Source organism: Mesoplodon bidens, assembly GCF_964165515.1.
Source record: "Mesoplodon bidens genome assembly, contig: HAP1_SCAFFOLD_653, whole genome shotgun sequence".
In the NCBI taxonomy this organism is placed as follows: Eukaryota; Metazoa; Chordata; class Mammalia; order Artiodactyla; family Ziphiidae; genus Mesoplodon; species Mesoplodon bidens.
The window spans coordinates 7,546-141,731 of NW_027671700.1; the positions used below are offsets into that span (position 1 = coordinate 7,546).

General features: G+C 39.6%; 1 long non-coding RNA gene across 3 annotated transcripts; it reads right to left on the reverse strand.

The window, feature by feature from the left end:
• Positions 1-36,992: 36,992 nt before the first annotated feature.
• On the reverse strand, positions 36,993-105,359 carry LOC308611135. 3 transcript variants are annotated; one of them, XR_014014776.1, is made up of 5 exons: positions 105,273-105,359; positions 99,068-99,179; positions 94,958-95,069; positions 59,193-59,268; positions 36,993-37,110 (listed from the first exon to the last, which is right to left on the reverse strand). It is a non-coding gene; the product is annotated as an uncharacterized lncRNA (long non-coding RNA). The 3 variants fall into 3 exon arrangements; XR_014014777.1 differs by lacking the exon at positions 36,993-37,110 and adding an exon at positions 58,393-58,729; XR_014014778.1 differs by lacking the exons at positions 36,993-37,110; positions 99,068-99,179 and adding an exon at positions 58,393-58,729 and having other exon boundaries at positions 105,273-105,344.
• Between the last annotated feature and the right edge of the window lie 28,827 nt (positions 105,360-134,186).

Genomic DNA, 134,186 nt, shown 5'->3' on the forward strand with positions numbered 1-134,186 from the left:
TTTTCCTTTATTTTTCTAAGAAGGGATCCCAGTGAACTGAGTCCCATGTTCAGGAACTCCACATTCAATGGCTTAGTCTTTAAAAACTGTTATGTTGCTGGAAGGTGAAATATTGCCCATCAGTCCTAATTGATATTTAGCTATCACGCACATTTGAAATAAATTTATTACTTTGCCTGATCCCAATGTAATACATTCCAAAGGGTGCAAAGAGCACACGAAAATTTATGGAGTCTCCATCTTCTACACTAAAGTGTGCAATAAATTACATATTATTGGGCCGTGAAATACACAAGCCATAGAAACCACACCATTAGGAATGTACACAGTGGTAAACAGCAGGTAATGATAATGATATAAAACAAAATAGACACTGTGTAGGTTGGCACTGCTGCCAATAAAGCAATCGTTAAATGCATTCATATGCATCTACGCTAGGTAAGCTCTTTGAGGGCAATTGCTATGAATTCTACATACCTGTCAGGATATTATATATAGCCCAGTTTCTATGGCCTTTATTCAGAGACGCTGAGAATGGGTTACTGTGGGTAAATTCAGACCTTTTCTCAATATAGAATTTGGTCAACATGCATTCTGAACAGCAAAATTTCACACTGCTTTCAATTTTCCTACACTAATTGCCACCTCAACAAATGCAGGATTAAGATTATAAGAAGTTAGAAGGGAAAGGTGGAAGAAAAGAAGGAAGGTAGAAAAAAGGTGGGTATGGAGTACTTCAACATTTATGTAAAGAGTGGACCTAAAACTAACCTGAGGTTACCCTAAACTATTAGCATATGCTATAGAAACTTAAATGAAAAAAAAACAAAAACAAAAAACAAACCCAGCAAGGGAAACTCAAAGATTCTTTGTTTTTTCACTTTACTGCATATACACGTCCATCTTAAACAATCTACATGCTCATATCCAATAAGAGAGCATTGTTTTGCAAGGCTATTTGGGTTCTATCGGCATGTAAAGGTCGGACAACTCAACTTTAGCAGAGTTAGCCTTCAGGTGAATAATTGCTTCTTTCAGGTTGTAAGCATTTGAATTTTCCAGAAATGTTTCCCAAAAAATGAAAACTAAAAGAGTCCTAGGACAGTGCCCTTTAGAAGTTTTATAGTATCAAGGTTTTTGGAGGAAGAGTATCCTTGTTGATTATCAACACAATGATTCCAAGCAGGTCAATTTATGCTGAGGATATTATATAACAGAACCCACTTCACCTCCATTATACTGACAATGATCTTCCTTACTTCAACCTTGTGCTTCTCAGTAAAGTTGAAAATACTGAGCCAAGAACAGACAGTGACAATGCCAGAGACTCAGATGTACCTATAGGTGCCTTCAGACAACATGAGCCACCCAGGCTAACATCCTGGTTTAAAACATCCCTACATGAATGAATCTCAAAAACCATACGCTGAGCAAGTGAAGCCAGATCAAAAGGGCACCTACTGTATTATTCAACTTACATTAAATTCTAAACTGGGCAAAATTCATCTCTAAAGATAAAAACCAGATCCGTCGTTGCCTTGGGGTGGGAGATGGGGATCTTTTGCAAAAGCCTAGGAGGAAACTCTCTAGGGTTGTAGAATTGTTACCGATCTTTATGGGGGTGGTAGTTATACAAATGTACACATTAATTAAAAGTCACTGAACCGTTGACTAAAAATGTCTGCATTTTATTGTATGTAAATGATACCTTAATAAGGTTGATTACAAAATGAACCAAAAACAAAACAAAGCAGAAGAAAAACCTCTCAAGACCTCAAAGGAAATACACTCTTTTCTTCCAGGTTACCAGATTGGAAATGAGGCACTGGTCTATTCTACCCTCAGATTATCCCGAGGATTATCTAGTCTATTTTAAAGCACTAGAGTCCCCTATCAGAAAAACTCACCCCATGTTTAATTACTTTGATTTCTTCTCTGCCTCTTCTGCCAACACGGTGAAGTCATTTACGGAAGAAAAACCAGCTTTTTCCAACTTTGCATCATCACATATTCTTTCCAAAGCTATTATTTATGGAATAAAATTTGGCTACAATTTGTAAAAATCTAGCTTTTTGAGTCTTACAAATCTTAACAGTTAACCTATTGCCTCCATTTGAATTTGGAAAAAACATCATTTTGAAAATGAATAGCTGAGATTTGACATTTTTGTCTTTTGTGATTTAATCTTCCCCTAAGAGAGAAGTGAGTAGGAAAGAGAAACACATACATAAAGAAAAAACAAATTATCTTGCTGCCTTTGCATGGTTATAATTTATAGGAGGCCCTTTTCAACAATAATCTATTATCAGAATCAATAAAATATAATCTCCATGAAGTCCAGGCCAGGATATTTGTCTCTTTCTCAGCAGATTGCAATACAAACCACATTCATGGATATGCTTCTTGATGATCTTTGTAATACTGTAACAGTTGACCATTTCCTCATGCCTCTTCACCTTAACGTAAACCTGGTTTTTCACTAATGACCTCACATTTCCTTCTCTATCACTGGATTGTCGGCCTCTTTTCCAACTCCAACTCCAACTCGCATTTCACCCTGGAACCAAAGGAAGAGTCACACCTTCCTGCTTTTTAGTGATACCTCAAGGTCATTACCATATTGTGATCACCCTGAAGAATAGCCAGGCAATTGTTATTTCGGAGCCTTCTGACAGTTTGTAGCTCTAAAAATTAACTAAGGACCACATTTGTCTAAAATAGCCTAGTTTAAGATTTTGGTAATACAGCAACAGTAATTCCGAAGTCATTTATGACAATCAGTGTGGGAAGCACCCTCCTTCGGGAAGACCCTTTGCCATACAATACTCTTTCCCTGTCAAGTAATGAGGAAGCACGGCCGTGGAAAGTAACCTTTTGTGGAAAGAAATACTTGGCTTCGAGAAGACTTGAAGTTCATACATTTTTCTTGAATTAGATTCCCCATTAATTACTTTATCCACAAAGAGGTCATTATCAGAATTATGTAAGCAATTAAGGAGATGCTACTCCACATTCTTTCAGCTTGTTGACCTTTCTCACTTTATTTCATGTGGCTATCTGAAACATCACTGATTTACACATCCTTCTTTTTTTTTTAACAGATTTCTTTGTGTGTGTGTCCCTATGATGAAAACATCATTAAAATAAAATATCATGAATAAACTCTTAAGAAGCAGAGTCTACTTAAAGTCCTGGAAAATATGCAAGCACTAATATTCATGGACAACACTACACTCTGAAAGTTCCAAATTTTGTTGATCTCTATTTTGTCTAGGAGTCTTCAAATTTCCTACCATGATCATTTGTTAGTTTTATAATTACATAATAAAGGCATTACATCATAGAATCTTTTGTTATCCATTGCAGTTTTAAAACTATTCCTTGTCCTCAGCAGATATGTCATAGATTATTAGTACAGAAGCAAAGACTTTCAACATAACAGTACTTTATAGTGAGAAGAACTATACTGAGCTATCTCTATCCTAAGACAATGCACTAGAAAAGCACTAGGAATTCTGAAGCACTAGGAATACAGAGACGATCAAGGGGCAAGTTCCTTGCCTTCGAGTATACATAATCATTATAGCAAATGCTTAAATAGCACTTAGTATATAACTCACCACAGCAGACTTATTATACTCCCTCTTAATAGGTGAGCAGAGGAAGCCACAGGAAAGTCAGAATTTGAACCTAGGTAGACTAGTACACTCTCCATGGCTTTAACTACTATGTTAAAATATATATATATAAAAGTTATATATATATAACTCGAAATATTCCAAAGTTACAAAACACTTATCTACCAAAACTCAAAAAGGAGCACACAAACTTGAATAGAAAATAAACATGTAAAAGTTCATAAATAAACCACAATATAACCTGTTCCACATAATATACTGACTGCAGTGTCCTGGGCCTCTCCCATCCTTAGGTAGCTGGAAATTACAACAAAATAATACTTTTCACCTTTGGAAGCCACACCATCTCTCATGCCAACCAACCAATTACTTCCTTAGAGAGAATAGGAAATTAACCTGAAGAGCATTATATATATATATATATATATATATATATATATATATATATATAGCATTACTGATGTAGAATCTTTGTTCAAAGACAAAAACATCAATAATAGCAGAGGGAACTTTACCATTGCAGGCTTCAGATAACCTCTATATTTCTCGGATTTTATGCTAAATCATAAAATGCCATATTGTGTCTGAAGCTATTTTTTCAATAGTCCGTTTTCTTAAATGGACTAGCAAAGCAGTAAATACTGAGGAACATTTTGGCTCTCAAATCCTAAAGCCATTCTGATTATGCCTGGGTCATCATGGGGACATCATCGGAACTACCAGAGGACTGGCTGAAATACCAGTGTTCTGGCCAGCTTATAAATTAGAAATTATACAGAATCCAATTTTATTTTTTTGTTAAGTAATTCCTATGAGGCTTTTGGGATGTCAATGTAAAGTCCTTTGATGTGTAATCTTTATCCATTAGATAGGGAACAATACCAATCCCCGTCATAAATACTTTCACAATCTGACACTGAAAATCCACTGTAGGGCATAGGACCTGCAAATAGGATATGAGTCACACACATCCATCCACTCATTCAGACAATCCACAAATATTCATTTTTAAGTCTACTATATGCCAATAATGTACCGGGCTCGAAGATGCTAAACGATGCTAAATGCTGAAACAGACATACTCAGTTCTGGCCCTCCTGCAACTTATTACCTACAGAAGTGCCTTCATTCTAAATGGTCAGGTCTCAGCCAATGCTATTATCATCAGCAGGTGACCAAATGATAGAGCTTGCTTTCTAAACAAGCTCCACACTCTTTGCTTTCAACATTTTTGCTTTCCTTCAAGGCACATAATCCAGTGGTCAGTTTCTCCCAGTTAGTGAGGTTTGGGGAAAATGTACCCAGTGAACAATTCCTTGTGGCCTCACTCTTTCCTCACACTCTCCTCTGTGCTCTTGAGCTAAAGAGACCTGGATTCAAGTCACTTGCTCTAACCTGATTATTTTAAAATAGGGCTGCTCCTGCTTTGAGGATTTCCACTGGACCAACACAGTAGCAAAGCAGCACTGAATCAGAAGCAGGTAAATTTCAAAATGACAGCTCTAAAAATATCCACTCTCCTTTTGTTCTCCTCCTATCCCTTTGCTCTGAACACCTCTGCCCTGAGGCTTTGCCTTTACCCTTCTCTGATTACTGCTCCAAAAGGGTTTCCAAGAGCGGGGAGCATTTATGGTTTCATTTGCTCCCAAGTCCTTGGTGGAAAAGGATGCTTGCTTCCTGATTCCTACTAATTCCACACTCACATCGTTAACACAAAAATCATCATTTAAAAAAAATTTCCTCAGCTTCATATTTCTTCTGGGCCAACACTGAAAGAATATTTTCAAAGAAACAATATCCTCTCTCCTTTGCTCTTCTGAGTTTCACGTTCTTACCTCCAGTCTCATTTTCAACCCTTATTATGGGATGCGTCACAAAAACAGAAGAAAGTTCTTTGTGCTTTCCCTGTACCAGCCAATTACTCTAATTTCCTCCATCTCTAACGAACAGAATGCGAAATCAGCACGAAGCCTGATTATGTGACCTCTTCCAAGGGAAAGGTCTGAGAGTTGTCTATTTACTAATGAAGCTCAGTGTGTATTAAGGGTTGACTGAAGCAATCATCAGGAATTTTCATCCCTTAAATTAGTGTTTTCCACCAGATGCACATCTTCCATTTTGGATAATATAACTTTTAAGTTCAGGATACAACTGGACAAAATAAAAGAAAAAAAGGTCACCAACACAACATTTGCAGTAATAACACAGTAACAGCTAGCATCCTTCCCTGAGGAATTCAGCCTACTTTATGGACACAATTTAGTACTAACTCATAAGAAAACTAACAAAGCCCAAAACCACTTCACAATAGCATAGAGAGGTAAAGGTCAAAACTTATTACTGCCAGGCCCAGCAGACAATGGCACCTACCGGAAAGAGCACAGGACAGGAAAACCTGGAAGCCTGTGTTCCAGTTTCGGTTATTCCTGTAAGCATTAGTATGATCTGAGTGAACTCAGCCTGCCCTGCTTTTGCCGTTTATAAAACCCTACATCATCCCCTCAGTAGAGTGAAATGCCACATCTGAAAAGTTGCAGATCTCTTTAGGAAAGAAACAAAACTCATGCTTTCCAACCAAAATGGAATAATTCAGTCAATGGAGACAATAAAAATCTGCCATAAAGCAACTGTTTACTTGAAATCTATCTTTTGTGGTACATTTATTGGGGTAAGGAGGGTAAGGAAGTCATCATTAGAGTTACCAATTATTCCAGAAATCAAGGTCATTGAGTTCAGATTCCAACTTTGACATTGACCCAGGCTTACAGAGATGTAAGATGTCCCAATACCTCATATCCACCATACATGGGAGAAACAAGGTGTGCAGACAGATCCTCTTATGTAGTGGTTTTAATACAGGGTCTTAGATTCGTTGCCATTCTTCACATCCAGATGTGTGCATTTTCCCTTGAATTTAGGCAGGCTTTCCATGGCTTCAAACAATAGAGTAAATTATGGTCAGTAAATTATGGCTGGTGGGCCAAATCTAGGCCTCTACCGGCTTTTACAAATGAAGCTTTATTGGAACACAGCCATGTTCCTCAGTATATGTATTGTTTGTCTCTGTTTTCACATCACAGCAGCAGAGCTAAGTAGTTGCAAAAGAGACTGTACGGCTTGTAAAGCCTAAAATATTGAGTGTCTGACACTTTATGGAAAAAGGTCTCCAACGCCTGCATTAGTATGTAATGAAAGTGATGCTATGTAACATTTAAGACTAGGTTATAAAAGGTCATGCAGCTTTTGCATGAGTCTCGTGGAATGCTTGAACCCTGGACACTCATTCTTGGGATACTCTATCTTGAATCCTAACTACCACGTTATGAGAAGTCCAAGCCACATGGGCAGCCATCTATAGGCACTCCAGGCAACAGTCCTTGTTGGGCCCAGTCTTCAAGTCATCCCATCTCAAGGGCCAGACATGTGAATTAAATTATCTAGATGATTCCAGCCCAGCCATTTGAATCCTCATGAGCTGAGGTTTCAGACATCAGTCATGGAGTAGAGACAAGCCATCTCCTCTGTGTACTGTTTGAATTGCTGACCCACAGAATCTGGGCACATATTAAAATTTTTGTTTGTTTCACCACTAAGTTTGGACTTCTTTATTATGTAGCAATAGATAACTATAGCACTGTGTCTGTACACAGGAGATCTACATTTCACAGAGCACATACTTTTAGGTGTGAATGTTGACGCTCAATTTTTAAGAAGAATGTATACACACATATAAGTACAAAATGTTTATGTATATGTAAATATTAGACCTATATAAACTAATCTCTATTATCCATAAAATGAGGGGCCCTTGATAACGGCTAACATTTCTTTTCAGTATTTATTGTGTTCCAAGAACTGATAAATTCTTGCATTGTATGAATTTTCTCTTTTTTTTTTTTTTTTTTTTTTTTTTTGCAGTATGCGGGCCTCTCACTGTTGTGGCCTCTCCCGTTGCAGAGCACAAGCTCCGGACGCGCAGGCTCAGCAGCCATGGCTCACGGGCCTAGCCGCTCCGCGGCATGTGGGATCTTCCCGGACCGTGGCACGAACCCGTGTCCCCTGCATCGGCAGGCGGACTCTCAACCACTGCGCCACCAGGGAAGCCCTGAATTTTCTCTTTTAACCCTCATAGCAACTCGCTGAGAGAAATAATGTTATCTCTATTTTATAGATGAGAAAACTGAGGCAAAAACAGATAACATGCTCAAGAGTACTCAACCAGTAAATTTTAGAGTCAAGATTTGAACCCAAGTTCTCAAGTTTTAGATCCCTTACTCATAGTCACCAAGCTATATACTGAGGAAGGGGATGAAAGCTGAAGCCATTATCTCATGCTCAAGAAGTTAGACAGAAACTTAGCAGGTACGGTTGAAAGATGACTGGACTTGCAGTCGTAAGTCCAGAGCCTGGGTTATGAAATGAATTCTCCTCTCATCTAGATATAGGTTTGTTTTTAGAAAATGAAAAAGATCACTGCATATTTTGATTGTTAATTTCTGTAGTTAATGATTACCAAAGAATTGAATTTTACCAGGGAGCTATTTTGCAATGACATAAATTATTGATTCAAAATCAAACCTTTATTTTAAATTATTGATTCAAAATCAAATCTTTATTAAGTCTCCCTTGCATCAGAAGTCTTTCCCACTCTTCATTTCTTTTTAAACCCTTTCCTGTCTACTCTTGGCCAAAGCTTGAAGCCTAATTTAACATTTGGAAATCAAATAATGCAATAGTCCTAACACAGCAATTCCAATGCCTACTGAAATGGAAGCTCTAAATAATTTTTCAGATAATTTAGGAAATTAAAAATATTTACATCATAGATGCAAAGAGAGAAGTTACTTGTGTAATAAAATAAATGGTGAGACAAAAGGTTTCTGGTCAAGTAGATTTGTTTAAATAGGAACACTAATCTGAGTTCTACCCCTGTGCTAAAACCCAGTGACAGGTTGCATACAGCTTCTAAAGGGATAGTTCAGTGCACTGGGTCAAATTCATGCCCTAAAATGTGGTATTATTAGTAGTACTAGAAGACAGAGTGTGACTGTCTTCTTTGGGACATAGATGAAGACCCCAAGATAGACAATATCAAGGACAAGTTATGTAGAATAAGATATTATCTCAGTCCTTGGGACATGTCATCCAGGATAGAACAAGAAGTAGATTTATTATCAAGTACATGAAGCCAGAGACAGTAAGCAATGAGTGGTAGTTGGTTAAAATAGACAGGTTTTAGAAGTAGAGGCACGGATGTAGAAAACAAACTTAGGGTTACCGGGGATTGTGGAGGGGAGGTTAAAATGGGAGATTGGGACTGAAATATACACACTACTCTACATAAAATAGATAACTAATAAGAACCTGCTCTTCTTATTAGCACAGGGAACTCCACTCAATACTCTGTAATGGGCTATTTGGAAACGACTCTAAAAAAAAATACAAGTGGGGCTTCCCTGGTGGCACAGTGGTTGAGAGTCCGCCTGCCGATGCAGGGGACACGGGTTTGTGCCCCAGTCCGGGAAGATCTCACATGCCGCGGAGCGGCTGGGCCCGTGAGCCATGGCCACCGAGCGTGCGCGTCCGGAGCCTGTGCTCCACAACAGGAGAGGCCACAACAGTGAGAGGCCCGCGTGCCGCAAAAAAAAAAAAAAAAAAAAAGTGGGTATATATATATGTATAACTGTTTCACTTTTCTGCACACCTGAAACTAACACAACACTGTAAATCAACTATACTCCAATAAATTTTTTTTCAAAAATAGGTTTTAAGAACCATAGTCAGGGAGCAGTGTGGACTGGAAAGACCTGACAAGAAATATTTCTGCATCCTCAGACAGTGCTCCCCAAGCTGGCTATTGCAAGGGTGAGCACTTAAGAGATCTTTGACATAAGGAGGACATGAGATTAACAATCTATCCCAATGTGCATGAATTATTCTCCTCGGGGCTATCAGAAATCAGATGGCATCCTAGAGCAAGGGTCAGAAGATCTTTTCTGTAAAGGGTCAGATAGTAAATATTTTGGATTTTGTGTACCATACGTATCCGTTGCAATTGCCTATCTGCTGCTGTAGCACAGAAACAGCCATGCACAATACCTTAATGAATGGGTGTGGCTGTGTTCAAGCAAAACGTTATGCACAAAACCAGGAGTCAAGCGAGATCTGATCAGTGGGCCAGAGTTTGCGGACCCCAGTTCTGGGTCAGTGTTCACAGCTGAATGAGTCATGAGGCCTTAAGTTCCAGTTCTCATTGTACTACTTTCTACCTGGGTGAACTTGGGTTCATCCTTTTATTTATATGGGCCACTATGTTAGTCAAGTTTCTCCAGAAAAACAGAACCAACAGCAGGTGTATACAATGTGCCCATATATATTGATAGATATAGATCTAGATATCAATATTGATACCTAGATCTATATCCATATCTATATAAAGATAGAGAAAGAGAGAGAGAGATTTTAAACAATTGGTTCACACAATAATAGAGGCTTGGTAAATTCATAATCTGCAGGTTAGGCTGTCTAGAGACTCTAGAAAGAGTTGCAGTTCAATTTCTGTAAGTCTTCTGGCAGAATTCCTTTTTGCCACAGGGAAGTCAGTCTTTGTTTTATTAGAACTTTAACTGATTGGATGAGGCCCACCCATATTATGGAGGATAATCTGCTTTACTCAAAGTCCACCACCAATTTAAATATGAATTTCATCCAAAAACACCATCACAGGGACTACCCTGGTGGCACAGTGGTTAAGGATCTGCCTGCAAATGCAGGGGACACGGGTTTGAGCCCTGGTCTGGGAAGATCCCACATGCCGTGGACCAACTAAGCCCATGCACCACAGCTACTGAGCCCGTGCACCTAGAGCCCATGCTCTGCAACAAGAGAAGGCACCGCAATGAGAAAACCGTGCACCACAACGAAGAGTAGCCCTCGCTTGCTGCAAATAGAGAAAGCCCACGGGCAGCAACGAAGACCCAATGCAGCCAAAAATATAAATAAATAAATAAATACATACATACATACATACATACATACGTACATAATTTCAAAAACACAAACACGCCATCACAGAAATATCCAAAATAATATTTGACCAAATAACTGCACATGGTGGCCCAGACAAATTGACATGGAAAATTTACCACCTAAGCCATAGTTTTGTCATCTTTTACTGAGAAATTTGACTTATCTGAGCTATTTTCATACCTAGAAGATACCTTCTACAGGTAACATGATTTGGCGCCAAAAGCCATAAGCTAGAGCATTTCATTCCAGGTCCCTCCTCAAATATCCATGATAGGTAGAAATTTGACATCAGTAGTTCTTGAAATCTCCCCAGTGAATAGAATATGCAACCAGGGCTGAGAATCTGGAGATGTAGAGAGAATTTAAATTGAACTTTAGTTAAACAGTAAAACAAGCTCTGACTCTACTGGCTGGAGCTAGACAAGGGATATGCATTTAGTGGGAGGAGAAGATAAAGAACACTAGGGAGTAAATCAAATGCTTTACACCTGTGCTTAGCTAATTGTTACTCAGATAATTCAGACAATCTTACAGCATCTGAACCCTGAAATTCCTTAGTTCTGTTTTAAAAAAAGTAACTCTTCAAGTACCTGAACTCTGAGAATCATGTAAATCATAAAGAAAAAGAAGAAATCTTATTTTCTGAATTAGTTGATTTCATATATACTGTTTCACTTTCATGATATTAACTAGTTATCTTTCTTTCCATTTTATGTTTGAGGAAAGTAAGGCTTTAAAAATCTCAGTCATTTTCTCAAGGTCACTTGTTAAGGGTGTGGTAGGCAGCATAATGGCTCCTAAAAATGCCCTCACCCTAATCCCTGGAACCTATTAATATGTTACCTTACATGGTGAAGAGGACTTTGCAGATATGACTGAAGTTATAGACCTTGAGATAGAAAGATTATCCTGGATTACCTCATGGAACAAATCTAATTGCATGAGTCCTTAAAAGCAGAAAACCATTCCCAATTGTAGAAAGAGAAAGATAGAGATGACTTAATAGAAGCAGAATCACAGAGATGCAACATTTGGGGTTTTGTAGGTGGAGAAAGGGGACTCTGAGTCAAAGAGTGTAAGTGACCGCTGGCAGCAGATAAAGTCCAGGGAACAGAAACACCCCTAAGAGCCTCCAGAAAAGAATGTAGCTCTGCCAACACTTTTTTTTTTTTCTTTTTTAACCATCTATATTGGAGTAGAATTGCTTTACAATGGTGTGTTAGTTTCTGCTTCATAACAAAGTCAATCAGCTATACATATACATATATCTCCACATCCTCTCCCTCTTGCATCTCCCTACCACCCTCCCTTCCCTATCTCACCCCTCTAGGTGGACACAAAGCATAGAGCTGATCTCCCTGTGCTTTGTGGCTGCTTCCCACTAGCTATCTATTTTACATTTGGTAGTGTATATATGTCCATGCCACTCTCTCACTTCATCCCAGATAACCCTTCCCCCTCCCTGTGTCCTCAAGTCCACTCTCTATGGCTGCATCTTTATTCCTGCCCTGCCCCTAGGTTCTTCATAACCATTTTTTCTTTTTTTTTATATTCCATATATATGTGTTAGCATATGGTATTTGTTTTTCCCTTTCTGACTTACTTCACTCTGTATGACAGTCTCTAGGTCAATCCACCTCACTACAAAAAACTCAATTTCATTTCTTTTTATGGCTGAGTAATATTCCATTGTATATATGGGCCACATTTTTTTCTTTTTTGTGGTAAGTGGGCTTCTCACTGTTGCGGCCTCTCCCGTTGCGGAGTACAGGCTCCGGACGCGCCGGCTCAGCAGCCATGGATTATGGGCTCAGCCACCCCGCAGCATGTGGTATCTTCCTGGAGCGGGGCATGACCCGTGTCCCCTGCATCAGCAGGCAGACTCCCAACCACTGCACCACCAGGGAATCCCTGTGCCACATCTTTATCCATTCGTCTGTCGATCCTGCCGACACTTTTACTTTACTCAATTGAAACCAATGTCAGACTTGTAAGGTAATAAATTTACCTTGTTTTGAGTCACTAAATTTGTGGTAATTTGTATGAAAGCAAAAAAAACAAATACAGAGGTTCTACAAGAGCCAGGCTATATATTTATACTTAAGTATTTCTGAAATGAATTTAACACTGTGATTGACAGCAACAGCAGCAGCTTCCATGGGATCCCATCACACACCGGAGGAAAAGCAGCCTAATACAAAGCAGTGACAGCAGCAGGTCATTGCCCCACACTTGGAGTAGAGGGGCCCTTGTTCTACTGTAGCAGCAGCATAGCCTGAATGGGAACCCATCCTCCTGTGGCACTAATCCCATCAACATTAGTGTAATCGGCTAGCATCTGCTGAGCCAACAGGCCCCACATATACAAACCCTCCAACTCAGCAGCATTAAGTGAGCCAGGCTCAGGGTTTCCTGAAACTCATATCCAATGGCACTGGAAAGACCAGATATCACCTACACTTATGAAAACATAAAAAAACAAAAACAGAACACTGGGAACTTCAGAAAGAAAAGGGGAACAATGGAATGGGTGAAAACAAATGGGGTAAATAGAAGAGACTATCATTAGTCTCATGAGTTTCTTAAATACTATATGATGGTCCAAGCAAAAATTAGGACACCATCTGATGTGGTACTCAATGTAGAGAAAGGAAATACTACAGAAAATCATACTTTAAAACTGGGGAATATTAAGAGACCTAAATGGAAGTAAAATTTTGAAACTTCACTTGAAGTAATAAAACACTGATTCCAGTAGACTATGATAAGTTACATACGTATACTGTAATGCCAAAAGCAACCACTAAGAAAACTATACACACAGTATACACAAATGATTATAAATAAATAAATTAAAATGGGCTTATTAAAAATGTTTAAGTAACCCACAAGAAGGGAAAATAAGAGAAACACAAGATTGAGAAACTAAGGTAAAAGACAAAACAAAAAATAAAATGGTAGACCTAATCTTTAACATAGCGATAATTACATTAACTGTAAATGATCTAAGTAACCAAGTCAAAGACAGAGATTGGAAGAGTAGATTAAAAAATCACAAGCATGATCCAAGTATATACTGTCTATAAGAAGCTTACTTTAAACATCATGATATAGGTAGTTCAGAGTAAAAGGATGAAAATGATATATCATGTGAACATTAATCAGAAAAAGCAGGAATGGATAAATTAATATCAGATAAAGTAGATTTCAGAGCAAAGGAAATTATTAGGGGCAAACAGGGTCATTACATAAAGATAACAGGAATAATCCACCTAGATGACCTAGGGATACTAAATGTGTGTGCACCAAACAACAGAACTTCAAAATACATGAAGCAAACACTGAAAAAGGTAGTAAAAGGAGAAAATTTTAAATCCACAATTATTATTTGAGACTTCAACACAGCAATTTATAGAACTACCAGACAGAAAAATCAGCAAGGATATGGAAGAACTGAAAACATCATCAATCAACAGGACATAACTGACATTTAAAGAACACACTCAATAAGAGCAGAATACATATTCAAGTGTCCGTGGAACATTCACTCATATACCATATACTGGGTGATAAAAAAAACATTAGCAGATTTAAAAGAATTAAAATCATAGAGAGTATGTTCTCTAGCCATAATGCAATCAGACTAGGAATCAATAACAGAAAGACAACAGGAGAATCTTCAATCACATGAAAACTAAACATCACAATTCCAAATAACTCATGGGTAAAAAAGACAGTGTCAAGGAAAAAATTTTTAATGCATAGAATAAAAGAAAATGGAGATATAACAGATCCAAGTTTGTGGAATGAAGTGAAAGTAATGCTAAAAGGGAAGTTTATAGAACTAAACTGGGAAATAAAATATTTCAAAGCAATAATCTCATGTTCTATATTACAATAGTAAAAAAGGAAGAGGAAAAAACACTAAACAAGGGCTTCCCTGGTGGCGCAGTGGTTGAGAGTCCGCTTGCCGATGCAGGGGACGCGGGTTCATGCCCCGGTCCGGGAAGATCCCATATGCCGCGGAGCGGCTGGGCCCGTGAGCCATTGTCGCTGAGCCTGCACGTCCGGAGCCTGTGCTCCGCAACGAGAGAGACCACAACAGTGAGAGGCCCATGTACTGCAAAAAAAAAAAAAAAAAAAAAAAACACTAAACAAGCAGAAAGAAGGAAATAATAAAGATGAAACAGAAATCCATGAAACTGAAAACAGGAAAATGGGGGGGGAAATCAATGAAACAAAAGGCTGGTTCTTGGAAATAAACAATTTAATCAATAAAGATCTAGCAAGACTGATAAAGGTAAAAACAGAGATGGCACAAATCACAGATATCAGATATGCAACCAGGGATACCATGACATATCCTGCAGGTTAATAAGGGACAAGTTATTATGAACAAGTCTACACTCTAAATTCAAAAATGTAGATGAAATGGGCCAATTCTTCTACACCCAAAACTACCAAAACTCAGCCAAGATGAAATAGATAATCTCAATTTTCCTGTAACCATTAGAAACACTGATTTTTCATATAAAAACTCCCAAAAGAAATATTCAGGCTTAGGTGTTTCACTTTTACCCAAGACTTAAAGAATTAAAACCAATTTTACATGATTTGATAAGAAATAGAAGTAGAGGGAACAGTTCCTAATTAATTTTATGAAGCCAGTATTACCTTGATACCAAAACCAGACAGGAATAGTATAAAAAGAAGAAGACTATAGACCAATATGTTTTATGAAATTGCCTGTAAAAATCTTCAGCCAGATATTAGCAAATTAAATCCAGAAATATATAAAAAGAATAATATATCATGACCAAGTGGTATTTATTCCAGTTATGCAAAGTTGGTTAAATATTTGAAAATCAAACAATGTAATCCACCATATCCAATAGATTAAGGGGGAAAAGTCATGTGATCCTATCCATTAATGCAGAGAAAGCATTTGACAAAATCCAATCCCATTCATGATTTGGCACATATATACAATGACATATTACTCAGCCATAAAAAGAAACAAAATTGAGCTATTTGTAATGAGGTGGATAGACCTAGAGTCTGTCATACAGAGTGAAGTAAGTCAGAAAGAGAAAGCCAAATACCGTATGCTAACACATATATATGGAATCTAAGAAAAAATATGTCATGAAGAACCTAGGGGTAAAACAGGAATAAAGACACAGACCTACTTGAGAATGGACTTGAGAATATGGGGAGGGGAAAGGGTAAGCTGTGACAAAGCGAGAGAGAGGCATGGACAAATATATACTACCAAACGTAAGGTAGATAGCTAGTGGGAAGCAGCCGCATAGCACAGGGAGATCAGCTCGGTGCTTTGTGACTGCCTGGAGGGGTGGGATAGGGAGGGTGGGAGGGAGGGAGATGCAAGAGGGAAGAGATATGGGAATATATGTATATGTATAAGTGATTCACTTTGTTATAAAACAGAAACTAACACACCATTGTGAAGCAATTATACTCCAATAAAGTTGTAAAATAATAATAATAAAATTAAAAAATTAAAAAAAAGAAGAAAAAAACCCCCAAGCAAACTAGGAATAGAAAAGGAACATACTGAAACTCATAAAGAGGATCTACAAACAACCTATACCGACATTATATTTAACTGTGAAAGACTGAATGCTTTCTCTGTAAGATCAGAAACAAGGCACTGATATCTGCCCTCACCACTTTTATTAAATATATTAATGGAGGTTCTAGTAAGAAAATAAAGCAAAAATAAATAAATACATAAATTTAAAAGTTAAATTTTTAGGGCCTCCCTGGTGGCGCAGTGGTTGAGAGTCCGCCTGCCGATGCAGGGGATACGGGTTCGTGCCCCGGTCTGGGAGGATCCCATATGCCGCGGAGCGGCTGGGCCCGTGAGCCATGGCCGCTGGGCCTGCGCATCCGGAGCCTGTGCTCCGCAACGGGAGAGGCCACAACAGTGAGAGGCCCGCATACCGCAAAAAGAAAAAAAAAAAAAAAAATTAAAAAAAAAAAAGTTAAATTTTTAAAACACTTATTTAAAAGATAAAAGGACTATTCCTACTATGTTGAATAGGAAGGAATATATCCTACTGAATGTTGAATAGTAATATATACTATTATATTAAATAAGGAAAAGTAAAACGGTATCTGAAGAGGAGATGATAATCTAAATGGAGAAAATACCAAGGAATCCACAAAAAGCTTGAGAAATAATATTAGTTTGTAAATGTTTTAGAGTACAAATCAACACAGTTTTATCAAATTATATATTAACAACAAATGTGTAGAAGCTTAAATAAAAATATGTGATGCCATTTACAACTGACCTAAATAAATACTTAAATATAAGCCCAATAAGACATTTATAGGTCCTCTATACTGAAAATTACAAAATGCTGATGAAGAAAAATTTAAAAGTCCCAAACAAATAGTGAGACATACCTTGTTCATGGATTAGAAAACACAACATAATAAAGATGTCAATTCTCCCCAAGTTAAGAGGCTTAACAGAGTTACTCTTAAAATGCCCTCAAGGTTTTTGTGGATATAGACAAGCTTATTCTAAGATTTATATGGTAAGAAGAGGCTGAAGAATAGCTAAAACAATTTGTAAAGGAAGATTAAAATGGGAGGAATTAATCTACCCCATTTCAAGATTTTGCAGTAATGATGGAGGTTAGATACACAGATCAATGGAATGGAATAGAGAACCCAGAAATAGTCTGACATAAATACATTTAACTTGTTTTTGACAGCAGTGTGAAAGCTATCAAGGAACAACAGACTTTTCAAAAAATGGTACTGAAACAGTTGGACATCCCTCGACAAAAACAAACAAACAAAAAATGAACCTTGGGGCTTCCCTGGTGGCGCAGTGGTTGAGAGTCTGCCTGCCAATGCAGGGGACACAGGTTTGAGCCCTGGTCTGGGAAGATCCCACATGCCGCAGAGCAACTGGGCCCGTGAGCCACGGCTACTAAGCCTGCGCGTCTGGAGCCTGTGCTCCGCAACAAGACAGGCCGCGACAGTGAGAGGCCCGCGCACCGCGATGAAGAGTGGTCCCCGCTTGCCACAACTAGAGAAAGCCCTCGCACAGAAACGAAGACCCAACACAGCCATAAATAAATAAATAAATAAAGGAAAACTGTCAAAAAAAATCTTTAAAAAAAAAAAAAATGAACCTTAACCTAAACCTCCACACCTTACACAAAAATTAAATCAAAGTGGATCATATTCTTAAATGTAAAAGCAGGACATTTTTAGAAAAAAAATAGGAGAAAATCTTTGGCATCTAGAACTATGTGAATAATTCTTAGACTTGACACCGAAAGTATGATCAATAAAAGCAAAAATTGATAAATTGGATCTCATCAAAATGAGTTAAAAATGCTTCATAGAAGATCATTTTAAGTGGATGAAAACTCAAATTACACAGTGGGAAAACATATTTGAAAATCCCACATGAGACAAATGACTTGTATCTATAATATACAAAGAACTCTCCAAACAACTTAAAAAAACCCAACTAGAAAATAGGCAAAAGACAGGAACAGACATTTCATGGAAGAGAATATACACATGGCAAAGAAGCACATGAAAAGATGCTCAACATCATTAGCCATTAGGGAAATGCAAATTAAGACCATAATGAGATATCAGAGAATAACGAAAATTAAAGTATAGTGACAACATCAAATGCTGGCGAGTACATAGAAAAATGATATCACACCACTGGTGGGAAAATAAAATGGTTTAGCCACTCTGAGAAACAGCTTGACAGTCTCTTTTCATCCTAAAAGTAGATTCACCCTACAACACAGTAATTGTACTCTTGAGCATTTATCCAAAAGAAACAAAAACTTAATTAAGTTCCCACAGAAACTTACACATAAATGTTCATAGCAGTTTTATTTATAACAGCCAAAAACTGGCCACTACCCAAATGTCTTTCAATGCATGAATGTTGAAACAAATTGTGATAAAATCTTATGATAGAATACTACCGAGCTACAAAAAGGAACAAATTATTAATATATGCAAAAATTGAAATGAACTTTAAGGGAATGATGCCGAGGGAAAAATTTTAAAAAGCCAATCTCCGAAGATTAAGTAATTCATGATGATATTTACATATTATTCTTAAAATAACAAAACTGTGGAGATGGAGAACAGATTAGAAGTTGCCAAGGGTTAGAGATGGGGGTAGAAAGTACAGCGGGGGATCTTTGTGAGGTTTTTGTGGTCCCACTACAAATAATACAGCAATCTTGGTTTTAACCCCGAAAGATGTTTAAAAGCAATTCCTAATAAGAGGTGTCCAGATATTTAGCAATGGCAGCAGATTAGAGGTAGAGCTACCCAACGTGACAACTTCAAAACAGATGGTACTAATTCAATGCATATGTTAATTTTAAAAAGGCCAATCACAATACTTAAATGGTATATATCTTAACGATATTACTCTAAGGATCCAGCTATACCAGATGGACTAGCGGGATTTTCTGTACATTCAATCTTATTTAAGACAGTAAATCTTATAAGAAGACAGTTAAAAAAAAGAAAAAGAAAAAAAAAACCAAACCAACTACAGTTGGATATTCTCATTAGGAAGATGAGGTGAAAATATGTAGCAGCGGTTCAAAAGCTTAAGCAGTGGCACCTAAATTTGGCTGCACATTAGAATCATCTGAAGCACTTTTTAAAAACCCTCACACCAACAGTTGGTCATCCTAAACCAATAAAATCATTTTAAATCTCCTCAGACGACGCCATTGTCTAGCCAGAAGTGAGAACCAGCGGACTAAGCAGAAGGGGATGTTTCTACAAAGATTTCTTAACAATAAGTTCTTTCACCCAATCAGATTTACCTTCCTGCAAAGGGGTAAAGAAGGCTAGATGTTGTCCATACTTGCTTAGCTTTAATTAGCACTTGTGACTTGCCCTAAACCTAGATCATGTTTCCCCTAAATTTCATGTTTTTCAAATCCAGGGCTAAGGGGTTTGCCAGGATGAGATTTTAAGTGCTCACACAGGGGGAGTCCCTGGCAAACCAGGACAGAGGTCACTCTACATTGAAATGTAAAGCATCCTAAATAACCCTGCCACTGCCCCCAGATACTAGTCTGTGCCAACCAGTGGAGAAAAGGCATTCTCCATTACTACCACGGCAAATGCTGCTGTACTTGCCTTGGCTACTCCCTATCTTTTCCAGGCGTCTCTCCCCTTCACCTGCTGGTGGACGCTTTGGCAGCTGACAATGCAGATATTTTCAAACTTTAAGGTGAATAAAAATCATCTGGAGGGCCAGTTATAACAGAGATCACTGAGCCCCACTAGAGTTGCTGATTCCATAGGGCTGGGACAGGGCCCTAAAACTTGAATATCTGACACATTATCAGGGGACGCTGGTAAAGCTGCTCAGGTTGTTACCGAATGCACGTTCGTGTGTCTGAAGCACAGTGAGGCCAAACAAACCGAAAGGTTGCAGTCTGGAGCAGAGAAAGGTTTATTGCAGGATCGAGCAAGGAGAGGGGTGGCCCGTGTTCCAAAAACCCTGAAATCTCCAAAGGATTTCAGCAAAGCATTTTTAAAGGCCACGTGAGGGAGGGACGTCCCAGGGAATGTGATCAGCTCGTGCACAATCATCTGACTGGCTGATGTTGAGGCCACAGGGCAGGTAACATTATCCATCCTTAGGTGCCATAAGGTCTGGGGGCTGTGTGCTCATGATCATCAAAGAGTTAATTTCTTCCATTGGGTGGTGGTTTTTAGCATCTGAAAACTCAAGAAATATGCCTGAGATACTATTATCTGAGTACTTCAGAGAGGAACTACAGCAGAGGCTATGGGGGATGGGTCTGTCCTAGGAAGGCCCCATAGGGTACTGCTTGGTTACAAGGTGACCATACTTTGAGAACCACTGCTCTAGTGGCTTGGAATGTTAAAGTAATGGAAGAATCCCTTCCCAGATCTAGATCCTAGTATCACCAGCTATTTTGGTGGGGGGAAGAGTAAGTTTTGTCCTTGCTTGGACTTCTTGTTCATTTATATCAAAGCCTATTTGAGGCAGTGCACTCGGCAGTCCTGCAGATCTGTCTTTGGCTTCAACAGTGTTTGGAATGAACAGACCCAGGGACACTCCTTGCTCCAGCCCCCGACCACCCTCCAACATTGCTTCCTGTCGCAACCTTTGGAATCAGCCACTCAGCTATCCTCAGCCTCCAGGACAGGCCAACACCGTTTTGGGAGCTTAGCTCCTTATCACTGATCAACCACGAGTTCCCAGGTTCGTCAGAATTATTCCATCGAGGTGGAGGCCGCCATCCACCACCTGTTCAACATGCATCTGTGGACACTTACCTCTCTCTAAGCTTCTATTTCCACAGCAACAGTGGGACTCTGGACAATGGGGGCCACATTTTTCGCCAACTGGCTCAAGAGAAGTGTGAGGGCGCCCAGCGACTCTTGAAAATGCAAAACAAGTGCTGCGGCCGCGCCCTCTTCCAGGATGCGCGGAAGCCTTCTCAAGATGAGTGGGGTAAAACCCAGGACACTGTGCAAGCCGCCATTCTTAGGGAGAAGAACCTGAACCAGGCACTATCGGATCTGCGCGCCCTGCGTCCTGCCCGCGCAGACTCCCACCTCTGTGACTTCCTGGAGAGCCGCTTCCTGGAGGAGCAGCTGAAACTCATCAAGAAGATGGGCGACCACCTGACCAACCTCCGCAGGCTGTGCTGGGCGAGTATCTTTTCGAAAGGCTCACGCTCAAGCACAAACAGGAGTCTCTGAAGTCCAGCGGCCTCTGAGGAGCCCCTCTGGTGTCAGAGCTTCTGCCTGAAGCCCAGCTCTGCAGCCACTAGGCAGCTTTGCAACCGCCCTGGAGCCCTCTCCCAAGCCTTGGACCAAATGGAAACAATAACGCTTTCTGCAGAAGGAAAAAAAAAAGCCTATTTGAAACACAAACAGAATAAAGAGAAAAAAAGAAATATATATATATATTCATGTTCTTTTAACATATGAATTGCCCCACTTTATCTGTGTGAAATACGTTTGTTCTCGTTATTGGGCTGGTTCTCAAGCTTTGCTGCTCATATGAATTACCTAAAGAGCTTTTTTTTTTTTTTAGTATTAAATATTTTTTTAAATTGGTTTCTGCTTTACAACAAACTGAATCAGTTATACATATACATCTGTTCCCATATCCCTTCCCCTAAAGAGCTTTTAAGAGAAACTTTGGTGTCTGGGTCCCAGCCCCAGAGATTTTGATTCAGTAGGTCTAGGAAGGAGCCTGGGCACGGGGAGGTCTCAGAGTTCCCCAGGTGATTCTAACATGCAGCAACTTTGTGAACCACCTCTTGGCTTCAATCCAGCTAGTGATCCGATATTAAATCTAAGACACATGGGCTAGTGCGTGAGCTCTGCTGCTAGGTGTGTTCCATTTTCTTCCTCCTGGAAGATTCGTGCCAGGGAAAATGATTGATAGTTGCGTTACTTCTCTGAAATGGATAGAAATTTCCAATTAGCATGAACAGGGGAGGGTGAATGGGTGAATGCAATAAGGTGTATCATTTATGTATTTCCCTATGTGTATGGCTAGAAGCTTCTGCAACTCACGTCTGCCCTACTTTTCATGCGAATGGTAATGCTTGTCCTCCTAATGCAGCTGTAAACTTTATAAGCCCATAGGTAGACAGCATCACAAAATATTTACCCCTCCCCACTGGCCCACTCTCAAGCTTCACTCCCGTTCCCCAATACACAAATGTACATCAATGCGCTTGAGACCAATATCAACATACTGACCTTCAATTCTTCTACTTTGCAGCTTCCCTCTTATCAGGAGATGTCAGCATTTAGTGCCCAGAGGAGGCATTTCCAGTCATCTCAGCTTAGAGGTCAAATATCCAAATATTCAAATATCCAAAGTAAAAAAGGTTAAAGAAAAGAAGAAGAAGAAGAAGAAAGCAGGGAAGAAGAGAAGGAAACAATTTTCTTATCTCATAGTAATAAGGCAGTTTTCCTTAAAAAAAAATAAAGACTTAAGCCTTAAATTCTCTTTCCTGATCAAAATGTGCTTTTCCGTCTTTAGACTATTCCTCTTATATCCTGTATTATTCATGATGTTTAATTCTTGAAATAGCACATGGCTGAAAACAGAAGCTAACCTCTTGTCCACTATGAATTAAATCTTCTTTTCCTAGGACCTGTCTACAATGTACAATTTGGGGTTTGCCAACATAATTATTTTCTCTGAAATAAGGTACGGCATTTTGCCTTTTCAATATAGAGTTATACAATACATTGTTAACACAACATAGTTAATATAGTCAATATAGTCAATACAACTATAACACACATGATATGATGCCACTTTGGTGATTTTCTTCATCCATGTAATTCTGAAATTTGACAGTATAGTTTTCATATTCTAATGAGCTGAGTATTACCTTTGCAAGGATAGAAAAATAAAATAAATTCATAATATTCTTGTGTGGTTTGCCCCTGGGGTGGATTACCATAATGGGGGCATATTTGAGCCTTTCTCCAAGTCATTAAAAAACCTCCAGCGAGTAGCCCCTTGTCCTCTCCAGGAAATTGCGGGAAAGTATCTTTAATCACAATAATCCTGGGGGGAGAAATCTCGGAAATAAGACATCTGCTTCTGTGCCTTGTTGTTTTGCAGAATAGCAATGATTGCTTTAGCAGCTTCTATTGCCATATGTGTATAGTAAGTAAATGAACATAAAATTGAAGGAATGCATAAAAGAAGGATAAACCCACCCAGTTTAACAAATCCACTCTCTCACCTGCTGTGCCCTGAAACATGAAAGAAAGAATCACGGGATCATAAGGATTCATAAAATAACAGTCTCTGTTAACAATATTGACAGGAGGTATAAGGATGATTTGTCTGATGTGGGACCAACAGCTTAACTGCTTAATTCATTTTTTAAGGGCAAATCATTCATTTATTGTTTAAAGATTGCAAGACAACATCTGAATTTTTGTAGCACAATTTAAATGTTTTACTTTTTTGATAAAGCAGAGTATAATAGAAAAACAATTAGTTTCCAGTAATATCTATATCTCTATTCAGAATTAAGTCTTCCACAGACATGTAACCTGGAAACAAAAGCCTGTTACAATAAGCAAAGTTTCAACAGAGTGGCTACTTTTCGGACCAGGGAAAGGTTCATCCCTATAGGATGATGATGTGCTGTGTAAAATGGCTGCAAGGTCACAGCCTTGAGGGCGTTGGAAGTCTATTATCCCATTCCACATTAAGTAGTTTGGTGAACTTCAAAACGACCGTTCGTCTGCAACCAAGCTGCCAACCTTTAACTGATATTTCAAACAGGTAAAAAATAAATGAAAAGAAATCCCTACACTGATGTTCCTTGATTTACACTGTTAAATGGTTCATTAACATGTAATTCTGGCTAAGAATTACATTTGAGACTCCTTGCTCAGATTTTGGTTAACAGTACTAATCTTTAGAAATTCAAGTTCTTATTAATCAATAATTTGTCAGCTAGGATACATTCAGGCATCAGCTGCAACTACAGAATAGGTGCACTGCCTCAGCACTTTGGAAAGACATAATCTACAACACTACTAGCAGACAAAATATCTGTTACTAGACAGCATATGTGCAGTACAGCAAGACAAAAACATCTATTCATATGTGCCACGGACCAGCCGGAGAAAGAGGATTTCACCGCTCAGGGTCAGAAGGGACAGGGTAAGGAACTGAAGTAGCACCGACGAATGGGGTCAGAAGGACCAAGACAACTGATGGTTGCAAGGCAAGTTTTATTATGCTACGGTTGCAGATTATATAGACTAGAAATGGAAGGTTGCCAGATGGTGGTTTACATTATCTATAGACTGTCTCGGATCAAGGTTAACTTCCCTGGGAGAAAACCCATAAACCCAGAATCATCCAAAATAACCTGCATGTGCAGGGGGGAGACAGCTTTGCTTGTCTCATTTTACATTCTTTCTGATTTCTGGGCCCTGGTGATTTATCTCCCATGGAATGGAACAAGGAGGGGAACAAGTAGGGACAGTCCCTTCGAGCAGCGGCGGCATGCCTGGCATGTCCTTAGCCTGATCTCAAGGCTGACTGTTTCCCTCAGTTCCCCCTTGTTTATTTTTTAATTTTTGCTGCAAAATAATTCCATGAAGCGTAGTGCCGAGAGTAGTATATTGTTGCATGAGGATACGAAACAGACATGAGAAGATTATTATCAATAATAGGCAAATTATGGCCAGGGTAATAAATCCTGACAACCCTCCAGTAATCCACGACTGAGGGTTTAACCACTTTAAATGGTCCAGTAAAGTTTTAATTACATCTTCTTGCGAAATATCATCAAGATGTGCATTTTGTATATCCTGAATTTCAGCATTTAATTTCTTAAGATCAAGACTAATATTATTATCTGACCAAACACTCAGCAGATGCATTTTTACTTTTTCCCATTTCCAAATACAGTCATTGTACTTGTAAGGAGTAACACAAATCCATGTATACTTTTCATGACAAGCTAAACGCATCCTCAATTTTAATGCTGCCATCTGATCTCCAATCCCCCAAATGGCGTTTTTAAATTCATCTAACTTGTTATTCATCTGTAAATCTATGTGACTTTGTAAAGATAAAGCAAGACTGGTATTTTGAGATAATTGATTAGCAAAGTGAGCATGATTAATACTCTGTGAAAGAGCAAGACGGGCAGTAGCCGCGGTAGCAGACAGAGCAGCCAAGGCAAGTAAACTTACTATTAGCCACCCAATAAAGCGTCTCCTCTGCAAGGCTTTAGAGAGTTCCACCCATGCCTGTACTCCAGTATCTTCATACCAAGGTTCTCTCAGATATACAGGCACCATAACATATATGGGTTGCTTTAGTATAAGCACAGATTGTGTTCCTGCAGAAGGGAACATACAACTGTAAAAATACAATGAACACAGCTAGTATTATATCCTCCTTTGGAAGAATTACCAATGTTAATAGAACCAATCAAAAGTGTATATGGAGGAGCAACACAAGTTATAACAGGTGTATTGGAATAAGTTAGAGCTAGTTTCCATATATCCCAGTTCTTTTGAAATGCGATAAACCTATCTATGACGGGAACAGAAGAGATAAGAATTTACCCCTTGGTATAATCTATAGTACACCATATTTGGTTATTATTCCAAGATGCATTGCAACATTCAAAATTGGATCCAGGAAAGTTAATGGTCATAAAAGGAGGAAATTGATTTTTTGATTTTCTCTTAAGAACAGTAACCATATGTCCAGCCATAAGTATCCCTTGTCCTCCAAGTAAACGCTTCATACACAAATAATTTCCTGAATCTTCACCTGTAACCTTGGCTATAGTAATAGCGGAATCCCTAAGTGGTGAGGCATATGAGATTCAACCTCTAATATTAATAGGTTGCCCATTTTTATAGCAAATGATGGTATCCTTAAGATCCTCTCGTCGGCTGGTAGCCGGGCATGTAAGAGTAATGTTGGTTCCTGTAAAACGAAGGATGCCTGGAGAGCCTGACAAACTAATTCACTGATCCGTTCCCTCATAAACATCTGTATGCTCATAACTAATAGCCTTTACACATCCAGTTTCCAGATTCAATGGGCTAAGACAGACAGGATAGGTACTAAACCAGTTAGTATAATTTACAGACATATTGGTTTGTTTTATATTCCCAATAAGAGGCCCATAAACAGTATCATTGTAAAATACAGGAAACTCTGCTTCAGACCAAGATATGGGTTGTAATAGTGGAGGATCAGGTACATAGGCCCAGTAAGTTGCTGCATTAACAGAGGGAACACACGAAATGGTTGCCAACATAGCCAAAAATAAAGTCACAGGTGTAACAGGATTATTCTGTTGTTTCACTAACCCTTGAGCTCGTGAAACCAATTGTTTAATTTGTCCCCAAGTTGGAACATCACTCCTTTGAGTCGTCCTGGCAAGTGGTCTCCTCTTCTTCTTCTTTTTCTGAATCAACACTGTCAAATTTTCGGGAGAGATGCAGAGCTTCTTCATCTTCTGAACTAGTTGTGAGCTGTGGCGAGCCATCTATTTGCTTGACTAAGCAAGCGCTCAGGAAGCCAGAGAGGTCCAGGAGCTGATCTGGGAAATATACACACGTGACCACATCCCCAAATCAACACAGGATCAGGACCACGCCAAGTGCTGGTTAGCGGATCTTTCCCGAGGACCTCCAGAGATTGAAAGGCCAATCTTGGCTCAGCCACCAACCTTTCCCCTGTCAACGGTGAGAAAATTTAAAATAAACAGAGCACGATTTATAAGGTTATGTAGTGTTGTTCTATATAATTCCCCCATTTTTGTTTTTTCAATAGTTAGCTTTAAAAATCTATTTGCACGTTGTATAATACCTTGTCCTTGAGGGTTATATGGAATGCCTGTAATACTGGTAATTTGTAATGAATTACAAAATGTTGCAAAAGCAACACTAGTGTAAGTGGGCCCATTATCTGTTTTAATAATTTGGGGAAGGTTCATGAAAGCAAAACAGTGTAATAAATGAGTGATAACATGTTTAGTAGCTTCTCAGGTCTGTGCTGTAGCACAGAGGAAACCAGAATAAGTATCAATAGTGACATGAACAAACTGTAATTTCCCAAAAGACGGGATATGAGTAACATCCATTTGCCATAAATGACTAGGTAATAATCCACGAGGATTAACACCATAATGTGGAACAGGAAGGTGAGGTAAGCATTGTGGGCATTGCTTAACAATTTGTCGGGTGGCTTCATGAGTAAGGGAAAATTGTTTGCGTAATGTAGCCGCCGACTGATGGTGTAAAGCATGCGATTGTTGTGCTGCTTGTGAAGCAGTTTGATCATAACTTACCATAATATGAGGGTGTCCAGGACATGGACCATGAGTATCAACAGTATGAAGATAATGAATGCAATACCTTAGCCATTCTTGACAGCATGACGAACGGGAAAGGAGGAGGATGGTAAATTGGGATATGTCCTGCTTTAGGGAAAAGAGATTGAGGAGGAAGAGTAACTTTAACTTTATTTGGGGGAGGAAAATGCACAGGATAAAGATCACGTTTAGATCGAGTTAAAACATCTGCAGTCGCATTCATTTTAGACAATGGACCAGACAAGTTAGAATGAGCACGGATATGCAGAGCTGCAACAGGACCATCGTGGGAACGAATAAGCTGTTGAAGCAAACGAAAAGAGGATGATAATTCAGGGTCATTAGTATATCCTCTGGTCGCAGTCTCCAGAAGAAATAATAAGCTAATAAGATATTTACTATCAGAAAACAAATTAAAAGATATAGAAGGCAAATGTTTAGAAGCCATAATGACAGCATACAGTTCAACACGTTGAGCTGAAGTCAAGGAAGTTTGTTTAATGAGTTTTGTTCCGTCGTCAATGATTACAGTAGCCACTCCTGAAGAAGAACCGTCTGTAAAAACCAAAGGTACATGAGGAATAGGCTGTTGCCTAATTATAGAAGGAAAGATATAAGAGTTAAGTTTGCTGAATTGGATCAATTTATCAGCAGGCTAATGGCATTCCAAGGTACCTGAAAATCCTGCAAGAACAAGACCCCATTCATTACTATGTTGAAAAAGCCAATTTTGTTGACTAACTGAATAAGGGATAATAAGTTGAGAAGGTTCTATACCTATAAGTTGTAAGCATCTAGTTCTACCTTGCATTATTAACTTAATAACAAGTTCATAATAAGGGTTGATAACTTTAGAGGATGTAGTTTTCATATGAATCCATTCAATAATTCCAACAGTTTGCCATAAGATGGCAGTAGGCACATGAGGTGTTGGACAAACAACTAAAGACATGGGCAGGTGAGTATGTATTCGAGTTAACTGTGCAGAGCTGATAGCTCTATTAACTATTTGTAAAGCTTGAAATCCTCTGGAGTCATAGAGCGTGAAGTAGAAGGATCTGAGTCACCTTTAAGAATATCAAATAAAGGCTCTAACTGAGCAGCAGTAAGTTCTAAGGAAGGCCTTAGCCAATTAATATCTCCAAGTAATTTTTGAAAATCATTTAATGTTTTTAAATTATCAACTCAAATTTGCAGTTTTTGAGGCCTAATGGTAGAGTTATCAATATATTTTCCCAAATAGAAAAATGGAGATTGTCTTTGAATTTTTTCTGAGGCAATGACCAAGCCAAATGATTGTAAGGATTGTTGTAAAAATTGAGAAGCAGTCTCTAATCAAGAAATATTATCAGTGGCTCAAAGTATATCATCCATATAATGTATGAATATAACGTTGGAAACCTTTTTCTCACAGGAGTTAAGGCCTGAGCCACATATATTTGGCATATGTAGGACTATTTGCCATGCCCTGAGGCAATACTTTCCATTGAAATCTCCTCATGGGTTCCTTAAAATTTAAGGAAGGCAAGCTAAAAGCAAAATGTTTTCTATCTTCAGGAAACAAAGGAATAGTGAAAAAACAATCTTTAAATCTATAACTAAAAGATGATAATTGTGTGGTATGGCTGTTGGAGAGGGTAGGCCTAGTTGAAGAGCTCCCATTATTAGCATAGTTTTATTAACAGCTCTTAGACCCTGTAATAACCTATATTTTCCAGACTTTTTCTTGATAATAAAAATAGGAGTATTCCAAGGACTACTGGAAATTTCTAAATGCCCTAATTGTTCCAGTACTAATTGTTCTGCAGCTTCTAATTTCTCCTTTGTGAGGGGCCATTGGTCCACCCATACAGGGTCATCACTCAGCCAAGTAATTGGATCAGCAGTGAGTGGAGGAGAATCCAAGGCCCCTAAGAAAAACCCAAACCTTGTCTATCACTTTTTATTTTCACATCAATAGGATAGACAGTTCCTTTTTGATTTGTTCCCAGCCCTTGAGAATTTGGACTATAAAGTAATACTCCCATTTCTTTTAATATATCTTGGCCCAAGAGGTTTAAAGGCAGCCCAGGCAAAACATAAGGCTGGAAGTATCCTGAATGGCCCTCACTATCTTGCCATAATAATAACTGACTACTTTGCATAGGAGAAGAACGCTGTCCTATTCCTTGAAGTTCTGTAATAATAGGACTAACGGGCCAATGTTTAGGCCAGTACATCTGCGTCATAACAGAGACATCAGCTCCAGTGTCTAACAAACCGGAAAAAACCTTTCCATTCATGGTTCATTTCATTTCTGGACGTTCTTTCCCTATCTTCTGAATCCAGTAGGCAGCACTAGATGATCCAAAAGCCTTTGTTTCTCTCTTTTGATGTTGTAAAATTTGTCCACGAGGTACAAAGGGCAAAAGTAGCAATTGTGCAATTTTATCACCAGGAGAAATCGTTATTATATTTTTAATAGTTTGTGCCATGATTTTTATTTCTCCTTCGTAGTCAGAGTCTATGAGTCCTGGCATAATAGTTAAACCCTTCATGGCGACACTACTTCTTCCCAATAATAGTCCAATCAAACCCTTGGGTAAAGGTCCATAGATGCCCATAGAGAGGGCCTGAGGACCCATTTCAGGAGCTAATACATATCTGGCGGAGGTACTGAGGTCCAGTCCTGTGCTTCCTGCTGTTGCTCTGGAGAGCGAAGATATTGTATGTTTTTGTTTTTGGTTAATGTCTGATTGATAGTTTGAGGAGGATACACAGACGTTGCCCCTATTATTTGTTGGGGCCGGGGAAGGCCCCGGGAGGTGTTTCCCGACAGTGGTGTCCCATCCCTGTGGGCCACTGAGTGACAATCTCGTGCCCAACATTTTCCCCTATTGCATTTAGGGCATAAACCAGGGATTTTCTGACCATCTGGAGGTTTTTGAGTAGGGAAGGAAGGAGCAGGGTTACAATGAAAAGATCCACATTCTCCAGCAAAATGACCTGCCTTTCCGCATTGAAAACTAGTCTTTGTTCTCTTTTGATTGTTTTTAAACCTCACTTTAGTTAATGCTGCAGCCATAGCAGCACCCTGTATATAAGCAGGCCCAATGTCTGCACAAAGGCGAATATAATCCTCCAGTGTTCCCCGTTTTCTCCAAGGTCGAATCGCAGCCTGACATGCATTATTAGCGTTTTCAAAAGCAAGTTGCTTCACTACAATTGTACCAGTGAGTCCACCCACAATGAGTCTCCCCACCGCCTGTAACAATCTATCTACAAAATCAGCATATGGTTCATCAGGTCCCTGTCTCATTTTTGAAAGATCCTCAGTTTTGTGTGTAGAAGGTAATTTCCTCCAGCCTTGTAATGCCAAATGATTTATTTGAGGATAAGCAACAAAGGTATAAGTTAATTGATCTTGTAAAGAAATATATGGTCCTTCCCCAATCAGCATATGATAATCCACTGGAATATCATGGGTAGCATTCTTTTCTGCTTCTTCAGCAGCCCGTTCATAAAAATCAAACTTCCATATTAAATAATCTCCACCATTTAAACAAGCTCGTGCAATAGACTTCCAATCAGCGGGGGAAAGAGCTTCTCCTGCAATAGTGTCAACCATAGCAGTAGTAAAAGGAGCAGTGGGTCCATAATGAGCACAAGCAGATTTCAAATCTTTCAAAACTTTAAAAGGAAGAGCCTGATGCTCCCTAATAGCCTGTTGAGGATTATTAGGATCAGGTCTTTCTATGACAGGACAACAGAAAATAGGATCTTCTCCTCATTTTATTGCTGCTTATACAGCACGTTGCAAGAGACTGAGCATTTTTACAGATGTAGATTTTTGAGGAAGACAGTCCTTACTAATGTGCAGCTTTTTCACTGACTTATCTATCATAGCCATTAGAAGATCATCCTCAGGATGATTCTCTCTTTTATGTTTTTTTTTCTCTCTCTTTTATGTTTAAAAGCCTCATCGGTTAAGTCAAAATGTTCCTCTTCATCTGAAATATTTAAATTAATTAGCTCTTTCGGTTTAGGAAGTGGCGACACAGTAGCTGATAATACAGTCTTGTCTTCTGTCAGAGGCTTATGTTTTTCTGACTTTACATTCAAATCAACACTATCATGAGAAGAACCTAAACATATTTTTATCAGATTCCACAAACTAAATGTAACAACAGCAGTATGAGTAGGCCTTCGAGACTCATAATAATTTTTTAAATCTTCTCCAACTTTCGGCCAGATTTCTATGTCACAGAGTCGCCATCAGGAAACCAGGGAGATACATCATGGATATGCTGCAAAAATTCAGTCAACTCTGAGGTAGAAACTTTATTACCCCGAGCTATAAGCATCGAAAGTAAAACCTGAGCAAATAATTCACGCTCCTTTGAGCCCTTTTGCCCCATCTTATTTTACTTCTGACTGTTGCCTTATGCCTCTATTAGTTTCACTTTTACTCGTGGCCACACATATTTTGCATAAGGGTTCTCTTACCTGCACTTTCTTTTCCTTTTAATTGACTTCACGCTTCAGGTCCCTGTTCGGGTGCCACTTGCCATGGACCAGCCTCAGAAAGAGGATTTCACCGCCCAGGGTCAGAAGGGACGGGGTAAGGAACTGAAGTAGCACCAACGAATGGGGTCAGAAGGACCAAGACAACTGATGGTTGCAAGGTAAGTTTCATTATGCTACAGGTGCAGATTATATAGACTAGAAAAGGGAAGGTTGCCAGACGGTGGTTTACATTATCTAATGACTGTCTCGGCTCAAGGTTAACTTCCCTGGGAGAAAACCCATAAACCCAGAATCATCCAAAATAACCTGCATGTGCAGCGGGGAGACAGCTTTGCTTGTCTCATTTTACTTTCTTTCTCATTTCTGGGCCCTGGTGATTTATCTCCCATGGATTGGAACAAGGAGGGGAACAAGTAGGGACAGTCCCTTCGAGCAGCAGCGGCATGCCTGGCATGTCCGAAGGTGCTCTCAAGGCTGACTGCTTCCCACACATATGTTGGCTTCTTTAAGCCTCAAGCCCTCGATCCTTTGTTGAAATACAATAATTTCATTCCTATGGTTTTCAATACCAAAAACTCAACCTCCAGGAGGGTTAAAGCCTAATTTGTACTCCAAACCAAGTAGCAGTGCAGTTCGCTACTACTGAGGCTGAATCCATAAAGACTTCAAGACCACGACCAGAAGACAAGTTATTATATATAATACCCTAGAAGGCCTGAAACATAATTATCATATACATAGCTGGTCCTTCAGAGCTTTTTACCTATAACATGTTTTTTGATGAAAGTTATTTAATGTACTGGAGATAACTGTGAATTACTGATCAAATATTTGAATACTTATACTTACCTGGAATTTCATTTCTGCTGAAAGAAAAAGGAAGAACAGGGCTCACCTAAAAAAAAAACAAACTTTAGAAATGAAAGTAAACATCTTATCACACACTATCACTTTTGGAAGCAACATAGAGGGGCAGTCAACAGTAAAACACTGGTGAAATAGGACAAAACTCTAGGCCAACAATCCATTATTTTTATCATCAGTGACAGTACCACAACTGTGCCCTTCATAATTAATAAGCACTCCTAAGAATCTTCATTTGGCACCCGATGATGTGTTTAAGAGAAACACTCTGGGAGGTTTTGAATCAGACTTGGTTTTTTGTTAGCCAAGTTACAGGAGAATTTTTACAGTGGGGGGAAGGGAAGAAGGAAACGGACCAGAAAAAGAATTGAAGCCATCATCTACAAACCAAAAAAGCACTGAGAGTTCCAAACGTTATGTCAGACACTAAAATGACTGATATAGGCTCAAGCAGTTTATAAAACCTATAAAAAGACTACACCAGCAAAGTCCCCATTTATCTGTAGAGTTCAGAAACTAAAACAAGGAATAGTTCAGCTTAATATCTTATCTCAAGAGAATCATATACACTTCACATGAATAAAAATACCTGAAACCAAACATTTTTAAAAGCTCCCATACCCAAAATAGAAAGAAAAAAATTAATTCAGAAGACTCAATCAATCCATGATAATCACAAAACGGCTGGGCAATCTCCATCTCCCTTCCACACTAACCATCCATCCCCTGGAAGACCAAGGGAGATCAGACCTTCCAGACTTACCTTCCAGACCTTCCAGACACCTGGCTGCGGCAAAATTCGATGGAATCTCCTTGTGGAACAGCAGTTTCCCATCTCTTGTGTCTCTCCCTGTCATGATCATGCAGGAAGCAAGTCTGGCTGTGCTATTTCTTATCATTGTGTGTCACCCATCTGCAACATGATACTGAAAAAGTAGTTCCCTTTCCCCCAGAAGGTTGAGGCTCAGCTACAGGGGTAATTCTCCTGGGCACACAGTCATTATTTAGGCCGACTCAGTGACTTCAACAGGCTTAATCATGTGATCAGGTTTGTTGCCAGCTGCATAATGCTCCCACATCTGTAGATAGAGCCGCTCTAGTTCCATTGTGTATTGTTTGGTGTTGAACAGAGGGCTAGATGTTCTCTGCTTCCAGACTTTGCCACGAATTTTCTTCAGGTATTCTACATCAGTTCCCAGTTTCACAGCTATCTCTTCATATTCTCGTCTATTTTTAACAATCAGCTCAAGACAGCCTAAACAAGTGAGCTGGGAAGCTGCAACTCGGGAAGCAAGAGTCTCTCCTGGCATAGTCACCATGGGGGTCCCTGCCCAAAGGACGTCCATCCCTGTGGTGTGTCCATTACAGAGTGGAGTGTCCAAGCACACATCAGCCAGCTGGCCTCTCCGAACATGTTCCTCTTTAGGAGCAACAGGGGAAAAAATGATACGGTTCGGGGGAAGGCCCATATTTTGTGCGTACTGTTGAATATTAGCTTCTCCTGCTGCTGGAAAACGCAACAGCCACAGTACACTATTGGGAACACGCTTCAGAATATTTGCCCACATCTGCAAAGTAGATGGGTCAATTTTGTATAACTGATTAAAGTTACAGTACACAATGGCATTTTCCAGTAACCCGTACTGAGAACGTGTGGTTACAATAATGGTATGGGGAACCTCCTCTCCAGTGGCAGCCTTATTGTTGATCAGGGTAGTTGCCAGTCCATTGCTTATACTGAATCCATTAATTGTAATCTGAATTTGTCCTCTGTTAATCATTTCAATAACCGCTTCTGCAACAGTATTCATAGGAATGACAGGCATATTAAGAGTTGTATTACTGCTGTCTGCGTTGTCTTCTCCATCAGGACATTTCATCTTGACTATTTGCACATCTGATAGACTATCAAGAAATGCTTGGAGGTCGATGCCATTCAGCACAATCCGATTGTCATAAATGTGCCCATTGGACTTAAAATCGATGACGGCTTTTTTCTTCAGCTGAGGGAACATATTAGCATGATCACCAATAAAGAAAGTATGGGGCATATAAGCCAGTTTCTCAGAATACTGCTCAGCAACTTCAGCAGGTGAAGTTTCCTGATCAGTGATGATATAATCCATGAAAAGCACGCCACTAGTCCCAGGGTACCCCAGCCACATTGCCTGAATAGGAGCTGGCCTGAGAGCAAAGAGTTCATTTCAAGCACCCCTGGTATAACCATTCATATTTACAAGGATGTGTATACCATCTTGATGGATGCAATCAGCTGCTTTCCCATTGCATGGAATCTGAGAAAGATCAATGAAATGATTGGCTTCTGCCATCACCTTCGCTCGGAAGTTTGTGCCATCATGTGGGCTCAGGGCATAACAGAGTATCTCAAATTTATCAGGATTGTGCATGCCTGGAATAGACTGCATAAGATGAGAAGTAGGATGATTCCCAAAGTCAGAACTCACGTATCCTACACGCAGTCGACCATCACTGAGCTTCAAGTCTTTTGGATGTTCATACGGTGGTTTATGAAGGACACTTATATTAGCCAAGCAGAGGTTCCCATGCCTCTCAGCAATAGCCTTCCCGAAGCCATGAGAAAGAGGATAGAGCATACTATGATGAGGCTGCACAGAAGGCAACCTATTCTTCTACAACTGGTCAGCCACAATGCTGACCAACTTCTTCATTCGCTCATCATAGTCTGTCCAATCACAGACAACCTGCAGGCAATGAGCCAAATTACAATAAGCGTCAGAAAAATCAGGTTGAAGCTTCAGAACAGTGCGATAAGAAGCAATTGCTTCTGGAATATTCCCTGAATCGTGGTGAATGGAAGCCAGATTGCTGTGGGCATCCGCAAATGCAGGGCTGATCTGAACGGCACGAGTATAACACTGCAAGGCTCCCTGAACATCCTGCATCTCCCGTAGGGTGTTTCCCATATCACAGTAGGCATCAGCAAAGGTAGGACTGATTCGAATAGCCTCCTTATAATGCATCAGAGTTTCCTGAAGTTTTCCCTGCTGCTTCAATACACTTGCTAAATTTGAATGGGCATCAGCAAAGTCTGGGCAGAGTTCTAATGCTTTACGATACAAGCGAACTGCCTCTTCACTGTTTCCCTGTTCTCCTTTGATATTGGCTAGGTTATTCAGAGAGTCTGCATGGGTGGGACACAGCCGGAGAGCTGTATGATAACAATCTTCTGCTTCAGCAACACTGCCCTTCTCTTTGAGAGCGTTTCCTAGGTTGCAGTAAGCATCAGGGAAATGTGGTTGCAATTCAATAGCTCGCCTGTAGGTGTCTATTGCCAGATCCATCAGGCCTTGCTCATAGTATACACAAGCCAGGTTGCCATGTACCACTGCATGATTTGGACTCAAGCTTAGGGCACGAAGGTAAGCTGCCACAGCTCTGTCCAAAATCCGTGCCTCTTTGAAGACATTTCCTAAATTGATATAAGAATCCAGAAAATTGGGGTCAAGGGTGACAGCCTTTTCAAAGTGATGAATTGCAAGCCAAATCTCCCCTTGTGCATTGAAAACACAGCCAAGATTACTCCAAGCTACTGCAAAGTTTGGTTGTGTCTCAATTGTTTTCAAATAACATGCCTTGGCTTCTTCCAAGCCACCCAGGGCTTCGAGCAGGTTCCCAAGGTCACTGCGAACACAGTACAAATCAGGATTTTACTGAAGAGCAGAGACATAAGCTTGTACTGCCCCTTCCATGTCGCCTGCTGCTACCAATGCGGCTGCCAGGTTAATATAACCATCGATGAAATCTGGTTTGTGACGCAATGCATGCTGGTAATGCTCAGTTGCTTCCTGAAACTGCCCTCTTTCCTTGTACACATTCCCCAAATTCGAATAGGCTTCTGCCAGAAGAGGGTTCTGTTTAATTGCCAGAGTACTAAAGTGGGCAGATCTGTTCAGCCTTCGACACTGGAAGAGTATAGATGAAAGTAATAAAAGTACACCAGTATTGCCTGGCTCTTGTCTCCAGAGCTGCATGCAGTGTCCCTCAGCTGTCTCAAAATCTCCTGCCTGATATTCTCGATGTGCCAACTCAGCTAACCCTTGGAAGGAAAGCATACGTTTCGTCGGTTCTGTGCTGTCGGCCACATTGCCCACGTAAGACGCCATCTGGAGCTTCTGGAGAGAGTGAAAAAAAGGGGGTAATTGAGTCCCGCTGCCGCCACTACTGGCAAGAATGTTTCTAGAGGTAGCAAACACGAGCGCAGCAGCCGTACCACTGCTTTGGCAGGATTAAGCAGTGGCAACAGTTACAGGCACTGAACCTTAGGAACTCTGGTTGGCCATCTACCTCTCATGCTCTTGAAATCTTAATTCTTTTTTTTTTATTAGTTTCTGCTTTATAACAAAGTGAATCAGTCATACATATACATCTGTTCCCACATCCCTTCCCTCATGCATCTCCCTCCATCCCACCCCTCCAGACGGTCACAAAGCACCGAGCTGATCTCCCTGTGCTCTGCGGCTGCTTCCCACTATCTATCTACCTTACGTTTGGTAGTGTATATATGTCCATGCCTCTCTTTCGCTTTGTCACAGCTTACCCTTGCCCCTCCCCATATCCTCAAGTCCATTCTCAAGTAGGTCTGTGTCTTTATTCCCGTTTTGCCCCTAGGTTCTTCATGACATTTTTTTTAAATTCCGTATATATGTGTTAGCATACGGTATTTGTCTTTCTCTTTCTGACTTACTTCACTCTGTATGACAGACTCTAGGTCTATCCACCTCATTACAAATAGCTCAGTTTCGTTTCTTTTTATGGCTGAGTAATATTCCATTGTATATACGTGCCACATCTTCTTTATCCATTCATCCGATGATGGACACTTAGGTTGTTTCCAGCTCCGGGCTATTGTGAATAGAGCTGCAATGAACATTTTGGTACAGGTCTCTTTTTGAATTATGGTTTTCTCAGGGTATATGCCTAGTAGTGGGATTGCTGGGTCATATGGTAGTTCTATTTGTAGTTTTTTAAGGAACCTCCATACTGTTCTCCATAGTGGCTGTACCAATTCACATTCCCACCAGCAGTGCAAGAGTGTTCCCTTTTTTCCACACCCTCTCCAGCATTTATTGTTTCTAGATTTCTTGATGATGGCCATTCTGACTGGTGTGAGATGATATCTCATTGTAGTTTTGATTTGCATTTATCTAATGATTAGTGATGTTGAGCATTCTTTCATGTGTTTGTTGGCAGTCTGTATATCTACTTTGGAGAAATGCCTATTTAAGTCTTCTGCCCATTTTTGGATTGGGTTGTTTGTTTTTTTGATGTTGAGCTGCATGAGCTGTTTATAAATTTTGGAGATTAATCCTTTGTCAGTTGCTTCATTTGCAAATAATTTCTCCCATTCTGAGGGTTGTCTTTTGGTCTTGTTTATGGTTTCCTTTGCTGTGCAAAAGCTTTGAAGTTTCATTAGGTCCCATTTGTTTATCTTTGTTTTTATTTCCATTTCTCTAGGAGGTGGGTCCAAAAGGATCTTGCTGTGATTTATGTCATAGAGTGTTCTGCCTATGTTTTCCTCTAAGAGTTTGATAGTTTCTGGCCTTACATTTAAGTCTTTAATCCATTTTGAGCTTATTTTTGTGTATGGTGCTAGGGAATGATCTAATCTCATACTTTTACATGTCCCTGTCCAGTTTTCCCAGCACCACTTATTGAAGAGGCTGTCCTTTCTCCACTGTACATTCCTGCCTCCTTTATCAAAGATAAGTTGGCCATATATGCGTGGGTTTATCTCTGGGCTTTCTATCCTGATCCACTGATCTGTCTTTCTGTTTTTATGCCAGTACCAGACTGTCTTAATTACTGTAGCTTTGTAGTATAGTCTGAAGTCAGGGAGCCTGATTCCTCCAGCTCCGTTTTTCGTTCTCAAAATTGCTTTGGCTATTCGGGGCCTTTTGTTTTTCCAAACAAATTTTGAAATTTTTTGTTCTAGTTCTGTGAAAAATGCCAGTGGTAGTTTGATAGGGATTGCATTGAATCTGTAGATTGCTTTGGGTAGTAGAGTCATTTTCACAATATTGATTCTTCCAATCCAGGAGCATGGTATATCTCTCCATCTATTTGTATCATCTTTAATTTCTTTCATCAGTGTCTTATAATTTTCTGCATACAGGTCTTTTGTCTCCTTAGGTAGGTTTATTCCTAGATATTTTATTCTTTTTGTTGCAATGGTAAATGGGAGTGTTTTCTTGATTTCATTTTCAGATTTTTCATCATTAGTGTACAGGAATGCCAGAGATTTCTGTACATTAATTTTGTATCCTGCTACTTTACCAAATTCATTGATTAGCTCTAGTAGTTTTTCGGTAGCATCTTTAGGATTCTCTATGTATAGTATCATGTCATCTGCAAACAGTGACAGCTTTACTTCTTCTTTTCCAATTTGGATTCCTTTTATTTCCTTTTCTTCTCTGATTGCTGTGGCTAAAACTTCCAAAACTAGGTTGAATAAGAGTGGTGAGAGTGGGCAGCCTTGTCTTGTTCCTGATCTTAGTGGAAATGGTTTCAGTTTTTCACCATTGAGGACAATGTTGGCTGTGGGTTTGTCATATATGGCCTTTATGATGTTGAGGAAAGTTCCCTCTATGCCTACTTTCTGCAGGGTTTTTATCATAAATGGGTGTTGAATTTTGTCGAAAGCTTTCTCTGCATCTATTGAGATGATCATATGGTTTTTCTCCTTCAACTTGTTAATATGGTGTATCACATTGACTGATTTGCGTATATTGAAGAATCCTTGCATTCCTGGAATAAACCCCACTTGATCATGGTGTATAATCCTTTTAATGTGCTGTTGGATTCTGTTTGCTAGTATTTTGTTGAGGATTTTTGCATCTATCTTCATCAGTGATACTGGCCTGTAGTTTTCTTTCTTTGTGACATCCTTGCCTGGTTTTGGTATCAAGGTGATGTCGGCCTCGTAGAATGAGTTTGGGAGTGTTCCTCCCTCTGCTATATTTTGGAAGAGTTTGAGAAGGATAGGTGTTAGTTCTTCTCTAAATGTTTGATAGAATTCACCTGTGAAGCCATCTGGTCCTGGGCTTTTGTTTGATGGAAGATTTTTAATCACAGTTTCAATTTCAGTGCTTGTGATTGGCCTATTCATATTTTCTATTTCTTCCTGAGTCAGTCTTGGCAGGTTGTGCATTTCTAAGAATTTGTCCATTTCTTCCAGGTTGTCCATTTTATTGGCATAGAGTTGCTTATAGTAATCTCTAATGATCTTTTGTATTTCTGCAGTGTCAGTTGTTACTTCTCCTTTTTCATTTCTAATTCTATTGATTTGAGTCTTCTCCCTTCTTTTCTTGATGAGTCTGGCTAATGGTTTGTCAATTTTGTTTATCTTCTCAAAGAACCAGCTTTTAGTTTGGTTGATCTTTGCTATCGTTTCCTTCATTTCTTTTTCATTTATTTCTGATCTGATCTTTATGATTTCTTTCCTTCTGCTAGCTTTGGGGGTTTTTTGTTCTTCTTTCTCTAATTGCTTTAGGTGCAGGGTCAGGTTGTTTACTCGAAATGCTTCCTGTTTCTTAAGGTGGGATTGTATTGCTATAAACTTCCCCCTTAGAACTGCTTTTGCTACATCCCATAGGTTTTGGGTCGTCGTGTCTCCATTGTCATTTGTTTCTAGGTATTTTTTAATTTCCTCTTTGATTTCTTCAGTGATCACTTCGTTATTGAGTAGTGTATTGTTTAGCCTCCATGTGTTTGTATTTTTTACAGATCTTTTCCTGTAATTGATATCTAGTCTCATAGCATTGTGGTCGCAAAGATACTTGATACAATTTCAATTTTCTTAAATTTACCGAGGCTTGATTTGTGACCCAAGATATGATCTATCCTGGAGAATGTTCCATGAGCACTTGAGAAAAATGTGTATTCTGTTGTTTTTGGATGGAATGTCCTATAAATATCAATTAAGTCCATCTCGTTTAATGTATCATTTAAAGCTTGTGTTTCCTTATTTATTTTCATTTTGGATGATCTGTCCATTGGTGAAAGTGGGGTGTTAAAGTCCCCTACTATGATTGTGTGACTGTCGATTTCCCCTTTTATGGCTGTTAGTATTTGCCTTATGTATTGAGGTGCTCCTATGTTGGGTGCATAAATATTTACAATTGTTATATCTTCTTCTTGGATTGATCCCTTTATCGTTATGTAGTGTCCTTCTTTGTCTCTTCTAATAGTCTTTATTTTAAAGTCTATTTTGTCTGATATAAGAATTGCTACTCCAGCTTTCTTTTGATTTCCATTTGCATGGAATATCTTTTTTCCATCCCCTTACTTTCAATCTGTATGTGTCTCTAGGTCTGAAGTGGGTCTCTTGTAGACAGCATATATATGGGTCTTGTTTTTGTATCCATTCAGCCACTCTGTGTCTTTTGGTGGGAGCATTTAGTCCATTTACATTTAAGGTAATTATTGATATGTATGTTCCTATTCCCATTTCCTTAATTGCTTTGGGTTCGTTATTGTAGGTATATTCCTTCTGTTGTGTTTCTTGCCTAGAGAAGTTCCTTTAGCATTTGTTGTAAAGCTGGTTTGGTGGTGCTGAACTCTCTCAGCTTTTGCTTGTCTGTAAAGGTTTTAATTTCTCCATCAAATCTGAATGAGATCCTTGCTGGGTAGAGTAATCTTGGTTGCAGGTTCCTCTCCTTCATCACTTTAATCATGTCCTGCCACTCCCTTCTGGCTTGTAGAGTTTCTGCTGAGAGATCAGCGGTTAACCTGATGGGGATTCCCTTGTGTGTTACTTGTTGTTTTTCCCTTGCTGCTTTTAATATGATTTCTTTGTGTTTAAATTTTGACAGTTTGATTAATATGTGTCTTGGTGTATTTCTCCTTGGATTTATTCTGTATGGGACTCTCTGTGCCTCCTGGACTTGATTAACTATTTCTTTTCCCATATTGGGGAAGTTTTCAACTATAATCTCTTCAAATATTTTCTCAGTCCCTTTCTTTTTCTCCTCTTCTGCCTGGAACCCCTATAATTTGAATGTTGGTGTGTTTAACGTTGTCCCAGACGTCTCTGAGACTGTCCTCTGTTCTTTTCATTCTTTTTTCTTTATTTTGCTCTGCATCAGTTATTTCCACTATTTTATCTTCCACCTCACTTATCCGTTCTTCTGCCTCAGTTATTCTGCTATTGATCCCATCTAGAGTATTTTTCATTTCATTTATTGTGTTTTTAATTGATGCTTGATTCATCTTTAGTTCTTCTAGGTCCTTGTTAACTTGTTTCTTGCATTTTGTCTATTCTATTTCCAAGATTATGGATCTTGGAAATAGAATCTTGGATCAGCTTTACTATCATTATTCTGAATTCTTTTTCAGGTAGACTGCCTATTACCTCTTCATTTGTTAGGTCTGGTAGGTGTTTATCTTGCTCCTTCACCTGCTGTTTTTCTGTCTTCTCATTTTGCTTATGTTACTGTGTTTGGGGTCTCCTTTTTGCAGGCTGCAGATTCGTAGTTCCCGTTGTTTTTGGTGTCTGACCCCAGTGGCTAAGGTTGTTTCAGTAGGTTGTGTAGGCTTCCTGGTGGGGGGGGACTAATGCCTGTGCTCTGGTGGTTGAGGCTCGATCTTGTCTTTCTGGTGGACAGGTCCACGTCTGGTGGTGTGTTTTGGGGTGCCTATGGCCTTATTATGTTTTTAGGTAGCCTCTCTGCTAATGGGTGGGGTTGTGTTCCTGCCTTGCTAGTTGCTTGGCATAGGGTGACCCACACTGTAGTTTGCTGGTCGTTGACTGAAGCTGGGTGCTGGTGTTGGGATGGAGATCTCTGGGAGATTTTCACTGCTTGATATTATGTGGAGCTGGGAGGTCTCTTGTGGACCCGTGTCCTGAAGTTGGCTCTCCTACTTCAGAGGCACAGCGCTGGCTCCTGGCTGCAGCACCAAGAGCCTTTCATCCACCCGGCTCAGAATAACAGGGAGAAAAAGTAGAAAGAAAGAATTAGTAGAAGAAAGAAAGAGAGAGGGAAAGAAAGGAAGAAGGGAAGAAAGGAAGGAAGGAAGAAAGAAAGAAAGGAGGGAGGGAGGGAGGAATGATGGAAAGAAAGAAGGAAAGAAAGGAGGGAGGGAGGGAGGAAGGAAAGGAAGAAAGACAGGAGGGAGGGAGGGAGGAAGGAAAGAAAAAGAAAGTGGAAAGAAGAAGGGTGGGAGGGAGGAAAGAAAAAGAAAGAAGGAAAGGAGGTGCGGAAGGAGGGAGGGAGGAAGGGAAGGTAGGAAAAAAGAAAGAGCAGGTAAAGTAAAATAGAATAAAGTATGAAATATAGTAGCATTATTAAAATTAGAAAGTAATTATTGGAAAAAAAACCCAAAAAAACAAAAAAACGGACCGATAGAACCCTGGGACATATGGTGGAAGCAAAGCTATACAGAGAGAATCTTACACAGAAGAATACACATACACATTCACAAAAAGAGAGCAGGGGGGGAAATCAAAAATCTTGCTCTCCAAGTCCACCTCCTCAATTTGGGATAATTCGTTGTAAAAAGAGGAAAAGGGCGAGAAGTCTGAAATCTTGCTCTCTAAGTCCACCTCCTTAATTTGGAATAATTCGTTGTAAAAAGAGGAAAAGGGGGGAAAGTCTTAATTCTTGTCCTCAAAGTCCACTTCCTCAATTTGGGATGATTCGCTGTCCATTCATGCACTCCACAGACGCAGGGCACATCAAATGGACCGTGGAGCTTTAATCCGCTGCCTCCGAGGCTGCACAGAGAGATTTCCCTGTCTCTGCTCTCACAGCTCCCGGGTCTCAGCCTTGGACCTGGCCCCACCTCTGCGCGTAGGTCGCCGGAGGGCGTCCGTTCTTCGCTCAGACAGGACGGGTTTAAAGGAGCCGCTGATTCGGGGGCTCTGGCTCACTCAGGCAGAGGTGAGGGAGGGGCGCGCAGTGTGGGGCGGGCCTGCGGCGGCAGAGGCCGGCGTGACGTTGCAGCAGCCCGTGGCGCTCCGTGCGCTTTCCCGGGAAAGCCGTCCCCGGGTCTCGGGACCCCGGCAGTGGCGGGGTGCACAGGCCCCCCGAAAGGCGGGGCGGACAGTGACCCGCGCTCGCCCACAGGCCCCGCGGCGGCGGCGGGCCGCGGCGGCGGCGGCGGCCGACGCCTGTGTCCGAGGTCCGCGCCTTACCCGCGGCTCGCGCCTGACTCCGGCGCTTCCCCAAGCAGCCCTCTTAATGCCCTCTCCTCGCGCACCAGGAAACAAAAGGGAAAAAAGTCTCTTGCCTCTTCAGCAGCTCCAGACCCTTTCCCCGGACTCCCTCCGGGCTAGCCGTGGTGCACTAACCCCTTCAGGCTCTCTTCCTGCCGCCAGCCCCAGTCCTCTCCCTGCGCTCCGACTCGAAATCTTAATTCTTAACCCTGCCCTCTTCCACCATTTTTCTCCTAATCAGGGAATAAAAATTACCTATCCATTTGCCTTAGAAGAAATCAAAAGTCAGTAGTCCAAACACTTTTTAAAATATTGTTTTCTGTCCAGTTGGAAATGAAGTACATGATTGACTTTTCTTCATCATTCATATAGTCAACGTGGAAAACATTACGGCCATGAATTTCAATACAGTAAGATGAGAAAATTTTAAATTGGCCTTCCCAAACCACTAATAAGTAACCGATGTTGTATATAATACTAAAATCTTAGAGACTGAGTTTGATATTTTAAAAGTTCTGAAAACATTAGCTAATTTCTCCTCATCAAATTTCTCATGACTCAAACCTGAGTATTACTTTTTAAAAGATAAATTTATTTATTTTTATTTATTTATTTTTATTTTGGCTGCATTGGGTCTTCAGTGCTGCGTGCAGGCTTTCTCTAGTTGCGGCGAGCGGGGGCTACGCTTTGTTGTGGTGCCGGGGCTTCTCATCACAGTAGCTTCTATTGTTGTTCCACAACTCTATGGGTTCCTTTTTAGGTCCTACGAAGAACCCTAGAAATTAGTTCATGTAATTATATGTTTTTGCAAAATTGCCAAAAGTGAGATATTTTAACTTCCATCAGGTAAGACCAGCGTCTATTTCTTTGCCAATTTTTCTTCTATCATAGTCCGCTATGTTGGATCATATTGGATTGGTCACAGGCTTTTTTGAAATCCGGCTAAGGAGATGTTTTAAGTGAGGCTATTATGTGATTTTCAGACACCACCATATGTAATTGACTATATAATATCCCATTACAGGAATAACTTCCAGTACTCTTACTGACTACTCTACTGACTTAACTAGCACAAGACACAGAAGCGTAAGGACAAAAACCACCTTACAATATAGCCATGTCTTGCACTTCACAGCTCTCAAAGCATGTGCATTTGAAGAAGAAAAAAAGAACTGAAAAGTATAAAACCAGAAGTTATTCTGCGGAAAATTATTTCAATCATCAGGCATGTGAAAGATAAGTCAAAGATTCAGGTTTCTTCAATGCTTAGTAAAAACGGAAATTTCCTTCTGTCAAGAATATACTCCAGGGCTTCCCTGGTGGTGCAGTGGTTGAGAGTCTGCCTGCCAATGCAGGGGACACGGGTTCGTGCCCTGGTCCAGGAAGATCCCAAATGCCGCATAGTGGCTAGGCCCGTGAGCCATGGCCACTGATCCTGCATGTCCGGAGCCTGTGCCCCGCAACGGGGAGAGGCCACAACAGTGAGAGGCCAGCATACTGCAAAAAAAAAAAAAAAACAACACCAATATACTCCAGGGGCTTCCCGGATGGCACAGTGGTTAGGAAGCCACCTGCCAATGCAGGGGACACGGGTTTGAGCCCTGGTCCGGGAAGATCCCACATGCCACGGAGCAACTAAGACCGTGTGCCACAACTATGGAGCCTGCTCTCTAGAGCCCATGAGCCACAACTACTAAGACTATGAGCCACAACTACTGAAGCTTGCATGCCTAGAGCCCGTGCTCTGCAACAAGAGAAGCCACCGCAATAAGAAGCCTGCACACCACAACAAAGAGTATCCCCCAGTCGCTGCAACTAGAGAAAGACTGTGCACAGCAACGAAGACACAACACAGTCAAAAATAAATAAATAAATAAATAAATAAAAGAATATACCCCATCAATAATGTGTGTAATGGAATGGTGTGAATGAGTATTTTATCAGAATTCCTGTAATGCACAATCCTATAGCAGTACTGAAATCAGTAATGCATTTATAATAGTAAATATTTATGAGGAAGTAATCCATAGAGGTTTTCTCAAAGTTAACAATGAAAATTGATGTGACATTATCAATAATAAATTGTGACGCTGAAATAAACTTTTCTAAACTATTAATAACTAAAAGCAAACTCTAATCAACCATGTTAAAAGAAATCTATGTCTATAAACTACAAAGTTTATTTCTCAAAATTTTATTTCTAAAACACATAAACTGTCATATGAGGAGGCAGTTAAAGAATATATAGCTACAAGAGTTGGGAAAAAGTCTTATAGAGACATATCTGGCAGTAGTTAATTTTCAAATGTCATTTTTCTAGATTTTGTGACACCTATAGTATTGATATTTGAAAGCATTTAAAAAATTGTAATTTGAAGATTTGCTATTTCCAGGTAGAGTAAAATATTTTGAAGCAAAACAACATTTCCACTGAGAAAAATTAAAAAAGCCAAATAAAATAGTCAGCATTCAATCAAAAAGTTCTAGACATACCAAGAGATAGAATCATATGACTAAAATTCTAAGAAAGGAACAGATAATACAACAATATTTATATAAGATATTGTGTATCTTTATCAGGAAAAGTCTTTATCAAGAAAAGACTTTAAAATCATCAGAATTAATATTATATTTTATTTATTTGTATATTTTATTTATATATTTATATAAAGGACTTAAAGATAAAGCCCTAGTTAAGGCAGTGACAAAAGCAGTAGCAGTGGGAGTGAAAAGAAATGGTTATAGTCAAGGATATTTTGTCAGTAAAAGTCCAAGATCAAATGTCTGACTGCATACATGGGATGGATAGACGGAGTGGGAAAAATCAAAGTTAACTATAGAGGTTCTAGTGAAGATGGGGTTGCCATCACCCAACCCAAGGGGTTGCGATCATCCCCAAGGTCTAGGAGACTCAAGGGAAGGTTGTGGTCGAGGAAAAGTTAATTGCTGGGAAAATAAGACTCCCAGTCTCTCCATCTCCTTATACTAGTTTTTTTTTTAACATCTTTATTGGAGTATAATTGCTTTACAATGGTGTGTTAGTTTCTGCTTTATAACAAAGTAAATCAGTTATACATATACATATGTCCCCATATCTCTTCCCTCTTGCATCTCCCTCCCTTCCACCCTCCCTATCTCACCCCTCTAGGTGGTCACAAAGCACCCAGCTGATCTCCCTGTGCTCTGCGGCTGCTTCCCACTAGCTATCTATTCCTTATACCAGTTTTGTTTTTCTGCTCATATACGTAGCAGCATTTCATTCAAGGGGAAGGTCATTGATCTGACTGGTCAAATTAAAAACCATAGTTCAAGGCACATTTACAGTGGTTAGTTCCTCCACAATTTAGAAAGTAACGTTCACAATTTCCCTCTTCCTACACCGCAGAACACATTGGCCATTCCTCCAAAGTCTCCACTCCATAGAGTGGACCAGAGATGACGTTAGCCCAGAACTGAGAGCTTGGCATGAGATGGTGTCAACCCCACCTAGAGCTCTGGCATAAGTTATGACCCAACCCAGTTCTACAGAGAGCTCTGCATGGAATCTTGTCTCAGCCATAATAATGTGATTCTGTTTTTCATTTGGTTGTCTTCTTTGCTTAACTTTCCCTGGCCACTCTGACAAACAAAATTTCAGGCAATCCTGGGCCACTCACTAACTTTATTCCATCTAATGTTATCCAGATTCCCAAGAAAATTACTAACAATAAAGGGGGAAATTTGGAACATGGTGAGTTTTAGGTGCCTGAAATATACAGGTAACTGAATCCAGTTAAGTAGCAAATTATTTGGATCTCAAATATGCCCGTAGAAGAGCAGACTAAGCTCAATTTAATGTACTCTTACTGGAGACACATGTAAATTCTGGGTCAATTTTGAAAAAGTTAAAAGCACATAGCTGAGATTAAAAGAAAGAAAGGAACACCTGCATGTTTCAGAAAGTAACAGAGAAATTAAATCCAGAGAAATAAGAGCAGACTGATGTCTATGGGTTCCGTTCCTTAGTATAGGCCTTATGTAAATAGGGGCTGGAGCTAGAAATCTAACATTACCTTGAGGCCAGGAATTTAGACCCAGGATGGAACAATATTGAGAAGTTAGTACAGATATCCTACAGAAATTTCATGAGGAACTGCTTAGTCCATTAAGAGGGCCAAGGGAGGTGGTGAGGAAGATTGGTATCTCTTGAAAACCTTCAGGTACAGAAAACATCAACACCTCTGAAAAGTAGGCCTTCCCAGAGTTGTGATGGCCAGGTTGTCACTAAGGCCCTGTAGGAATCAGAAAATGCAAGGAGAGTAATTCAAAGAAAAACAGATGCAGGATGGGTGTGGCAATAAATCCTAGGACCCTATCAGAAACAAAATTAAAACTACTCTAGAGGGAAATTTTAACAAACCAGGGCAGAGAGTATCCTAACCAGAATAGAATAATAATTCTGAGGAAGTTACTTTACTTATTTAAGTAATATTCAATGCATTTCCATGGCTAGGCCCTTTTGAAGAATTCTAAAACCTATACAAACAATTCATTTACATCTTATATATCCCACCATCCAGAGCAAAATTCACTTAAGAACTGTTCTGGTGGAAATTGGGCAGCACTATGGAGAAAATAAAATGTGTTTACCATCAAAAAACATGAAGGGGGCCTCCCTGGTGGCGCAGTGGTTGAGAGTCCGCCTGCCGATGCAGGGGATACGGGTTCGTGCCCCGGTCTGGGAGGATCCCATATGCCGCGGAGCGGCTGGGCCCGTGAGCCATGGCCGCTGGGCCTGCGCATCCGGAGCCTGTGCTCCGCAACGGGAGAGGCCACAACAGTGAGAGGCCTGCATACCGCAAAAAGAAAAAAAAAAAAAAAAAACAAAAAAAAAAACATGAAGGTAAGAAAGCTAATGTCTAATTTTTTTAATTATCCTGTGGTTTCTTGAAATCTTTTGAAACCCAAAATAGAGACACCTAGGAGGAAATGAAGATTTAAATATTTAGAGATTTATCAACTCATCTATAAAAGCTTTATTAATCTCTTCTTTTAATAACATTCCTGAGAGGTATAAATGTGTCCAGTGATAGGGTTGAATAAGCCTGAGAGAATTTCAATTGTTTACTATTCTTGGTCAGCTCTTAAGACCTTTCAGGAGCATCTTGATTTTCATGGCCTCATCCAACAAAAGCAGGATATTTTACAGAAAGTCCTGGGCCACTTTTTGGCTTGCTTTTGTGTTTATGTTTTTGGTTTTTTCACATCGGGCGGTACATTAGGCTACCTATTGCATACTCCCTCATTCATGCATGCATTCATTCCAACAATATTTACTGAGTTGAGACATTTAATTAACACTCAATAAATGATGTTTAGATGAATGAATGCGCTTTCTATCAAAGTAAGTGTAAGTACTGAGAAAAATTACAGAATGTATGATCCCAGCCCCACAAAAGCTTATAACTGTGTTGAGGATATAAAAGATGCTGATGAAATAACTAATATATCATATTGGACAGTTTCTAAGTTCAAAAATGAGTTTTTATAAATAATCAGAGCCTAAGGAGGACAAAGAAGGGACAGTTCATTATGGGTTGAATCCATCAAAAAATGTACATTTCAGATGAGATTTGAGATTGACCTCAAAGAAGAGGACTTAGATATATGAACAGAGAACAAAAAAGGCATGGTGATAGCATGTGCATAGATAGAGTGGCCAATATTTATGTTCTTCATTAAAGATAGTTAGAGATAACCCAAATGTAACTGTTTCCATGGGTCCATTCTCAGTATCCAAAGAAAATGGCAAATCCTATCTTAGTAAAACTAATGAAAAACACAGTCTTTAACAAAGAGATTGTGGAGGAAAGGGGGAGAGAAAGGCTTGCATCCCACACCACACAACAAAACTTATTGAATTATTTGTTTAATTTTCTCCCTCTGAAAATTTCCTCTCCCTCTCTCTGTACGTCTCTCTTCTCCCACATCTGGCCACACTCTACCAGCCATCTTTCCAGATCTTTCCAGAACTCTCCATCCTAGTTTCATTAGGCCACAATTTAAACATCTCACAGGTCTCCAGGATGCATCCACATCACTTCTTCCACAAAGACAAACAAAGGACACTTCTCAGGATCACGTTTCTTTGAAGGAAGAGGTCATGAGGGTGATTATAAATAATATAAGGTGGAGAGCAGTGACTTAAAATACCATTTTTCAGCTTAGAATGTGAATACAGGGAACTTTGGGAAACTAGAAAATCTAGAAAGGATTCACTGATAATTATTTATGTTCAATGAATAAAATAAGATGTAATAATACGGCTAAACTCGGACAGATTCACTTTTTCAAAAGTTGCTTTCACACACCTTCACTATTGGGATGTTTGATAAACACACCTTTCCTTCTTTACTTTCTTCTTTCTTTGCAGATACTGGCACCAAACTTTCAAACAATAAGAACCTTCCCATAAGTCCCTTGCCAGGCAAGAATAAGGTATAACAATCCAAACAAATTTTTGAAGAAGATAACTGGTTGAAAGCACAGGAAAAGAGCTGGGTTTCTCTTATTCAACAGTCACATAATGAGTAATGTGCGAATTGGTTTAAAAAGTCTCTCTGCATGAGGGGCTAAGGTTAAGATTAGAACTTCTGAGGCCAGAAGAGCAAAACGACTACAACAATCCACATATTTTCAAGAGCTGCCCTTTGGATGTGAGGGATTGATTTTTCCCACTATTTTTTCAGCAACCCAACTGGTGTCTTTATTAAATGACATAAGAGAATACAGTGTGGCCAAGAAGGCTTAGATTTCCTTAGCCCCAAGACAGATATTCTCCAGTGACTGTCCACTCACATGAAAAAGAGAGATTTACAAGAGGAAACTGGATACAACTGAGTGTACTTTAATTTTACCTGAATTATTTATTTTGTTTACAATTCTCCGCTGAAGTGCCTACATTAATATATTTTTAAGAACATTTCCTTAAGTTGAAGTATTCATTCAGTATATTCATTTACTATAATTTAGAAAAGCCAAATGATTTAGGCAAATTCATTTCTATATTGCCACAGCAGTGTATTGTGAACTAAATGACACCTGGCAGTTCTTTACTCAGATACTAACTCAATTAGAAGGCAGAACAAGGATACCTACCAATTCAGGGAGGGAAAGGTCACTTAGCCTCTGTAGCTGTCTTAGGTCTCTTATCATCACAGTAACAAATTGAAGACTAAAGACCATATGATCATCTCAATAGATGAAGAAAAAGCTTTTGAAAAAAATTCAATATCCATTCATGGTAAAAACTCTCCAGAAAGTGGGCATAGAGGGAACATACCTCAACATAATAAAGGCCATATATGACAAGCTCATAGCTAACATACTCAATGGTGAAAAGCTGAAAGCATTTCCCCTAAGATCAGGAACAAGACAAGGATGCCCACTCTCACCACTTTTATTGAAGGTAGTTTTGGAAGTCCTAGCCACAGCAATCAGACAAGAAAAGTAAAAAAATAAAAGGACTCCAAAATGGAAAGGAAAAAATAAAACTGTCACTGTTTGCAGATGGCAGGATACATAGAAAATCTGAAAGACACTATCAAAAAATTATTAGAGCTCAAAAATGAACTTGGTAAATTTGCAGCATACAAAATTTATATATAGAAATCTACTGTATTTCTATACACTAACAGTGAACTATCAGAAAGAGAAATTAAGGAAACAATCCCATTTACAATCACGTAAAAAAGAATAAAATACAGAAGAATAAATCTGCCTAAGGAGGTAAAAGACCTGTACCCAGGGAACTATACGACACTGATACAAGAAATTAAAGATGACACAAACAGCTGGAAAGATATACCATGGTCACGGATTGGAAGAATTAATATTGTTAAAATGACCATCATACCCAAGGAAATCTACGGATTCAATGCAGTCTGTATCAACATATCAAGGGCATTTTCCACAGACCTAGAACAAATAATTTTAAACTTTGTATGGAAACACAAAAGATCCTGAATAGTTAAAACAGTCTTGAGAAAGAAGAACACAACTGGAGGAATCATGCTCCCTGGCTTCAGACTGTGCTACAAACCTACAGTAATCAAAAGAGTATGGTACTGGCACAAAAACATCGATCACTGGAACAGAATAGAGAGCCCAGAAAGAAACCCATGCACTCATGGTCAATGAATCTATGACAAAGGAGGCAAGAATATGCAATGGAGAAATGTCTGGGCTTCCTTAGGGATGGTTTCATCAATTAATTTGTTTTCTTAAATGGACCATACTTTTCCATGTCTTTGTATACCTTGTGATTTTTTTGGTTGAAAATTTGTCTTTCAAATATTATAATGTGGTATCTATGGAAATCAGATTCTCCCACTTTCCCAGGGTTTCCTGGGCTTTTGATTGTTCAAGGCTGTAGTAGTCTGTTTAGGGACCTTTCCAAACTATCTTTGCAATGACTGTTTTCCTTATCGTATGTACGCACTGAAGTCTCTGTTCCTTTAGTTCATGTTTAGCTAATGTTTTGACAGAGATTTCCTTGAATTCCTGCACCTAAAACAAACAAAAATAAATATACACAAGCACATCCACATGCACACTCAAAACCACACACCTCTGCCCATTGTGCAGATTGCTGGATCACTCCTTCAACATTTAGCTGACCTGCATTGAGTTCAGGGCTCAGCCCATGGTCAAAGCTTAGAGACTCCTCTGGTGTTTTCAGAACATGCATCTTATCTTGAGTATGCATGTGGCTTTCTTAGTTTCTCCGGACACATGTGTACTTTATGTAGGTTCTAATTTCCCAAAGAATCTCCACCAACTTTGGCTCCTGCATCTTCTGTGGTCTACTGTATTTCAATGCACAGTCTTCTGCCCCAGCCATCTGTGCTTTGTTAGCTCACCTTGCACTTTTTTTGAGCAATGACCGCTGCTTTTCCAGACTGTGTTCCAAGTTAGCTAAGGCAGAGATAAGCATCTTGTGTCAGTCCTTCAGGTAGCTCCCAGACAGGTTAGAACAGATACACATAATAATCTGACAGTACGGTCTCTTCTGCTCCCTCCTGAAGCAGGATTGAGGGTCCCATACTAGGAATGGTCTGCTGCTACTTTAAGACTATCACTGCATTAAGACTCCACCACTTTAAGAACATCACTACACTAACAGTGGATGGGGCAAGGGCAAGTAAAAATGCCACAAAGCTTTCCTGCCATTTTCAAATTGCCTCTTCCCTGGTTCAGTATGTGTTTGGTTGCTATAAATCTTTGGCTGATTTCAGGACTAAGAGAAACCAAAAGAAACCCACAGTAAGAAACAGTACAATCAAACTCTCAGAAGCCAAAAGACAGAAAGAATCTTTTCTCCCAAAGGAGAAAGAAAAAAGAAATTTGTTACAAAGCAGGGATTCTCAAAAAGATTAGAGCTAATTTCCTATATGAAACCACGGAAGCAAGAGGCCAGACATATTTAAAGTGCTGAAAGAAAAACATTGTCCACCAAGAATTCTATATTTGGCCAAACTGGTTTCAAAACTTAGGGAGAAATTAACGCATTCCCAGATGAACAAAGGTTGAGGGCGTTTGTTTTACAACTTCCTACCACTGCCCTAGGAGAAATGCTAAATTGAACCTTCAGGTTGAAATGAAAGGACACTAGACAGCAACTCGAAGGTGTAGAAAGAAATAGAAATCTCCAGTAAAGATAAATACATGGGCAAATACTAAAGTCAGTATTGTGTTATTGGCTTGTAACTCTACTTTTTATTTCTTACATGATTGAAAAAACAAATGCATAAAATAATCATAAATTCATGTTATTGGGCTCACAAAGTATAAAGGTGCAATTTGTGACAACAATAATGTAAAGAGGAGGAATGGAACTGTAGAGGAACAGAGTTTCTGTGTGCTACTGAAGTTGGTTTCAATTGAAATTATATTGTTTTAACTTTAGAATGGTAAATGTAATCTTCTTGAGAACCACAAAGAAAATATCAATAGACTATATGCAAAAAGAAATGAAAAGGGAATCAAGGGTTCACCACAAGAAAATCGGCTAAGCACAGAAGTCAGTAATGGAGTAAATGAGGGGCAAAAAATGCATAAGACATACAGAAAACAAGCAGGAAACAGACAGAATTAAGTTCTTCCTCATCAGTAATTTTTGAAAAAGTAAGTGGATTAAGCTCTCCAATAAAAAGATAAGCATTGGCAGAATGGACTTGAAAAACAACCATAATCCAAGTATATGCTGTCCGCAAAAAACTCACTTGATTGCAAAAGACACAAGTTGCTTGAAAGCTAAAGCATAGCATAAAATATCCCAAGCAAATAGTAACAAAAAAGAAAGAGAGAGAGAAAAAGAAAGGAAGGAAGGAAGGAAGGAAGGAAGGAAGGAAGGAAGGAAGGAAGGAAGGAAGGAAGGAAGATAGATCTGGGATGGCTATGTTAATATCACACAAAAAAAACTTTAAATCAAAAACTATCACAAGAGGAAAAGGAGGCCACTATAAGTTGATAGCAAGTTCAATCTATCAAGAAGATATAACAACTATAAACATATATGTACCAAACAACCCCCAAATATGGAAAGCAAACTTTGACAGAATTGAAGGAAGAAATAGATAGTTCTAAAATAATAGTTGGAGATCAATACCTTGCTTTCAATAATGGATAACACATCTAGACAGAAGATCAGTAGAGAGGTAGGGGGACTGAATAACACATTTAACCAACTAAACCTAACAGCCATATATAGATCACTCCACTCAACAACAGCAGAATACACATTTTTCTCAAGTACACATGGAACATTCTCCAGGAGAGACCATATGTTAGGCCACAATACAAGTACCAATACATTTTTAAGAAATTGAAATCATACAAAGTATCTTGTTTAACCACAGTGAAATGAAGGTAGAAATCAATAACAGAACCATTGATAGCCATTTCCCAACATGCCTGCCACACATGATATAAAGCAATGAAGGGAAAACCATAATTTACCATTTAGAAAAGTGGGAAAGAGGACATACCATTGACACAGAGTGTGTGTTGTTTCCCGTTGTCAGGGATAGAAATAAATTAGCATCATTTATTCATTAGTGTGTTAATTTCTTGGTCAATCATTGGGCAGCCAGTGTTTCTGCCACATGGGAAGATTACCTATACTCAGTGTTGAGTGGAGCCAACCTTGAAAGGGACATTTTAAAGGATTATACTGTGATGGGCTTCGCAGTACCCTTCCTCGTATGCCAGTATTTAGGCTGGGGTATTTCCATGGAGTGTGTACAATCGTAGGCCCCAGTTCACCAGAATTTAGTTTGACTCATTTTGTTAATACATTCCCTCAGTACTTTGTCTTTTGTATCCTTTTGCATTTACTTCATTCTTTATTATCACTGCAAAACAACTTTGTTTCCTGTTCAGATGCCAAAAAGTGGATATCAATACCTCCTGAGTTTTACACATCACAGATCAGTTTTGGATATCAGGGACAGAGACAACAGCTATTTCCAATGAGTTTGAGACATACTTTGAACATGTGATTAACATGTTGAGTGTTGAAATGTGTGTCAAGCTCATTACACTTGCTCTAAAAGGTTTCAAACTGCAAAGATTTAAAAATCTTTATCTTTGAATAGTTTTCCTGTGCTGTCCCTTTGTGTCAGACTGTTAAGGTGCAGTCTGGCACCTTAAAATAATGTGGCTTTGTAACCAATTATTTACATGTTGTTTTATCCACAGAGAATCTTTTTTGAAAAATAAAGTTATTTATTATTTATTTTTGGCTGTGTTGGGTCTTTGTTGCTGCACACAGGCTGTCTCTAGTTGGGGCGAGCGGGGACTACTCTTCGTTGTGGTGTGCGGGCTCCTCATTGCTGTGGCTTCTCTTGTTGTGGAGCACGGGCTCTAGGTGCTGGGGCTTCAGTAGTTGTGGCACGTGGGCTTCAGTAGTTGTGGCTCATGAGCCCTAGAGCACAGGCTCAGTAGTTGTGGCGCACTGGCTTAGTTGCTCTGCGGCATGTGGGATCTTCCCAGACAAGGGCTCGAACCCATGTCCCCTGCACTGGCAGGCGGATTCCCAACCACTGTGCCACCAGGGAAGTCCCCACACAGAGAATATTAAGGGCAAAACATACAACTCGATTAACTACACTTCCTCCTGTTCACATTTCCCTCATCTTTTCTTCATCTTCTGTCTATGTATCCTTGACCCTGTTTATATTAAGTGCTTTTACCATTATATTTGATTGTCTGTATTCCGATGAGTTACCACAATGATTTATGAGACACGGTAGGATATAAATGCATTCAAGTAATATATATATATATATATATATATATATATATATAAAATATATATATATACGTGTATATATGTATATACATACATGTGTGTGTGTGTGTGTAGTTTGCTTGAGTTCAGTGTTTATTGTTTTCTGTACTGAATTCATTAGCATGGGTCGGTATAAAATTTAGCATAGGTCAATATGTAATTTGTAAACTAATAAAGTCTTAAAAGTGAGGAAATAAGTCTTTTAAATTTAATTATTTATTGTAAAGAGCAGAATAGCATACATAAACAGGTGCCTAATGAAAACTTGTATTCTAATTTGGAACTCTCATGAAGACCTATTTTTTTGTTCTTCTAATGGTATGATAGTAGGCCATTTGGTTATTTTTATTTTTATGGCTTTAACTTTAGAACAATTAAATATTCATAAATTTTAAAAAGTATTTTTCTTTATTTGATGGGGGTGGGATACTGGAGAAATGAAAGGTCAAACACCTACTGAGGAATCCATACTTGTCTATATAGTGTGTACTTTTATTTCAATAAGTGATTTAAAATTCCTAAAAGGATGCTATAATAAGTTATTATGCCATTTTACAGACTGAATTAAGTGAATTTCTGGGAGGTATGAAATTTGCCTAAGGCTATTCAGCTGCCAAGTGGTAGAAGTGAGAATTAAATCCAGGTATACCTATCACCAAAGTTTCTGCTCATCTCTTTACATCATCCACTTTTAATAGCCAATGCTTTCCTGCTTACAAATATGACTGAGGTTTCCAGACAGTCAACATTGCTTTTTAATCAGATAGAAAAATGACTGTTGCTTCTCTAAAGACATATTCCTTTTCCATTAAGTGACTTTAGTTGTTCAAATAATACTTCCAGACAGTAGTAATCATACAGTTGGAGACTAAGAACAGAACTCAGGGATGTGTCTAGCAGTCAGTAAAGACCAACTGGGCTCACTGATGATACTTACGGTCATTTCCTCTAGACTAACATAATCTTATTAATAAGACCCTAATAATTCATAGTACTGCCCTTGCCTGATTGTTCATCTCCCTCTATCACTCTCTCTTTCCCCAGATTATTATTATTTTTGATAATTTTTGGTGAATTAAATTCAGGGATTAGTATTCAGGAGTGCTAGTCACAAAAGCAGAGAAACTTAGCTCACACCAAAGGAAGAAAATAGAGAAAAAGTATAAATTATATGAATACACACATATCACACATGTACCAACTATATGTTGCACTTCTCCAAAATCTATTCGGTATCTGCACATTTATTGTATATTAACAGTAAGACTAGAAATGAGTGTAACGCTCTGTTTACAAGATACAGAAAACAGACCCAAATATGGAAATTACTGGCAATGAGAATGGGGAAGAAAGGCTACAACAACGAATGTAGATGATATTTTTGTTTCTTAGCTATGATGCCAAATACTGAACTTTCAACTTGAGACAAGGAGGCCATAAAAAGTTGTATTCGTTTCCTAGAGGTGCCATGACAAAGTACCGGAGACTGGGGAGGTTAAACAACAGAAATTTACTCATTCACAGTTGTAGAGGCTAGAAATCTGAGATAAGGTGTCAACAGGATTGATTTCTTCTGAGGTATCTCTTCTTGGTTTGTAGATGCCATGTTTTCCTTTTGTCTTCACATGGTCTTCTCTCTGTTCATGTCTGTGTCCTAATATTTTCTTTTTATAAGGACACCAGTCATATTGAATTAGAGCCCACCCATTTGACCTCATTTGACTTCAGTTACCTATTTCAGGGCCTTATCTCCAAATACAGTCATATTACGAGGTATTGGGGGTTAAGACTTCCACATACTAACTTGAGCAAGACACAGTTCAGGTGATAATAGAAGATAAGAGTAATTTAAGCAAGTAAGTAACTATTGTTTACAGTGAGTTGCTTTAAGGATACGAATTTACTCAAGAAAAACAAGAAGAAATTACATAACACTGTGTGTTATACAAAGATATTAAATTAATCATCATAACCTCCTGTGAGATGGGCATTAAATTAGACTAAGCAAGAGTAAGCAACTTATCCAGAATTGTATAGTTGGTACTTTCCAGAATTTAAACCAGGTATTTTTCCAGTTCCATTCTACCTTATATATTCATTTCATTATTTGAAATGAATTTTGAGTCTTCATTTTGCTTAGTTTCTGAAGTTATATGGGGATAGAATGGAGTTGGATATTTTCAGTGACATTCACACATGGGGAAGGAAATTGAGTCCAGAAGCTTCAGCAATGTTTCCATGGAGAACGCTAACAACAGAACCAGAAACACCGTTATCCTTTTGGTTCAGTGATCTTTCCTAAAGCACTACAAGAATCAATTTTAAGAAGCCCAATGTTTTCCAAACTTTCACCAATGGGCTCTCTAGGGTCCTCTAACAATATCTAAGAGACTAACTACTTTCACATTCCAAGCCACTTAAGACAAGGGGTTCTGATTTTTCTCTGTGAGGAAATCAAGTGACAATCATAGCTGGTAATTTAGGATAGTTTCTTCAGGGCCCAGGCAAAACCTAATACACAAGTAATAATCATTGTTAAGTGCATCTTTGACAAGGATTCATCAAGTATCAAAGAGGTCTATAAATTGGGAGAAATTATGATCAAAGACAAACATAGACCGCAGATATTTAATTAATGCTCAATTATTTATGAGTTTAACTTTGGTTAACCTCATTTTCCTTCTTCTAGACAAAGAGACCAGAATACTTACCTTCCAAAACAAGATTTATTGTGTTCCTTTAATTCAAAGCATACAGTGACTTCTACATTCACTCCACCAAGTTTTGCTAGGAGAGAAAAGGAGACATTATATTTTGTCTTGAATTTCATATGCCATCATACTTCACTTAGCTCATCCTACTGGAAGCACTTTGACGGCAGATTCTACAGTCTTGTCTTACATCCTCTACGGAATCAAGCCAAGGGATTCACACATAGTTACAGCTGGAAAAACGTTTGTTCTGGGTTGACACTTTTAGCCTTTACCACCAAGACTTTATCACCAAGATCTATCTTTACAGTCTCTACACAGGAGACCTTCTTGCCTTCCATTTTCATAATGACAAGGAAGGTAAAGGGAAGAACTGAGAAGTACCCAAAGTCAGCTAGCAGCCAGCACAGATAAATCATCTGTGGAGATATTGTTTCTTTCAAAAGATATAAACATAAGAGGAAGTCCTAGTGTTTGAAACAATTGTGCATAATAAAATTCCATGAAAACCTAGAAATCCAGATGCAGATCAGTAACATATTGGCTAAATAAGCTATTATGTTCATGCAATGGACAAGTGTACAGACATTAAGAAGAAGGAGATACTCATTTCTATGAGATTCTCTTTTCACTGAACTCAACAGTGCTGCAAAAACAATGTTACATAATACTTTTTCTTTAACATTATATCAGGCATCCTCATCTTGTCCTGCATTTATTGCCAGTGTTACTAAAGTTTATCATTTACCTCTTTCTCTTGTAGACATATAATTTCTTCTTATTTTGGAAGGATTCATCAATCCCTATTTTACTCTTTCTTTCAAATTAAAAATGAATATTGAATTTTATAAACTATCTTTTGCGGGATATTTCAAGTGATTGTATAGTTTTCCTCTCCTTGGACCTTGTTATATGGTAAATTATATTTTGTTATTTTATATATGCTATTTATTATATGTCATATTATGTTGACTAATTACATTTATTACATTATAATTACATTATAATTAAGGTAGCATTTATTTTAGATAGACAAAACAACCAGTGGAATAGGAAGCATCTTAAAATTAGATGCAAGAGCATAGGGGAATTGAGATTAAAATAAAATTCACATTTTGGATCACTAGCAAAAATTATTCAACAAAAGTGGGAAAATATGGCTATCATTACTAAATTCTTGATACAGCAACTAGTTAAAAGTTAAAAAATAATGAAACTGTAAAAGTATCAGAAACCTGGGAGACATGAAATAAAGTATTCATGAGGAATACCTTTCTAAGATACAAAGAAAAAAGGATACATTTAATTATATAAGAATTAAAATTTGCCTCATGGCAAAATGCACTACAAAGGTCAGAAAACAAGCAAAAGAAATTGGGAAATATATCAAGAAATGGATATGATTTCTTTACAACTTTTGAGAGAAGCACATGTTTCTTTTTCCTTTAACCTGTTATGTGGGTATTAATCTATAATGTAAGTGCATGGTTCCTTTCCTTTAACCTGGAATGTGAGATTTAATCTATATGGTAAGTGCATGGTTCCTTTCCTTTCATCTGTAATGTGAGTGTCAACATGCGGCACTGTTTCCAAGCACAGACTGTGGATGTTCCTGTACTGGTCCCATCACTGACCATCCACAAAAACTTACAAATGTTGCTTCACTTTCCTGGGGGTTAGAGTCTTAGCTAAGAAATGGAAGCAAAATAGAACTTTCCCCCAGGGATGATCGAAGGTTTAAAGGAGTAAATATGTAAGTGACTTAGCACAGTGCCTAGTACAACAGAGATCAATATAAGTACTTATCAATTTTTTAAAGAGACAGATGAAAGAAATAAAATGTGGTGATTTCAATCTATTGATATATATTCTTGACTTTAAACTACCTTTTCATTCATTGGATGACCTAACTTGCTCATGATTTTTCTTACTCTAGTGAACTTGGGTAGCTAATATCATAGTTTAAAATTTTTGCTTTTATATTTACAAGTAAATTTGACCTGTAAATTTCTTTTTCCTTACAGTCCTAATCTATTTTAAGTATTAGGATTATATAGACTTCATAAGATGAATAAAGGAGAATTCTTCCTTCGCTATCTCTAGAAGTTTTTCTTAGTTAATATTGATGTTATCTGTTTAACAGAAGTTTGATAGAATTCACCTCCCAAATGATCTGGCTGGGTCTGGTATTTTCTTGGTGAAAGACTGTAAACTATTGACATAATTCCTTTACTGCTGAAAGAACTCCAGCTATAAATTTCCTCTTGTGTCAGTTTTGGTAAACTTTAGGAGCTAGGAAATTGTCCACTTTACAGAAATGTTCAAATTTACTGGCATTTCATATATTCTCTGCTAGAACATTGTCCTGATTCTTTCTGTATATTATTCACTTATGTTTTTGTTTTGCTTAATCAAAGTGTGTTTTTTAAATCTTTTCAAAGAATATTCTTTGGACTTACTAAATCTCCTCAATTTTATACTTTTTTCTGTTTTATTAAGTTCTGCTCATATATTTATTATCTATTTTTCTATGTTCTCAGGGTTTATTGTTTTACTCTTCTGATGTCAATTAAAACACTTGGTTATTAATTTTAAGAAATCTTTTTAGTTATAAATACTTGAACTTTTTGAAGATTCCAGCTTAGTTGTAAGTATCTAAGGGTCAGCTCGTCCACATTGTTGCTAGCCTAAGGCTAAGTTCACCCTATCGCAATGTATATATTGACATTTTTTCCCCTCGACTTTCTGTGTTTTGCTACTTCTCACTTTTCTTTGGAGAGAAGCCCTTTGAAACACCCTTAACTTATTTTACAGCCAATAAGTCTTTAAAATAATGTGTATTTTTTAAAGATAAATCTACTTATATAATTAGGCAGAAAATCTGATCTGCCATATTTTTAAAAACAGCATAAATTTACTCTTCTCCATGATTAATCTGCTGTATTACATGACCTTTGAGTTTTTAGCTTTATCAATGACGTACTTGAAAAATGTTTTAAAGATCCTACCCAGTCTTTTAAAACATCCTTGTTCCTTGTTTCAGTTCTAGTTTTATGTATATTTTCTGCCTTGCACCTGATTAGTCCAACATCTGATGGATGGCCTTGGGAATCTAATTCTGGTATTGATTGTTTTTTGCTGATTCTCTCCACTTCTAGCTGATTTCTTCATTATTGTGTAAATTTAGATCATGAGCTCATGTTTAGCTAAACTTTATCTGTGGGAAGGCTCTAGGCCTGTGTTGAAGATCTACCTCTCCAGAAAGGGTTTAGTTTTGTGTTTGGAATACCACCGATTTGGGAGCATTTTAAGTTAATTTCTTAGCTTCTGTTTGCAAGACCGCACATAAACTTGCAACCCAAACACTGTGTACACGGATCTGGGGTTCAGAATTCTCGAGATTTCCTACCTGTTTCCTACCCAGAGCAGAAGCCAAGAGAATTTGGTCTTAGTCTCCCTTTGCCAGCAGATATTTTTTCTCCTGGCACACCCTTTCATTGAAGGTGAAGCTAGGGATAGATAGGTTTAGTTCTAACTTCCCATCTAGTAGGGATGGAGTCTTACCTCCTGCCTCTCATGTGGTCATGGCCACTTAAAAACAAGTCTCTATGTCAGGTGTGTCATTAAACTATGGCCTGTGTTCCAAATCCAGACAGATGCCTATTTTTATGGCCTATGAGCTATGAATAATTTTCACGTTTTAACTGGTAACATTTTAAATGGTTACCTAAGTACATAAATATTAACCTCAATTTTGCCTCTTTGGTCTACAAAGCCTAAAATATTTGTCACTTAGCTCCATAAAAACAGGATTTCCAGCTTCTGTTCTAAGCTATCAATATCTTCAATCCACTCCTAACATAGCTATAACTCTCACACATGTACCACCCTTCTTTCACAGGTCCGGGAAATTTCTACTGCATACTTCAAAAATCAACCACGCACTTAAAAATAAGTTCTGTACATTTAACCTAGCATACCTAACCCTTTTCCTTTAGGAGAGTTTTTCAAGTAATCTTGCCCACCGTATTCTTTAGAGCTTCATTAATAATGGCAAAACATTAAAACAACTTAACATTCAACAAATGGGAATTGTTCATAACAATTATAGAAGCACATACAGTAGAAAACTCTAAACTGTTATTGAAACAGTGAGACATAACTAGTTTTATTCTTAGAGAACTATGTTTATTTAGGTCCCTTTTGTTTAAATAAGTATATTTCTGTGTATGTATGTATATAGTCATGTATTTATATACACATACATTATTTGTATGATATAGTTCTATAAGCATATGAAATACATACCTAAACACATACCTTTGATTTATATTTGTATACATGCACAGGAATATAATTATATATATTATACAGTTATATACATTGAACTGAAAACTGGTAGTATACATATATATCGTGTATAAGTGTGTGTCTATGTGCATGTGTAGAAAAGCAGGTTGAGAGATATGCAAGCATGAGTTAGACAGGGTTCACGACTGTAAAAGTAGTTATGTGTAGGTAGTGAGGTTAAGGCCCATTTGATTGAAAATATTGCATATTTTTACATCAATTGTTATGATGAACAGATTCCTATGTAAATAAAATTATAAATAGCTATACATACTTGTATGTATAATGTATAATTAAAATATATATAGTTGTATAGATGTATTATATTCATGTTACATAATATAATTGTCTTATACTAATACATGATATATTGTGTTATATAGAATATGTTAACTATAGTGTATTATATCAGATAATAATAATTATATATTTATAATATATATATATATAAATATAATATATATAATTTATATATTATCATTGTTTTATAATCAATATTACAGGATTTATCATATTAATATTATGAACATATTAACCATATAAATACATTTCATTACTCATACATTTTGTATATAATATATGCTAGGCAAAAATATATATTAATATAATACATAATTGTTATACATTAATATAAATATTAGTATATTACATTTATATATCAATATAATATTTAATATTGATATATTTATATTATATTTAATATATACATAGCTAATGCTCTTTAAAGCCATCTGCTACAAGTAGAATAAGACCAGGAGTATGGCCAAAGCAAATTCTAAAAATATTAGATTACTTATATTCATTTATATGTCATTTTCCTGGAATCTGCATCTGGCTATTAGAGAAATATTGTTTTCTTGGCTATTTTGGCCCTATTTCTGCCATATATATTTTGGAATATTCTTCCCAGTTAAGTAAGTACCACCTTTGGGATTTTTATTAGAATGGTATTTAGACACATTTGAGGAAAACTGATATTCTGTTAATAATGTCTTGGGACTTATCCAATGTTTTTCAATAAAATTTGAAAATGTTCTTCCATAAAGGACATAAACACATATTCTTTTAGATTTATTCTTGGGCATTATATATTTCTATAAATGATGTCTTCATGTTTCGTAATAATTTGATGCTGTGATATGTAACTGCATTCGTTTTTTAGGGTAATATTCTTATATCCTGCAAACATGCTAAACTGGCTGTGAAATTCAAAACTTTGTTTAGAGTTTTGTTTCCATGTTGACAACTATTTTCTCTACTGCTAATAATGATTTTGTTTCCTCCTTTATATTTCTTATACATGATAGTTTCCTTTCTTGTCTTACTACTTTAGCTAGACTTCCTAGCACAACGCTGAATAGAGCAGTGACAGTGGGCATTCTTTTCATGTTCCCAATTTTAAAAGAAACGGTTTAAACACTTCACTGTCCAGTATGATGTTTATTTTGTTTTGTTTTTTGACTTTTGTCTTTATCAAGTTAAAATAAGTATCTTTTCATTTCTCGTCTGCTGAGGTTTATGTTGTTGTTCTGGTTACTATGAAAGGGTGTTAAATGGTGTCATGTGCCATTTTCTGTAAATACTGGGATAATCAAAAGCATCATGTCTCTTTTAATCTATTAACAGTGGCTTACACTAATAATTTCTAAAAGTTTTATCATTTTTATTCCTGACGCAATCCTTGTTTTCGTCTTTCATTGGGTGTTGATTCTTCTTAAACATTCTGCACACCCCACCCCACCCCATCCTCAACATCTACTTCCAGAGAAACCAACCAGTGACAATGGTTGGTTACTGCATTTTATGACAGTTTCAAGCCACCTGGTTATGACATTCTTAAATACTTCTAATCCTACTGGCTTCCAAACTTCTTGCCTGACACTCCCTTTTCTGCCACCTTATAATCTTACCTATAGGTATATCCAGGTTAAACATTACATTTTCCACAAAATCTCTTTTTAGTGTCCCTAAACTTCCTTAATGCAATGACCTTCCACTCTGCTCACAAAGTACTTTGTTGTGATATGTAAGTTAAATGTATGAAGTAATAAAAATCAAATAAAATTTTAATTACCATAAATTTGCTGTCAAGTTTTTAGAGACTAGAGAAAATAGATAGGAGAGTGACTGGACATAGAAGGGAACAAAGCAAATAACGAATGAGAAATTAGGCATCTAAAGTAGAAAACATATTTACTGACTAATCCGTGATGGTTGGTACCCAATGGCCTGTAGTGTCAAAACAAGTCATGTGGCCAAGTGAATTGGGAGAGCAGGACAAGTAGGAGTGGTGTGTTAGAACTAAGAATATGTTCACAACTACATTTCTGAGGATGATTACCTCTCCTCCTGCCTCACTGTAGAAATGTGTGTTAGGTAATGCCACTAAGTAAAACGTAGGAGTTCATACTCCCTTTGGATGTCGGTAATTAGCATAGACACGACCTTATTTCTCCCCAGTGATATTTCTTTAATAATCCTGATTCCATAATCTGTGTCATTTCTTGTGGCTTAGCATGGCCCTCACTCTGGGGCTCTACACCTTAGGCCGAATTGGTTTTGCTGGATGTTTTTAAGAAGAGGAAACACAGAAGATAACATAAGAACACTAAGTGACTTGCAGAGAGCACAAAAGGAAGAAAAAGCACAGAAAAGGCAGTTGGAATGCATGACACTGCAGACCAGAGCTCTACTGTTGCTTCTTACCCTACCTTGAGACTTCTTTGACTGTAAACATTACACTTTACTGTACTGGCTGACTCTGCCATTTTCTTTAGGAATTATGAAGCAAACAACAACAAAAACTTATACAGTGTGGTCCTATCTCTTTTATTAATCACCTTGTCTTAAAATTCTTCCCAAACCCTATGACTAGTCATTTTGAAAACTTTTATTATTGCCTAATGCACTGTTATATTTTTGTTGCTGTTGATTTCCTCTCCCCACTCTGTGATTTCTAGTGTGTCTTCTAGGAATACCTATCCTTTTCACCTGGTGAAGTCGCACTGCAATGTTTGGACCAAGACGTGCATGACCTCACCTGAAATGATTTCTCCAGCTCCCTCAAGCCAGAGCAAGTGACCACCTCTTCCAGATGTCCTTACGATTTTCTGCAGACCTTTAAGTTTTCTTTGGTACACTGTTAATTTCCATTTTCCCCAATTCGTCTTTGCTATCACCCCTCTCCACTTCAGCATCTAACATGGGGTAATGCATATGGCAGAAAATAATGGGGGCTGAGTAAATCAGTAAGAAAATAAATGAAGACTTAATGATACCAAAGCACACTTCCAAAATGATATATTCATTACAAATCAAAATCTCTCTTTCACATTCCTTAGTAGATAGTATTTCTTCTTATCTATTTCAGGGAAAGAGGGTAGACTTTCCTCTTCGAAGGCATTTGATCTATCTTTTAATTTGTATCAAGGATGCAGGGTGCCTTTAGTCTTTTATTAGCATAGTATTCCCTTGTCATCTACAATAACTCAATTTCAGCTTTCCTGACTCCATAAGAAATATTATTCTAAAGTATTACCGTGTCGTCAACAATAACTCAATTTCAGCTTTTGGTAGAAAAGCTGAAATTGAGTTATTGTTAATGACACGGTAATACTATTCAAAAGTCTTAAAGAAATGTAAGTGTAACACAAGCTGGAACTTGGCAAGAACACGGAAATAGCTATGGATATATAAACAATCAAGGAAGCAAACAAAGCCCTAATATGGATTTGATAGCTTGGCCAAAAGTTGTGGTGTGCATAGTATAGTCACGTGACTCAGACAGAAAAGCACTGAATTCCTTAAGTTGAGATATCTGGTTTTCCTTAATTAACAATAATCTTTTGATGTTCGGACTACCTGCCCTTTGTTACAAAACTTCTATATAACCTGGTTCCCCTCCTTGCCTCCTTGGAGCAGCTTCTCAGAGCTGTCTGAAATGCTGTCTCTCAGTCTGCAGTGCTCATTTTGCTCCAAATAAAACTTAACTCGAAAAACAAAAGAGCCAAGGGACACATTTATTGGAAGCCATGTAATCCTTTTTTTTTTCTTTTAGAGAAACAGAAAACGTTATTGTACATATATGAAAGCGTTATTTAGTTGTATTATAGAAGTCACATAATTCTTAAGCATTTATTCTGGAATGATCAAGTTGCTTTGTTCAATTTTCATATAATATTTTCCATCTTTATAGTATGTTAATTTTAAAATAGTCACACTCTACTTTAAAGTCTGCCTATGCTATGCTTAACCCCGTAGGGTTCTGTTATTGTTGTTAAAAATCACACAAATATGAAAAAACTTATTGAAATAAAGAATAAGTAAAATATTTACATGGGTGGATATATATACATGTACATGCATGTTTATATGTATAGATGTGTGTGTGCCTATTAGATCTCTGTGTATGTATGAATTTCCCGAAGTTCTAAAGGCAAAAGAGAAGGCATCAAGCTGCTCTGACTGAGAGAGCTGGAGAAGGTATCTCAGGTAATGTGACACTTGCATTGATGATAAACAATGCCGTTGGGAATTACCCAGATGCAACATACATAAAGTGCCTAATATCTGTTTTTTATTACATGAAAATAATAAGTATCCCATGAAGCAAGAACTATCGATAAACATAAATGCCGTGAATTCACAGCAGAAATAAACAAATACTTCAGATCTACCATGAGTGAGGCTCCATACCGATCCCGATTAAAAACACCAAACAAGACCGCCTGGAGGGGTGGGATGGGGAGGGTGGGAGGGAGGGAGATGCATGAGGGAAGGGATGTGGGAACAGATGTATATGTATGACTGATTCACTTTGTTATAAAGCAGAAACTAATAAAAAATATTCATCTGGTAATTAATGTAAAGTAAATAATAGGAGAACCTAAAAAAAAAAAGAAAAAGCATTTCTTTTTGAAAAAACAATCCTTTATTAAAAATTATGTAGAGGGCTTCCCTGGTGGCACAGTGGTTGAGAGTCCAGCTGCCGATGCAGGGGACACAGGTTTGTGCTCCGGTCCAGGAAGATCCCACATGCTGCGGAGCGGCTAGGCCCATTAGCCATGGCCGCTGAGCCTGCACGTCCGGAGCCTGTGCTCCACAACGGGAGAGGCCACAACAGTGAGAGGCCCACGTACCGCAAAAAAAAAAAAAAAAAAAAAAAAATTATGTAGAGAAGAAAAATGTAATTTACAAAGCCTTTTGATTGGTCAAGTTTAGTGTAATGGAAAAAAAAGTTCTAATCCATATCCAGCACTGGAGCCATCATATTTCCATTTTGTAGTCAACTGGATAAATTTTCTTTCATTACACCTCTCAGAATTTGTCCTTTTGAGGCAGACAAACAACTCAGCCTTGGCAATACTATCTCTTATTTAACAATCTATTTCAGACTTATTCTTGGCAGTTAACAATGACCTCGCATTGCTGACACATTTTCAGTGTGTGTGTGGCTGTGTATGAAATGTTGCTATCTTCGTACATTGCTCTCCCCTTTGTTCATCAACCTTGTCTTGTCTCCTACTCTGTCTTGCAGCTCTAATTGTTTTTACTCCTTTGAAACCATCTGAGAAAGAAGGTCCTAAATGAATAGTATTCCTTTCCAGTCCTTTCTGCCAGCTTAGAAAATTTCCAGTTTCTTCCTCCCTGAATATTTTTGGTTTTGTTAAGATATTTTTTCTTCCCATCGCGCCTAATCAAGACCTAGGCCCACCCAATCGTCTTCCAGCAGGAATACCCCCAAGGCCTTCAGATGCCATAATGGAAGAGCATGAGGTTCTAAATAAGAACACTTAAGTCATAATCCTGCCACTTCCTAGCTAGAGACCCTTAAGCAAATGACTGAGCCGCTCTGGGATTCAGTTTCCTCATCTGTAAATATGGGGGTGATCATTATATCTAACTTTTAGGGTTGTTTTAAAGGATTAAATAAATATATATGAATGTTCTTGAGAAGTGTAATTCAGGGATACTGACTTCTGTTCAGTTCAATAAACATTTGTTAGTAACTAACAGGGGTGGCAAACTCAAAAGATGTCAATACATGCAGCAGGCAGGGTTCCATGTATTAGGGAGCAGGGAGAATGTGTGTCTGGAGAACTAGAGGTCAAAAGCCTGTCTGAGGAGGATAACCACTACTCAGTCCCAGCCCACAGTTTGCATCTGCCACATCGTATGGCAGGCCCCAGAAATGCAAAGAAAAATATCTGGTGTGTGGTAGATTTTGCAGTGCACCGCCCCATCTCCCTTCAGGAAATGAAGTGCTGTCCCAGCTGCAGAAAGTGCTGTCAGCAGATGGCCTTCAGCTGTCAACCACTGCAAGCATTGCTTCGGCTGCAGAGCTGCCTCTTCCAATGTCATGCCCCTTCCTGGGATGGTCCATGCCAAATGATTGATCAGGTAAGGGATGCCCGGCCATCCCATGCCAATTTAGAACAACTCTGAAAGGGTACTCAGCTCCAGACCTCTTTATGGTGTTGGATGAGGCAGCTGGGTTTGCAACAGGGCTTGATTTCTCCCTTGGCCCACTCCTGCTGCCTTCTCCTTTCCACAGGTGTTCATCCCAAGGGCACTCCTGAATAAACATCTTGTACACTAAAGTCTGTCTCAGAATCTGCTTCCTGGGGAATCCAACCTGCAATACAATTCTTGAACTAATGAAACAATTTTTGTAGTAAGCTAGGTAGACAGATGATATCAATATCATATAAGTGCTAGGATAAATATACACGCAAAAGCTACGGGAAGGAAGGAGGGAGGGAGCATCTAGTTCAACCAAAGGTACTCAAGTTAAGTCTTTCCAGAGCAGACAAGCTTGAGGTTACTTTTGAAGGCTAATTAGGGTGTAACCAGATAAAGAAGAGGGAACAGATATTCCAGGTAGAGAAAGAAAAGGCTAAAAGCAAACAGATATCCAAGGAATAGAGACTTGGGTATCCATCAAGAACCACCAGCAACTTGTTCTAATAAAACTTAATAGAATAGAACCTAAAAGAACTAATAGAACATAAATTCTAAACTGAGGATTGGCATGAGATAAAGTGAGAGAGAAAAGTTATAACTTAAGAGCTTGGCCTTGATCCAGTAGATAATGGTGATTGAAGATTTTTCTTCCTAGCTCTTTGGAACTTGTTCTTTCTTTCCCCCAACAAGCTTTACATGTTGGTCTTTCATGGAACCTATTTTCATTCAATAGGACTATCTTGAGAAACCTCATCTCTTGACATAATTTAAAATCTAGATATGAACATCCAACTCAAAGTCTCCACTTGAATGGCTTGCAAGAACCACAAACTGGATGTGTCCAAAATTGAGTTCATTACCTGAAGTTCGTACACCTCATCTTTTTGAATTCCCTACCCCGGTGAACATTAGCACTGTCTATCTACCCAGTTGCCCAAACCAGAGTCCTAGGCATCAGTCTTGATCTCTTTCTCTCCTTCACCCTCCAAGTTCAATCCTTCAATGTCTCCTATGAATAATACCACTTTAATATATTTTGGATCATTCTGTATCTACCACTACTTCCTGAGTTCAGTAAAAGCTCTTAACAACTGGCTAATCTGCCTCCAATTTTACCCCTTTCAAATCTCTTTTCCAAACAACTATAAGAGTAATCCTTCCAAAACACAAATCTGATCATGCCAATCCTCAGCTTAAAGTTCTCTGGGGTCCTCATAATCTTTGAGATGAAGTCTAAAGTCCTTAAAACTCTTCATCATCTGACCAGTGATTTCATACTTTCTGCTTCGCCCACACTATATTACTTTAAATTCTTCCAGCTCTTTATGCTCTCTCTTGCTTTTAGGATGTGCACCAGGTTGCACTCATAGCCTGAAATATCTTTCCCTACCTGTCTCTCCTCCTCTCCTTCCTTTTACCTGATTAACTCCTATCAGTCCTTCAGGGCTAAGCTTAGGTGTTAATTTCTCCAGGGAGTTTTCTCTGCCACTCTTACCCTTATTATGAGATAAGTGCCTGGTTTCTAATTCTATCTATCTATATACTTACTTCTCTCTACCATGAGATTATAATTGAAGGCAGAGAACATGTCTTATTCATTTCTGAATTTCTAACATTTAGCATAATATATGGCACATAATAGTTTACAATAAATATTTTCTAAATAAACGAATGAATGAAACAGAATTTGATATTTAAATGCTCACTCTGATGGCAATGTGGGTCACAGTTTCAAGAGGGAACTTACTAGAGGCCAGAAGACAGGTTACAAGAAGTAGTAATGACCTAAACCAGAAAACTGGGAGTAGAAATAAAGAAAAAAAGGAGTTAGAGAGAGAAATATCTTGGAGGCAAAATGAGCAGAATTGGTGATAGGACATCGGGGTGAGAGAAAGATTGTGGTATAAAATGATTCCTAGATTTCTGACTTGGGCACTAAAATAGTGATACCTTAACTATGACAATACAAGGGAATAAAGGGCATAAAGATGATGAGTGTGATGAATTCATTCAGGGCATGTTGAGAGTGAGATGCCAAGGGGAGATTCAGGTGGAGTTATTTGGACATCCACCTACAGGGTGAAGGGAGGAGAAGAAACTATAAATGGGGTGGCCCACAGGAACAGTGAAGGTATGGAGGTGGAGCACAGTGGAAACTCCAACTTTGCTACCGATTGTGCTGGATCTCTTCCTTTTGCCCCTCCAGATCCACTCTCTGCCCTGACCCGGGAGACTGACTTATATGGATGACACCAGTGGGCTTCTATGTCCTCTGGTTTTGTTTGGGTTTAGTCAATGTGGGAGACCAAGAGTATATAGAAGGAGAGAGAAGAGTGAAGGCTGGATATTTATTCTCCAGCTTGCTCCCTGCTTCATCCCTCCACCAAATGTCACAGCAACTCTCAGGTAGCCTCTTCAGGCAACCACCTCTCCAGGTTCCAGGAACTGACCCTTGCCCCATCAGGCCTAGGTGGGCTAATGAAGCCACGTGTTATTAGCATGGGCTGCTCCTAAGCCACACATGCTTCATAAACAGACCCTTCATTAAATTATCTTCAATTACCCAGCTTGAATATGCCATCCATTTCCTAAAGAGATCCTGAGTGATACATAGGGAATCCTAGGAAAGAAAAGATAGGCAAACTGATCTGATAAATTAATTCTATTCCAGTGATTTAGTGGATTACCTTTCTGAAAGAGTCTTCTCTGAAAACTAAAGGAATAACTCTAACAGTGGGAATTTCAGGTCCCTAAGACAAACGAGTAGTGGTTGGTAGCCAGGATGACTGTAATGGGAAATAACTTGGGAATCCCACAAATTAAATTTCAAGGAGGCACCTTCCAAAGGGCTAAATAACTGTACAAATGCATCACTTGTAGGTATCCATGGTGACATGGCATCATATTATAATGAACTTTGTGAGACAGTAATGACAGGGGTTACAAATAACTGGGTATAAAATGCTGGTGGGTTGGGGGAACGGATCTAACAGTACTACACTCTTGCCACTCAGTGACACCCACCCCACTTGAGTCTAATAGCTGGGCATCAAAATAGAGCAAAAGAAATGTAAGAATATTAGGAGAAATTCAGCTGTCTACTCCACTGGAACCACAGATTAATATTTATATATCTTGTTGCATTGAAGATGGGGTTTTGATAAACACATATGGCTTCAACATTATCTTTTTTAAAGTTGGACAATGGCCTTTCTTGAAGCTCCTCAAAATATAATATGGGCCACTGTTGACTCTGCCCCAGTTCTACGATATCTCCTTCCATGTCTGTATCCTCTTGGTCATCTTTACTGCTCCACAGTTTATGACTCACTTTCTACATGAATGCTCTAAAGCAATTCCACTTGACTCAAGACGGCTATTGTCATAGCTATAATCCCTCAGCAGCCCTTATCTTGCTAGCTTGTTTACAGAAAGTGGCCAGATTGCAAAGTTAATTTGTTTTTCTATTCAATCCTGCCAAAATGCAGGGGGAAAAAATAATGGAGGCTACTCGAGAACAATTAAAACGTCAGCATGTTTAGAGACTTAACAGTAATTCAAATATGAAATAGTTTTGATGTTGATATTCAAGTCATTAGAACTTAGTGTTAATCAGGCCATTAGAACTTTGCATTAACGTACCAGTTAGCCAAGAAGGGCAGTGGACCCAGGGCTATGGGTTGCTTATCTCAAGTCTACAATCTAAATCAAATAAAAGAAAAATCCCAAACTTGGCAGTAACCCTAGAGTCCCATCTCTTCTAACTTGCTTCTTTTTTTAATAGATCTTTATTGGAGTATAACTGTTTCACAATACTGTGTTAGTTTCTGTTGTACACCAAAGTGAATCAGCCATATGCATACATATATCCCCACATCCCCTCCCTCTTGAACCTCCCTCCATCCTCCCTAGCCCACCCCTCTAGATCATCGCAAAGCACGGAGCTGATCTCCCTGTGCTATGTTGCTGCTTCCCACTAGCTATCTATTTTACATTCGGTAGTGTATATATGTCGATGCTACTTACTCTCTCACTTCACCCCAGCTTCCCCCTCCCTCCCTCCTCAAGTCCATTCTCTATGTCTACATCTTTATTCATGCCCTGCATCTAGGTTCATCAGTACCATTTTGGTTTTTTTTAGATTCCATATATATGTGTTAGCATACGGTATTTGTTTTTCTCTTTCTGACTTACTTCACTCTGTATGACAGACTCTAGGTCCATCCACCTCACTACAAATAACTCAATTTCGTTTCTTTTTATGGCTGAGTCATATTCCATTGTATATATGTGCCACATCTTCTTTATCCATTCATCTGTTGATGGACATTTAGGTTGGTTCCATGTCCTACCTATTGTAAATAGTGCTGCAGTGAACATTGTGGTGCATGTCTCTTTTTGAATTATGGTTTTCTCAGGGTATATGCCCAGTAGTGGGATTGCTGGGTCGTATGGTAGTTCTATTTGTAGTTTTTTAAGGAACCTCCATACTGTTTTCCATAGTGGTTGTATCAATTTAAATTCCCACCAACAGTGCAGGAGGGTTCCCTTTTCACCACACCCTTTCCAGCATTTATGGTTTCTAGAATTTTCTGATAATGGTCATTCTGACCGGTGTGAGGTGATACCTCATTGTAGTTCTGATTTGCATTTCTCTAATAATTAGTGATGTTGAGCATCTTTTCATGTGCCTCTTGGCCATCTGTATGTCTTCCTTGGTGAAATGTCTATTTAGGTCTTCCACCCATTTTTTAATTGGATTGTTTGTTTCTTTGATATTGAGCTCCATGAGCTGTGTGTATATTTTGGAGCTTAACCTTTTGTCTGTTGTTTCATTTGCAAATATGTTCTCCCCAACTTGCTTCTTAATTCACTAATTTCTTATATGATATCCCTGACAAAGTCACTTGTTAACATATTCTGCCCAAACAAACTGAGCACCTGCCAAGCATCGTTTAACCCCAAAGATGAAAGTACTTTGGTTGCTACTTCCAAGGAACTCACACCAAGCCTGTACTTGAATGTTGACTTCATAACATAAACCATTAACAACAAGTTCTCTTGAACAAAATCTGCCTCCACACAAGTTCTGGAAGAGAAAACTGTTCTGCCTTCAAGTATTTTTCGTAAGCAATTATACTTTTGTGCTATCCATCTCAACCCAACTCTCTTTTAGGCAAACTATACCAAGTTTATTCCATCACTCCTCCTATGCCTTGGTGTCCAAGCCACTCATGATCCTGGTCATACTCCTCTATGCACATTCAAGTGTATCAAATCCCCTCTTAATATGAAGAGCACAAACTGGAAGATACACCCGAGATTTCTTCTGTTACGATGTGGGCACTGTATTTTTACTAATGTAGCTACAATTCCTCGGCTTTTGAAAAATTCCCCTGCGATTCTATTATGAGTATGGGCTTTGGAGTCAGACCCCAATTTGTTTTCATAGATAATTTTGCAGTCTTGGACAAGTTACTTCACATCTCAAAATACTAAAAAAAAAATCATCTGTGAGACAGACATAAGGTATTTTTTGAGGGTGAAAGTGTATGACATATGTAAAGCTCTTAGCACAGTACCTGATAGGAAATACTCAAAAATCATTAATTGATGCCTTTAACATCACTTCTACTTTCACAGATGCATCCATTGTTTTCCTTTTTTTCCCCCCACATAAACTGACACCAAATCTAGTACCATCCATCCTGTATTTAACTGATTTTCTCCCTGAAATTGAAGACTTCACATTTCCTATTATAACAGTTCATATGCTTTCATCTTCTCTTCCCAGTTTATTAAGATTTTCTCTAACTTTTGAATCCTATTGTGTTGCCTGCAGATTCGATAAGCCTGACCTTTAAGTCCTCAGCCAAGTCACTGATAAAGCGGTGACTAAAGAAGGACCAAGGACAAAAAGCCCTGTGACACATAAGGAGGATTTCATCTAGGTTTACATCCATTTCCACTTTTCATCAGTTGTTTAATGAGTTGTGAATAGAGCTTATTGCACTGACATCTGACACACATTCCTTCATCTTTCCACAAGAACATCCTGAGAGAAAAACCAAGCTGATAAATTTGTCCCTGGCATCCCCACATCTATTTACCCAGTAACTCTGTTAAATAAGAAAGTGACACTTGCTATGATTTAGTGAATTTACACTGGCTCTTCATGCTCATTTTCTTTTCCAGTTATCTGTAACTCATCTCTTTAATAATCCATGATTTTTCTTTTCCTCTTTCTTCTTCTTTGTGGTAGGCCAAATAATGCCCCTCCCCACAAATGCGTCCATGTCTTAATCCCAGAACCTGTGAATTTGTTACTTTACAGGGCAAAGGAACTTTACAGATGTGATTAAGGTCTTGAGATGAGGAGATAATCCTGGATTAACCAGGTGGGCCCAGGCTAATCACATAAGTCCTTAAAAGCATGGAACCTCTTTTCCTGGGTGTGGTCAGAGGGAGATCAAATTTTCTAGTTACGAGAGAAAAAGAGTTAGAGGGGTGCAGTGTTGCTGGGGTTTGATATGGAGGAAGGGGGCCACAAGGCAAAAGAACATGGGCAGCCTCTAGAAGCTGGAAAAGCAGGGAACAAACATATACTCCTCCGGAGTCTCCAAAAAAGAATGCAGCTCAGCCAACACTTTGATTTTATCCCAGTGAGACCTGCATTGGACTTCTGACCTTGAGAACTGTAAGATGGTATACCTGTGTTAAGCCACTAAGTGTGTGGTAATTTTTACAGCTACCACAGGAAACTAATACCTCCTCCTCCTCCTCCTCTATTGTAAATATTTACTTTGAGTCGGCATAAATTTTTCTTCAAATTCACTTTTGGCCAATTGGGGCTTAACTGGTCCAAGGCATAAGAGACCACCAGTATGTTGGGTGAATTGCAGGAAATCATCAATCTCCTAATAACGAATTATCCTTCTCTCTTTACTAATGCAGGTAAAAATGAAATAGCTCCAGAGCAAAACTTAGAATTCTTATAATCACTGTGACTAATAACTATATCTCTTTTTGAAAAATGTAAAGTTCTTCTGCTCTTTACTCCCTTGCACCTCTGATGTAATTTAATAAAATCAGGTGCAGTTTTACTGAATGTATTCTATCCTTACAACACGTACAATAATGTTATCATGGAAACTACCTTTGTGAACCAGAGCCCAACTCTCACCTAAGAGTTCTGTGACTTTCAGAGAATTCCCTGGCAGTCCAGTGGTTAGGACTCTGCACTTTCACTGCCGAGGGCCCGGGTTCCATCCCTAGTCAGGGAACTAAGATCCCACAAGCTGCGTGGTGCAGCCAAAAAATAGTTTTGTGACTTTCAGCAGTCACTTCCATCCCTCTGCACCCCAGTTTTCATACCTAGAAAAATAAGGACATTAGACGGGATAATTTCTAAGGTCTCTTTCTTCCTCTCAATTGCTGTGTTCTATCAGAGTACAGATTAAAAAAAAAAGTCCCTGTTTCTTTGCTGAAGGATAAACCAGTTGAAGTACAGTACTTCAATCCTTTGTTCATGCCCGTCCCTCCACATGAAATGCACTCTTCTTCTCCTTTATTTTCTCTTACCACTTACATCTCCAGGTAGTAAAATCCTACTCTGCTTTCAAGTTCCAAATCAAATGCCACTTATCATGAAGACTTCCTTGATCATAGCATCAGGAGCTCATCTTGCTCTCCTCCAAAATGCTCCGGCACTCATTGCCTGTAGGCTTATCACAGACTGAGTTATTATTCTTTTCTGTTGCAACATCTTGCCACTCCAACTGGACTATTGCTTCTCGAGGATGGGGACCATGTTCCTTGTTGTCTCCTAATAGCAGGTGTTGAGTAAATATCCTTCCTTCTCTCCTATCATAATGGAAGTGGTGGCCTACTCATTCTGAAGCCTACCTCTTTCTGTCTTCTGATTCTATCCCTCTTGCCTCTCACAAACTTGGTGACATCCATTATCCCCCATCGCTCCTTTTCCTTCAACTTCAACTCCTCTTTCAGTCTCAGTCCATCAGCTCAGTTATCTTCCATTAAAAAAAAAAATTCCTCCCTTGGCTCATGCCCAACTCTAGCTACATCCTTGGATCTCTCACTGCCAAATTTCATGAAGGAGTTGAGTCATTCACAGTTACTGCCTCAACTTCTCCGTCTCTCATGCCTCTCTCTCTCCACTCCAGGCTGGTTTTCACCCCATCATTTCAACAAAATATACTTCCTCCAGGGTTACCAATGTCCTCCAAGTCACCACAGCCATTAGACACTGTATTTATCTTCTAGGCAGCATTTATACTATCGACTCTGACCAGCTTTTTCAAACACTGTCCTCCAATGTCTTCCATGATTTTACACTCCTCTTTCACCTAGATGTTCCTTTGGCCTACATTGCCAGCTTACCTTCTATTATTCACCTCTCAAATACTTAACTTCCTTAGAGTTATATCCTAGACCCTCTTCTGCACTTGGTCTATAAGGTCTCTCTAGATTGTTTCCTTCCCCAAGACTCCAACTTTCATGAAAAAGAGAAAACTAGAGAGGCAAGGCCTTTGCTCTCCAGAAGTTTATATCCTAATGTAAAAAAAACAGACAATAGGGACTTCTCTGGTGGTCCAGTGGTTAAGACTCTGCATTTCCAATGCAAGGGGCCCGGGTTCGATCACTGGTCAGGGAAATAAGATCCCACATACCACCACTGAGCCCATGCGCTCTAAAGTCTGCGTGCCCCAACTACAGAAACCCGCGCATCGCAACTAGAGAAGTCTGTGCGCCGCAACAAAGAGCCCGTGCAGACAAAATAAATAAATAAATAAATAAATAAAAATTTAAAAAACAAAAATAAAAGACAATAGATAAGCAGACAAATAAATTATGAAATAATTTCATATGGTGCAAAACTAGACATAAAGAATGTCTGCATACAGAGATCATACAACAATAATTTGTGTGTGTGTGTGTGGCCGTACCACCCGGCTTGCAGGATCCTAGTTCCCCGACCAGGGATCGAACCCGGGCCCTCGGCAGTGGAAGCTCAGAGTCCTAACCACTGGACTGCCAGGGAATTCCCCATACAACAATAAACGTAACATTAAGTTGCTGGTCGACACATGTAGGACTCAGAATCCGAATTAACAATTTGAATTCACTCGGACACGTGCAGCTGGCCACTCTACCCCACGATCTGAATGCAGCGCTCTCTTCGATGTGCAGGCTCCTCTGAGTCCAGTCTGTTGACCCCATGCTGTGTGATGACTCAATGCTTCCACCTCCTGTCTCCATTTAAACGACGCAGAGCCTTCCTCTGTACATCCTGTGATGAAGTCATTTGGCCTTCACTTGGTGAGAACAACCTTCACATATTAACTGCCTGTGTGTGTGTGTTTTCCAAATCATTTGTCTCCAACAATTAAAGTGGCACTCCCTGGAATCAACAAAAATCTCAAACACAGACAAAAATCCAGGCCCTGAAAGCACATGGCAGCTCTCTGTTAAGTTGATCATCCAAAGGAACCAAAATATGTTGACAGTCACTTATTATGATCATCAAAAGGAAAACACAAAATTAAGTTCTTGCAGAGAACTCAAGGCCCCTTGAAAATACAACTGCAGGCTTTCAAGGATCTTCAGACCCTAATTTGAGAAACACAAATAACGTGAAAGGTCCTTGACTTAAGATCAAAAATTGTGGATACACATTCCAGCCCTGACATTTGTAACGAGTGGGCCTAGGCTATTCACTTTATAGATTTGTTAGAAAGACTAAATAAAATCATAGTACTAAGATTATTTGTGAAATCATGTTTACAGCATGTTAGAAGATGTCTTAGCCTAGTCTCCTAGAAAACAGGATAAGAGCAAGCCGTGGGCTAACACTTCATAGGGAGTGCTGTCCCAAGAAAGCAGAGGAGGAAGGAAAAGCAAAAAGGTCACAGCCATTATTTTGTAATAACTTTCAATGGAGTATCATCTATAAGAACACTGAATCACTATTTGTACACCTGAAACTAATATAATATTGGAAATCAACTATACTTCAATTAAAAAGAAAGAAAGAAAAGAAAAGCAGAAAGGTCTGTTGTTCAGTAATCAAGAATAGGAATACTGCAACCCTCTTTGCCCCATCAGGTGTTCAGGTTACAATCAGAAAATACTAGCCTACAGTTTTGCATTTAAATTATATACTCAATTATACTATTTAAAAAATAAAGCTATACTCTCGTCCTTCCCCCCAAATTCTTCCTATAAATAGAAAATATAAAACCTTTTACTCTTAAAGACCATTTGGGGGGTTTGTTTTAGTATAGTCTTATGCCCCGATGATAGTCATGTGGACATGAAAGTATATTTGCTGAAATTAGTTGCCTGATTTGACAGGCAAAACTTGAGAAATGCAAACATGCAAACACGATTGCAAACACATAATGCAAAATGTCTTATACAAATGGCCCCAATCAAGGCAAAGTCCTGTTAATAAAACAGATTTTGGAAAAGGCTAAGAAGTAAAACATCTGAAGAGGCTAACTGCCCTGGGTTCACCATGAATATTAGTCTTATTTAACCTGTAAAAGATAACCAGAAGGAAATATATCAAAAGGCCTGCTCTGTGTTCCATCATTTTTTTCACCCAGACATTTTGCAATTTTCACTTCTCACTTCCAGGCTCTGTGCCTATTTTTAGACATTCAATAACACCTAGTATAAGCCACTGCATGTTAGGCATGAATTAATGAACAGTAATATCTAGGTTGCTGGCAACATATTGTGGCAGGGAGTCAGGCGAGATGGGTGGTAGAGAGAAGGAGTGTTTCATGCAGAAGCTTACACCAGGGAGCTGAGTAAAGGAACAATCTCTTTACGTGCTCTTACCAGTCAGGAGAAGAAAGCTCCTCCTGCCTAGGGGGCTTCGAACATTCCACCCACCATCAGCACCTGGAGAGGCAGCCATCTCAGCAGAATGACAATGGATGCCCTTGAGAGCACACAGAGGGAACTCAATCAGGCCAGGAGACCACGGTGAGCACGGCTGTTCCCGTGGGTTGGCAGAGGCAACAGTCAGAAATAAGAGGTAAAAAGTGGACATCTCAGACAAAACCAAATAAGACAAAAGCAATGGAGAGCATGCAGAAGAGAATCCAGTCTGAACAAGCATAGAGAATTCCCTTAGACACATGAATTTACAGTGGTCCTAGCTTCTTTCAGGAGGAACCTGAGGTGAACATAAAAATTCACTAAAACCCCTTACACAATAGTGTATATAAATATGACTGTAAACTACTATGTATTTGGTTTTCTTTAGAATGTGAGTCCAGTCATTCTCCATATTTTGCCTTCTTTGGAGTCCCAAGTTAAAATGAATGAATGAATGAATCCTATAGTTCTTACCATATATACGTGTCTGGATTAGGTTTTTAATTGCTGGCTTTTATCAAGACTCTGGTTGCCAAGATGGTCAAAATCAAATAAGAATTCTTTTCAGATCTATGTGCAACTATATTACATATATTTATAGTGGGTATCTGCTATTTTGTTTGACTAGAACCCCTCCCTCCTTCCAAGAAAGAAACTCCCTTCTTGGAACTGCTCCTTTCCACACTCCAAACATATGGTTCAAGAAGTTCTTAGATGACCCCATACCACTGACACAATTGATTTGAGCAGGCTGGGGCCCCTGCCTAAACTCAGGACAATCAGCACCTTCCCTAAGATTTTTCTATCTGGAATTAAGAAATAAAGTCAGGGCCCCTTTCGTGCTCTAGCCGACAACTGTGAAACTCAAGATCTATTGTACAATACACTGAGACAGAATGACGTGGACGACCAGGAGAAGCAGAAACGAAGGCAGAGGGAGAGAATCCTGGTAGCACTTTGGCTCCCAGTTTTATCGTTTTGTATTAAATTTTTTACTGCTTCCTTGTCTTTCCCATAGATTGACTTTTTTTTTTTTTTTTTTTTTTGCGGTACGCGGGCCTCTCACTGTTGTGGACTCTCCTGCTGCGGAGCACAGGCTCTCGACGCGCAGGCTCAGCGGCCATGGCTCATGGGCCCAGCCGCTCCGTGGCATGTGGGATCTTCCCGGACCAGGGCACGAACCAGCATTCCCTGCATCGGCAGGCGGACTCTCAACCACTGCACCACCAGGGAATCCCCATAGATTGACTTCTAATCCTGCCTTTGGTTAATTAAAATATCCCAATATCCTCCCAATAAACCCTCCCTTTTTCCTAGACAAGTTCAGTTTGGATTTCGGTTGCTAGCAACCAAGGGGATCCTGAGTAGTAAAACAATGTGGTATTGTTTGACTATAGTAAACAATACTAAACTAAACTATAGTATAGTATTATTGTCTTACTCCACAAAGGATGAACATGAAAATGTATAATAGCTAAAGGACTAGGTGGTGATTCTCAGTCACACACCTTTCTTCTCACTAACCTTGATAAGTGGCTTGCCAAGCTTAATCTCAAGAATTAGGCTGATATCAAAGTGAAAAAAAACCTTCACATTGTTATACCACACTAATGAAAGGGCAATTGCTGTGGGAGTTAGCAGGAAACAGTAAGGATCTTCAGAGGTCTTCTTTCTTTCGTTCTTTTTATATTATTATATTTTTAAAAATCCTTTGCTTCTGAACCCTTTGCTCCACAGGCAGTGCAGCTGGGAAGCCATGGGTGGTCCCCTCCTCACTCCCCAGGATGGGCAGAGATGACTCACCTCTTGGTCAGTGCCCCTAACTAAGCAGGGTCCGAGGCTGGGAGAAATCATAGGAGTTACTTTTACAAAACAAAGGTTTTTCTGCGTGCTGTGCAGAGACAATCTAGGACTGGCTGGCTGGAGCTGGGGCATCTGAAACAACTGTAGCAGAAGGGCAACAGCGTAGAAAACCCCTCTGCTGGGCCCCTTCCTGCCTCCTACCACCAAGCCCACATTCAGAGGAGAACAGAGACACTAGTGCCCATCTGGCCCAGAACAGCATTTGCACCCTTTGAATCTTCCCTTGGGGACAGATTTGGGAAGCAGAAAGGTTTTGTTTGTTTGCTTGGTGGTTGCCGTTGTTGTTTTTCGGAACCCTTAAGACAACACAGCACCACAGTGACAACCCTCACCGTGTCAGTGACTGGGCGGTGAAACGGACAGAGCACCACCCAAGGTGAGCAAAGACTAACGAAGACTCGATCTGCTCAGCAACCCCCAGACCGGCTCCTAACATAGAGACAACCACACGGTGAATGGGTCTGTGGGATGAGCGCCACCAAGCAGGGAAGGCACCCCCCTACCCCCTGCTGATGCCCACGCAGCAAACTATTATTTTTAAAAAGAAAATCTGAAATCTTCACCACCTCCCCAGTCCAATCACACTTACCCCACCTCCCCCTCACAATCTACACAATAGTCCCTCCCTCACTGTTGGCGGCGAGGAAGTGTAAAAGCACTGCAGTTCAGTGATTGTTCCCCGTTCTTTCTCCTTTCTGGTGGGCATTAGCGGCAGTGTGAAGACTGGCCTGAGGTTAGCCAAATGAAATCTAGAGGGTTAGATTTTTAGCTAGTGTGTGCGTGTGTGTGTGTGTGTGTGTGTGTGGTCCTTAACAAACACACATTAAGAATCATGGAAAGGGACTTCCCTGGTGGCACAGTGGTTAAGAATCCGCCTGCCAATGCAGGGGACATAGGTTCGAGCTCTGGTCCGGGAAGATCCTACATGCCGCGGAGCAACTAAACCTATGCACCACAACTACTGAAGCCCGCATGCCTAGAGCCTGTGCTCTGCAACAAGAGAAGCCACTGCAATGAGAAGCATGCACACCACAATGAAGAGTAGCCCCCGCTCGCTGCAACTAGAGAAAGCCCGCATGCAGCAACGAAGATCCAACACAGCCAAAAAAAAAAAAGAAAGAAAGAAAGAATCAAGGAAAGAAATGCCCAGAAAGAACCCCTTCACAAGTGGGCCCGCTCTTCCGCCCCTTGGCAGAAAGCATCATGCCCAGAGAGCACGGCCGCGTTTAAGGTTACACAAGCTAGGCTAATATTTCAGCATGTCATTGAGTTAGTAGAGTGAGTACTATGACTTTTTTTTAATCGTTAAAAATATTTTTGCTGAGTATGAAAATCAGTGAAGGTGTTTTACTACTTGAGTTGTAGTCAGACCTACTGTTTATTACTTTTCACCATTTTTAACCCCTTAATCAAAGATTTCACAGCCTTTTGGCAGAATGCTGTGAGATATTTCACAAATGGGCTTCTGGATATGTTAACTGTGACTTTTAAAGGCTGGAATTTATAGTCAGCTGTATACTGTTCTCTTTAAAGCAGTCTCCTGAGGAGACAACAGTAATGCTGAGAAGAGCATGTGCTTTAGCATGAACCAGATCTGCGTTTGAATTCTCGCTTTAAGACGTGCTGTCTTATCTGATAATTAACCTCTCAGCCTGTGCTTTCATCCATAAAACAAGGTTACTAACGCCTACCTTTCAGGGCTGTTGAGAGATTAAAATAAGATAGTTGATGCGAAGTACTGATATAACTTTGGAAATACATAAAGGCTAAATAAATACTCTAAAGCTTGCCTTTAGAGCTGGCAATGCTTTTAAAAATATCTCAGTGGCTACAACCTTGGTTTTCCGGATTTTTGAAACTGCCAAAATTTATTTAAATTTCTACTCAATTCCAAGTCAATCCCCATGGGAACGGTGAACAAGCTGGGGCAATACCAGTTTTGGTCAGACACAAAGTTGGCCTCCTATGGAATGAGGCTGCTTTGGTTGTATTACTTGAAAATTGGTTCTGAAGAAATTGCCAAAGAGAATTTCTCAAAGTGGTGGCATGGCCTTCCATGGTGATTGTTAGCTTCTACTTCAAGCCTACACAGCTTCATCGGCCACTGTCCCTCTATCCCACCTAGAGTCTCAGATGCACAGTCACAGTCTCAGCCAAGGCCACTTGGCTTACCACCATCTGGAGGTCTAACATTTCTGGTGTCACATTTACAAGGGCTGGACTCCTGAACTGGCCCTGCAATCACTCTGCTGACAACCAGGTCAGGTACCCAAGAAGGATAAATGTTACCTTCTTAAGAAGCTGCTCTTACCTTCCTTCCAATATTGACCCAGTTTCAACTAGACTCTTCCCAACTCCCAGTCCTGAGAAGTTAACTTGCTGAGCCCTCTCTGCTCTCCCTGATCTCCCTCATGCATGCCAATTTTCCTGCCATTTGAAACAGGTCCTGCTATATAGAAGGGAGAATCCCTGCATGGAAAGTTAGTCAAGTTCTTTTTTTGTAAGCAATAGAATCAAACTTTGGCTGGTTTCAATAGAGAAGTGTTTCTTAAAGGATATTGAGATTTGACAGGGGGCCAGAGAAGGCTGGACAACCAGGCTCAAGAAATGGGAAAGAATAAGACATTGGCCAAGACCAGAGCCAAAAATCATGCCAGCGTCCTTCTGGTGAGGACACTGCTGCCACCACCACTGAATGCTGGACCTCATGGCTTGAATTACTACCTCAGCACTGAATATCAGATGCTGACTTGCTCAAAGTGGCTGTCCCTATATCCCCCAGAAGGAGTCTCCACTGTGCCTGCTTCTTTGTGTAAATGGCTTCAGCCTGAAAGTCTGAAGGGGGCTAATTTGACTGGTTAATCCCAGGTTACATGCTGATGGCTTAGCTTCGAGGGAGCCTGAGAAGGTATCTGCCTTTTTCAGTTTTTACCCCAGGATATCTCCACTATAGGTGTGTGGTAACACATTATCCACGATAATTAAATATCCATGATAAGTAATTACCCATGTGGTGTCTGCTTTGAAGAGGACATCCCTTCTAATGCAGTAAGCTTTAGCACATTGGGATTGTTAAACTTTGAAACACCATCCTGGAAAGCCTTAAAAGAGGTTATACCTTTAGTCTCAGAAATTTCACTTCTAAGCCTCTATAATGAGCATATAATGTGAAACAGACTAAGATTTCTTAAAAAATCAGAAATAGATAAATATAATACCAGGAAGGTAGCCATGCTCACAATTGGTGGAAGATATACAAGTGTTTGCTATTTTTTCATTTCTACTTTCTGTGTTTTTCAGATTATTATTACAAATGGGATGTACTGACTATATTTCTTATATATAGTTAAGAGTAATCTTTAAAATATGTTTCATTTCCTTATGGTCATTTGGTACAACAGTGTATCGATTAAGTTAGCTTATTCTAGGTTTTGAAAGACTAAGAGCCACACAGTCAAATGCAGTTATAACTGCAGCCACACAGTTATACAAGTCACCTTATGAACAATTGTGGGTATTTCAGTATGGGCTGGGTATTAGATGATATTAGGAGATTATCTGGGAAGATATATGCTAAGGTCACAATGTCTACAACTTAATTTTAAAAGATGAGCAAAAATTATGTAAAGGAAATATGGCAAAATATTAAGGAGAGACGCATGTGAAATATTAAAAAGATTGAGAATAATCAGAGAGAAAAAGGAAAAGGATGACAAAAAGGATGCAAATATTAACCAGAAGAAACACAGTATAGCTGTATTAGTATCCAAGTAGTGTCTGAAGCAGAAAGCATCCCTAGAGACAAAGAGGGACACTTCATTCTGAGAAAAAGGTTACGTTCACAAGACAGAACAATTCTAAATTTTGTATGCACCTAATAACTTTGCCTCCAAAAAATATCTATCAAAAACTGAAGAAAGAAATGCATTTATACTTTTAGTGAGAGATTTTAACACTTTTTAAAAAAGATTTATTTTTGGCTGTGTTGGGTCTTTGTTGCTGAGCACGGGCTTTCTCTATTTGTGGTGAGTGGGGGCTACTCTTCACTGCAGTGTGCAGGCTTCTCATTGCGGTGGCTTCTCTTGTTGTGGAGCATGGGCTCTAGGCACGCAGGCTTCAGTAGCTGTGGCACGTGGGCTCAGTAGTTGTGGCACACGGGCTCTAGAGCACAGGCTCTATAGTTGTGGTGCACGGGGTTAGTTGGTCTGTGGCATGTGGGCTCTTCCTGGACCAGGGTTCGAACCCGTGTCCCCTGCATTGGCAGGCAGATTCTTAACCACTGTGCCACCAGGGAAGTCCCTTTAACGTAAATTTTAACCCTTGGGAAATAATAGGGTAAGCAAACAGGCAAGCAAAAAAAAAAGCAAATCAGCAAATACACATGATTCGAACAAGATTAACACACCGTGTAACTGATATACAAGGAACATTCCTACCAACAGCTACTGAAAACATTTCCTTCTTTAAGTGCACTTGGAGCACTTACAAAACTGACAAATGCTGGACAGCAAAGCAAGTCTCAGCTGCTTTTACAAGACTGAAATCTCACAGAATATGTTCCCTGGACATGGCAGAATTATGCTAAAACATTAATATGAATAGAAATGTAGATACCACTAGCAACAAGTTAACTAAAAAGTTCACAAGTGGCTTCCCTGGTGGCGCAGTGGTTGGGAGTCCGCCTGCCGATTCAGGGGACATGGGTTCTTGCCCTGGTCCAGGAGGATCCCACGTGCCGCAGAGCGGCTGGGCCCGTGAGCCATGGCCGCTGAGCCTGCGCGTCCGGAGCCTGTGCTCTGCAACGGGAGAGGCCGCAGCAGTGAGAGGCCTGTGTACCGCAAAAAAAAAAAAAAAAAAATCACAAATATTTGGAAATTAAGAAATTAAACTCTAAATATCTTGTGATACAAAGAAGAAATCAGAAAAGAAACTAGAAAATACCTTAAACTGAATAATAAAGAATAAGTCATCTCCTCTAAGATGTTTTATGCTATACTAGTTTGCTAAACCAAAGATAGTCAGTTTTTGTTTAAAATAGTAATATTTTTCTTATCCAAAAAAGAGCTATACATGACCAGGTAAAAAATATCAAGGTCAACACAAAGAAACACCAATTCTAACTGCTTCAAAAAACAAGGGCCAATCTTTGGCTGAGTCTTTAATTTGCCCAGTGCTACACAATGTTAGGAAGGAAATTAGTCCAGCTGAAAGGTCCGGATGCATTTTTAATATGCACCTGATGGTGTTAATTCAGATTCATTAAACAGTACTTCTCTCTGTTAGAGCAAAGAGCAAGAAATAACTAAAGCCTTCTGGCTGAGTGACAACACACGACAGTACAGGAAATGTCACCCAACGCAGATAAAATACGACAGATGAGGAGCTGTAAGTGTGAAATAGACTCAAAAGAGTTTTAAACCAAACATTTCAGTAACGGACACCATAAGGAAAGAGTCCCTTGGTCAGGAATTTAGAAAAGAGACATTTGGTGTCTGTTCCAGGCTGCACATTTTCAGCAAAAGAAGTCTGTTCTACAATCAGAATTCCTAATTTGAGCTCCCCCACTGATTACGCTGTGTCCTTGGGCGAAGCATTAAGCGCAGCTGATCTTCGTGAAAGAGGGCATATATCAAACATAATAATGAACGTGGATGTGCTTTGTAAACTGTAAAGGGCTGCACAAATGTTAATGATTACTGTGTCATAGCACTGTCTCAGCTGAACTTTTACTGATGTCACTGCATGAGCACAAACACTCTTGGAAGGTTTTTGAAGTAACCACTTAGAAACTGAATATTCTGTACTATACCACTTCCTGTCCCTTTTCAAATTCTCTCTCCCTTCTTTGCAAATTACTGATGTAATAACAATAACAGTGGTGGTGAATTGAGCATATAATAATGCGGCAGGCTCTGTGCTATGTACTTTACACATGTTATTATTAATCTCCAACACTTACAATAACCCTTCAAGGTAGAGATTTTCCAAATTTCTCAGATAAGGACACCTGGCACACAGAATTGGTGGCATTTAAGCCTGGGGTGGGGGTGAGAAGGGTGGCCTGGGGATGAGGGGTGGTATAAAAAAGTCCCCCTTTAAAAAAAATACCAGGGAGTGGAGTGGAGGGACAAGCATGCATATTTCAAGAAGGTTCCTGGAGTGATTCTGTCTTCTCTGGTCTTCTGTGGAGAGCTAAACTACTAGGCTAATTAATCTGGTCAAGCTGCTAGAGAGAATAGAATCTGTACTCAAATCCAGGCCTCTGCTAGCAAACTCATGCTTTTTTCCACTATATTCAATGTATTATATAAATTTAAATTTATTTCTAGTTCTTCATCATTAGTAATAGATGATCTTTGTAGAAAACTTCAAATATATATAACTTTGTAGCACAACTTCACCTATAAAATATTTTTGCCAAGAACTTTTAACATGAATCTAATCAAACATCTAGACTTCCAGATTACAACAAATACACAGAATACAGAAATAAGTTACATGACGCCGTAAGGAAACAATCAGACAAATCTAGAACTTTGTATGTTCTGTAAGACAATGAGCCTGCACTTTTCAAAAAGTGAATGTCATTAAAAAAGAAAAAGTGGGGGAACAGTTCTATATTAAAAGAGACAGAGGAATAAAAACCAAATTAATGTGTGAACCTTGATTGGTGAACCAGGATTTGATGAAGAGGGCAATAAAAGACATTCTTGGGATAATTAAAGAAATCTGAATATGGAATAGACATTATATAATTCTATAGGATTGGTGCTAATTTGGGGGTGGGTCACCTAAGTTAGGTGTGATAATGGTATTATGGTTACTTGTGAGAGTGTACTGATTCTTGGAGATGTACGTTCAGTTACTTAGAGGCGAAACATGGTGTCTGCACTTTTAAATGGTTCAGAAAAACGTGTGTGTGTGTATACACATATATATATACATATGGGTGTGTATATATATACATATGGGTGTATACACACACACACACACAGAGAATAAAAGATGTTAACAGTTGGTAAATCTAGGAGATATAGATGTTCAAGTTACTGTTCCTTCTGGTTCTCTATATGTTTGACATTTTTTAGGGGAAAAAAAAGAAATAGATAAAAAGACTATTAGCTTCATGAATGCTGGACTGAAACATTCTTGTTCACTCTTGCCTGGCTCATGGAAGATGAGCTCACTGAAGTTCACCAAGCTGAACTTCTTGCTCACTCCGTAGTGCCTGGCTCATGGAAGGTGCTATAAATAACTGCTGAAAGAAGAAACAAGTCAGGGAAGGAAGGAAAGAAGGGAAAGAGATGGGGAGGGAAGAAAAGAGGGAGAGAGGGGGGAAGAAAGAAGGCCATCCCTCCTGCCATCACCTGGGCACCCCCAGCATGAATGTGATGGTATATATCTTCCAGGAATTTTTTCACCACAAGGATAAATCCATTTTTTAAAAGTGCTGCATTTGTAGAATTACCAGGTTTTAGAACCAAAAGCACCCTGGAGACCGTCCACATCCTAATAACAGCTGAAGAAACTGAAGCCCAAAAGCAAAGTGGCTAAGGTCACCCGGTGAGTCAGTGACTGAGGGGGTAGTAGCTGTCCCATGACCAAGGCTCCTCCCTTCACACTAAGCTGTCTTGCTCCCATCTTTCGCAAAACTCTAAATCTACCTATTACATTTCAATGTAACCCCTATAAAGAGCCATACTTAGTTACTCACAGGCTTTCATTTTACTGAAAGTGAAGTTTTGCCCAGAACAGCAGTTTTGAGAACTTGTCAAACTTGTGGAAGTACAATTCCTTAAAGGACCAAAAAGTAAAAGTAAATACTGATGTCATGCACTGTGCTAGGAGCTTCCATTATTGTATTTAGTTCTCCCAATAGCCCCGTGAAGTAGGCATTATATTTTACAGACAAAGTCTATTGCCTATAACCTGCGTCTTATGGCTAAAAGGTAACTTCAAGGTAGAAAAAGGAAGAGAAAGGAGAGAAAGAATAACAAACAACTGGATACATCTATGAACGCTGTGAGCATTTAAAACTGTTTCTTGATGAAACAGAATAATTATGCATATAGTCTTATGATGATGAAATTAATAAAAAGAGAAGAAAACTCACATGTTCAATAAGAAACTGGCTTAGTAAAGTGACAAATCCAGTGATAAATTATTTGATAGAAAAAAAAGAACACTAATTAGAATATAGGTATCCACAAGTTAAATTTTTTTAATAGGTAAGCATATATATGCACTATAATTTATTAGATAAAAGATACTAATGCTAATGCAATTCATTTTAGGCTCAGTAATAACATGTGTTTCATTCATTACGTTTAGTATTTCCTTTAAAAAAATAAAACCCAAAACTCCCCTCTTACAAAATGAGCAAAAAAATGACAATAAAAAGTGAAAGGGATGAATGGTAAAGTCTAAAATTTAAGAAAATAATCCACAAAAGTTGAAGTAATGCTTGCTTCAAGAACAATTTAGCATTTACCAGTAGTGAGTTATACTTGAACAGAACTACATTTGATCTGAGATGTTTAAATGAGCAATATTTTAAATCTAGTTTGTAAGGAGTTTCCCGGCCTCTCTGTCCTCTTTTAATCATATCAGGATGTTAGAAGCAATCAGAAGTGTTAACATTCAACTTATATGTTAATACTATTTTTTCCTCTTAAAACCTTGGAGAAATATTATTTCTATCAAGAAAAATAAACTAGACAATTGAAGACAAAGCTCCGTTTCATGTGAAAAACGAAAGAGATGCAGGAATTTTGAACTGGCTTGTGAGAGCATTCAGAAATTACTCCAGTTTTAAGTTTTGCAGAGATAAAGGTTAAAAATTTAAAAAGTAAAGTACTTAGGCAAGAGTTTGCCAGCTGTTAAATATTATACTGTAATAGAACTACAGGTTTGAGTAGAACCCTACATTGATGAAAACAGTCCTCTTTCAAATGATTTATGATGTCTATGTAGTGATTTATACTAGATCTTACCATTTTTCTTTTAAGCATATACATTTTAACTGAAGAAATGAAAAACTTTATCATAGTAAAAGATGATTTCTTAAGAATGGAAAAGGAAATAGTCTTTGATAGTCTATCAATTAGCAAATATCTTCCAGGAGTTTTAAGAATATACTTGAAAAAATTATCTGATGTATTTATTAGAAATCATACCTCCTTATGGATGAAAGTATCATTTTAACATGCTAACCAGTGACTAAAGTGTTTGATGACCTGATTTTTCTACCTAAATATTCACTTACATGCTCAATTTATAGAGCTCTAGAATCAGGACGGGTATTTGTCTTCAGAGCATGAAAGGCTGTGTATCAACCAGGGACATCTTTACTTAGAGACGGCCTATTGTGTACCTGATACGACATTAGGATAACCTTCGCCACTAGCACCTGATTTTCCACCATTAGATGAAGCAACTTTATGTAGGGAAGAAAGTTTGGACCAAGCATCAGAAGACCTGGGTTTTAGGCTTAACTCTGCCAGTAACGATCACGGCAATACTGGTTATCCCAGGATGGCCTCAGTCTGCTTATCTGCAAGAATCTGCAAGGTTAGGTGGCTGGACTACATCAGTGTTTGTTGAACTTGTTTTAAAATCCACAGATCCCTTCCTTCAAACAAGACTCCCACAGTACCTGTCACATCAAACTGATAACAAGGAAGCGACTCTGGCTGAAGAGGATTGGGAGGTCGAGAGTGGATCTGTCCACAGAATATCCAGAACCCCCAGGAAAGTTCCATAAAGCATCTTGGTGGCTCCCCCAAGCACAGTGTTAAAACCATTAGTTTAGTTTTACTTTAACACAAAAGTCATTAATAGACCACCCTCTGCTAAAGAAGGATAATAAAATAATTTTGCTTTGTCTGCCCAGTGTTTATTTATTTATTTTAATTTAAATATCATTAGGTGGGCTCGCACCCTCCAGTTTAGCCCAGTCTGTACCACTCTGTTGCTGACATCACTGGGCTTTTCACACACACATTCACGCTAACTCTTAGGGGGCTGGGGGGGGCTGAGTCTGTGACCCTGTGATCTAAAGTCTCCTTCACCAGTAACATTCTGTGATTAATATTGTTCTTTAACTGAGCATTGCTTTCTAACTGGTTTCCTTTTTTAAAATGCAAACATTTCTAAGAAGGATAATGCAATCATTCCTAAACAATTTTAAGGTGAATGAATTTATCAGAATTTCCTCTCTAACTAGAGATACTGAAAATCACAGTTACAGTAGGGACTCATGGGACAGGTTACTGAAAGGTAAGAGAAAAAGGGAGGGGCAGGCACAAAAGATAAATTTGATTATCTTACCAAAATTCACCTGCGGGGGGCTTCCCTGGTGGCGCAGTGGTTGAGAGTCTGCCTGCCGATGCAGGGGAAGCGGGTTCGTGCCCCGGTCCGGGAGGATCCCACATGCCACGGAGAGGCTAGGCCTGTGAGCCATGGCCGCTGAGCCTGTGCTCCACAACGGGAGAGGCCACAGCGGTGAGAGGCCCACGTACCGCAAAAAAAAAAAAAAAAAAAAAATTCACCTGGGGGCTCATTGGAGAAATGGTTAATTCCAGGGAGGGGGCAGAGGGAATACAAGATGAGCCAGTTGCTACAGAAACTAAGGTAGTGCTTGAAAGCATCATGGAAACATGTCAAAAAGACAAACAGATTGAAGGGGCTGTCACTGGCCAAATTTGAGAAAATTTAAGCATCAAAATTAAAAAGGACAGAAATAGATTATAACCCACTGAATAACCTAAGAATCCATGAGTTCAGACTTAAATAAGCAAAAAAAGTAAATGGAGAGAAGGAAAGCTCTTCCTTACAGCAAAATGCCAACTAATAAATCTAGAAGGAATGATGGAGTTAGAGCATCATCAATCAGTGCAAAGTAGTCAGAAAAAATTTTATAAACAGGATATTGACACAGTCTCAAAAGATTTCCCCACAAAACACTTGTAATTTACAAAGAGAAAAGCTATAACTTTACAGTGGAGTAAGCACCTGAACCAAGTGATCAAAGTTAACATCACAAATGGACACTGGGTACCCCTGATATGGTACACTGACAAGGACAGGACCTCACCTCAATGGTATCTCCACCAAAAATACATAACCCAAGTCTAAACATGAGGACATCCTAGTCAAACCCAGAATGAAGAGTCTTCCCCCCACCCCCCAAAAAAAGAAAGACAAAGCAAAAAAAATGGAGTATTGATCTGCCCTCTTTAAAAGATGTCAAGTTAAGACAAAGGCTCAGAAACTTTTCCAGATTAAAGGAAACAAAGCAGATATTACAACTCAGTACAATGCACAATCCTGGATTACATCCTGGTCTGGGGAAAAAGTCAGCTTACAACTAATTATTGGGACATCATTGGGACAATTGAGAAAATCTGAATTTAAATTTGGACTGTGGTTTATATCATTAAAATACCTGATTTTGATAAAACCATGGTTATTAAAAAGAATGTTATTCTTAGGAAAATAACAAAATATTTCAGGGTAAAGGGGTACAATGTCTTCAACTTACTCTCAAATGGGTCAGGAAAGAAAGAGAGTGTGCAATATAGACAGATTCATAGAAAGAGAGGTAGTAAATGGGGCAAGATATAAATATGAATCTCAGTAAAGGGGATTTCTTGTACAATTCTTGAAACTTTTATAGATATTTGAAATTATGTCAAAATAAAAAGTTGCCAAAATGCTAAAAGGAAAAGTTTTCGGGGACTGACTTGACCATCTACAATTCCCTAAACCCCGACTTGAGTGACTGATCAGGACCAAGTAGGAAGTACAGGATTTAAAATGTATCACCTGCCAAACAAAATGGTATTTGACAGATGAGGTAAAGCTGATGCTAACAGAAATACTGGTGATACAGGAAATATTTAAGGTGAGAACTTCTCTGAAGGTAAAATTTCTGTACTAACTTTTTAGACCCAAGTTTCCTTGACAAGAGAGGGAATAATCGTTCCTGAAACATCATTCTGGAATGGGTAGGAACAAACCCAATATGTTTCCTTTTGGCCTTCTAGTTTAAAGTTAACACTTTAATAATTTCTTTGAGTCTCCAGTTGGTTGCTCTCAGGCTACAGATGGACCACCACCGATATGTAATTAAAGGAGAATAACAAATAGTTAGAATATGGATCACACAGGTGCTGACTTACAAATGCAAACGCTGTAGCAGAAGATTAAGCTCCCAGGAGGCTGGAGGTGTGCGTCTCTGCTTATTGCCATCAAAATTCATTAATGGTCAAAGTAACACTGAGATCAATATTCCTGCAGTCATGGGAATGAGAAAAAATGATTAGCACCAAAATAAGATATAAAGACAGTCTCAAAATCTTTCTCCTTACATAATTAAGAAACCAGTCATTGTCATGAATTTTAAAACTGAGATTTTCTTAGCTGTTCCATGTTCAAGAGGTTGCACAGCTTAAAGGACCTTGAAAAGAACTGCTGTTCCCCTAGATAATATCATACACCAAAAGAGAGAGACAGTGAGGTCGTTTTGGTTTTTTTCCTTCATTTTAGTGGTACAGAAATGGAAGGAAGGATGCTGGGATATGGTAAACACCACAGAAGGCAATGCAGCATGTGATGGTTTCACAAGAAGTTCAATCCTGAAATATGCTTGAAGAAGACACACAAGTGAGCCTTTAGTAAGATCTGGGTCTAAACCACTGGTTCCAATGCAGATTCCTGGGCCCCTGTAGAGGGGGTCATATTCACTGGGACTGTGTTTGGAACCAGGGATTCTGCATTTTTAACAAGTATTGCAGGGACCAGTCACTGAGAAACATTAAGAGCAGCAACCGTTACTGTTTTTATGAAACTAATTACTATAATATAATACTTACTGTGTTAGAGGAGTAAATACACCTTACAGTAAGTTAAACAGTGTACAAGAAATGATACAGAGAAGCTTATGATGATCCCTACCCAACCCTAATTCCACCTCTTGTGAACACTGTTTTAAAGATTTTTGCTTTTAGCTCTTCTGGTTGCAAACACCCCCCTGATTTGCCCTAATTTTAAAAAGTCAATACCGCTCTTTTACAATATACTCATGTTGTAGAGAAATTAGAATAATGAATATTTGAAATAGTGTAATTGCCCTATTAGGTAAGTACCAATTTCTGTGAAATTTGAAATAGTTTAACTCTTGCCAAGAGTAATAAAGAATTGCATAATTTAGGGCTTCCCTGGTGGCACAGTGGTTGAGAGTCCACCTGCTGATGCAGGGGACAAGGGTTCATGCCCCAGTCCAGGAAGATCCCACATGCCGCGGAGCAGCTGGGCCCGTGAGCCATGGCCACTGAGCCTGCACGTCCGGAGCCTGTGCTCCGCAATGGGAGAGGCCACAACAGTGAGAGGCCCGTGTACCACAAAAAAAAAAAAAAAAAAAAAAAAATTGCATAATTTAAAGCTAGTAGGCAGTGTGTATGGCAACTGAGTTTACGTGTGTGGCTATGTGGCATGCCACTCTAGCCAGTAATCAGAAATACTGTGGAGCTTGTAATTACACACTCTTTGATAATGGAAATTTGGATATGCCGAGTTTGGTGACTGGCTCCTGTCCTCCTGGAGCCAGTTCACATTGGTCATTTCATGAACTCTGCACTAAGTGGGTCCCACACATTACACGACTGAATTTTTTGGACCTCAATTATGAAGTTACAGCAGAGTTCTACTTGCATCTGCCATCATTTAACAGGAGCTTGTTAACATGCTGTTATTTAAATGCACAGGAACATCTAGAAGTGATTCAAGTGACTTTTGTATTATTTTAATTTTTAGAGTTATAATATTAAAATAGTTTTTCTCCTATAACAAGGTCATCTAAGCTTTCATCCAGTGGAGGCAAAACCCTAATTCTGAGAATATACTCTTGGGGAACAGAAATTAGATATAATAAAATACCATAAAGAGGCCACGTGGCCATATACCATGCTATTAATTTTGGAGAGAGTACTCTGTGAAATGTTAGAGATAATTCTGAGAAAAACTTAAAAAGCATTAAAGCAGATAGGGCTTTAAGTTTGCAAGTATAATCTTATAACAGGGCATGGCTAATGGAATGGGAAAAAATGTCATGGCTGCAAGATCATCAACACCATAATGTGTCCTTAAGCTATAGAGATTGTTGATACCTGTGCTCTGAGATTGTGCCCACGACCTTCAACGTATGCCTATGAAAACTCACTCATGAATTATACATTCTTTGAATATGTGATTCCTCTTTTCAATTTCTTGGTTATGGATGGCCTCCAGTTACAAAAGATAAGCATTTAGCTCATTTATGTTATCTTCTTCTTCCTCCCAACTCTTCCCAGTTTGGGGTAGTTATATCATTATTTTTAAGTTTTGTTGTGGTTACCCTTGTAACTTTAAATATTATGTTATGCCTCAATTTCTCATTCTGAAAACCTGAGTATCTTGACTTCTCATTATAGAAGTTGAGGGTGTCAGTGACACTATTCTTCTCTTCGTATTTCCTTCATTTTGCACTTCCCACCTTCGGTCAGCTATACTTTCATATTATGAAGATTAATGTTTGCCTCTTTTTTCTGCAACATAGCCAAGATCTTCCTTACTCTGTCCATTGACTGCAAGAGTTTAAAGCCAAAGTACTTACATTATTAAGACTACATCAACATCGTGCACTGCCAAGCTAAGGAGAATGTTAGGATTGCCACTTCCTTTTCTATGAGGGCACTGTCATAACTCCTCACCTACTCAAAGGATAATGTTTTAACACCATGTACTAGTTTTTCTCTAACAGTCTATATATTATTGAAAATCCTACATATTCTTCTTCTTCAAAATTGGACCATAACATTCTCAGTTAGCTTTTTGTTTTTTTCTGGAGTTCGTAATTGCCTGTCATTTTTATTGTCTAAATATATACTTTATCATAACACTCAAGTCTTTTCTGTTTTTTGTTTCTTTTTATTTTTTGTTCCCTCAATCACACCATGAGCTGCAAGGAGTTCTCTCCTGCCCAAGAGTCCTTACCTTTGGAACTCTTCATTCTCCTGCTCTAAACTGGAAGACTTTGTATTATACTCTACTTCTGTTTCCAATATTAGGACCCTCGCCTTCTTCTTTCTTGGATAATATCCTCATTCTGCTGGAATACATATTCAAGTAACTTCTTAAGAAAGGAGTCTGGGAAGTAAACTTTCCAAGTGCTGGTTTATGTGAAATGCCTATATTCTACTCTTTGAATGATAGGCTGGCTGAATATAGAAATTATTTTTAAATTCAATTTCCCCCAGAATTGAAAGGACCACTCTATTATCTTCTAGCAGCCAGAGAGGTTAATGAGAATTTGGCTGCTCAATTTTCATTCCTCTGTAGGTGGCCTAATTTTTCCCTCTGGAAACTTTTACAAATTTTATTTATTCTTAGAGTTTTAAATTTTTACAGTGTTGTATCCAAGTGGCTTATTTTCCCCATCTACTGTACTTGGCCCTCAGTGGGCTTTTTTTTTTTTTTTTTTTTTTTTTTTTTGTGGTACATGGGCCTCTCACTGCTGTGGCCTCTCCCGTTGCGGAGCACCGGTTCCGGACGCGCAGGCTCAGTGGCCATGGCTCACAGGGCCAGCCGCTCCGCGGCATGTGGGATCTTCCCGGACCGGGGCACGATCCCGCGTCCCCTGCATCGGCAGGCAGACTCTCAACCACTGCACCACCAGGGAAGCCCTCAGTGGGCTCTTTTAATGTAAACATGTATGTCCTTTCCTGGGAAATTTTCTTATATAATTTCTCTAGAAATTTCCCTTTTGCCATTTTCTCTGTTCTCCTTTCCTGGATCCCATATTATTTAGCTGCTGGATTTCTTAGATTGGTTTTTATATCTCCTCTTTTCTCTCATACTTCCCCTCTGTAGTAGAGAATGTTATTTTTATCTCAACATCTTCTTTACCTCTGTCATCTTCTTTGTCCACATCAACTGATTAAAATAACAATAACTATTACTAATAAGTATGTCAACCTAGAGCAGAATCTTTGTTTTTATCACGCTGAGTGCCTCATCCAGAGTCGTGCCCACCCAATTGTTGATCTAGGTAGCATCCTCTTGGAGAGTTGATACTGAAAATGTCAGGGGATGGATAAAAAAAGAAAAGAAAACAAACAAAAAAACCTTACTGAAGTTCAACTGTAGGTACTGCTTTCCCCTCTTGCATCAGGCTCATCATCCTCTCTTGGTAAAATTAAATTGGTCTGGCATAATTTGTACTTCACAAAATCATGTTGATTACTACCCAGTACCTTATGCTCTTTTAGATGGTTGCAAATTGATTGTTTGATGATTTGTTCTTGTATCTTCCCAGGTATCCAAGATAAGCTGAAGAGTCTATAATTACTACAGTTGTGCTTTTCTCTGTTGAAAAAAAAAAAAAAAACAACGATACTCCATCTGCAGATTCTACTTGTCAGGACCTTCTCCTGTCCAACCTTCCTTTTCTAAAATAAAGGCTGGTGGTCCTGCAACTACAGTTGCCAATTCCTTAAGCACCGTTGGATGTGAGTAATCAGGCCCTGCTGATTTGAATGTACTGAGCTTTCTGAAGTGCTCTTCAATCACTTCTTTCCCTTTGTTTGCCTTTGTATCTCCAATAAGATAGCACTTAATCTGGTTTAGTTTCCTTATCATTGCTGATTAAAAGGAAAAAAAAAAGCTAAAAACACAGTGAAAGCCTTTGCTATTATTTTTTAATAGATTTTGTTTAGCAGTACTTGTTAATAGTTTTGTTAATAGTTTAGTCGTTGTATTTGCATCCTATAAATTCTTTCCGGTGTTCTTCCTTCCTTCCACCCCTCCCTCCCTGCTTCCTTCTTTTCCTCCCTTCCTTGCTGTTTCCTTCCTTCCTATCTCCCTCTCCTGCCCCCAACTCTCTCTTTTTCTTAAAATTTTTATAGAGGGTGAGGTGAGAAGGGAGGAAAAACGAAAGAGGCGAAGAGCTCCATATAACTTCATGACAGAGATATTTATTAATCATCAAATATCCATGTGCTCCCCCAAATTTTCCAGCCTCCTTATAGTTGGGGCAAGAGGCATAGGACTAGTTCTGGCTAATAGGTACTTAAGAGCCATGAGTTCCCCTTGTCCTCTTTCCTCCTACCCAGGTGAGCTGGGAGCCACATGTTCCAGATGGTGCACCAACAAAATGCAAGTGGCCTGAGTCATCACTTTGGTAACCGAGACCCCTGAGTCATCATTGGAAGGCAACAGTCCTAGAGAGCCATAAGTCGCCCAGAGGCCCATGTGTTAAGCTGCTAAGATTTAGGGGTTTATTTTTGCAGCACCATCTATCTTATCTTCACTAATACAGTACCAATTTCTGGACCAGTCAGATTAGGTTTTGCCAAGGGAACAAATTAACCCTGAAATCTAAGTGGCTTAACATAACAAAGGCTTAATTCTTACTTGTGGTATGTGGCAGCTAGTCTCCAAAGAGGGCTCCCAGTGATTCTTACCTCCTGGTAGTCACACCCTTGTCTAGTCACCTCCCAGTCTGTCTCTGTGCTGATCCCATGACTCACTTTAACCAAGAAAATGGAGCAGAAGCCTTAGGAAATCTTGACAGCCTCTGCATTTGAAGTCACTCATGATATAGGAAGTCTGACTGCCACTGCCACTGCCAAAGAGAGGCCACGCGCAGATGGCTGGAGAATGAGCCTCCACGTGGAGGAGCACTTAGGTGCCAGACCTCAGCAAAGAGGCCATCCTCAGTTCAATCCCAGTCAAACTTTCCAAGGTCTCCAGCCCCAGCCACCATTTTGACTACAACCACATGAGACCCTAAGTGAGAAGAGCAGAAGAAATGCCCAGTGGAGCCTAACCAACACACAGAAATGGGAGATAAAACAATAAATTGTTGTCTTAAGCCATTCTGTATGGGATGGCTTGCTGGGCATCGCTCACTGAAGCATGGTACACATCCAGTGTTGGTGTAAAGGGGTTGAGCTCCACACAGACATTCATGGAACCATGTTGATACAGGTTCTCCCATCTTGTATCTGCACCACTGGTAACATGTGACCTCCTTTATTGGAGTGGTGCAGTGGCAAGGAAAGAGAGGGCTGCTGGTTGCATACCAACTTTTAAATGCTTCCATCTCTGTCCCCAGGCCACTGGTCAGTGAGAAATGTGGGGGAGTAAATGGAGAGTCGATGGGCATTAAATGTCTCTGCTGCAGATCTTGCCACCTGAAATTTGTCTTTTATTCCCCCTAGGTTTTTTTTAATTTATTTATTTATTTTATTTTTGACTGCATTGGGTCTTCATTGCTACGCATAGGCTTTCTCTAGTTGTGGCGAGTGGGGGCTACTCTTCGTTGTGGTGCGTGGGCTTCTCATAACAGTGGCTTCTCTTATTGCGGAGCATGGGCTCTAGGCACACGGGCTTCAGCAGTTGGGGCCCGTGGGCTCTAGAGCACAGGCTCAGTAGTTGTGGCACACAGGCTTAGCTGCTCCGCAGCATGTGGGATCTTCTTGGACCTGGGCTCGAACACATGTCCCCTGCATTGGCAGGAGGATACTTAACCACTGCGCCACCAGGGAAGCCCCTCCCCCTAGTATTTTTTAAAATTAATTTTCATTGGAGTATAGTTGATTTACAATGTTGTTAGTTTCTGCTGTACAGCAAAGTGAATCAGTTATACACAGATATATATCCACTTTTTAGATTCTTTTCCCATATAGGTCATTACAGAGTATTGAGTAGAGTTCCCTGTGCTATACAGTAAGTTCTTATTATCCCCGTAGTATTATAACAAGGTTTATCCAGGAGTCATCCAACTGGCTTTCCCATAATTGTAATCAGTGGTGTGCAGGACTGGCTCATACAGCTCAGAAGAGCCAACTGAACATGTCTCCTCCCAATTCTGCATTCGGTGATGCCATGTTAGGAGCATGAAATCAGCTATGGTGGAAATATTTACATCACAGAAATCGGCAAATGCTGTAAGTCAAGACCCTCCTACTCCCAGCCTCGGATAAGCTGGTTGCTAAATATTTACCAGACCACTAGTTGTACAAAATCCAAAATATACCTATTATTCAGGCTGGCCCTATATTCATGCATATTCACTTATTATAGGTAGAATTTTGAAAACTTGCCATCAATGGTCTTATCTTTTTATTCCACATATCAAACAACAGGCTGAACCCATAAATTGAAGAATTTTGTACAAACCTGAGTAAACTTTATTGATAATAAAAAGATGACAATTTGAAGTTTTCTATATGTAGTCAGAATGTGCATATTTTTATAGTTAACTTCATTCTAGGACAGTACTGGAAATGCTGTTATAAAGTAAGTATAGAACATACCTATTTTCAGTTAGCATCAACAAGGATTTTATCATTCCAGTAATTATTGCATCTAATAACACTATCTTAGGTACTGATTTATTCTGGAAGCTTCAGTATCTTTTAGAGTTTATAAAAGACTAAAATCTTTTCTTTTAAGCCTTGCTGAAAGAGTTAATTCAGCTCCCCGTTCCAGGTCACCAACTCTTCCTTTCCTAGCCTTCACCCTCTACACACACAAAGAAAGGCCATCGATAAGGTTCAAGCTTCTATTATGGGATATGAAGCAGTAACATTTGAAATAGCACCTTGGAGGCCCGAAGGAGTTAACACATCTTTCAGCAGTGCCTACTTTACAGCTCTCGAGTATTTTGCACCCTGAAAACCTGATTATTTATTAAAAGTATGAGTAGAGTACAGTTGGAGAAAAAAGCTCATTCACCAAGCAAGAAAGGATATGCTTGCAAATGACATTTGAAAATAAGATGACGAGAAACTTTTTGCTACAAACAACAAGGGATTTGAACTTAATCCACATCTAATTCTATGGCAAAATTAAGGACAAGATGGTTCCAGAATCAGGGAGACAAGTCAACTTTAAAATACTGTTTCCTGGGCAGAACCCAGTGAGACCATCTATGGATAAATTCAATGTTCACTAATTCAGAAGAAAAAGAAAGAATTCTCACTGTATGCAGAAACCAGGATATTTTCCATCATAACACTGATAATCTTATGGGAACTCTGATACCTTTTTGAGCTTTTGGGATTATTCCGTATGTTAATCAAGGTTCTTTTGTTTACAAGTATGACTGATTCTATTTTCTAAAGATGTCCACATTAATATACATCACATGTTCTTCTCACAATGTGATGGTAACATTCCTGCATTGAGAGGCAGTGGCCCTTTGAGCCTGGGTGGATCTTTGTAACTTCCTCCACAGATAGGATGAAGTGGAAATAACACCTCATGACTTTGGAAGCTAGGTCATAAAAGGTGATATGGCTTCCACCTGGCCCTCTCTCCCTGAGAACTGTACCTTTGGAGCCCTGAGCCTCCAGCGGAAAATCCATCTACCTTGAAGCCACCATGATAAAGAAACCATAGATGGACAGAGAGATTTCCACATAGCTCCAGCTCTTCCAATCCCCAGCTGCTTGAGTCTTCCCAGGCCAGGCATACGTAAGAGTTTAGACAATTTCAGCTCCTGGCCTTCAAACTACCCCAGCTGAAACCAAGTTGTAGTGGAAACAAGCTGTCCATGCTAAGCCTTGCTCAGAGTGCAGATTTTTAAGCAAAATAAGTGTTCTTATTTTAAGCCACTCAATTTTGGGGTGGTTTTTGTTACACAGCCATTATAGCTGGAACAGCACGTAACAGAAGCCCCTCAAGTTAGCATTATCAAAAGAGTAGAGGTTATAGGATAAAGGTTCAAGAGTAGCCAACGGCACCCCAGAAGAAGAGGCACAGCTGGGTCTCAGGGCGGTTTGAATAGGAACTAAATTAGAAAACCAGCAGAGGCCAATCAGCTACTTTGCTCCAGTGCTGTCTCTTTTTCTCCTTCTGTCCTCTTCTCCAGTATCTTACTTCAGGGCCCTCATCTGTCTCCCTGCACATCTGCTTCCTTCTCCCTGCAGTCAGGTGTTCTGTGCTTCTGCTGCCTATGGTGCACTAACACAGCTCTTGAGTTGTATGTCCTTGGTTTAAGAGACCAGCCCACGCTAACCAGCATCCTTTCATTGCAGTGATAAATTCCTGGGAGAGAGGATCCAATTGGCTGGCCTTGAGTCCAGTGTCTGCTTCCAGTCCCCTCAGTCAACACGGGGAAGGACCACATGTCACCAACATGGCTGCTACTCCCAATCCCCAACCTCCTGGGAGAATTCTTAGAAGGGGGGCTCAGAGGCTTCTACACATAACAATAGACCTTATATAATTCTTGAGTATTAGAAGGCATTTTGGATGTTTTTAGCTGTACATAAAACTCTACCATGGACTCCCCTTTAATTTGCTTGTCGTTTGTTTACAAACCTGCTTAGGTAGGTGGATACAACCTCCTCCCCACTCCCATCCCATCCTCAAGATCTGAAAGGGTGCTTCTGGATCTCTACAACAAAGGAAGTGGATCAGGTTGATGTGACCTCAAGGAGGCTGAACTCAATAATGAACCTTTTTTATTTCATTTTTATTTTTTGAGGCCCAATTTGTAATGTGAACTTGACTCCTTACTTTACTACCTTTTAGCTGTTAGGGCCTCTGAGCAACTGGGCCAATTAGAGATCACAGAGGCAGTCAGGGAAACTGAGGACTCTTGATGAACTTTGATAATTTCCCCCCCTATTAAACATCTCCCTTTGCCAACTAACCTATGGGGTTATAAATAAGGATAGAGGTTGCCCCTGAGGGAAGGAGAGATTGCTTGGAACAGGGCCTGGCCCACAGGAAACAATGTTAACTATTATTATCATTACTACTATTATTATCAGTGCTCTTAGACTATTTCAAAATCAAAGGAAAAAGCATTTCTACTTCTGCCTTTTACTATTCCATTCACTCCAACAGAACCCACTGCAATTAGGCATACATTGGTTGAATGCCTCTATGTGTCAGATCCAGGCAGAGCAAACACTGAAGGTATATTTCTGGCTGTTCCAGGTCCCCCACTGCAGAGACCTACACCCGTGGGAGGATTTCTAGGCTGGCCACATCCCTGAAAGGTTCTGTGATTCATTTCTTCCCTGGGTCACTGCTGGAGCTGTTCAAAGTTTTATACATTTCTGTCCTGAGCCATTGCGAACCAAGGGAAATCCTCTGGCTGGGTTTCCTTATGTGGAACCTGGCCAGGGGGAGGTGAAGCAGGACGGATTTGCTCTGTGTTTCTGTTTTGCTGCAGTGGTTGTGTTATGTTTTGTTTCACCCCGGCACCAGTCGACTTTACCTAAACAGAAACACCCTGTGTAGTCTTTTGTAACACCAGTATTATTTTAAGGAAACACAAGGAGGCGGGACAAAAGAAAATGGCCATTAATCAGAACTCCGGTCCCATGCAGTGCTCTCTCCAACAAGATGCCTTTAGAACCATCCAGGTTGAACACTTGTCTAGAGGTCATTTGTAACCAAGGCGCTCAGCAGTGGACAGGACCAAAAATGATTAGTTACCTCCTTCGGGACTCATGGTCACTGTCATCTCCAGTAACTCCTGTTCTGCAGCTCACTTCTGGCACTGCATCAACAGATGAGCCAGGAACACCCTGAAATGAAATTGGTGAAAAACGTAAGGGAAACATTGCTTCTAATTAGGCAAGTCTAATGCTCTAATGATTGTGAAAACCAAGAATGAAAACAAAACAAAACAACCAAGACCCTGAAGCAGTGTTTTTGCATTTATTTCTTCCCTCCCTTCCTGAATAAGCAGCTTCCTGAGACCACCTTGATATGTGCTCCTCTTCCCCTTCAGATACAGAACTGGGTGCTTTTTGCAGCTTGCTTTCTCTCCTGTCCTTACCCAGGCAGGTGCACAGCTAGGGAAGGGGGCAATGAGAGCTGGGGGAAGGAGGGCTGCAGCTCGGCAGTGAGCAGTGGATTCACCATCCCCCTTCCCGCTCAACTGCAGCTGTGGCATGTCGGGGGTGAAGAATCTTACCCACTTGGTTACTTCCAGGCAGGGTCATCAAGTGCTTTAAGGAAATGGACTCCCAGCCAAAATGCGTGGGTTTGAATCTTGGCTCAGCTACTTACCCTGTAGTTTGACCCCTCTGTTGCCTCAGCTTTCCCAACTATAAAATGGGGATAATAATACTAATTACTTCTTAGACTTGTGGTGAGACTAAATGAGTTAGTACCTGTAAAACACTCAAAACACAGTCTAGCACGTACTAACCACCAAGTAAAAGTTAGCTATTACTATTATCACCTTGGAATATCTCCAAATCATAATTATGACACAAAATCATTATATTATATTGTCTCCAAGCTGCATACCGTGAAACCAGCAATATGCAAACATCAGCTAGGCCTTTTGCTATTTTATTTATTTTATTTTATTTATTTATTTATTTATTTATTTATTTATTTATTTATTTATTTATGGCTGCGCTGGGTCTTCGTTGCTGAGCGCGGGCTTTCTCTAGTTGTGGCGAGCGGGGGCTACTCTTCATTGTGGTGCGTGGGCTCTCAACATGGAGGCTTCTCTTGTTGTGGAGCACAGGCTCTAGGTGCACGGGCTTCGGTAGTTGTGGCACGCGGTCTCAGTGGTTGTGTCTCACAGGCTCTGAAGCACAGGCTCAGTATTTGTGGTGCACGGGCTTAGTTGCTCCGCGGCATGTGGGATCTTCCAGGACCAGGGCTCGAACCCGTGTCCCCTGCATTGGCAGGCGGATTCTTAACCACTACGCCACCAGGGAAGTCCACCCTTTTGCTATTTTAGTTACTAAAAAATTTGTTATGTGATCCAAGGGGAAACACCTTGGGCTGACTGAAGTCAGTAAAGACTAATGTGAAGTTCCAGGATTCTATTTTGCCAGTAATCCTACTTCTAGGAATACTTTCTATGGGAATTTACAGATACACAAGGACAAAGTACAAAGAAGCTCACTGCAGCATTATTTATATGGTGGAAAACTGGACACAGGCTACATGTGGAACAATCTGAGAATGATTAGGTTAGGGACAGCAAATATTACAAGTACTACATAGCCATTAAGAGGGGTGCTTTTGATGAATTTTTAGGCTGAGAAAATGCTCATGAAATAAATGTTAAGCAGAAAAGCAGGCCTCAAAACCGTGTGCACCAATTTGTATGGAAACACAAAAAACCCCGAATAGCCAAAGTGATCTTGAGAAAGAAAAATGGACCTGGAGAAATCAGGCTCCCTGGCTTCAGACTATACTACAAAGCTACAGTAATCAAGACAGTATGGTACTGGAACAAAAACAGAAATATAGATCAACGGAACAGGATAGAAAGCCCAGAGATAAACCCACACACATATGTCACCTTATCTTTGATAAAGGAGGCAAGAATATACAATGCAGAAAAGACCGCCTCTTCAATAAGTGGTGCTGGGAAAACTGGACAGCTACATGTAAAAGAATGAAATTAGAACACTCCCTAACACCATACACAAAAATAAACTCAAAATGGATTAAAGACCTAAATGTAAGGCCAGACACTATCAAACTCTTAGAGGAAAACATAGGCAGAAGACTATGACATAAATCACAGCAAGATCCTTTTTGACCCAACTCCTAGAGAAATGGAAATAAAAACAAAAATAAACAAATGGGACCTAATGAAACTTAAAAGCTTTTGCACAGCAAAGGAAACCATAAACAAGACAAAAAAGACAAACATCAGAATGGGAGAAAATATTTGCAAATTAAGCAACTGACAAAGGATTAATCTCCAAAATATACAAGCAGCTCATGCAGCTCAATATCAATAAAGCAAACAACCCAATCCAAAAATGGGAAGAAGACCTAAATAGACATGTCTCCACTGAAGATATATAGTTTTCCAACAAACACATGAAAGGACGCTCAACATCACTAATCATTAGAGAAATGCAAATCAAAACTACAATGAGGTATCAGCTCACTCCAGTCAAAATGGCCATCATCAAAAAATCTAGAAACAATAAATGCTGGAGAGGGTGTGGAGAAAAGGGAACCCTCTTGCACTGTTGGTGGGAATGTAAATTGATACAGCCACTATGGAGAACAGTATGGAGGTTCCTCAAAAAACTAAAAATAGAACTACCATACGACCCAGCAATCCCACTACTGGGCATATATCCAGAGAAAACCATAATTCAAAAAGAGTCTTGTACCACAATGTTCATTGCAGCTCTATTTACAATAGCCAGGACATGGAAGCAACCTAAGCGTCCATAAATAGATGAATGGATAAAGAAGATGTGGCACATATATGCAATGGAATATTACTCAGCCATAAAAAGAAACGAAATTGAGTTATTTGTAGTGAGGTGGGTGGACCTAGAGACTGTCATACAGAGTGAAGTAAGTCAGAAAGAGAAAACCAAATACCATATGCTAACACATATATATTGAATCTAAAAAAAAAAAAAAAGGTTCTGAAGAACTTAGGGGCAGGACAGGAATAAAGACGCAGACCTACTAGAGAATGGACTTGAGGACATGGGGAGGGGGAAGGGTAAGCTGGGACAAAGTGAGAGAGTGGCATGGACATATATACAGTACCAAATGTAAAATAGATAGCTAGTGGGAAGCAGCCGCATAGTACAGGGAGATCAGCTCCGTGCTTTGTGACCACCTAGAGGGGTGGGAGAGGGAGGGTGGGAGGGAGATGCAAGAGAGAGGAGATATGGGGATGTATGTATATGTATAGCTGATTCACTTTGTTAGCAGAAAGTAACACACCATTGTAAAGCAATTATACTCCAATGAAAATGTTAAAAAATAAATAAAATAAAATAAAATTAAATTAAATTAAATTAAAAACCAAAGAACTGTGTGCACAATAGGATCTCATTTGGTAACTATGTACGCCCATTTGCAGAGAAAAAAGTCTAGGGAAATGCATCAAGATGTTAACAGGGCTTCCCTGGTGGCGCAGTGGTTAGGAATCCGTGTGCCAATGCAGGAGATACAGGTTCGAGCCCTGGTCCAGGAGGATCCCACATGCCGCGGAGCAACTAAACCCATGTGCCACAACTACTGAGCCTGTTCTCTAGAGCCCGAGTGCCACAACTACTGAAGCCTGCGTGCCTAGAGCCCATGCCCTGCAACAAGAGAAGCCACTGCAGTGAGAAGCCCATGCACCACAACGAAGAGTAGCCCCCGCTCACCACAACTAAAGAAAGCCCGTGTGCAGCAATGAAGATCCAATGCAGCCAAAAATAAATTAAAAAAAAAATATGTTAACAGTGGAGTTTCCGACAGGGGAAAAACTCAGTACATGGTTTTTATTTACGTTTCTTTATATTTTTTGGTGTCTCCACGTTTTACACACAAACACAAATTATTTTTACATTTGGGGAAAACAGTAAGTCATAAAACCAAAACATTTAATAAAGCCTCTTTCAGAAGACACACAGTGGACTAACAGGCACTGAACACTTGTTTCCTAAACTCCTAGGTCTTTTTTTTTTTCTTAAGCCCCAAACAACACCATATAAAGAGACAGGTGTTGCTAACCCTTCAACTTTGTTTTGGAAAGAAAACTATGAGAAATCTCAGTTTAAAAAGAAAGAGAGAGAGAGAGAGAGAGAGGGAGGGAGGTGGGTGGGGGCAGTTAGAGAGGAGAGCAAGGGCCTCTTAGGGTAGAGGATACAACTTGGCATTGACTAATCAGGACCATTTGTTTTCACAACATTGGGTAGAAACGTCCTTGGCCCAAAGCAAAATAGAAGAGAGCCATCTATCAGCTCTTTTGGAAGGAGTAAAAAAATAATAATAATAAAATAATAATAATAATTCTGAGGTTAAAAGAAAAAGAATACTAATGCAAACAGGACATCAAACAAGTCCAAGTAGACAAGTAACAGAATTCCCATGCCTCTGCATGCAGAACCTTGCCAATAAACCACCCATTCTGAGTCCTACACCTAAGGAAAGATTATTAAGAAGAGCCCACTCTGAAAGGGCTTGGAAAACATCAGGGAATGCCAGTTTAAACTGCAGCCCACGTAACACCCTTCAGCCCAGGGCTCAGGTACTGCCCTCTGCCTGGGGACCTTGCCCCTTCAGCTGTATGCTCAGGAGAGGGGGCCATGCAGGAGCTGTGCCTTGGCCTGAGAGGCAAAATTAATAAAATTAGGATTATTTATGATGCAGGAGTGAGTTAATAATATTTTTCAAGAACCTGAAGGATTTATGTAAAGGAACTGCTGTTTTAGTAACTAAACCCTTTTGGACGGACTCCAAGAAAAACCAGACTTGTCTGGCTTCCGCCCTGAGTCCCTCCACCTCTCCCAGTTTCTCCAGGCAAATAATCTCTTCTACTTCACTGGAGGGTGATGGTCAAGGAGATGACCTTCCTGGCTGCTTTATCAACCCTCGCCCCTATGTCAAAATATCTCTCAGCTTCTCTCTTTGTTCCTTCAAATCGCAAAGTAAGAATCAAGAGGGGAGGGGATGCCTTTTGCATGCCAGGAGCTGGCAGACACATTACCTCATTTAAGTCCCACAAACACTTCGTGAGGTAGTCATAATTATCCCTATTTTGCTTGTTAGGGGTTAGAGGAAATTTATCCTTTTAGCAGCTGGTAGGAGGGTTCCTCTTGGGGACAGAACCATCTTTGTGAGGAAATGTCTTGACCAGCCTCTTTTGGCTACAACGGGGTGTACAGGGAAATAGGTGGAGAAAGGGGTGTGTGTACTGTGGCCTCTTCACTCAGAAAGAAGGGAGGTAGAAGCAAGAGGAGGGGAGGAGGTTTAGAAAAAGACTGTGTGGGGCACAATAGGATCCCACGCTCAGAAGTATAGCTCTTCAAATCTCCAGTAAATTTACTCAATTCGTGAAATGCTTGTTGAAAGAGAATTTTCTGAATGGCCTTGTTGGCACAGGATGAAACAGGAGTCCCATGGGTTTTACTTGAGATGGTGGCAGGTGGTTCCATAAGGAAATGTTTCCTAAATCAAAGAGTAGGAAGGTCCCACTTGACATCTGAGTTACATAAAGGAGGGGTAGCCGGGGGTGGGGTACTGAGGCTCAGAGAAGTTAATCAACTTTCCTAGGGTCATACAACAGTGATGCGTACACTAGCGGAGGCAGAATTGAACCCAGGTCTGTGTCTCTCCAATGTCTACTTTTTTGCACTATTCCATGGGATGCACTGAGATGGCTTTTTCCTCCCCAAAGCCAACTCTTCCACTGGTGTACTCCATCCACACATAGTAATAGTAGTGAATATCTGTTGAGTGCCTACCACACCCCAGGCATTGTTGCATGCATTAGCTCATTCGGTGTTCACCATGTCACTGTATATTTGAGAGGATAATTATTCACATTATAAAATATGGGAACTGCTGCTCAGAGAAGGTAAGACACTGGCTCAAGCTCCCACTGCTCTAAGTGGCGAAACCAGCATTTGAACCAGACTGTTGTGTTCTCTCATCTCATCCCTTCCCACCTCCTTCAAGAAGGATTCCTCTCATTAACCCATCTAATTAACCCATTCTCTCCCTACCTCACCCTGGGCTGCACCCTGGGCTGGGATCTGGTGGGGTTTGTAGAGGCCATGCAACACTGAACTCAAAAGAGGCTCTCACGAGCTCAGGTCAAAGTCACTGTCCGCAGCTCAGGCTACTCGTATAACTCGGAGGTTGGCAAACCTTTTCTCTCAAGGGCCTATCAGTAAACATCCTCCGCTTTATGGTCTCTGACGCCAAGGACTCTGCTGTTGTGACGTGAAAGCAGGCACAGACGTAAATGAATGAGCACAGCTGTGTTCCAGTAAGACTTTATTACGGACACTGAAATTCGGGTTTCATATAGTTTTTATGTATCACAAAATATTCTTCTTCTTTTGATTTTTTTCCCCCAACCATTTAAAAATGCAAAAACCATTCTTAGCATGAAAGGGACAGAAAAATGGGAGACAGCCTGGATTTGGCCTGTAGGTTACAGTGAGCTGACCCCTGGTTTTACTAAATGCCCTCTTTTTAGGCTCTGCACCAGCTGGGCCTGTGTCCAGGCTGAACAGCCTCTGGGCTGCGCTTCGATCCCTTCTGCCTTAAAGCCACACAGGTTCAGTTCCCGAGCCTCTGTTCATTGCTCTCTTATTAGGAGCTCTCCTCCAATCCTACAGCTTCTCCTGCTGAACCAGAAGAGAAGAAATTGCCTGCTGTCCCTGAAAGAGGTGGCCATAAAATAAGACAAAACTGCCATCACTTAGATAACTGCCATCACTTAGATGACCCTCGTGAAGCCAAGCCCCGGGGATAGGTTAAAGGAGGGTCACCCTAAGGCTACGACAAGGTTTGAGAATAATATGCTTCAAATAGACTGAACATCCTAGAAGGAAATCTCTAGGAAGAGTGGAGAAGACATTCCTAAGAATCTGAGACCAAGAAAAGAATCCTAGAGTCAGAAATAGACATGCAAAGGCCAGAGGGCAAGAGAAAGTAGGACAGGTGAAGGACAGGAATGCGACTCAGCCCAGGGCCAGGGGACAGCTTAGGTCCAGACCCAGAGAGAAGACTAAAATGCACTAAGGAAAGACTGAGAATAATAATAACTACCAACATTTATTAACCATCTGCTATGTTTCAGGCACTCTATTGCTGGGTTCTTTACATATATTATCTTATTTAACCCTTTCAACATTCTAGTAAAATAGACACTTAAAAAAAAATCTCCTTGCATTTATTGTTCGTTTGTTTATTCATTTATTTATTTATTGTGCATCTTCCATGTAGCAGACACTGGGCTAGATGCTGAAGATATGTGAGTAAGCAAATATAGACTTTGTACGGGCTCTCATGGAGACTATAGTCAAGTACAGGAACTGGCAGCTTTTTTTCTGTAAAGGGCCAGAGTAATATTTAGGCTTTTCAAGCCATAAATTCTGCTCTAACTACTCAGCTCTGCCACTGTAGTACAAAAGTGGCCACAGATCATATCGAAATAAGTGGGCGTGGCTGCTTTTCCATAAAACTTCATTTACAAAAATAGGCTGCAGGCCAAAGATGGAGATAGTTTGCTGACCCCTGGTCTAGGAGAAGAGAAACATTAAGCAAACAGTTACACAAATAACAATATTAAGTGCTGTCATATAAGTTCTTCAGAGTAAAAAAGCCTATGGAGGGATTTTACCTATTCAGAGAGATCAAAGATTTCCTAGAGGGGGTGGGCCTTACATCTAAATCTAGTAATTACTGAAGAGGGAGGCAAGACTATTGCAGACAGAGGACACAGTATGTGCAAAGGCCCTGTGGTAGAAGGGAGCATGACAAACACGAGCTTGAAGAAGATTTATGCAGATGGAGCAGAAAGAGAACGATCAGGAATTTCCCAGGTGGTACAGTAGTTAAGAATCCGCCTGCCAATGCAGGGGACAAGGGTTCGATCCCTGGTCTGGGAAGATCCCACATGCCACGGAGCAGCTAAGCCCCTGCGCCACAACTACTGAGCCCGTGCGCGTACAGCACGTGCTCCACAACAAAAGAAGCCACTGCAATGAGAAGTCCGCACACCGCAACAAAGAGTAGCCCCTGCTCGCTGCAACTAGAGAAAGCCTGCGTGCACCACCAAAAACCCAATGCAGCCAAAAATAAATAAATAAATAAATAAATAAATAAATAAATAAATAAATAAATAAAAGAGTAAGATCAGTGGCCATAAGATGAGGCTGAAAAGGCAGGCAGGGGCCAGAACACATAAGATCTTATGGATCTTGTTAGGGAATTAGGTCTCTATTTAAATACAGAAACTATGGCACAGGATGTTAAGTAACATGCTCAAGGCTGTATAGCTAGTGAAAGCTGGAGCTAGAAGCGTCTGTTTATCTCTAGACCCAACTTCCGTATTCTCTCTATTCACTTTGGTTTCATACATGTTTGCCTAGTGTCTTTACAAATTTCCCTTTATGAAACTCCAAAAGCTCTCGACTAAACTAAAAGGAAAGGGGATTTTGTCCACACTTAGGCTAGAAACTTAGCAAGGCCTCGACATCAGCTGCAAGCCAGAGTAAACCCAGTAGAGATGTCCTAGTTACAGAGAAGGAAGTACAAGGATTGGGGATAGCTGTGTATTCTCTTTTCATCTCTGATGTTCATGGAGTCTTATTAGATTGTTCTTTATATTCTATGCCAAATAATGGCCTTTAGAATCCTGCCAGACTCCTTAAACCAGCTCTGACGCTCCTTCGTGATCTAGCCCCTGCCTACCTCTGCAGTTCTGTCATCACAACCTCGTTTGCCACTCTCCCCTCTGAGAAAATTGGATGATTTGCTCTTCCGTAAAAACTCCACCACTCCTCTTTAATTCCATACAGTTCCTTCTGCTGGAAGAGCACATGCCTAGCCCTGACCTTTGTCTGGATACTTTCCCTTCTTTAAAAGTCAACCCAGCAATTACTCCTCAGGCCTCCAGTTCTGCAGGTAGCCTTCCTGGCCTCTTCCCCACCTACCCAGAACACCACACTCCTCAGCTGTGCTCCCGCAGGTTCCTGTGTTAATGGCTAACATCCTAAATTACCGCTGTGGTCAGCCTTCCCCACTGGCCTCCGTCTGACAGCAAAGAACTTATCTGATAGGCATTTACCATTTTCTGTGTAGAGGTTAACTTGTTTAACTTGCTGTTACTCCACTTGTTTCTGCCTCTTAATTATCCTCATATTTCTCCTTTCGAGTTCCTAGGCTCAGCAGTTCTCAAAGTGGGATCCCTGGTCTGACAAAATCAGCATCACCTGGGAACTTGCTAGAAATGCAAATTGTCCATCTTTGCTCCATCTCAGGAATCAGAAACTCTAGGGGGTGGGGTCCAGCAATGTGTGTTTTTAATAAGCCTCCAGGCAGTTCGGATGTGCACTAACATCTGAGAACCACTGCCTTGTAGGAAGTTACTGCTCATTAAACTGTTGTTGATTCCCTGAGGATGGTACCCTGTTATTTTCAATCTGGAAAAGAAAAAGGGTGACTGAGGAAATGACAAAGCTTTTATTAGGCTGGTTTTTTAGAGAAGGAATTTTCTGACATGGTATTTGTGACTGGTTGAGTGAAGGCTCTCCTTCGTATGCCTTTAAAAACGACTGATTCTCCTCTGGTCTGGCTCAGTCTGGCTTGGGTGTGGTCTTGCTGAAGGGCGGGGGTTTGGATGAGATAACCTCACTAGGTGCCTTCCAGTGCTCAGGTTCTCTGCTTCTAGGATATTCTATACACTATGGAAGATACACTAGTTAGGGAGCAGGGCGTTATTGCTAGGGGACTTTGGGCTTTCAACCCACAAGGAAGTATCTGCTTTTTTTTCCACCTCATAAGGCGAGTCTCTGCCAGTCTATAAGAGATGACCAGGACCTTTTGAGAAAGGTAATTGTTTGGTTTTAGGTCATAAAAATGAATCCTTGCTTTGTTTTCAAAGGAACATGCTCTTCATGCAACCTGTACAAACTGAATGACAAGTAGGTGAGGTCCAAGATTGGAAAGATAAAACTCCATTTGTTGATTTTTGGCCTAGAGCTGAAACAATGGGACAAAGGAGTGGCTTGTTGGTATAAGCCCCATAAAACATAATAATATTGGTCATGTAAACAGAAGAAAATAGGAGAGGCTTAATGAGATAAATTACACCAGTCACCACAGTAGGGATTAAAATATTCTGATAAAGCAAACACTAAAAGGTCCAAAAGAAAGGATAAAGGCAAGAGTGATAACTTCAGACTGGGAAACAATGGATCCTTCTATCTTGGGCTCCTCTGACAAGAGGAGCTTTCAGAGGCTGCCTCGGCCGACTAGCAGCGCCCATTAAGATCCCACTCTTCATCCAAAAAAGAACAAAAAAAATTCCCCTCTACTCAAACCGCGGGCAGACAAAGCCAACACATTCTTTCCTTCTTTTCTTTTTTCCCCTTCACAATTGCAAAGCAATCCATTTTGCTCTGGAAGTCTGTGAAGGGAATAAAAGCACTCACAGGTTTGCAACTCTGTATTTGCCTTCTCTAGATTTGCTGGCCTGACTTCCAAAGTGTAAATCGGCTGCTGTTCTCCAGCTCAGGGGAAAACAGCCAACTTATTGATGTTTAAGACTGCCCATGTAAAGAACAACAACAAAAAAAGACTGCCCACGTACCTGTATGAATGGTAACTTTTTCATAACTGTTTTCATAAGGACATTTGAACAACTGAAGTATAGCACAGGGATTCATGCTGTTTAAACTAATAACACTGCCAGGTCTGCAGTTGATAGTAAACGTTTGTATAGTTATCTTTATTAAAGGGTACATCTCGGGCTTCCCTGGTGGCGCAGTGGTTGAGAGTCCGCCTGCCGATGCAGGGGACATGGGTTCGTGCCCCGGTCCGGGAGAATCCCACATGCCGCGGAGCGGCTGGGCCCGTGAGCCATGGCCGCTGAGCCTGTGCGTCCGGAGCCTGTGCTCCGCAGCGGGAGAGGCCACAACAGTGAGAGGGCCGCGTACCGCAAAAAAAAAAAAAAAAAAAGTGTACATCTTTAACTATGAAGAAATAGAACTTTTTCAAAACTTAGAATGGGTAAACTCTCACTGGCTCACACTTGCATAAACTTCTTGGCAATGGCGATGAGCACAAGGCTGCCAAAAGCCAGTGAGCATTTCAAAGACAATAGAATAATAACAGCAACGACAACCAGGCTACCAGACCCCGCTTCAGGGGAAGAGCTGACAGGACAGCCGCTCGAGAGGACTCCATCTGCGCTGTCCAGGGAGGTTCTCCCTGGACGTCAAAACTGAGCCTAGGTGTTTCCAAAGAAACCTTGGTTGGTGGGTTTGGTTGTGTTTAAAAATAATGTGTAGGCATTTGTTATGGAAAATATTAAAAATGCAAAGACGTCAAAGAAACAATTAAACAGCTTGTGATCACCAAGGCCTACATAAAGCCACACTTTGGCTTATTTCTTTCCAGGCTTTTTTCTGTGCATATATTAAGATGTACACACATACACACATACAAATACACACAAGTATTATCCAATTCAATATCATAGTATGATATACTACATTCACTATTAGACAGTTACTACTGTGGAACCTGTTTTTTTTCACTTAACAATTATAAACATTTTCTTGCCAAAAAAAATTGAAAGCAAAGGTTGGAAATTGGTAGCCAATAAATAGATCTGATTGGCTCACAGGGTGTTCAACCACATGGAGCTCGGCTGATCCTGTGACATAGGGCTGTGCTTTCTCCTTTACTGCAGTCCCCACTGCTCCCTATTGTTCTCCAACAGAGATCGTCAGTTGCTGTTTATAATTTCACTTAACACTCTTTAAAAAAAAAGTGATAGAACTAAGAGGAAAATGAAATAGTTCTTCTTTTCTCCGTGTCTTCACTTTATATCCAGCCTACTTCACACTCAACTTCTATTACTGCCTGGAACCCAAGTTTGGAATCCTTTTACTAAAGCACGCTTTGTAAAGGCTTTTGAAAATATAGCATTATATGACTTCCATAATTTATTGAACCAAATCACTGTTGTTGGGCATTCAAATTGTTTCCAGTTTGTTGATATTACCAGTAATACTGGAAAGAACATCTTTTTACATAACTGTGAAAGATAAATTCCTAGAAGAAGAATTGCTTTTGAAGGGTAGAAATATTTTCAAATGTTTGGTATATACTTCCAAATGCCTTTCAGAAAAATTGCACCAAATACATTCTACTAACAGTGGAGGACTTTGCTTGTTTCCCTGACTCTCTAGGCCAGAGCATTACTACACTTTTTGGTACCAGTATTTGCCAACTTAAGGAGTTAAAAATGGCATTTCGGGCATCATACGAAGTGGAATAAGTCAGACAAAGACAAATACTGCATGATGTCACTTATATGGGGAATCTGGGGAAAAAAAGGCACTTCATTTTTGCTTTAATATGCATTTCATATTCATTTTTTTCATATAATTGACAATTGTATTTCATTTGGGAATTGCCTGTTCATGTGTTTGCTCATTTTTCTACTAGGATAGTCATAGTTTCCTGAGTGGATTATATAAGTTTCATATATTAATGATATTACTTTACTTGAACCTCTATGCTACAAGATTTCCCCCTTTCTTCCCCCCCCCGCCATTTTTTTTTTTCCGGTACGCGGGCCTCTCACTGTTGTGGCCTCTCCCGTTGCGGAGCACAGGCTCCGGACGCGCAGGCTCAGCGGCCATGGCTCACGGGCCCAGCCTCTCCGCGGCATGTGGGATCTTCCCGGACCGGGACATGAACCTGCGTCTCCTGCATCGGCAGGCGCACTCTCAACCACTGCGCCACCAGGGAAGCCCGCCCCCCATTTCTTATATTAATGTTTTTCATTTTTTTCACCTGCTGAAGTATTTAACATTCATGTGGTCAAACGTGGCAATACTTTGTTTTCTTCCTTTGCTTTTATGCTTACAACACTCTCTATCTTGTGATCAGGTAAAATTTTACCCATATGTTCTTCTATTCTTTTATGGCTTCTCTTTTCACATTTATGCTTGTAGTAACTCTTTTGCCCTCTCAGCAACATGGTCCAGGGCTCTGCAGTAAAACACTCTGTTTCTTGGCTCTGTGGACTGCATTATCCAGGGCTACCTCTTACTTCTCTATCTTCTCAGTCTCATAATGGCTCTTTGCATTTTCACAATCTTTTAAATAAATATTTCTTAGACTGATACGTGCACAAACTGTGATTTGGAGAATACTTTAAAATGCAGTTTGTCCTACTCCCCGAGGTGGGTCCCAGAAATATGCATGTTCCCAAGCATCTGAGAGAATTTTTCTGCAAAGTGATGTAGGGAACTATTCGGCCCTATTATCCATTTGCACCATGTCTATATTTATACCTATATGTCTACACAGACCTACACATCCACATCTATGCATCCCCCACTGAACATCTCCAGCTGTGTATCTCCCAGCTACCCCAAACTCAAGCCAAAGCAGAATTCACTACCTCTCCACCCAAAACTCTTCATCCTCTGAGCACCATTTTACTTACTGACAGTGAGAGGTTTCCCTGCCCCAGATCTGAATGAGTGATTTCTCCAAGGGGCTCTGTTACCCATCCATGGATAACAGTATTTAGAAACTAAGATCTGGGCACCAGCTATACTTGTAATTATCTTGTCTTACTTTGAACTCTTTCCTCGGACACAGTTCCAACAGTGGGATTATTGGATTAGAGAAGATGAAATATTTTATGGCTCTTGATTCAATATTGACAAAGGTACAGCCAGTCCATTTGTGGGCTCTGTCGGGACTACATACCTTTGCCTCTCTCACCCCAGCCAGGTAGCATTACTTAACACTGTCCACCTGATATCAGAAGTTCAGAAAAGGGTTCTGAGGTACAGCTCCTGTCACTGCCCTCTCTACTCCTCCAGGGATCTTTGCTGAAGGGGAGAACAGAAACACCCTGAACAACAGCCAAATGGGGAAAAAGAACCAGCTGGGCAAGTGCCATAACCAGCTCCCACACCTACGCACTTTGAAATCAGTGTGTCTCTGGTTCACATGTAGAGAAAGATGGGGCCAAGGCCAGGACTCCTAAGCAAGGCTCCCTACCTCTGTTTACCTCGTTAGTCTAAGTATCCTCAGAATGCACTGGGAACACTAGCCTGGTGCTTCAGGATGGCAGGAAGCAAAATAGGGAAAGATGGAACATAGTGTCTTACAGTAATGACACCCTTCAATAAATGTGTCCAAGATTGTCATTTGGAGGGAATGGAGGACGGTGAGGGAGGAGGCCAAGAAGAGAGCAGAAAGGGGGTGGAAATACGAGGGCAAAAGGGAGTCTCCCAGGTAACCATTTGTGATGAAAGGGAGGAGAAATCCCCTCTCCTAGAAGTGCTACCAGGCACATTTTCCAACAGTGTCTATTCTCTCTTCCCTGTGGTAAAGTGCACGTTTGCCCACTCAAACTAACTGCACAGGAGACCGAGAGGCCCTGGGAAAGAACAAGTCTTACTACAAGCTGCTTCAATTTCCTTAAGGACTGGAAGTGAGGAAAAAGGATGCCAGGAAAGAATCAGAGCAGATGTAGTTTATCTTGACAAATCTTGCGCCTGTTCAAAAATGTGCCACTTTTGTGTTGTCGCTACTGTCCGTGAGCTCAAGAAAACTCTCTTCTTCCAGGGATTTTCTCATGCTCCTGGGTGACAGGAACTCCAACCATCTCCAAACTGGACTTCTCCAGGTCCAGCTCCTTCAGTTAAACCCAGAAGTTAGGCCTTAGCTCAAAGGGGTAGTCACTAATCTACCTGAGGGGTGGCAGGCACCCCGCTTAAGGAATGCTGACTGCAGAGAGGCTCTGCCACCCACTAGCTGTGAGATTTGGGGAAAGCTATTAACTCTCTGTGCCTCAGTATTCCCATATGTGAAATGGAGTGGTAATAGAGTTCTCCAGAGAAAAAGAACCAATAGGATGTATATATACGCAGAGAGAAAGAGAGATGAGAGGAGATTTATTATAGGAATTGGCTCACATGACTGTGGAGGCTGAGAAGCCCCACAATCTGCAGTCTGCAAGCTGGAGAACCAGGGAAGCCAGTGTGTAATTCAGTCGAAGTCCTAAGGCTCTAGAACCAGGAGTGCTGATGTTGGAGGGCAGAAGATGTCTGTCTCAGCTCAAGCAAAGAGCAAATTTGCCCTTCCTCTTTGTTCTATCCATTGGATGACACCCACCCATGTTGGTGAAGACTATCTTCTTTACTTGGTCCACTGATTCAAATGCTAATCTCTTCCAGAAACACTCCCACAGACACACCCAGAAGTAATGTTTTAACAGCTATCTGGGTATCCTTTAGCCTACTCAAGTTGACACATAAAATTAACCAGCACAGGAGGTGATAATAGTACTGACTTTAGAATTGTTGTGAAGAATAAATGAATTCGTAGATAAAGTACTTAGACCAGTGAACTCAGAAACCACTGCTAGAAAATGATGATGATAATAAGGAGGACTATAAAGGTTCCAAAAGGCATCTTCCTTCAACCTGCCATGGCACCTGAAGATCCCCCTCTGATCACTCCTACAGTTTGCAAATGGTCCCAAAATTATGCTTCAGGGGATGAGAGGGTTTCAGGAGCCGGGCCAAAGTAATTCATTGCTAAATTCGAACAATGACAGCCTTCTCTGTGCCTGTTCTTCACCAACTAAAAATCAAATTAAGTTAATGGACAGAACTTTTAAACTTAAGTCTTCACCCTATAAGTTGTTTATACCTTTGGTGCTATGAGCATTTGGAAGGAATTAAGGAGTAGAAAACAAATACTATTGGCAAAGCTCAAAGACAGTTGCCCAGGCCTAGCTAGATAGCCAGATTTTTCATGAAGCTGTATTCATGGCTTTTACTTTAAACTGCATAGCTATGAGCCATTTTCTGCTAGTAAAATTAGTCTTTATTTGTATGAGAGAATGAAATATGTCAGTATTTGGTTGTGCCCTACCAGGAGCATAGCATCAAGGCTCACGTGCCACCTGAAAGAATCTGAGTCCCTCAGTGAGGTATTGAAGACTTCATGATACCATTTCCAGGCACATGGCTCCACTGATTCCTACAGGGCTCATTGAATGTAACACTCATTTGATCCTTAGCATGAACTGTCTTAAAATTTTGTTGTTGTTGTTAGTACTCATCATTTAAAGTGTAAGTATATAAAAACAGAGTTGCCATAAGATCCAGCAATCCCACTCCTGGGCATATACCCAGACAAAACTATAATTCAGAAAGATAGATGCACTCCTATGTTCATAGCAGTACTAGTTACAATAGCCAAGGCATGGAGACAACTCAAATGTCCATCGACAGATGAATGGATAAAGAAGATGCGGTATATGTGTGTGTGTATATGACATGGAATATTACTCAGCTATTAAAAAGAATGAAATAATGCCATTTGCAGCAACATGGATGGACCTAGAGATTGTCATATTGAGTAAAGTTAAGTCAGACAGAGAAAGAGAAATATTGTATGATATCACTTATACCATATGATATCACTTATACCATATGATATCGCTTATATGCAGAATCTAAAAAAAAGAGATACAAATGAACTCATTTACAAAACAGAAACAGACTCACAGACTTAGATAACGAACTTATGGTTATCAGGAGGGAAGTGCGGTGGGGAGGGTTAATTAGGGAGTTTGGGATTGACATGTACACACTGCTGTATTTAAAATGGATAACCAACAAGGATGAAGTAAGTCAGAAAGAGAAAGACAAATACCATGTGATATCACTTATATGTGGAATCTAAAACACGACACAAATGAACATATCTACAAAACAAAAACAGACTCACAGATATAGAGAACAGACTTGTGGTTCCCAAGGGGGAGGCGGAGAGGAGGAGGGAAGGACTGGGAGGTTGGGATTAACAGCTGCAAACTACTATATATAGGATGGATAAACAACAAGGTCCTACTGTATAGCACAGGGAACTATATTCAATATCCTTTGATAAACCATAATGGAAAAGAATGTATATGTATATATATATATATATATATAACTGAGTCACCTTGCCATACAGCAAAAATTAAACACAATGTTGTAAATCAACTATACTTCAATAAAATTTAAAAAAATAAAGTATAAGTTTGATTTCCCAGCTATACTGTGCGCTCTCTGAAAGAGGAATTAACTTTTATATAGTTCCTGACGTTCTCAAAGCCTGGACAGAACCGTGTTTTTGGTACATCCAAATAAACATATTGGTTCATAACTTGTTACCTGGAATAAATTATGCTTCATAACTTTTAATTTCCATTTAATCCCCCCAAATGAAACATGGGGCAGCTAAGTCTTAATGAATTTAAAAAGTAGAAAATGTCCACTTACTGAGGACCAACAGCCCAGGTGAATGACACTATCTAGATGGCTCGTGAAAAGGTCTACAAATGGAGCTTCATGAGTAGGGCATTAGCCCCTAAAAGAGTTGTTGTGGCTGGAAAAAAACCCACTTCACCAAAGAAATTCCATTCACTTTAAAGGCTTGCTGGATTGCATAGGATATGTACTTTTCTGAGTACTAAAGCCAATATTTGAAGAGGCTGTTGCCCTACTGATTCCCTTTTCATATGGAAGAACTGTATAGACCACTGAGCTAAATTCAGTGAAACTAAATCCAGCTTGAGATCCCTACTGGGTATCTGATGAGATTGTAGAACTGTGCAGAATCCTTTCAAAACACTTTTCAAGAATGTGAATGACAGGGTTCACAGGAGGAACATCTTATGCTCTTTTTGCACTGGAAATAAAAAGTCCCCATCATTAACATCTTCCATCCACAACCAACACCCACACCCCTGGCCCTTCCCCCAAACCATGTTGTCTTCCATACTCAACCCAAAAGAATGATGGAAATGAGAATACTTCATTCGTAGAAAGAATTTCGTAATTCTAGCCCAGTGTAACTGTACACCTTCCAGTCCATGCTGATCCTATTGTCTGCTAATGTATTATTATGTGAACATGTTTATTGAAAAAGAGGACGGTGTTTCCTGGGATTTGTTTGAAGACACTGGGTACGAGCTGACAGACTGCAAATTCTACATATGCCTCCCATTTGGCACTGAAGCAATTCTTACTAAGTAAAATTTAAGGAGAACTAAGTACCGCCTTCTCTTCCTTGTTCATTATTCGTTCCTCTTCTCCCCTCCTCCACCACTGGGAGCTCTGCACTGTTCACAGCATAAAAATAGGCTTTGTTCTATCTTCCCAAATAGAACTCCCCCTTAAATGGCTGCAGTCGGGGGAGGGAGCAATGGAGATGTAAAAGCTGGTAGAATTGGTCTCTGTACACAGCAATGCTAAGCATACTACGCTTTATAAATCATGAGGGTTTTGGATTTTTTTTAAGTCTGATCTGAGTAGCCAAGATTGTTTACCCGATGGTTTAATCATCCTTACTGGAAAGAGCCAAAAGAAAAAAAAAGAAAAATCCCTTCTTTTCCTTTCACTCTCCCCATAAATGAAGGTTTTGTATTTCAATATTTTTGTCTTTCTAAAGTAGGCCTGATTTCAAACAAAAGATTTCAAATGAAGAAAGACACATAGAAGAGGTCCTAAAGATTCCCTTGGTTGACAGAGAATTGTTGAATTTAAAGATAATTGAGTTTGACTTCTACTACAGAACAGCAACCCATGGCCATTAGGATTTTTACTTAGGCAGGGCTTATCAATTCTCACTAAACCTTATTCACAGATTGAGAGGCTTTGGCCATCGCTAATAAAATAGATGATATGAAAGCCAAGTGGAAGTTTCCAGTTCAAAAAGAATCCTAGGCCAGATCACATTCCTCAAAAGAGTTCAGTTAATATCTAACTGACTGATTAGATATTATAACTTCTATATGTGTTTCTCAAGGTCTTTCCAACGCACAGCTTCATATTCATTGGGTGAGATGGTGTGACACTCAAGAAGAGCGTATTTGAGACATAATTCCATTAACCTCTCACTGGTTAGCCACATTTTTCTTATTATATTATCTAAATGGGGAACTCAGGGCATTTAGCCACCCAGAATAACCACTGTATGTTGTTCATTATTTGTTTTCATAGCACTCCCACCCCAAATTGTATTTTCATTTCCAAAAAAGACATATGTACCAGGGGTGTTTTTCCTTGAGTATGAAACAGTCTATGAATGGGAAGACATTCAAGACCCATGGCTCCTGCCTCCGAGAAACACCATGGTGATGTATTTCTTGGGCCCCAGAGTATTGGGCCATGGTTGGACTAGAGTTCCACAGAACACACTTTTAGAATCTGTGCTGCTATCTGATTTTCAAGGATGCATAATAGCAGGGGTGGTAATCCCCCGGCTCCTAGTAACCTAGGGTAGGGCCTTCATGAAGCCCCAGGCAAAAGAGGGAAAGGAACAAGGTTCTCAGGATCAAGCACTGAGAGAAGTAGGATACTGTGTTATCTCAGCTTATCTCTTTCAGTCCCTGCAACCACCTTGAGAGACCTGTGCTGTTATCCTGGTTTTATAGGTGAGGAAACTGATGCTCAGAGCGGGGGAGTAGTTTGCCCAAGGTCATACAGTAAGAGGCAGATAGCGATTCCATTTCAGGACCCTCTGTTTCTGAGTCTGGTACTCTTTTTGTTAAACCACTCTAGGCTTGGGGTGGGATGGGGCAGGAAGGAGGATGAGGGATGCCATGGGATGTGAGTGATAGGATGGGGATCCTGAGAGGGGAGATGGAAACTTGAGGCAGAAAAGGGCCAGCAGAGAAGGGAGTGACAAAAGAATTATGCAGGGAAATTCTCTGAAGAGCTTTGAATCCTATTGATCTGGAACTTTGTAGCGGCATTTAAGGTAGGGATTATGAGTTATCGTTGCCAAAAATGTAAAGGAAGGAACAATCTGTCCTAATGTTATTGAGTAGAGTTGTGTCACCATTTTGCATGAATATGGTTTGGGGGTTAATGACTTTCCATAAGCTGAAGTTGTTAATAATCAAATTGAAAAATTCTATAGCTGTAATGGTTCACTTTAGGTGTCAACTTGACTGGGCTAAGGGATGTTCAGATAGTTGACGAAGCAGTCTGGGTGTGTCTGTGAGGGCGCTTCTGGAAATAAGCATTTGATTCAGTAGACTAAGTCAAGATCACCATCACCAACGTGGGTGGGCATCGTCCAATCCATTGGGGGCCTCCAAACAGAAAAAAAGGAGGATGGGCCAGCTCTCCTCGATTCTTGAGCTGGGATGTCAAGCTCCTGGTTCCCTAGCCTTCGGACTCTGGGACTTACACAAGTAGCCCCTTGGTTCTCAGGTCTTCAGACTCAAACTGAATTGTACCACTGGCTTTCCTGGTTCTCCAACTTACAGATGGCAGATTCACAGCCTCCATAACTGCACGGGTTAATTCCTTTAATAAATCTCTTCTCTTTCTCTCCTATTGGTTCTGTTCCTCTGGAGAACCCTGACTAGTACAATAACATAATTTAAAGTAGTGTTTTAAAATTGTGTTGCTACCTGTGTATATGACCCCTGTGTATGTGAAAGAGAGAGAACTGAACTGAGACTTTTAAAATGCATTTCTTAGTATGGTTCATGGCCAAAGATACTCCAAATCCATTGATTTTAAGAGGGTTTTGGAGTATAGAAACAATCCATTTACATTCAACAGGTCAAATGTTTCCAAACATATTATCAGGACCCAGACTACATGTCTACCATTACCGGGACATCCCAAAGCATCATTAATCACAGAACTCTGTATATCCCCCTGCTTTTTTTATTTTTAAAATTGTAATATTTGCAACGTTGTGAATCAGGACAGTTGCTTTGCTGTCCTAGTTGAAATTAAGATTTGCTGTCTCTAGCATTCCTCTGCTTCAGCGGGCTACTGAGCCTATCTTTTCTTGCTGAACTGTAATTTGGTGTATGGATCAGGTGCTGCCAGAAAGCACACGACTGAAGGTGGCTGCATTTCTCTGCTGGCAGACACAGTTCTAGAGCCCCGAGGGAGCTCTGTTTGCAGGAATATAAATTCTTAAATTATCAACCTCACCTCCAAAGTACTAAGAAAGCCTACCAAGCTTGTGAGCAAAATACATATGAGTGTTTCTATCAATAGATCAATGAGGGATTTGAGGAGAGAATAAGAAATGGCACTCTGAAGGGTAACTAGTACTCGCTGTGGCCAGTGGCTGATAGTGAGTTCTCTGGAATACCAGGATTCAAAACCCAGCTCTCCTACAAGTGACTCTGGGCCTCAGGTTTCTGGTCAGTAAAATAGGGATGGTAATAGAAATGCCTTGAGGGTCAAATGAGGTAATACAAACAATAAAGCACTTAGAACAGTGCCTGACACGTAGTAAGTGCTCAATAAACAAACAATGGTATGCAGAACTTCAGGAAATGAATAGGATAAGAATCCACTGTAAAACTGGTACATAACCCAAAAAAAGGAATCTTACTGACTTTAAAAAAATAATTGGTAACATACGCATAAAATTTATCATCTTAACCATTTTGAAATGCACAGTTCAGTGTCATTAAGTACATTCACACTGTTGTGGTGCCATCACCACCATCCATCCACAGAACTCTATCCATCTTGCAAACTAAAACTCTGTACCTGTTAAGCAATAACTCCCCACCCTTTCCTCTCCCCAGCCCCTGACAACCTCAGTTCTCTTTCCTGTCTATGAATTTGCCTACTCTAGGTACCTCATATAAGTAGAATCATGAAGTATTTGTCTTTTTGTATCTGGCTTATTTCACTAGCATAAAGTCCTCCATGTTGTAGCGTGTGTCAGAATTTCCTTCCTTTTTAAGGTCCACTGATTGACTACTTATTTTTTATACAATTTTATAAAGCTTATATTCCATTTACAGTTATTACAAAGTATTAGCTATTCCCTGTGTTGTAAAATACATCCTTGAGCCTATCTTATACCCAATGGTTTATACCTGCCACTCCTCCCACCTCATCTACCTACTGGTAACCACTATTTTGTTCTCTGTATCTGTGAGTTTGCTTCTTTTTTGTTATATTCATTAGTTTGTTGTATTTTTTAGATTCCACATATAAGTGATAGCATACAGTATCTGTCTTTCTCAGTGACTTATGTCACTTAGCATAATACCCTCCAAGTCCACCCATGTTTCTGCAAATGGCAAAATTTGTTCTTTTCTATGAAGGTCCATTGACTTTTTAACCTACCAATTTTTTTTTTAAGTTTTCAGAAATTAAAGATATAATATGATGATGCCTCCACTCAACAGCAAAGGCAAATAACTTCTTGAAAAACTTCCTGGAGTTACCTGGAGATACCCATATCCTTAGGGATACTAATTAGAAACCAGTTTTCTTAAGAAAGGTATTATTCCTTGAGGCAGGCTGTTTACATTACTCAACATTTCTCTAATACTTGTCAGTGTTTTGTAACACTTTTTCAAGTGCCAATTGGAGCTTGCTAGTTCTTCTGAAGTGTGGAGACTGCCAATGGGGGAAACCAGAATGGTAACTCTGTCCCCATGGGGCTTTTTCTGTCATGGTGAAAGAGTTATTTTTATCTTTTTCATTTTACATAAGCACTGCTTATGTGGATGGTGGCTAGATATATTGGACACTGTGTAAAAAGTACTGGTTTTCCTATATTTTCATATTTGCTTTCCTTTAATGCACTCAAGTTTTTCACTGGAAGTTGTGAATTTAATCTGTTCACACACAGACTGGAATCTGCTTACCATTGTCACAGAATGTTTCCTTTCAGTCAACATAATGGTGATAGGAAAAACAAAATCATGCTAAATAGCCACGATTAAAGAGAAAAAATTGATGGATGGGGCATTCCAACTGTCAACCCTCAGATTATGCCTTGTCACTTTTCACAACTTTTTGGAAAACTGTTTATTTGCACATCATAAATATGTGCTTCTGTGATTCTAGATGATCATAATATCAGCATACAAGATTTAGTGCTATTTTCATTTCTTTATAAGATTAATATTTAAAGCTTAGTACACAGAGCAATAATCTGTTTCAGCATTATATTTCAAAATACTAAGGAAATTTCCAAATCAAACTAACAATTTATAAATTTCATTTCTGGGTTCAAGTGATGAAAAGGTCAGGAGAACAACTATTTATAATGGGAATTAAGAAACTGAAATAAGATTTATTTGCTACTACCTTATTCTTAATATGTAAGCAGTTTTTTTATTTTATGGTAGATTTTCTGGTGATTCAGAGCTTGATGGCCCACAAAACGATGCATTAGAGGATTGCTAATGTAATGTCCTAATTTATTTAAAGATTTCCGTTGTATGTTAATTGATAACTAAGGGACATTTGAGACTGCAGAAAAAAACAAACAAAAATAAAATATCATACATAATACAAGAACTAAAAGATCCAGAGAAAAATACCAGGTAATACTTTGGGTGTTAGTACAATATCTTTAACATGATCTGGGGAAAAAAAGAAAACGACTGCCAATTTTTTCGTACTCTTTAAAAGTAGAAACATCATAATCCAATCTTATTTATTTATTTATTTTTGGCTGTGTTGGGTCTTTGTTGCTGTGCGCGGGCTTTCTCTACTTGCGGTAAGCAGGGGTTACTCTTCGTTGTGATGCGCGGGCTTCTCACCACGGTGGCTTCTCTTGTTGCAGAGCACGGGCTCTAGGCGTGCGCGCTCAGTAGTTGTGGCTCGTGGGCTCTAGAGCGCAGGCTCAGTAGCTGTGGCGCACTGGCTTAATTGCTCTGCGGCATGTGGGATCTTCCCGGACAGGGGCTTGAAGCCATGTCGCCTGCATTGGCAGGCGGATTCTTAACCACTGCGCCACCAGGGAAGCCCATAAGCCAGTCTTTCAACTACGAAGGGAATTTTCATTAACATATGAAGAAAAAGATGTAGACAATGAACCTAAAATGGCTTTCCACTTTTTATCATGAAACATTTCAAACATACAGAAAAGTTGAAAAGCCTGCGCGTCTGGAGCCTGTGCTCCGCAATGGGAGAGGCCACAACAGTGAGAGGCCCACTTACCACAAAAAAAAAAAAAAAAAAAAAGAATAGCTGCAGATTCTATCCCTAAATTCTATAACTGTCGACTTTTTGTCAGACTTGCTTTCTCTTTTTCCACACTTTTTTCCTGCAGTTGCAGACATCATTTGATGTTGCATGTATCACCATGCATCCTCTCAGAACATTCTGTGACACGACCACAATTCTCACATTAAAAAAAAAAATTAGCCATAATTCCATATTACCTAATATCCAGTTCACGTTAAAACTGCCCAAGAACATCTTTTATAGTTGCTGGGGGTTTTTGAACCAGGAGCCAATAAAGACTCAGATATTGCATTTTCATCATATGTCTTTGTTTTTAGGGAACAGTCCTTCTCCAATTTTTTTTTCTCCCTCTCACGACGCTGACATTTTAAAGAGCCCAGGCCAGTTGTCTTGTGAAATGTTCCAACATTCTGTAATTATGTCACTTGACTTGTTCATCTAGGTCTAGACTTAGCATTCTAGAAGCCATGGAGGTATCTGGAATATTCACTTGCTTTCTAGCCCCTTTCTCCTCTCCAGAGTTCACCTGCCTTCAACTGTGAGGAGCACCAAGCGATGCAGAGATTAGCTGAACTCAGCTTTAACCCTTCAGAGAAATTGCTAGCTTCAGGAAGAAAAGTTATTTAAATAATACTGCCAAAAGCAAAGGCTTTTAAGGCCAGAGGAAAGGTGCCCCTGTTTAAGGTTGGTTTCCTAGCAAGTCCAAGGCCTGCAGCAAGGTGGATAATTGCAGAGGGTATTAAGTGGCCAGGGTTTGCTCCATTATGCGAATATGTAGGAAGGAGCCATCAAAGGTGCTTCCTTTAACTACTTGTTCTTTTGTCTACCAAATGCCCTTCAGCTTCTGTTGAGCTTATTGCTAAACCGAAAGGATTAAAAAAAAAAAGTGTATTATCCCAACTTTCACCAGTCCACATTAACAAATTAACACGTGTGCCATACATGGGCAAGAGAGGTAAGCAGGCCTGGAAGGGCCGGTGAGATGTAGAGGAACATTTGTATCTGCACCTCTAGGATGACTTCTAAACACAGGCTATTTTGGACCTACACCTCTCTAGAAGTTCAGACCTACATAAACAAAATTCACCCCGGCTGAGGTGGTGTTCTTCCGCAGGCCAAGTGTTTTTAAAAACATGACTGGCCAGCTAAGAAGTTTATCCGCCTGGTGCCTCAAATTCTCAGTTTATTTGAACACCGTGTGAACAGCTGATCTCCGACAAGTTTTGGGGCTTCAACAAGGTAAACAAATGGGTGGGCTGTGAAAGTAAACACTGCATTTCCTCCCAGTCTCATCCTCCTCTCCCAAATTACACGCCCTCACTCCTTTCGCGAGCCCCAGCCTCCCCCTTCCAAAGCTTGGTCTCTTGTACCCTGTAAAAGTACTGAAATTGCGAAGGAGACATTTTCAATTATAAGTACTACAGTAATGAATTCAAGTACACTCATTTATCATAAAGGGCTTTCCCATCTGTCTCTAAAGTATACTTTAAAAGGCTGTGTATTTGATAACATTAGCACCAAGCATCTTCGACATGTTAACGTTCAGCGTTTTAGATGTTCGCTCCCCCAACCCCCAAAGACAGCATGGTGGTGGTTCCAGAAAGAGCACATTTATCTCTGGGTTTGGGAATGCCTGTGTGATCTCTTCCTAATTTATTTGCACTCCAGTCCTTGGGGATAGCATCGCAATCCCCCTAGGCAAAAAGAGATTAGGGAACTGGGCTGTCTGCTTCTCCCCACCCTGACAGAGAAAGGAAAACAACTTCCCCAAGTCCCACAAGTTCTCTCGCCACTGTACAAATTGTTCTTGAGCATGGAGGGTTTCCAAAAGCCCTAATTAGCAACTCACAGCAAACATTTCTTTGCATTAGCTAATGATCCGGCTATACTTGTAAGCAAACAGAACCAACATATCTAATCAATGCTGAAAAACCAACCAAATGCCTATTAAACATCTGGATGTAATTTTCTAGTTAGAACAAAATGAAAACATATGCAGGTTCCTTTGATCTGCGTCTTAACAAAGAAATTGTTGATTAAAAAAAGCATACTGGTCAGTCAATGTGTCATTTTCATAAAGTCTGCTCGTTTCTCTTCAAATGCTCCCAGTTTAATTTAGTTGGTTTCCTGCAATCTCTAATTTGACCATATTGTGTGAAACTGCAAGAGATTCTTTGGATGTGATTTTATTTGAGGTTTTACTGCTGCATGGATCTGCTACTGACTTTTTTTTTCTTTCTTCTCTGCTTTCTCCCCTCCACCCACCATGCCCATCCTGCCCTTTTCTTTGGTAAAGTGGTGAGGGGAAAAAAGGTTTTAAAGCAATGCTCGGAAGATTTCTTCTGGACCCTACATTCTTAGGTTTAAGAACACTTCCAGTTAAAAAAAAACAAGTCAAATGAGGAAATGTATAACAGCTGAAAGGAAGAGAAAATAACAAAAGTGATCTTTTAAAAATGTGCATAATTATTATTTATTTCAAATAATACAGTAATAGATTTAAAAGATGAATAATTTCTATGATCAGCATTCATAATTTTTCCCATTGTGTCTAGCACCTATACTATAGATAGGACCTAGTTTTTGTAATCACTTATACTATTGGTGAGTTGAAAATTTGATAACTCAGCAACAAATGAATGGAAATATACTCATATATGCATCAATGATAAAATAAATAATCTGGCAATCTTTTTGTTTCTCTTGCAGAGGATAAAGAGGGAACTTTTTTCAGAGACAATTTCCTATGGACAAGGGGTATTTAATATTATTTCATGTAAAAAACCTCATCAACATATGAATATGTTAAAGGTAAAGAAGATTGTGGTTAACAGACTTTAAACAGCAGACCAAAATTATAGATTTCGTGAGTAGGACTATTTTCCTTTAAAAAGGCTGTAGGCAATCTGCACATATATTATTTATTTAAAACATAAGATTAAAGCTACTTGATTGTTTAAACAGCATCATTTGTAATGCAGTTTGATGAGAGTTTTGTAGTATAATTATTACAGCATGACAATCACATAGAAAACATGACCTTGAAAAAGGGCCCAGCCTTCTGTCTTAAGGAGGATGTGCTGTAAGAGAAAGAAGCCATCAAAACCCGACCATCTTCATGCAAACAATTAAAGGCCTTCCAGTTTTCAAATCAGTACTCTTTCTTTTCTCCAAATACTACATCATAAGGAAATCAGAAGGCCTGGTGATTCAAACTCTACTGGTAAAGAAGCACTAGTTAAAAGAGAATTTCCAATTTTTACCCTTGGCAAACTAGGAAATATGGTGAGTAGACATGTTTGCTGTGAACAGTTATATTAGAGAACATTTAAACACAATGTGTTAGAACTGATTTTGAAGGGGATGGGGAGGGGAGAGAAAAAGAAGTAGCAACAGTTTTGTTCCTGTTCTAACTTCTCTACTTAAAGTTAAGTACCAGCGTGTGCCAGTAAATCAAAGTAAAGCTTGGGTAAGCCAGAGAAAAGTCTCAGTTGTCCTAGTTGTCCCAGCATTCACAGGCATATTTCTGGCATCTAAGCACTTTCTATACAATCCTGGAGGTGATTATGGGATGAACCAACCACAAACTAGTATAGGTGGCCCATTCACTACATGATTTCAAGGCACACAGGTTGCCAACGGGCAAAGCTTAGTTGCCCATGGCAGTACTCAGAAAGTTCTGTATGTGGAGCAAGCCTGTTCTCGTCATCACCAAGTTTAACCAAGAAAAGGGGCAGTGCTTTCTTCCTGTTCATTTCTCATGTCAGCAAAATGAATAATAGAACCCCTCCCTTACCCCACTTAGTGAGCCACAATGCTGAACTTGTTTGAGAATTACTGTGGTGTTGTACAGACTGGCTAAAATCACTCCTCTAATTTTCCATTTATATTGATATTTGGGATTGATCCAATTATAGGCAAATCAATATCATACATATTTAAGAACTCCATCAGTGAAATGTATTATCTAAAATGATTCTTTTAATATTTCAAGAAAAAGATCTCTGTAAAAGCAAATCTTTGAATAAATTGTATTTCTGTTTAAATAAATGCGTTTCCGTAACTCTCTTGAAAGTAAAATAATGGTAACACGGAGGCCATTAACACCAAAAACTTAAGTATGTTCCAACATAAGATGAATGCTTGCCAAAGATGTGTCTTTCTCATAGAAGAATTCACCACCATCTGGCTAAAACAGCATTATTCACGTACCAATCATGTGGAAATAGCTCAACTGAACTGCTCTTTAAACTCAAGTATAAATGCGGCAATATTGAAGGTTTTCTGTGGGATGTACTTAGAAAAACAGACAAAACTGGAGATCGACGCAGTATGCCCTGTTTATTTAAAATCCTTTTTAAAGTCAAGTTCCACCTCATCAGAATTTTTTCCACGTCCTTTACCCAACGCTTCCCATTTAGCTCCTTACACATTTCTGCCGGGGCCGGGGGGGGGGGTGTACCACCCGAACTATGGGGATGGGGTGGGCAGGACAGGTTTTTCAGGTCTCAGTGTTGTTTATCCCATTGTCTCCCTTTGTTTCTAGTAATTGGAAACAGACTGGTGGTCATGTTGCTGAGAGGCCCCTAAAACTCTCAGCAGCCCTCTACTTCCCAACACAACGAAATCAGGACTATCAAGAGAAGGACCCGAGATTTCGCGCCGCGGGCAAAACAACGCATCTGTGACTGGGACGCGTGTGCCTTACCCTGGCAGCACCGCGGGTATCCTTCCCGCCAAACCAAGTCAGGCCAATCTTTTTGCAAAGTGGTTTGAAATACTCCAATAAAAACCAATTCCTACCACTTTGGGTGCAAAAGGGGGCGTGGGCATCAGAAGCCTAGTCTTAAGCCGCTGGTGTACGTACGCCAGCCAATAAGTT